Source organism: Hetaerina americana, unplaced genomic scaffold (assembly GCF_022747635.1).
Source record: "Hetaerina americana unplaced genomic scaffold, ioHetAmer1.1.p SCAF_8, whole genome shotgun sequence".
NCBI lineage: Eukaryota > Metazoa > Arthropoda > Insecta > Odonata > Calopterygidae > Hetaerina > Hetaerina americana.
This window is the reverse complement of record NW_027287427.1, coordinates 73,240,802-73,342,063: the sequence shown is the minus strand read 5'-3', so window position 1 is coordinate 73,342,063 and position 101,262 is coordinate 73,240,802. Positions and strand designations below refer to the sequence as shown.

At 35.8% G+C, this 101,262-nt stretch overlaps 2 protein-coding genes across 2 annotated transcripts; both read left to right on the top strand.

The window, feature by feature from the left end:
- Positions 1–2,773: 2,773 nt before the first annotated feature.
- On the top strand, positions 2,774–13,331 carry Taldo (transaldolase). The gene is made up of 8 exons (XM_071596303.1): positions 2,774–2,987; positions 3,077–3,200; positions 4,534–4,641; positions 6,091–6,222; positions 8,969–9,094; positions 11,336–11,472; positions 12,524–12,634; positions 12,862–13,331. The coding sequence occupies exons 1-8, from the start codon at positions 2,888–2,890 to the stop codon at positions 13,026–13,028; spliced, it is 1,005 nt and encodes a 334-aa protein (XP_071452404.1). The 5' UTR covers positions 2,774–2,887; the 3' UTR covers positions 13,029–13,331.
- Positions 13,332–15,553: 2,222 nt separating this feature from the next.
- On the top strand, positions 15,554–82,818 carry LOC139698142 (polycystin family receptor for egg jelly-like). The gene is made up of 20 exons (XM_071597066.1): positions 15,554–15,585; positions 26,695–26,855; positions 28,736–28,975; positions 37,596–37,660; positions 38,462–38,699; positions 42,458–42,605; positions 48,024–48,259; positions 54,150–54,374; positions 59,677–59,822; positions 62,135–62,252; positions 66,042–66,166; positions 66,745–66,986; positions 69,124–69,310; positions 69,424–69,549; positions 72,785–72,910; positions 76,811–77,137; positions 79,425–79,718; positions 79,794–80,024; positions 82,029–82,168; positions 82,569–82,818. The coding sequence occupies exons 1-20, from the start codon at positions 15,554–15,556 to the stop codon at positions 82,816–82,818; spliced, it is 3,657 nt and encodes a 1,218-aa protein (XP_071453167.1).
- The last annotated feature ends 18,444 nt before the right edge of the window (positions 82,819–101,262 follow it).

Below are 101,262 nucleotides of genomic sequence, written 5' to 3'. Positions count from 1 at the left end.
GGTCGTAGGTGTAATTTATGAATTGCTATGTCATTCGCATTCGAAAGTGATCGTGCAATTTTGGCCTTCAAGGCCAACGATGAATCTACTAGCAGCGGTACAAATAGACGGTAAATTAATAGGGTACCATTTGCAACCAGTATCGGAAAAGAAATACTTAGTTATTCTATATATATTTTATTAAACACGACCTAGGTTTCGACTTACAAAGTCATCATCAGGTCACCTTATAAATAAAACTTATTTTTTGATGATAAGAGAATAATGCCTAGGTAATTAATAATTAAATGAAATTTGAGTCATAATTTATGTACTTGATATTTCGAAACTACTTCGTTTTTTAATAAAAAAATAAATTTGCTGTATCTTCACACGTTTTAGAAAAATATTTTTATTTGTATAACTTGAATAAACCACTGACGATTTCCATTACTTGCAAGTATTTTCTAACGAAGTGACGTTGCTTTTCCAAGCGTAAAGGACATCCTCGTAAGATGCGAAGGTCGTCTTCCCCCACTCCACTGGCTGATGTTTCTAATGTAGAGTTAGGTGTGTTATTCTTTAATGACTTCCTGTGAAAAGACGGAAAATTATAGAGAAGGTTTCATCAGTGTTATAATAATGAATAGCATTTTTTTGCCTCAACTAATTCAATGACCAATGATAAATTTATTTTATTCCCTCTATTTATACTTTTTTATTTAAAAAACGATGAATATATTATTAACCTTTATTAACATCATGTCATGTACTTTTTCCGTTTGCCTTCGTCAATATTTTTAAGAATTATTGAGCAAGATAGAATTGTTTCGCTTTATTTCTTTAAATAGATTTTTTTCTGTAAAGAGATATCAGAAAAAATTTTCTACTTCTTTGAAATTTATCTTTGGCTGTTTTTTATCATGTTAATGCATGGCTTTGGCACTGAAATGGTATATTTCATACCCCGCAAAGTCTTGGTCTTGTCATAGTGACGAGAATTACCGAATTACTGCAATTCCTTCAAACCTTGCTATTTTACATTTAACCGCATGAGCCTCTCATATTTTACAAATGTTTTCTAATATTTTGGGAAATATGATATATTATTTGACGTAAAGCTACAATTTAACTGTGCCGATCCCCGTGACGAATGTGCCGACACGCATATTCGCCAAGGAGATCGTTGTGATTCTCACAGATCGTATGCAGATAATAATAATATATGATACAATCAAAGTAAAAACTAACACCGCCTTTACAAGTGAAGACTCCATTTCACCAAAAATGGAATTTACAATTTTACCCCGGACTTCAACCTGAATGGACTGGTGGAGTACCTTATTACTCATAACTCGAAATAGTAGCAATTTTTATACGGATGAAACTAAACTCCACTAAATCCTTAGATGCACAGGAAGAACTGTGAGAGAAGATGTATAAAAAATCATAGTAAATTTAACCAATCTTTACGGCTGTTGTATTCTTATCATTAATTTATTGCTATAACAGGTATTGTATTTCACATTATTCTGAAAATATTTCTATTTGAAGAATGATGTTGCTGTCATATCGATGGGTAAACGGAATAGACGTTTCTAAATAATGGGTGCTTTCCGTTCGGGTGGCTCCTAACGATTCGAGTCGCATAATGATAACTAGAATTAACTTGCAAATTTTCTAAACTATCCTCCTTTGCCAAGTTAATTTTCAATTCCGGTCACCAATTCCTAATGGCATAACTCCTAACGACACTAAGCCGCTTGGAGTCAGTTCACGTCGAGCAGCGCCAGTAATCGTGAAAGTGTAAAGAATATTTTACACTCCATGGGAAAAATGAAGTGTTAGACTTTCCTTCCATAAGAGTAAGCCTGAGTTTGACTAAAATGACTAGAACACTCTATTAGTCGTTCATATAAATTTGTAAATAAATATCTTTCTCGGAGATTGTATTCATTAAATGTGATTAATTTGGGGAATTGCGTTTTGAAAAATATTTTTTTCAAAATAAAATCTCACATTAGTACGTTTATGTTCGTAATCATGAGAATGTAAATCTTTGTTTTGGGGTGATTTATAATTTCTACAATGACCACTAAACTTAGGAATTGATATTTCTAAAGATTACGTCGGAATGCAACGTTGATGAGCATTGTTTCTGCGAAATAAGTATTCATATTTTCGCGCATTTTATTGAGTTTCTAAAACTGACCACCTAAGTGCATTAGTTCAATCCAGGCTAAGTGTATTGAATGGACTAACCAATGTACCTGGAACGACTTTTCCGCATTAAATATTAATATCACTGCAAAAACATCGGTTTTATTTATATTTAATTAAATATTATTTCAATTTTTATGGGTAGCACTTTTCCATATCCGTGATACTTCGAGCATATGATGAAAAAAAATATTTTCCAGCAAAGTAATTTTCACGGATTTCAGGTTATCTCTAAAAGAAATTCGGTTATGCCCAGTCAAAAGTAACATTTATATTACGATGATCGATCTAATCGAGCAAAACCGTTCATTCAGTTTAAGGGAATGATGAACTATTTTCTTGGTAATTCCCAAATGTGAACGTTGAATTTTGCGTTGGCATAATTCCCTTAATGAGAAGTTTAAGTCACATAAGTTTTTGTGACAACAATGCTTAAAATTACAAAAATCTACAACTCGCCATTGTCAGTCAAATTACTTTGTATGTAGTGGGGTCTACAGGTTTCTGACAAATCCTCCCCTCTCTGCGTTTTCTTATCTATCAGAAAGAGAATTGGCAACATTGCAGTGAAAAGAAATATTCCTGCATCACGGAAGCTTTCGCAACCGGGCAGCTTGTGGTTTTTCGTATTTTGTGGTTCATAGTGGGTCAGCTTACTGCAATAGCGTAGTTGTTTCTTTAGGTGGGAATGGCAGAAGTTGAGTGTAATCCAAAGAGAATCAACATGTCTTCGCTCGCGCAACTGAAGCAGTATACCACGGTGGTTGCCGATACCGGCGATTTTGAGGGTACATGTTTAACGTGATATAATATGCATACCAATCCTCTTTCCTTAATCCATACAATTAAGTTTGATAATTTATACAATTATTTTCAGCTATGAAGAAGTACAAACCTACAGATGCTACGACAAACCCATCTCTTATTTTGTCGGCTGCCAATATGCCCCAGTACAAACATCTGATTGAAAAGGCCGTGGATTACGCTAAGAAGACATCGCGGTTAGTATGTGGAACCCAACAACAACCTGTTTGTTGTAAAAATACTCATTTGCCGTTGCGTTAATTTCTTGGTTCCCGGACGTTTGGCCCACACACATCGGTTGATTCAGTTACATGGCATATGTATTTTCTTATCTTGTAAATTTCACCGAATTCACGTCTAGGATGATTGAACAAAATAATAATTCAGGCGCAAATAATGTGATCCCTCTGGGTTAACTATGAAATAAGGTGCAGATGTACATAAAATGTTATCAGTTTGTTTGAATTACGTTTGAAAATACGTGGACCGTCTATTTGAATATAATGAATTCTAATTTTTCTCGATCTCATACAACATAAACCCCAGCTGATCTTCAGAAATATTTTGCCTCCATGCTTGAAGTTTCTTGGCTAACCTCAGAGAAATTTTTGCGGTTCTTTGTTTCGGTTTACCGGTGGTGATTTTCAATACTTTTGAAGCTTACAATTATAGTTATAAAAAGAGCTGCAAAATCAATAACTTTGGTTAATGGGCATTAATTTCAAGGCTGTTTTAATAATGTGGAAGCCTAATATCCCTCGTAAAAAAGGTGGACAATAGTTAAACATGAACAATTTTTATTTTTGAAGGCTTTTAATCGGGTCACTTATTGATTCTGCTGGTTAAACATCATTATTGCCGATTACAGTGATCAGAGGCTATGTATACTTATTACCTTTGACACATTTTAGTCATTTGGGTCTCTAGTATAACCATTGACAAAAATACTTACTGTATTACTTCTCCGAATGTATGGAGCATGCGGGTGTTTCGTTCAACACAATATTGATTGCTCTTTGAAAGTTTAATGGAAGCACTTCCAGGCCATTTGCAGCTGTTTTACCCACCCAAATGCAGTTGGTTAATTTTCAAAGTTTCTCATGTAGTCACTTTCATGGTACTGATTTTATGCGGGGATGGTAATGCCATCGTGTATTGGATAATTTGTGAGGTAAACCTGCAAATAAGAATTAATCGGCTTTGTATATAAGTTACATGATACATCTGCACTTCATATAGTTTGAAAGTGTTTAATCAATTTGGTAACGGATGAAATATGTAGTAACTATGTTTCCCTTTTGAATTATAAGAAATTAAAAATCCTCTGTTCAAGTCTGATGAATATGAAGAATTAACACTCTTGTCGTAATAGGAATATGGAAGACAATTTAACTTCCTGTTGTTTTTAAAAGTATAATATGAAATTTTAGGTTGTATTCATATGTTATTAACATTTTTATGATATGCCATGACAAGCAATGCACTTAAATTGTACTTACTTTGCTGTATAATAATGATAATCTTATACAGGAATTTACAAGAGCAAGTGGAGGCTGCCTCTGATATGCTCTTTGTACTCTTTGGAATGGAGATACTGAAAATAATTCCTGGACGAGTCTCAACTGAAGTGGATGCCAGGTATGTAATGCAGACATTCTATCCAGTGGATCTTCAGATTGAGTCTTTTCCAAAGTAATATAGTCCCTTACTTATGTGAGCAGTTTCACAATTAGAGAAAATCTGGGAAAATTGTGTGATTAAATGAGGATCCACCGGTGAGCTGTTACATAGTTGTATGATAGTGTCATATAAAACATTATTTGAGGGGTTAGGAGTCCCGCCTTTTGTGAAGAGTCAAAGGTGGAGCAAGAATACTGCCATCATTCAATTTTTTTCATTGAATGAATCATATGGCGATTTTTTCATTTAAATTAGGTTGTTGTAAATGGTATAATTTCATAATGTTTGAGTGCCAATGATGTCTATTTTATCATTAACAATGAATATGTATCTGGAAAATTAAATTTTTTCCATCTCTGCATAACTGGTGAGACTCAGTATCTTGTTAGTCTGTGTTTACATCTTGGCGTGTAATCATGAGTTTGTAATAAGTAATTGCCTATTAATTCCCACATTACAGTTATTTATAGTTTACTTGAAGGCATAAAATTTTTCCTATGGCAATAAATGAATTGTAAACTTATCTAGAGAGTCACTAGAGGTTAAATATGATGAGTCAACTTGTCAACAGCATTTAGAAATGGTGTGATGGAAAAACTTGTGTTGGTAGATTGGTAGATAGATAGATAGATGTTCCTGATACACTTATATTGCAGTGCCAGTTCATTCTCTCTCTTCATATTTCTCTGCTGGAGGAAGTCTTCTGGAGGAAATTTTTATTGTAAAGCAGAAAAAGGCTCTTTAGCCACAAAAAGGGAGATATTCAATCTCAGCATGGACGGTTTGCCTAATTTTCAGTTATCTAATTGTGATATTTTGAATTAAACAGGATTAAAGTGAAAGAGGTTTGTTTGTATAAATTTGGTATGTCAATTCAGCAAGTTACAGCCTCCTCAGTAAATTATTCCATTTTATGATAAATGGCATGGTTGCATGCAAACAATTTGGGGAGATCCAATGTTATAACCTATGTTATGCTATTTCTAAATAAATATTGGCTAGGGTGGTAATATAATGGGATTTTAGTAATTTTAATTTTCTATGATATGTAGATAAAGTTTTCAAAGAAAAAGTATAATGACTCCATCACACCAGATTTCTATACTGTGTATGCATGATGACAGCAGTTATGGCTATGAATCTGTACTGGTTTTTAAGCTCTGAGATCTTCAACAGATACAGGCGAGATGTATTGGAAGTTCCTCACTATGAGAAACAAATTTGCACTTTTCCACAGATTTAAATCTGTGGAAAAATGCAAATTTGTTTCTCATAACTCTGAGATATTTATGGTTCTGCATTGTTATTGTTAATATTTATTTGGAATTAAAATTTATGAATGCTTTATGAGGTGCATAGTTTGCTCTTGCCCTCTAAATACTGATTTCTGGCCATTTATTTCTGAAGATTGTCCTTTGACAAGGAACAGAGCATCAAAAAGGCATGCAAGCTCATTGGTTTATATGAAGAACTGGGAATAAAAAAGGAGCGGATCTTGATCAAGCTTGCCTCCACTTGGGAAGGTATCCAGGCAGCCAGGTAAATACACAATTGATTATTAATAAAATTAAGATTACAAAGTAACTTTCCACTGTTCTTTATTAGCGTACAACCGGTTTCAACGCTCAAGCGTCATCATCAGGTCTTGATGATGATGCTTGAGCGTTGAAACCGGTTGTACACTAATAAAAGACAGTGGAAAGTTACTTTGTATCCTTAATTTTATTAATATGAATTTCCACAAGGTTGAGCCGGGAACAAGTGAACACAATTGGTTGTTTTAATGCTATTCTGGAAACCAAAGTTGGTTCACTTAATTAACAATAATGCCATACATTTTGGCATGAATTTAATTCGTAGTGCATGCATATAGATATATTTTATTACAATGAAGTCATTTTCTTATACTTAAAATGAAATTCCATTATTGTGGAATGGTTGAGCTTGAAGCAAAATGACCCTTAAAGTGCATAACGGAAGTGTTAAAATGCATCGTACTATTTAGAGGTGATTAGAATGGATTTTTCAGTGACAAATTAAGTTGTAAATTATATGGCCAATTTTTAATTCTAGTTTCTTTGACGTATTGGACTGATTATGTTTGGAAACAAAGTTAGTCAAATTTGTCTTAATATTGGTATGCATTTAAGGCATAACACAGTTTTTGGCATTATGTGGTAGATATCCTTCATGATGAAAGAAGACACTTTGCTTTTCCATGTAAAATACACAGTTTTACTATGACCTAAGTTTTGTTGCATCCTATCATCTTCAGTTAAATTACAATCCTGGATAAAACGTACATATTATGTTAAGTAAGAGAGGAGGGTAGGATAAAAAAACCAATGGGTAGAGGGGGGACAAGGGAGCTGGAGGGGGTAAGCTGGATTGGGTAGAGGGGAGGAAAATAAAGAGGAAGGTTAGAAGAGTGACAAGGGATGATTGTATCGATTAATGGCATGGCGATTAGGGAAGGATTGTAATTTATCTGAAGATGCTATGCTGTAACGAACTTAGGTCGTAATAAAAGTATTTGATGTGGAAAAGCAGTGTATCATATTTCATTATGCATTTAAAGCATTAATCATCATTCCTTTTTATGCAATTGAGCCTTGCTGTGTCAGGGAGTGCACGTTTCTGTTATAAGTTATCCAATGATAGTGCCTTAAGTGCACTGTATGTGGGGGAATGTTGTAACTGCATAATATTTTGAATATTTGCATAAGACTGGGGTGACTTTGAGTGGTTGGAAAGACTCATCTTGGTGGGAACCCTAGGTTTTTTTAATCCACCATTTTCCCACCCTGAACTAAGGGAAAGGAATGCTGGTAAAGTGGACGAGGTCAGAACTAGAGGAAAGTTGCCAGATCACTGAAGAATAGAAACATGGTCTTTTTAGTAAGATGATCTATGATGGATATAATGTCTCTAAATGTTTAAAAGGTACCAGATGATCCAAGCTACTGTATTCAAGTTTGAGAGCTTTGATAATGCCCACACTTCATAAAAATTATGTAGGTTGCAATGCTAGCATGGATTTGAATGGGTAGAGACTTATTTCTGTTTACCTGTTTTATTTGGATTGGTGTCGATTAAAATCATAGTTGACGTCTAGTGTCAGCTGTAAATCAAATATTGCAAGTGTTACATGAAAATCTTGATGCAAATGTATGATACCCCACATTGCATTTACTTATAGGATGTTGACTTGATAACTCTTTAGGGTTTCCCTTGATTTTATAAATCTTGAATCAACATACAGTGATGATCTTCATTCTTGTCGCTTAGTTTTTTATTGAGATTATGAATTCCAATTGGTTGATAAAATGGCATAGCATGTTTCATAACTATAGATTAGAGTATTAAATTTTCACCTTTATGCCGTTTATGTTCTTGCTGAGTGACATGAAGCCAAGTATGATATCGCATAAATATCACCCGTCATAACATCACATGGCCCTGCTTGTTTGCAAACTATTATATTTGTGAATAATCTTAATTAATGGGGCATCCTGAGACACTCTGATTGTGATAAAATGATAAAGAAGTAAGAAATTTATTGAACTTCCTTATCTTTTCCGCAAATAGTGATTGATAAACTGTTGGGCATCTACTGTAGCAAGTGAATAACGCGATGACCTTGAATACTGTTCCATCATGGACCTACAATTGTACCAATTTCTAACATTCAGTGTTGCACCAATAAATTATATAAAACAATATATTTGAATGGCGGTGTAGCAGCATTTGTGGGTGGAAAATTTGGTTGTTGACCGAGGTTTGGGTAGAAACTGGGTAAGGCTTGTGGGCACTCCCAGTAATACTCAATCTATTTAACTGTTAAGTCACCACCTGAGCTCTTAGTAAGCAGCTGAAGGCAGAAGGAAGAAAACTGTACCTTTGGCGATTAGTTTGCTAGTTTTGAAGTCCTTTTATAGTATGCTCAGGATAAGCTGTCCATGACTGTAGCCCACTATGCAGGTGGGTCTAGTCAACCTCAGACAATAGGGAAGCATGAGGGAATAGTAATTCAGCAAATGTGATTGCAGTTATGAGAATACATTTATATTCAGATGTGTCATCAAAGAATCATTGCAATAAACTATGGTCCATTTAGGATAAGTAGGCTGATACTTGGTACCATACTTTACACCTGATATAGTCCATTTTGGATAACAGTGAATTATTTATCAAATTTGTTTTGTTGAGTGAAACTTTAAATTCCTATATTTGCAAAATACCTTTCTTTGACTGTAATAATATTTCTATTTGATAATATTTGCAGGGTGCTTGAGAAAGATCATGGAATACATTGTAACCTCACTTTGCTGTTCTCAATGTGCCAGGCTGTGGCATGTGCTGAAGCCAATGTTACATTAATATCTCCCTTTGTTGGAAGAATACTAGACTGGTGAGTAGTTCTGAAATTATTTCTTTAACTTACAATGACCATATATTCTCCCACTTCCTGCTTACAAATTTTACTGGTGATTTAAGAGCTGCTTCTTTTGAGTTTGATATCTTGGATACAATTTTAGACCATTAAGTTACAAAAATTGTTTAAAAACTATGGAAATACCATTTAAGTGTAAACCAATCATGAAAGACCTGTTTGGAATTATCACAAGGTTTCATCTATCAGAAATAAAAGTTGGACAAGTAAACGGTTTATTCAGGCCACCATGAATATTTTTTAATTTGAGTATCTGATTTAAAATGTATTGATTCCAAGATATAGATCATCTTAAACACTCTTGCTCAAAGAGTAATGACAACACTGTGTCCTGTGTGATTGTTCATAAAATTAGTATTGTTGTGTTAACCCATGAATACCATTGAGGAAATGGCTTGGAGAGAATCGTTCAAACTTAGACAACATTGGGAAAATTACTATTCAAATTATATTCTTATATTGCAAAATATTTATATTGATTTTCAAGAACAGTTCGCCATTCTTAAATGAGAATCCTAGACACTTTCATGGTAAATTTCAGACCATAACCTGAAATGGTTTGGCTGTACTTTGCAGGGCTACTTAACCATTCAATGTATGTACTAAAAATTAAGTTTTCAATTTTCACAAAAATCTTCACATCAACTCAGTGAAACACTTGTAAAACAACAATTGAGAGTCCAAAATGACTGAAATTTGGGTGAGTACCTTTCAGTGCATTGCACAACTTTTTTGAAGAGTGCTGCCAGCTTCATGTAGAGGTTGGAAAATTCTCAGATCACCCATTCATTTCAGAGCCCTTAGTTCTTTTGAGTAAGGTTACCAATTAAATGAATTCTTTGGCAATCTCAAGAAGAGAAAACCTAATTATAATGGTTGTTCCAGCTGATAATGTCATCTGTACTCTCATTGACACACAATGAGAAGTATTTACATGATGCTATAACTTTGGTTAGCTGTTCTGATACATTAGTTCTCATTGTCAAATATCCTATCTTTCACTAAATTCCTGCTTGGGGCAATTCCTTAACCCTTTGAATTATTTCTTCTTTTTCTAGCAAATCGTCAAATGGAAAAGGACTGCAGTTTAGTGATGCTTTTTAAATATAATCTTCATCTCTGAATGGTTTACCATGTCGAGTGATAATGGACATAATAGTTTCAGGCTTAAATTTGTGGAATTCCTTCATCATGAGGGTATAAAAAGAATCTTAGCACTTCCACAATAAAGTCTTCATGTGGAATTGTAAGTTTCTTTTTCTACCCTCATCTTGAGTGATAATATTTGATATTTGAAAACTAGCTGTAACTAGGTTGGAACTTCTCGATAAAAATTTTTAAAACACCTAACTGATTTTTTTTATTAAGTATGCTAGAAATGTATGTATTCTTTTGGTTTTAAGGTTTCCTCAATGTTTATCAGTAGCATTTCTCTCAATTTTTCGGGTCTTAACTATGTACATTGACATTGTTGACTACACTTATGCTGGTGATCCAACTAGTGTCTTCAGGTTATGTACGGTGCTCTTCGTCTCCCATTGACGACTATGATCAATTTCAGTTGCTATTTCAACCCTGTAACCTAAACTCATTTTGGAGTTGCCCGTAGTGGCCTCCCATCTCTGCATGCCAAAATAATTGCTCAGTGTGCCTCTTCTGGCATGCACGCCATAGGTTGACCAACCCAGATCCAAGCCATTTTTTTGTCTGAACTTTTTTTACTATCTTCTTGCTATGGTTTAGAAAAGAATAGGCTCTCCATAACCCTCCTTAAACCGATGCCTCAGCTGAGAATTTGTATAGGTGAAAGCAAATTTTCATTGCAGTGTTTTGGTCATTGCAAGTTACATGCATCTTTGATGTAGACAAATTAAAAACATTTCAATTTGCAAAGGCTGCTGATGTAGTACTGGAATCAAATCAGTGAATCCTGTACCACATGCATCTCACATAAAGCTAACAATGTGGCATAAAAGTACTTTTTTGCAATAATTATGAGAAAATCAAATTATTATCATGTTGTATTAAACAGTCGTTGTACCTGTCATCTTTGATATGTTTTTCATGTCATTTGATGACATTCAATAAATTTGCTATTTGAAATATGACCTTGAGATCTGAATATTACAAACAATTATTCTAAGTAATGCATTTAAATATTCACCATTGAATGACAATTATAAAATTTTATTTGCTTAGGCATGTGGCAAATACAGGGATCAAGGCATTTGAGCCAAAAGAGGATCCAGGAGTGCAATCTGTGACTAAAATCTATAATTACTACAAAAAATTTGGACACAAAACTGTTGTAATGGGAGCATCATTCCGAAATGTTGGTAAGTAATGCTGTTAGTTGTTTGTTTACCATTTGTGAATTGTATTTAATTATGTTAATAATGTTTTACAATAATACAAGCTATATTCTCTTCCAATATTCATAATATTTTTTATCATGGACCTATGATATTGAAATTATCCAGGTAGTGTGTTTTGGCCTGAAGAATATGTATAGAAATGCGGGGTAGGATTGTGAAATTGAGTAATCTGTCTGGGTATGCATATTTGCTAAGAGACCAGTGAAGGCCCTCTGTATGCTGCTCTTAATGAGAGGGCATTATTACATGTGAAGTGGCTGCAAACTGATATGGAAAATGGTATATGTTTTGACACCACTTGTTAGGTAACTAAGTTCATTGGCCAAGATTTAAATAGACAAACAGAAAATAAAATTTAATACATTTAGTAAAGCTACGAGAATACCTATATCTTTCAAAATTACATTCTTAAAAAACTTAATATATTCCAAGCCGTTTTACTGGGTCATGAGAGACTATAACCACATGTTTTCATCAATCATTTCCTTCTTTAAAGCCATGAATTATCTCAGCAACATTTTTTGTGAATTTAGTTAGTGATGATGTTTTTATAAAATTGTTGGTTTTTATATTTAACAGTTATGAAAATACTTCATTTGCAAAATTATTGTATTTTTGAACATGTTTGCACAAGTCATTATTATACAAATGTTGTAATAAATACATAAATTGCTGCATTAGTAAATTATTGCAATTATAAATAAATTTCTCTAAAATATTTTGGGCATGTATTTCATGAATGCACTAATATGTCAATCCAGAAAGATTAGGCGAAGGATTTTTCTTTGTCTTTGGCAATTGCACATTGTCATTCTAAAATTTTATTTTTAATTTAAAATTAATTTTGATTTTTAATGTGGAAATATTTCTTCCATCATAAATGTTTTTTATTATTACTTCTTCATTAGCATATATTTCAATGAAGGAATGGCAACTTAAATAATTTCCTCAAATATCAGTAAATAGAGCCTTTCTAGTGACTGATGTGATATCTTGATTCTTGATTGATTAGGTGAGGTTCGTGCTCTAGCAGGCTGTGATTTGCTTACAATAAGCCCTGCTCTTCTAGAGGAATTGGATAGCAGCAATGCAGAAGTTCAGTGTGTTCTTTCAGAGAAAACAGGTTTGTACAAAGTCATCTCACTTGTTAAGGAGAAATATGTAATTGCCTGTACATATATGTATATGCATCTACACATCCTCAGTTACATAACTTGCTGTATAGAAAGATATTCTGACTTTGTCTTTGTTGATTGATGCATATATTTTTTCAAAGTAAAAGGCACATTATACGTTATTATAAGCTAAGTTGTTATTTTTATCTGCTTTTAATGATCTATTTTATTTCAGCCCAAAAGGAGGATTTAGAGAGAATGGAATTAGATGAGAGCACATTCCGCTGGCACTTGAATGAGGATCAAATGGCCACGGATAAACTAAGTGAAGGAATACGAAAATTTGCACAAGATTCAAGAAAACTAGAAAAAATGTTAACAGAATTGCTTGGCAAAGCTTAATTCTGTGAGGAATCTCCAATACAGTGATGCATTTAAAGAGAAAAATAATATTTTTTGGTAATTTTTGATTATAATGCTAATAAAGACTGCTGTTTATTTTTTCCTTTGTTTCCTCAGTGAAGGGGTATAATTGGTGTCTTAAGACTATTAACTACTACTCCCAGTCTACTTTCTTATTAGTGAATATTGACCATGTATTTATAACATGAAATATAGAAAGTTGTTCAGGCTAGGTGTTGAAAGAATATCAAATGCATATTGTTTCATCAGCCATATTTTAAGAAGTAAAAATCATTTTTAAAACATATGAGCATAATTTTATTACATCAAAATTCACCCTTACTGTTTGGTCATTTGTGTTCTTGGTGACGTACACATGTCCAGTAAAAACCTCCGTGCAGAAAATGACTACTAAAAATTACATAGGATTACTATAATCCATGTTTTTGAGCCTACACAGATCTGGAAGTGATGGTGACGTTAGTATCATAAAGGTCCTGACAACTCTCGTTTAAAAGTGGTAACTTTTTGCAGTATAGGTACAAAAATGAGGTTAAGAGGGTTTTAACGTATGAAATAGCATGCTGCAGTCACAAAAGATCCCGGCATGGAATGTGCCATGGGATAGGAAATTAGTAGAGGAGAAAAGATTCTGTGAAAAAAAGGCAGATGAACTTAAATCTGTTAATTTTAAAAGCTAAAAAATTGCTCATTTATGCTAGATAAATGACATGAACAAGGTGGATGATCAAACACTGAAATTGTTGTATTGTAAGCATTGGAAGTGTTCTTTAGTGTGATTGGAAGGGAAATAAGATTTATGGAATTGGTCTATTGACTGTCATGGCAAATATTCATTTTACTTTGTGGTTATAAAATGAAATATCCAGCTAAGCATGTGGAGTGCAAATTAATTAGACTGCATTTTTTCAATCTCTTCAAGAAGATGCTCTCGATGTACTTCAGTGTGAAAGGGAAAGCTGTGGGTTTTGAGAAAATGATTTAACATGCTGGTATTGAATGTGATAAATGGCAATTTAAAAGTTGCTATATTCAGTGGTCAACATTAAGGGTAGGTTTTTGATGGACGCTGGCATTTCATCCTACTGTACCTCAAATATCTGACAAGTAACCCCATGCTAAGCTTTTACAATGGTTCTCTAGCTCTGCATACTTCTACATTCCTTATCAAAATGCCTGTTCTTTTCCTCCCTCTACCTACTTTTCCAAGCATTCTCCCCTCCATTGCTGTCTTCAGCATCTCGTATATCCAGTTGTCCTACCTTCTTTGATTTCTTCCAACAACCACCCATCATTCTACACTCTTTCTAGAGCTTCATTGTTGGTTTTCCTTTCTGTCCTTTATATTTTTTCCCATTCTTTTCCACATCTCAAAGGCCTACAATCTATGCACTTCTTCCTTTCTGAGCCGTACAAAACTCCATTTCAAAGCTTTCATTTGTCTGTCTTTATGTCTGAACTTGTGGGTCTGTCATCAACTTCCATTTCTTTATAAAAAATTCTCTGCCTAATTCAATTATTCTTTTTATGTCCCTACTAATCTTCCCACCCCTGTCAAAAAACTTTGTGAATAGCTCAACTGTTCCAGTTTGTTCTTTAACATTGAATGGTTTATCTTAGCCTTCTTATTTCTTGAGAATCTCATTACCTTCAGTTTCTTGAAATTTGAAAATTCAAAAATTCGAAATTCTTGAATCCTAATTGAAATTGAAAATAACCAACTTGGCTTTTCCACGTAGAAAATTTTATTGACAACCTAGGATTCATTATGATATAACATCTTCAGGTAAAAATACAGGTCAAACACAGTAATCAGGCACGAAGTGTTTAAGGAAGGCCTGAAGCTCATCGAAGACGACCACTGCGTCGGATGCCCAGCAATCACTCGAACCAGTGCTCAGGTGGCCAAAGTGAAAAAAGTTTTGGACTCTGATAGGCATTTAACCATCGACTTTATCAGTGAGGAGACCAGCCTTTCAGTTGGAACCGTCCACACCATTGTAAAGAGGATCTTGCGATGAGGAAAGTGCACGAAGCTGGAACCGGAAGTCTTGAGGGAGGAACAAAACTGTCACGGGTGGAAATTTAGCTGCTGATGAAATTTGGCATGGCAACGTTGCCTCACCCCCCCCCCCACCATACAGCCCCAACCTGGCCCCACCTGAGTTTTTCTTGTTCCTGCGAATAAAAAGGGAGCTCAAAGGATATGGGTTATTGATGCAGGAGGAATTTATTTTGAAGATTATTAAGTAATTGTAATGATAACTGCAATAAATTTTGATTTTTGGAACCAGTCCCGATACCTTCTGTAGGGACCCTGTATATCTCTGGGTGGATGGGAAGAGGAGAAAGGATTGGTTTAGGTAGGAAGAGGGGGGCTGAAAGTATATGGTTGAAGGTGGAAAATTGGTAATGTTGATAAATTAGCAGGCTGGGAGGAGGGATTAATACAATGTTGAAAAAGGTTTGCTTGGCATTGGGTTAGTTGGCAGAGGAGTGGAAGAATGGGTATTGTGAATGGGGAGAATGGCACTGGGTAATTAGTCAGGTGATAAGTAGCAGGCAGGGTTACTACATTGTTGAAATGGTTAATGACAAAGGGCCGAGGAAATGGAATCTCAGCTACTGTGGCTGGTTTTTTGTAGATGTGGGAGAACTATACATGGCTATCTTGGCTAAATGGGATAGTTTCCTATTGTAAAGTTTATCAATTAACTCTTCTCTATATCCATTGTTCACTGCAATTTGTTTTCTGATGGTTAGGTCTTTAAGTGTGTTCTCTTTGGACATGGGGATAGAACATGCTCTGAGTAACATGGCTTGGAAGGCCAATAATTTTTTAGAGTAGTGCTTATTATTATTATTACTTTTTATTTGCCCAGAGATCACAATACAAAAATACCAGGTGGGTGAAGTATACTACCTTGATCAAAAAGTTCCCGGAATAACCACCGTGTGGCGCTCCCATCGTTCCGATTTGAGTTCTGTTTTTTTTGTTAAATTGGTACATCTGTTGTTGATATTCCCTTTAAATCTTAGTGTCATAACTTGACATTTGCAAAAGTTACGTAGCCAAGAGTACATCTATCTCTGTGTGTGTTGGCGATTTTTTACAATTTCAGAAATGGATTTAAATTTGCAACAACGAACTTGTATTAAATTTTGCGTAAAAAACGGATTTAGTGGCGCACGGACGTTGGAAATGTTGGAAAAGTGTTTCGGCAACGATTCTCTAAAAAAAACGGTCGTTTACCAGTGGCACGAGCGGTTCAGAAGTGGTCGTGAGTCAATCGAAGATGATGAACGCAGTGGCAGACCATCGACATCGAAAGTCGGTGAAAAAATTGATAAAGTAAAAGAAATGTTGGTCAATAACCGCAAATTAACCATCAGAGAAATAGCGGAGGACTTGAACATTGCCTATGGATCCGCCCAAGACATTGTGGTTAATGATTTGGGTTTCCGTCGTGTAGCAGCAAAGTTGGTGCCAAAAGACCTCAATTTCATGCAAAAAAGAGACCGTGTTGACGTCGCAAAAGACATGATTTGCGAGGCTGAATCCGATCCCACATTCATCAAAAGGATCATTACTGGAGACGAGACGTGGGTTTATGAGTACGACACGCAATCCAGACATCAGGCAAGTGAATGGCGTTCACCAAATGAGCCGAGACCAAAAAAACCACGTCGTTTTCAGTCAAAAAAGAAGGCAATGCTGACGGTTTTCATGGATTACAACGGTGTAGTGCATCATGAATTTTTGCCAGAAGGCCAGACAGTAAACAAAGAGTATTATTTGGGCGTTATGAGACGTTTGCGTGAAGCAATTCGCCGAAAGAGACCAGAAATGTGGGCAGAAAACTCGTGGATTTTGCACCATGAAAACGCACCGTCGCACAGTGCTATCATTATTCGTAATTTTTTGACGAAAAATGCAACAAATACCATCCAACAGCCACCGAATTCACCTGATTTGGCTCCCTGTGACTTCTTTCTGTTCAATCGAGTTAAAAAACCATTACGGGGAACGCGTTTTAGCAGCCGAGAGGAGTAATGGAAAAATCGCAGGAAGCACTGATGGACATACCGAAAACCGACCGTAACTTTTGCAAATGTCAAGTTATGACACTAAGATTTAAAGGGAATATCAACAACAGATGTACCAATTTAACAAAAAAAACAGAACTCAAATCGGAACGATGGGAGCGCCACACGGTGGTTATTCCGGGAACTTTTTGATCAAGGTAGTATACATGATATAAGGCACGTCAATGAGGAGCAAAGACACAGGCTCAGTTAAGATACATAAAAGAATAGATGCTCATAGTTACATAAGTGTTTGGTACAAACCCATGAACATCGGCTGTAACATGCACATACAATATCAAATTCAGAAAAATCATTGATCACAAACATGAATCAGACCATTACCATTGCTAGAAACTAAAAGTATGAACTTACTGGTCGGGAATATTGTTGAGATATTCATCAACCGAGTAAAACATATTGCGTTGTAGATATCTTTTTAGTTTATGCCTGAATACGGCAGTTCCCTGTGTATCCTTGATACTTTTGGGTAGTTTGTTAAATAATCTGATGCCCATTTCATTGGGTCCTAATTTCAATGCTTTAGTTCTTATATTCCCATAATGGAAGTCATTCCTGCCTCTGGTGTAATGATGATGATAGGCAGAGTTAAGAGAATAGTTGCCGATGTTATTTTTTATATATAGAATTAAAAACATAATGTAGATGCATGGGAGTGGTAGCAAATTTAATTCATGGAAAATAGGCCTTGATGGAGCATTGTAAGGTTTCCTGGCGATGATTCTAATAGCTTTCTTTTACATTTTAAAGATGGTTTGAGAAATAGCAGCTGATCCCCATAATATTATACTGTAGGTTATATTTGAGTAAATTTCCCCATAGTACAAATTGAGTCCTCCACCTCAAACCATAAATTTTTAGCCCCTCTTCCTACCTCAAATAATCCTTTTCTATCATCCTTCCTCTTCACCTCCGCCCAGAGATATATATACTGAGTTTGACCTGGCATTATTATTACCTGAAGATGTTATACCATAACAAAACCTAGGTCATAAATAAAATTTTCTGTGTGGAAAAGCCAAGTTGGTTATATTCAATTACAATTAGGATTCATCATAAGAATCTGTAGGTGATGAAATAATGTATCTTGGAAGTGTTTTGGACCAAAATGGTCAAACTAATAGGACCTAAAGCAAAGAAGTGCATTAGGAATTGAAGATTTCACAAAGAGGAAGAAATTAATGACAGGGACATTGATTTAGGATGTTAAGGAAATGCTTTTAAACTTTAATGTGGAGTGTGGTTTTTTTATGGTAAGGTAAGTTGGGTCATTGAAGCAGGATGATAAGGGTAGATAAATGGCTTTTGAAATTTCGAAAAGTGAAGTAGTCTGAAGGTAAAACAAAAAAGGAATTGCTATGCATGGTAAGAGGGGAGGGGAGAAATCAAAGGGGCAGGAATGATGGATACTGAGCATTTTGATTGGCGATGGAATGTTGAAGACATATGGAGGAGAGAATGAAGGGGAAGGAACAGGGTACATAAATTGAATGGAAAGAAGGATGCGTAATTGAAGAGGAATTTACTGCAGTGCCCAATTGCAGGTGGTTTTTGTTTAGAAGAATTGTGTAAGCTGTGTTCACCCTTAACCGGTTGAATACAAAAAAATAGAAACTCATGTCCTGGATATGATTGTATCTGAAGAGTTAAATACCTGGTGAAACGGGTCGTATCCCGGGCATGTTTGGTGAAATCAACAGTTTCTCCCAATTCCTCCAGAAGTTGTAATTTGGCTTGGGTAAATAAAGCCCTTTGCAACCATTACAAATTAATAAATAATTCAGACTAAAATAATGTTTATGTAAGCTTCTCAAGTATATACATGCTTATACCTACTTTCCATTGAGCGAGATGGAATGAATATAAAACCTTCCATTTGAGGCTGGTTTCGTTGTCAAATATTTAAGATGCTATGATAAAACCACGTATAGTGGCATTAAATCTTATAGTACAGTCACGGTTCATCGCATTATAAAGATTATATGCTGTAAATGAGCGAAGTGCAGGCCTTTTACGTTTGGGAGCGTTGGTTTGTTGATTTCGTTCATCGTTGTACTGTAGACATAAGTGTTGACTACCATCGTGACGATCGTTACACCAAGTATTATTGATTTATAATAATGCTATTTGATAGTAACAGCATTACACTCATTCTATTCCAGAGGATATTTAAAAAATAGTATTCTTAACAAACTCTCGTTGGTTTCGTTGGATGAATATTGATACTACCTATCTGCAACGACTACAGATAGAACTTTCAGCTGTTCTTAAGGATGGAAAATTATTTGGTCCTCGCTTATCATCTTCTCATTTTATACGTGATATTTCCATGTAATAATAACATTTTAAGTCATGATATTATGAAGTATATAGGAGTTAGAATTATAACAGTTACCATTACCTCAGCATGCTTGACCCATTCAATCTTTGAAAATTTTTAATTGTCGTGAATATAAACTTGCGAAATTTTGTTTTGTACAGATTCTTTGCATGAAAATTCTAAGAAATGTCAATCGTACTGTTTAGGCATTCCGGGGAGAGTTGCTATTCTAAATAGATGATTTCTTATTCCTAACACCATGTCTCTTTGTGCAAACATGATGTAGCGGTTACCGGACTGCATATTGACGGAATCTCAGTGCTGAAAAGAAGAGAGCGACGACAAACCGAGGATTCTAATAGTAAATGCCCAGGAAGAGACAATCCTTGCAAAGGCAAAGGACTTTGTATACCCGTTGGCGATTCTTACGAGTAAGTGAAGTAGCCATTGGTATAAAATTTATATCGATTGTAGAGTTTGCAATACAATTTCCGTTTAAGTAAATAAAGATGAAGTACTCTAAGGATCCTTTATCTAATTTATGGTGTGCGCGTTGTTTAAGTATTGTTCGGTTTTACATCTGCGACGGAATTAATACTTTCATTTTGATTCAGTTTAACTTTTGTGATAACTTATATACACACTCCCCAATGTTCTTATTCCCGTGAACTTGCAGGTGAAATAGAATCATTAGCTGAGACAATTTAGTCGGTATTTTAAAAAGATTCCCCTAACTTTTGACTATTGAATACATTGCTGACAGTATGATAATAATGAATTCCATATGGGAATGGTTTTGATATATTATTGTACGACTGCTTGTCAAGACTCCCATTTCAATTGTCTCAAAAACGGTAAGACAACTTTGATTGCAAGAAGAAATGGAGAAGTTTTAGTGTTCTAACGACCCAAAGTACTCTCATACGCAACCTCCCACTGGGTGTTATTCATGAGTATTTATTTCCCCTCGTTTGTAAGCTCGTGTAATTGATGAATATCCCCGACATTTTTAACGAGTGTTAATAATAATAATACATTTTATTTGTCCAGCGATCAAGGAGCTACAAATGTTACACTTGATATGATACACTTCAGGTGAAAGTGACAAAATACATTTGTGGATGCAAGACATATCAGGCATTTTCTAGGAATTCAGCAATTGAATAAAACATTTTTAAGTTTAAGAACCTAAGTAGATTGACTTTAAATGCAGCCACACTTTTATGGGCCATAATCTCAGCTGGGAGTTTATTATAAAGTTGAAGGCCCATAAAATTTGGGCCAGCACCTGCATTTTTTGTACGCACATATAAAACGTGCAGTTGCTCATTCTGCCTTGTAGAATATTTGTGGATATCACAATTTTTCACATACTCACATAGATTTCTTTTTGTATGTACAACTAAATGAAAATGGGCCGCGGTAGTCTAGGGGGTAGAGCATTGGACTGCTGACCAGAGGGTCCCGGGTTCGATTCCCAGGCAAGACACTCTGGGCACCTTCAGTTCCACCCAAGCTATGGGTGGAACTGAAGCTATTCGTTCCACCCAAGCTATTCGGGTACCGGGTCTTCCTGGGAAATCGCAACCAGCACAGGGAAAGGAACTGGCCCTGATGTGTGAATTTTCACACTCAGTATAAAGTACTGGGTGATCTCTACCACTACCTGCTATACCAACCTTCTGGTTGATCATTGTGTTTATGGTTTCTTTACTGCATGAAAAATATAAGTATAACCTTCTGGTTCATTACTGTGTTTATGGTTTCTTTACTACATGAAAAATACATGTCACTGGCAATGGCACATGGCACTGGTATTGCCAGTACATGGCACTGGCAATACATCCAATTTTTTAAACAGGTGACGGCAAGGGGCATTGTGTTTTGCAAAACTCTTCAGCCGAATGGCTCTTTTTTGGACCCTGAAAATAGCCAGGGCCTTAGTTGATGAACCCCAGTAAAGGATACTATAGGCTATATGAGAATAAAATTCACCATAGTATAGTGCACAGAGAACAGCCACTGAAACTGTGGATCTAATGGACCTTACTAAAAAGCTGGCCGAGCCTAACTTACTGGTTAAAGTACTTTTGTGTTCATTCCAAGAAATTTGAGAATTGATGTAGAAACCCAAAAATTTGGTAATTTGTACCTGTGGGATCACCTTCCCATCAACTTTGCTCGCTTTATTTTTATTTGCAAAATATATGAGGTGAGACTTCTCTATATTCAAATCTAAGAAATTATTATGACACCAAGAGAGTAAGGTGTGGCTAACCTGTTTACACTTAACTATCAATTCATCAAAAGTAGGCAATACAAGAATAATGTTGGTGTCATGAGCATATAACAAGGGGGTAGCACCATTTATATGTTGAAAACTATCAACAAGGTCATTTATATAAGAAATAAACAAGACAGGCCCAAGAAGAGAGCCTTGAGGAACACCTCGATTAAGGACCTTACTTGGGGAAACGAAAGACGTTAAGTTCAAGACCATTATACAATTCTAACAGCAATTAGTGAGACAGTAGATACTAGTTGATTTCAATATTTGTCAAGTTTAAACGAAACTTATACACAAAAACGCTTAAATTTCGCTGTCCTAGCTGATTGAGATATGCCACTGTACAGATTTTTAATTTTAAAAAAATCAGTAAACGAAAACTAAATAAAAAGTCTTATATACTGCATACTTCTCTTGGATATAATTTATTTCAAGTAATAATGAAGATCAAATGAATAGATTTGTAATGAGCATTTGATGTTGACCAAGCAAGGATAACACAACTTCAGTAAAACATTACTTACTTTTCTAGTTCAAAAAGCTGTCAATTGTCCCATTTTAAATCTCCAATTCTAAGGATGTAAATACACTTACATTAAAATTGATGCTTAAGTTTTTCAGTAAAATACGTGCTCATGAACAACAAGTTAATCAGGATTTGGCCTTCAATCCTGAAAGATTCGAATGTTACTGAGTTTTGCCACAGTAGGAAAGAAGCATAATGGAAGCCTTAAGGCAAGCCTAAATAGATGCAGATGGAGGCAGCATTCAAAGAATCATTACAACGGTGTGAAAGTTTTTTTGTGTTCCTCTGTAAAATTATCTGGCAGCTTGTGTTGCAGAATATAGAGATACCCTGCAGGGAAGGGTTGCAGAAAGCTTTTCAATTCAATGTTTCAAAATTATTTCCATTTTCCCTTAAGATATGAATATTTTGAGTCCCCTATTCAGTGCCTGTCTGACTATGATGCCCTTGGCAATAAACCCTATTGCCTAAGTGTTGGTATGTTACTGAACCCATGAATAATAGTGTTAAGAATGTTAGTATGTTAATTAAATTCAGGTTTGGGCATAATATTACTCAACCAGTTGGATTGCCGAAAAAGATGCTCTTGATAACTAGGGAGAAAAGAAAATTGCAGCTCAATTTGCAACTCATCCCCAGCTGTATCCTTAAATATCTTTCTGGAGATTTTAGCACAGTCTTATTCTACAGCAACCACTCCTAATCGAGTTCTTCTGAACTCTTATCTATTCTTTCAAAGTGGGCACTCTGGTCCACTCGGATGTGCTTAAAATATAGAAATTGAAGGGGATGAAAGGGGCCTCACTGTAAAGTCTAAAAGGTAGCCATGAAAGAAAGTAATTAAAGGTGCAATTATAACCTCCTATATTTTAATGAATGTTATTGGGATGATGTCTAAGCTAGTCTAGTGTATGGAATCTCAGCTGGAAGAAACACTTTGATCTGCAAAACTTTCTTCTGTAAAGGTTTTATGTTAGGGTTTCTGTGTTGGTAAGTTGTCTGCTGTACCTAGCTATAGAAGTCCAGATATGCAGCTCAAAGTAAGTAAAGAAAAAAGGGAAATTTATTTTCCTGAGTGTGAGGAAAGAACATTGTGAACAGTATAGTAGCTCTACTGTATTAACCAAGGTACGTTGGGAATAACTTATGCTTATGATCATACATTGCCTGTACAAGTTGATTATAGTGATTACACTCAGCTCTTTTGGTTTATTTCCAGTGATGATAATGCATTTGATCCACCTAATGTACCTGAATTACCCATCCAGGGTATAGTTGGAGAAGGAATTATCTAGTCTCAATATTTTCCCAATGAGGATATTTTATTATTATGCCAAGTCTAACTCATGTGGTTGTCAATGACTATTTCAATCCTTTTCAGAATGGGAGTGGAGCTACCATTACCCCTAATCAAAAGAGTCAACCTCACTCAATCCAAGAATAATACGGGTGAAGCCTTGTAGTACCAGAACTAATGCTTCTGTTACCATGAAGAATAAATCTTTCCCCAATAAAGCCCTAGTGCTCAATGTGTAATGGCTTAAGAATAAAATATGTAGTAATTTGGTAATATGTATTTTTAAATGCCATTACTTATGATATCATTTGCTTTGCAGAACATTTGTTTCATGGCCAGGAATACAATTTAAAACAAAAACAGGATATCCTTGTAGCCTCCATGTATTGTAGACAGGGATATACAAACGTTGGGGCCTGTATATTTGTATAAAGCAACTTAGTTTGTAATTCTTCGTGCTTAATCTGTTTTCGTATTGATATATGTATTTTGTAATTTTTTCTATCCTCTTAGTATCCATGAGATCAACAGTTACCATTATATAGGACTAATACAATGATTACTTTCATTTGCTCTATGAAGAGTTAGGAGAGGATTGTTCTACAATTTCAAAAATACAATGTGAATATTTTAATAGTATTCACTTAAATATTGAATTGGTATTAAGTAACAGTACACTTGTATGAATTCTAGTGCATAAGATACCATATATCTGAATCAGGTTATTAACGGCAAAACCAGAAATAATAGCTGAAAAGGGAATGGTAAAATCTGTTCATTGTGATGGAGATGGCATTAAGCATCACAACCTAAGGCAGCCAATCTGCTCATTCAAATAACAGCATTATTCCATTGTAATGAAATATAAATCCTCAGACCCTTGAGAAGATGGTCTAGGCCACCATCAACCCTCTCGAAGTTCCAGTAATGAGATATGGAGACAGGCAGTGGTTTGGATTTATAGCCTTCCATGACATGAACATAGTGGTTCCATTTTCCTTCTATGCCATGAACATAATTGGTTCCATTTTGATCCATCCTTAAATGCAAGCTTATGAATCTAATCTGGAATTGTTAAAATTATTTGGTTTATCCTATGGTCAACCTTGTAGAGTGTAATTTTAATTAATTAAAAAAATTCACACTATTTTGAATCATGAATAAAATTGTATGAAATGAAAGTACTTTAATCAATTATTTAAATTTCCATTTAGTGGAAAAGCATGCAATACTTGCTGAGGATGTCTAAAAGGAAAATTATCAAATGAGTCATAATATTAATTCTGGATTTACTGAGTATTGAATATTAATATTGTGGTTTTGAATTTTATTGCATAAAATCTCAATGGGCTATTTACTTTGAGAAAGTATGTGAAGATTTTTTGTCTGCCTGTTAAACCAATTCAATAACTCATAAAAATGATGCCTCCCATGATTTTTCTATTTAAAATAATGAAGTCATCTTGGTTATAAAATTTATTAGTAAATGAATATTTTCTCAATCTTCCCAGGGTTCTTAACTTTATTAGCCCTTTGAATGCATTTAGTTTTGTACGAGGGTCATCCGGAAAGTAGTACCCGTTCGTGAAATAAAAAGACAAAAGTAAATATTAACAAACATAAAAAATTTTATTTGAAAGAGGATACTTTAAACTACTTCTCAACATAATCTCCAAGCAAATTAAGGCATTTGTCATAACGTGTGACAAGTTTCTGTATTCCTGCTGCATAGTCCTTCGCCGCCAGCTCATTGAGATACAGGGTCACTCCTTCTTTAAGTTCTTCATCGCTGTCAAATCTTTTTCCTGCCAAAAAGTCTTTAAGCTTTGTAAAGAGATGAAAATCTGAAGGGGCCAAGTCCGGGCTATACGGTGGATGGTCGAAAGTTTCCCATTTGAATTGCTGCAAAAGTTTTTGTGTTATCCCAGCTGCATGAGGCCTGGCATTGTCATGAACGAGAATGACACCAGTAGACAATAGACCTCGCCGCCGATTTTGTATTGCCCGCCGTAATTTCTTTAATGTTTCACAATACGCATTGGCATTAATAGTGTCTCCACGGGCCATAAAATCAATAAGCAATACACCTCGTCGATCCCAGAAAATGGTTGCCATGAGTTTCCTGGTGGACAGAACTGTCTTGAATTTTTTTGGTTTGTTTGGTGAATGAGCATGATGCCACTCCATTGACTGTCGTTTACTCTCAGGTGATGCATAACAAACCCATGTTTCGTCACCAGTAATTATGCGAGTCAAGAAAGAGTCTCCTTCATCAGAATAACGTCCCAAAAACGTCAGTGCTGCAGCCATACGCTTGGTTTTGTGCTCATCTGTAAGCTTGCGAGGGACCCATCTTGCACAAATTTTTGCATAATGCAGATGGTGTTTAACAATTTCATGAACAATTGTTGGAGAAACATTGGGAAAATGCTCACAGATGTCATCAATTGTGACGCGCCGATCGTTCCTCACGAATTCGTCAACTGAGCTCACCAGTTGGTCTGTAATGACAGACGGTCTCCCCGAACGCTCATCGTCGTGTGTGTTCCCCCTCCCCATGTTGAAGTTGCGACACCACCGCCGAACAGACGACTCGTCCATTACATTGTCTCCATACACCTCCTTTAATTGGCGATGAATATCACATGGGCGAACGTTTCTTGCATTGAGGAATTTAATCACTGCCCTCACTTCACAACTGGCGGCGTTCTCAATTTTTTTAAACATTGTAAACAATCACAGAAACAACACAGGCAATGCTAGCGTCACGCAACTTGGCTCAGAGAAGGCAGACAAGCCACTGAAGCTATCTGACCTCGTCCAGCGGCTACTCGCGTCGTCAGCACTTCATGCGGCACGAACGGGTACTACTTTCCGGATGACCCTCGTATTATGAAATTATGGGATTTATTATTATAAGGTTATTTACCAGTTAAGGTAAGTTTTTGGATGGGCACTACTACTAAATAAATATTTTGTGACTCTTAACAAAACACAATCCAGCAACCTACTCTGCATCAAGTCCCTCTTCTTATTTGTAAGCAGTTTTTATACAAATTTTCCATTATTTCTCATGGATATGATTTACTTGGCCTTTTGAAATTTAAGGTGTGAATGCCATTCTAATCTCTATGAGGGAAAACACTGTGGAAAGAAAGTTCTGCACTGTACTCCAACCAAGTGCTTGAATGGAGGTATTTGTGAAGAGGCCCAGGGGACCTTTTTTTGTGCCTGCCCTAAGTCATTTGAAGGAGTCCAATGTGAAATAGGTATATATTTATTATTATCAGTTTCAAACTGCCCATGAAAGATTGATGTCTCTCAAGGTCTTATACATGTATGATCTTGTAAGAATAGGGTTGACAAGAATAGAAATTTGGCATGGTCATAAGATTTTTCTTTCCTTTTGGCCTCTGCCTATCTTTTATGGGTTTGCAAATGTTGTGGAAACTAATTTTAACCAAGTGTATTGCAAAAATACCATTTTTACCTCTGGTAAGTAGAGTAATTAAGGAGTAGACTTTGAATATTTTGACTAATTAATTTGAATAATTAATAGGTACCTCTTCCTGATAACTAATAAATAAATGTTTGCGCTTTTGAAATGAGAAGTTAAAATTGAGTAGCCTTAGTTGTCGCAATGTTCGGTTTTCCTGGAAAAATGTCTGAATTGAAATGCATTAAAATGTACAATAGATGTTCATAGAAGAACCATCATGATTTCTTTAATGACATAATTTACTGGCGAAGAATTTATTTATATGCACTATTTGAGGGTAAATGTGTGATGCATATGTGTTATAAGTTTCATCATAGATGGTGATTCTTCACATTAGGGAACAGAACAAATTATATGGGTCTATGTCTGGACCATTGCGAGAATGAAGAACCCACTTCATTAATTTTCATGAGATAATCATGATTTTATAAGTGGGATTTGTGGAACTCATTACACAAATACAATTGCCTTATGGGCAATATTCAGTTACCAATATGTATGTGGGTGGCACCCAATAAAATTTTAATTAGTTCTAATAAAGGTCTGAATAATTATGCTTGCAAAAAATATAAGCATAAATGATTTAAGAATACATTGACATAAAATATTGTTTTTACCAAGTTTTCTAATTATATTTTTCTAATTTCTTGTTTCATCATTACTGATATAAAATAATGTATGCGTAATTATGCCATGCCTAAATGTATGGTGCAACTTTGTAGTTCACTGACTAGCTCTCACTTAAGTGCGCCCTTGTTGTAGATCAGAGGGAACAAATCATGACTTTACTTGGCCCTTTTTATGCCCTCATGGCTCTTCTGTTCATATCTCAACTTTCAAGAATGATGTGTACCCTAAGTGATGACTCTCAAAGGCATCCAGTTAGCATTCATCATAAAGTGTGATGTTTTTAGTATTAGTGTGAGCTGTTCAAATTTGAAACAGATCAACTGTTCATGTGGGTAAACCATAGCATAAGCATCAAAACAATTATAGAGTAATGATTTTAAATAATTTTTTCATCATCATTAGTATATCAATCCTAGGATTGATCCACCATAGCCCTCCACTCTTTTCTTTCTAATGCTAATTCCCTCACACCTTGATAGGTTTTTCGTTTGTTTTTTTTTTAAAGTTGGGAAGCAATGGGATACATTTGTTCCTTATATTTGCTCTTTTCCCTTATATTATGTGTTTTTAAAGGGTATTACGTTTCATGGTGTGCCTGGTATTCCTGGTACTTCAATTCCTTATCCTGCTCCACTCCATCCAATACATCACACCATGGATGTGGCTGAAATTGTCTCTCATCATGCTTCTCATATCTAGCATTTAATTGGACTTGGACTCAACCTTTTGTATTAGATATGCTTCCAAAGAAAGTTATTCTATAGTTCGTGAAGATCTGTTATAGTTTCCTTTTTGGGATATTGTATAATAATTGAGCACATCTATAACTTTGTAGTTTTCCAAATTATTTGTTTATACTAACCATGGTTTTTAGAGGTAAAAATCCACTAAAAAAATTTGTTTGTTGAAACTACAGCCATTGATATGAAAAGAGTGTGAAAACATGCTGTGTCTTTTGTTAACTTACCTTAAAATAATGTTCTTATATTAATTCTGTTAATTTTTGATTTCATCATTTAGCTGTTACAGAGGAAAGAGAGCGAGCAGAAGGGCATTTTCTGTGGTACGAAAGTGATATTTATGAAGCTAATAATCAAACTTTCATAATACTCTTGAAAATTATGGGTAGTAACTTGCGCTATGAATTTTCTTCTGGGGATGGATTTAAGTTTACTGCTATAGCAAATACCTTTAGTCATTCATCAAGTGCAAAAGAATTTGCGTTGAAGAATAATGTTAATTCTGAAGATATCCCTGCAGGTCAGTATAACTATTTACTCTCACTGTAGGGCACAGTTTATTTTTGATATTCATAAATATTTCTAGATAAGACAAATACCCTTAGCTGTGACATGCTTCAGACTAGATTTTGATATATCCTAATTTGAAGAGATGCGCAAACCTTCATTGTGCAACAGCACATTGTACAGATAGTCTGTTATCTTTTAAAAATTGTTAACATGTCCACTTGCTGCTATTTAGTTTACAGATGGCAGTGCATGTGCTCAATGTTAATTATTCACATTTAATGATGAAGTTAAAAAGATTTTTTGTGGCTCAGTCACATCATAAATTAATTACGTGGTTTCTAAATTCAATTAAATGCAATTACTCTGAAGAGAGGACTATTGAATGGTGTTGGTTTCATCTGCATAAACCGCAGCATTCTGTCTGAATGTTCATTTGATAGGTGTTGGGAGAGCTCACCTTGAACTAAGGGTAACATTCTATGAAATTCACTTGTCAGGGTAGGGGGCATAAAAGTAAATTTTTACCAGTGTCATCAGTGAAATTAGCCACTAAAAATATATGAATGTTTTTATTTGCAGAACCGCGAAATATAATATTGTTTCATTATGTTTACCGTAAGACTGGGACATATTTTATTGATATCAAGTTGTTAAGCAATGAAAATTTGGTGATGGAGACAAAGCTACCGGTGGTCGTCTATAAGCTTCCCAATAAGTGTGTTCCAAACGTGGTGGCTATACAAGGATGGTTTGTATGATACCACTGTTATTTGAATTGATACAGTATCATGTGCACAGAGTTCACCTCAATAGTAATAATATTGCAATCCTGGAATGTTACTTTATTACTCTCTAGTGGAGATATATTATGTGAAATGACCCCAGTGGAAGAATCTTAAACACTCATTTAAATAATTCTTTGATGGAAATTTTAAATGCTCTTTTTTCATCATGTTTTATTGAAATGGTTTTTATATCTATATCTATGTGGTTGGGTGTTTGTGAACACATATCTTAACAGGTAGTAGACTTAGTTTAGCTTTAATTTAACCATAATTAAAGCTAAGGTTAACATCCTTGGACCGGAAAAGGTATAAACAAATTTTATAAATCTAAGTATATTTTTAATTTCACCAAATTCCTACTCCCCATGATCCCCTCCTTCCTTGATTCAACATGCAAAGTGGGATAACTAAATATTACGGAGCGGCAGTGACTAGTATTAACTTTTGACATGTAATGCACATGGTTGCTACACACCTTGAAAAGCTTAAAAATTAAAAAAATTCTTAGAATTTACTTCTGCCTTGAAAAATCATGGAATTATTTTTTTTTATATTTTGGAAATTCCCCAAGATTTTGCCTGATTTTTGGTAATGACCCTGAATGAGGTTGCTCAGGGTTACCTTAGAAAATCGTGAAACTAGAAATGAGTCTTATTAAGTTTTGTGAAGGCATCAAACATTTGCACTTAAATCATCTTTGTTTTTTGGAAATGCTTCCCATGCTAAATGTGAAGCAGGTATGCGATCACTTTCTGATAACCTGCTTTGTTGGTATAGTACAGTGATTTATTGGCTACCAAACAGAAAATCTAGTTTCAAGCTTTTCTATTTCTGAATTCGTCCATTAATTCTATTAGAATAGATCCAGCTACCCACATTGGGAAAATCAACCATTGGTAGCCAGTGTTGCTCCCATTAAATGATACCAAGGATGATGGAACCCATATTTTCCTTCCTCCAAGGTCATACTTCTGAGTAAGCGGTTTCTGACCTCTTGGGCTCTCCCACAATAGAAAGCTGGCAGGGAATTGTGGCAAAGTTTTCTTTGAGGTTGTGCAATGATAGATGGAAATTGTGCATTTTCACAGTTGTGAAATTTGAAGTCCATCATGACACATTTTTAATGATTTTGCTTTTAACCCAAAGGTTGAAAATTTTTTATTTTGTTTGCAGTGAAACTATGAGGCATTAAATGTATTTGAGATTGGTTTTATGTTTTTATCTTGGCAAAAAGTGGTAGACAGCCCTATTGACAGGAAAAGCTTAGATTACTGAGGAGAATGTATCATTTTGGTTTAAAGAACTGGAAGTTTCTGATTTTACTTTCAGAAATGCTTAATTGAATGTTGCATTTACTCTTAGATGAAAAATATTAGTGTTTTCTCAAATTAATTATGATTGGGCATTTCCTAACTAATAAATTAAACTGCATAAAATTCCAGCTAGTTATCTCCAAATTGACCTCAAGAATAATAGTCAAACACCATATTTTTGCCACAATATCATTTCCATTTTTACCATTATAGTGCCATTCAACAATATGTGGTAGCGATAAGACATGTTTAACAATCTCTGCTAACGTAGAATGGTAAGAAAACAGACCCATTATGACCATAAAATATTAAATACTGTTATATTATTTATGAAGTCTCTATTTTAGTACGTATGTTTGCTGTTCTTGAAAGATATTATTCTAGTTAAATTAGGTAAATTATTATTATTTCAGTGGGAACACAGCTGACTCTGAAATGACTTATTTTAGAGCTATGCAAATAATAGCTACGCCCAGAACAAAACCAGCTTGTACTGATACAGTATTTGAGCATTTGTGGACATTATATCAAAATACACGTAAAGTCTCATTTCCAGAAAGTGAGTAAAATTTTTTTAATGTCATCGATGCCATCTTTGATGCATGATCTAACCTCTTAATATGCTTTCCAACGGAATCCAAACCATCTTTTCTAACCTTACCATCGTATGGACCACTATTAGTAGCAGTTAATGTCATATTTCATTCTATATTTAGAATTTTTTATGAATTTTGTCCATCAATTTAAACACTAAAAGCAAAGATAGAGCCTTGGGTGATTTTCATGTCATTTGTTTACATATGTATTTTGAAATCTTAGTTTTATTATTAATAGTAGATTACTTAGGGTAGTATTACTATTAATACCTGGGGTAGGTTGTCAATGGATTTAAGTGCTGCTCACTGCTGTGCTTCTATGACCTTGCTAGCATTATACAAAATAAATAACAGTTTCGGGCATAACATGGAGGAAATCCTCCATGATCAAAGAATAAGACACTTCACTTTTCCACGTAGAGTATTTTTATTATGACCTAGGTTTCATTGCAGTGTGACATCTTCAGGTGAAATTAGAATCCTAGGCAAAAAAATAATTTTATTACCCTTATTTCTATTCACAAAAACCTATTCTTTTCCTCCCTCTGCATCACTTTCCCAAACTTCTCCCCTCTGTTTAACATTTTTATCAGCCACTCAATATCACCTGCATTCTTTGGTCCTGCCTTCTCTGTCTCTCCATTGATATTTTTCCATTCTCCTGTAGCCATATCTGAAAGGCCTGCAGTCTACGCTCATCTTTTTTGCTCTATCATTTTGCTATTATCAGCATTGTCTCAGTGAGCAGTTATCACTCAAGTAGTTATCACCAGAAGCTGTTTTAGAGAATTGAATAAATTATTATTACTGTTATTAAATAATGATAATTAAATACAATTTTGTATTATGAGGCTCATGAGATGCATATTTTTTATAATTTACATTGATTTTATCCAGTAGGAGCTCTCTCTCATCCTATGCCATTACTAATTTTCATTTTTTGTTTTCCTTCCATCCATTTTATTTTTTCATCTTCTCATACCCACATATCAAAAGCTTTCAATCTATGGATGCTCTTACCTCTATGACCAGGTCTCACAGTGACCTATATTAAAGTTTTCATGAATATGTTCTTTACATATTTGCTTAAGGTGTTTTTTTTACTCCCGCCTAATGGTAAAATCTTCTTTACCTATTGTGATTCTCTTTTTAATGCACTCTCTACTTTGCCCACCTCCATCCAAAGAACTTCCTAAATTGGTGAACTGTTTTACCTGTTTATATTTATTTCCCCTAGCTTCCATGTTGATCTTAGCATTACTGCATCTTGATGAACTCATTTGAAACTTGAATCTTTTTATGATTCTCATCCCTCACTAATCACACGTTCTGTAAGCTAAGCAATGATTGCAGCACTTTGATTGGCTAACTATATGTTATCTCTATCTTTGGTCATTGAAATCCATAAAAAAATAATATGGCCAACTATATCTTAATCATCAGTAAGTCCAACTCATTTTTACCATTTCCCCACCTGCTTTCACTCTGACCTCCAGCCCTTTCAATGTCTCTGTTACCACTTTCTCTACAATTATATTGAAAAGAATAGCAGAATGAACGCTCATCTTAATCCCTGGCCTAACAGTGTCCATCCCAACTTCTACTATCTTCACTCATGCAGTTGAAGGCAATGCAGGTTTTTTATAAGTCATTAGTCATCTATTTCTGCAGTTTACTCCTATATTCTGCAAACTGTACATTCATTGTGTCTAGTATCTTGAAATCCTTGATATTAAAAAATATTACAAATACACTGTGGATGTACCTTTATTTTGCATTTTACTATTGACCTTATTCCTGTGATGGTATCATCACACTATTTCCACTTATCCTCTTTCTAAACCCCAACTGATCTCCAATATAATAATTTGCCCATTACTCATCCCATTATGGTCCTAAGTACTACCTTATCTCCATGTGAATTCAAACTTATAGCCCTATGGTTCTCACATATTGCTGCTTTTCCTTTTTCTGGAATGGTTATCTGCTCTATTAAACTCTACCAGTCAAATTGCCTCCTCACACCTTAATGTTATGAATGAACCCATTGAAACTTTTCCTTCTCAGATTTGCAAAGTCATGTGTATTTCTGCAAGGGTTTATATTTGTTATCTACCTCCACATACTTCCTGATGTTCATGTCCTTAAATCCTTTCCAAGAGAAAAAGACAGCTGAACAGAAGGCATGAAAGAGGGCCAAATTAGTTGGAACAGGAACTTAGAATGTTTGGATGATGTTGAGGAAAGGAAAATTATAAAATATAAAGTGAGAGATGGAGAGAGGAAATACAGTGGAGCCTCATAAAATGAGCATAATTAGTTCTCTAGAATATTATTAGTAGAAATAAAAGCTGAACTGGCAAACGTGGTTTTTGTTCAGATCTACATACCACCATGCAATAATGGGAGGAAGAAGTCAAAAGGTTGAATGATCAATTAGAGGAAATAATTGAAGTTTTTCCTGGAAGGATACATTTGATAGTGATGGAGGATAGGAAAGGTGGGTAAAGGAAGGGATAATAGTGAGGGGGGAATATAATTTTGGAACAAGAAATGACCGTGGGGAGAAAGCAATAGAGTTCTGAAGAAGATGGCTTGATCGAACAAATACTCGGTTTAAATACCTAGAGATCCAAATAGATATCAGTATAAAAATATTATGGTCGGGTAAGCATTTAGGAACAGTGAAATCAATTCAAACAGTTTCCTTAGAGGGGAAGCAGATTCAGATAATAATTTAGTTCTAATTAAATGAAATGTCAGATTCAAAAGGAGAAAGTAGCGATGAAGAATGAGGGAATGAAATGTAAAAGCGTCAACTGAGATGAAAAGAAAGGATTTTGAGGATGCAGGTGAAAAAATTAACTGAGGCCAGGGAGATGAGTACAGTTGAAGAAAAATAGAGACATGTCTCACAGAAAAGTTATTGAAAGCTACCAGTGATTCTATGGGAACTTAAATAGGAAAAGAACATGGGGGCAATGGATTACTTTAGAGATGATTAGGAATATATGTAGATGAAAGAAGGACATGGAGGAATATAAATGCAAATTATGGAGAAGAAAGTGCAAAGCGAGAAATAATGAATGGAAGTAAGAAACAAACATTGAAAGATGTGTGGTGGAAGGTGGTGTTAGAATAGAGAGTTAACAACAGGCGAAATGGCTGCACTGTACAGAAAGGTGAAAGATCTGTTGGGAAGTGAGAAGGGAAAATTTGCAAACAATATTGAAATTTCGGCAGCAAAATAATTAATTGAGCCATGAAAGACTTAAGAGAGATGGATAGAAAACATGGTGGGTCTATGCGGTAGAGATATCAAGCTGGCAATCTCAGACATAGAATCAGAAGGATGAGATGGATTGGTTCTCTTCACCAGGTCAGGGGTTCTGTATTGGCCAATATGGAACCCCTGACCCGGTGGAAGACCCGAGAAAACTTCATCAAGGTTAGGAAAACATGAAAGGAAGACTTTTTATGGTTTACTTTGTAGCATTAGTGGGAGACCATTTACATCTGATCAGAATTAGTTCCCACCACAAAAATGGAAAGGTAGTCTTTTGTGAGGACTACAGAGAAATAAGTTTGATTTTAAGGAGGGCTTATAATTAGATGGGGGATGCTCAGTTTGGGTTCAGGAAGGGGAGAGGCACTTGTAATGATGCCTTAGCAGTAACGGCATCACTAATAAAAAGGAGTACAAGCAGAATGTATTTTTTTGTGTCATAGATTTTGAGAAGTCATTCAGTAGAGTGAATTGAGAGAAGCAGATGACTAATCTGCAACCTGTGCATGTCTCCAGCCTGCTCAGGTGCAGTTGTTGCAGAGGGAGAGTTGGGATAAGCAGTGTTAGGAAGAGGAGGAAGACAGTTGTCCATTATCACCTGTACTGATAAACATTTGTGAGGAGGAAATGATAAAAAAGACATGAGAAGAATTGAAGTTGGGAATAAATTCAGTGTGGAATTCATAAAATCAGGTTTGTAGATGATCAAATTTCCATTAACCATGGAGTCATTCTGAGCCCTGCTGAGTCATAGCTGAGCACATTAGAAAATTAGAATGATAGGTATGGGGTAAAAATCAATGTAAAAAACAAAATCTTGTTAGGTTTCTCAGAAAGAAGAAGCTAAATTAAATGTTAGAGTAGGAGGGCAAGAACTAGAGCATGTGGAACAGTTTGCCCATCTTGGTAGGGTTGTGTATCAAGATAGTCATAGTAATAGAATCATAAAAAAAAGAATTGTGTTAGGCAAAGTAGCTTTCACAAATAGGAGGGATTTGATGACAGGGATTTTGAGTAAGGGTATCCAGAAAAAGCACATGTGGAGTTTGGTTTTATATGGCATGGGAATTTGGGTCATTGAAGCAAGGTGATGTATGTAGATTGGAGGCTTTTGAGATGTTGTTGTGGAGAAGGCTGGAAAATATAGAGGTGATGGGAAGGTAAAGAAATGAAGAGGTATGAGGCATGGTGGGGAGGAGAGAGGATTGTTGGGAGAAATCCAAATGAGGCATGGAACATTTTGGTATGGATGACGTGCTGAAGACTGACAGAGGAGAGTATGTTAGGAAAGCAAAGCAGGGAGGGAAAGGATAAGCATGTATGTGGATTTGAAGAATAGTTCATTTAGTGTGGAGTGTCAGGTTGTCTTGTTATGTGAGGCTAAGAAATGTAGACATGTCCAATCTTTTGTCCATACAAAACTACCTTTAATGGTAGACTACATCTATCTGTTCTATAGGTTGTAGTCCTTGTTTATCTTATTTTCTGCGGCTACCTGCCTATAAGTTTAATGATTTCATGTGATAATGGCCACAGACCTTGCTGCTAGGTATGACTCCCTGCCCCGCATAACGAATCCAGCAGTTCCCTGGGCTCATTATTTAGTTTGTTAATTCAGAGAATCTCAGAGGTGGGTTTCTGTTGCCTTCCTCAATACTCTTTTCAATATAACACGATCACTTAACACACTAGCACCAGTTTTGGGGCACCTCAATGAGAAACCAGTGCTGGATGGATTACCTTTTGTCTGGCTCCTCTGCTTTGATCTATTTAGCAAAGATTATTTCTGCTACTAGCACTTCTCTGTGGTCATCAGAGAATGCAAGTCCTTCAATGTCAAGGTTGTAGTCGATTGGAAAGGATAACCTTAGTATATGTGATACTGAAGGCACCTTGGTTGAATGAAGATTTAATTTAAAAAACCTTTATTAACAGGAATGCAATTTCCACCCTATCTGTAATATTTTTGCTATTATTTGTAGGAAGGTCATATATGTATGCTATGAAGTCAAAAACCTCAGGTTCTGCTAATTTTTATCCATACTATCTGCCAGCCGGATCATATATGTTGAGCTGCACAATTTCAGAGGTAGATAAGATTAATCATGAAAGAACACACTCCAATACAGCTTTGGTATGTATTTATGATGCAGTATACTCAATAATGCATGTTTTTATTTGATGGTTTTTGTATTAGTCCATAAAATTCTAATTTAACCAGATATCAATGAATATTAAAGATTGATGTAATTAGAAGTTATAATTGAAGTTACACTTGAAGTACGTGATCTAAGTAGGGTGCTTACATTGAGTAGATAGAGGTCCTAAGGGACTATTTATTTATTTCACATTAATGAAAACAGGACTTAGGCTATTAAGTCAGGCTTTTAGCAACAATATAACAATAGATATAGATTTTCTAGGATTCCATGCTGCACATCAGCAGAAACACAAGGGACAAATGGCAAGGATGTACTCTATGATATATGAGATGTATTCACATCATGCAAATATGTTACCTTCTGATCTCTGTGAGATTACCCTCAATAGCTGCTATGAAACAGGATGCTCACCAGAGACCTTGGGGGGGGGGGGGGGGTATTTAATAATCTAATGAATTCAAATAATTTTCAATTTTTATGACATTTAGGCCTCATTGGAGTGATGGAAATTGTTAAATTACAGGTAGTCAAATATGAAAAAGGAACTGTGCCTGTATGTGATTGAAATGTGTATTTTAGATAAGGTTGATGAAATAACGTTGCTTCCTGAAATAATTTCATAGAAATTGATGAAAATTTGTGAGCAATAAAAAACAATGAAGTAAATTAGGTATGGATGGAACCAAATGCTATTTCCATAAAACTTATTCTGTGGTAGGAATTTTTTTCAGATTAATGACCTTGGTAAATGTTGTCTATGTTTCAACATTTTTGTTACCAAATATGTTTAGTGTGCTAAATTGAATCAAGCAAATACTTATTTTTTGAATGGTCTATCCATTTTGTATCATCTTTGCTGTGAACAACTCAGTTTGTGCTACAAGATGTCTTAATGATTTCCTTAATCAGGGGTGAATAGAATGAGATATCCTTAAAATTAATGCATTATTCCATAATCTGCAACAAAGACATATGTTTGGTATTTTGGACTACAGCCATTACAATGAAGAAGACTAAGTCTTTTATGGGGGAGCATTATTAGTGTTTCTTCATTTTGTGTTGTGGTTGTGAATTCTGAGAGATAGAACACATTCCTGTACTCTGCATTTTGTTTAATGTCATCTCTATTTAAGGACATGTTGATATAATCAAATATTTCTTCATTTGAGAAAGCAATCCCCTGGGTGGGACATACATTTTGTGAAATTAGTTAAATTTTTTTTGAATATCCAAGATCAAGATTATATCCATATTCTGTGGAAGTTTTTTCTTTAGGGCACCCCAGGTGTTTGACTTGTGACATGTTGCCAACATTTTGTCGCTTAAAATTCAGATATTCCATTCCTCTATTCAGTGTTGGTTTCGAGTTATAAAACGGGTGCCCAATGCTGTTCTTGTCGGTGGAAACCAGCGGATAGTTGATTGGGCCAAACAATTTGTTGTTGATGGATCCACATCAGTTGACATTGATACTGAGCTTGCACGTAGATCCCGTTTAGTCTGGAGATATAACTGGACATGCTGGAATTCAAAGCATCCTGAAGAGACTGAATCATTCTGTAAAGGAAAAAGCACTACGTTACCATATGAAGGTAATTTTTGCTCATATATTAATGGATAGTTTTTCATTGATGGATAGATTAGTGTATCAAATCTGTTAGTTGGTATTTTGGTTAGCTTATTAATTTATGTATTGCACACTGACACAGGATATCTATCTTTTAAAAATTATTTATAGTTAGCATTTGAAAACTTGTACTGCAATGGAACTTGTCATGTCATTAATTTTGACAATTATTGGCAGTGTTATTAGTTTAATTATGATCATTAATATGATGGAAGTTTAATGTTTTTTGTTAACCTTTAGACACTTGCCACATTGCATTTTTTGTCCAAAGGGGAAATCAGAGAGGAATTGGCTAAGATTTTTTATTTTGATTAAGTCAACCTTCAATGAGTAAATGGATTGTAGAGGTGGCTACAACTATCTGATGGTATTCCTGAAATGGGTTATATTACCACAAAATAATCAGAAGAGGAACTTTCTTGCTCAGAGGTCACCATTAGTTCAATCTTTACAAAATTCTCATTAAAATAAATTTTGAATGATGGAAATTAAATGAATGATTTCATCTTTCAGTTTTAGAGCAATGATAGATTTTCCATGGGAGTGACTCAATGCATATCGCTGTGGCAACTCCTCTGGCCTATAAAGAGACAAACATCATAGCATGTTATTATTTTAATATATAGGGTGAGTCAGCATTACCTGAAAGTTTATATAAGGTAACACTGACTCACCCTGTATAAATGGTGAAAAAGAAAAAGCAGTGCTTGTAATGATAATTGGCACTCATGAATGCAATTAGGGCAAGATATGTAATATCACGTGTGAATGGTACCTGTTGCAAAACTTGATTATTTCTTCCTTGATTCCTTCCTTCATTAAAATTCTTTTGACAACTTGAAATGTTGATGTCCTTTTCTTTTTCAGAAATAGCAAAGGCCAAACATTTTACTAATCAGAATCTCTTGATAATCTTGAAAATGTGATAAATAAAAGAAACAATAATTGATATTTAATGTTTATCACTTGCATGGAAGGGAAAATCTTTTAATTAATTATTACTCTGAAATAAGTTGACTTGAAATGTGCAATGAGATTCTCTCTCATATGGTTCAATTATGCTTTAGTGGATGGTGCCAGAGGAGGAACAAGCTGGTATAACTGAGTAACTCTTCCTGCTAAGATTTGTTCACTTCTTTACTTGTTCTTTTTTACTCATTATTCTATAATTTTCCTGTCAGTTTTTAGTTGTATTTGTTGAAATATATCAGAAAATATGTTTTACTACTTCCCCTCCAAGGGTGGTGACAGTAAATTTTCAGGGAAGTTAACATGAATCCTTCAATCTATTCAATTGATTGTGCATTTCTTTAATTGTGTTTACTCTATTAAATTTGTATCAGTAAGTAATATTATTACAAAATCTGCATTAACCAATGCATTTGATGAATTAAGATTGTATTTGTATGAACAATGCAGTGCGATATATTAATTAACTTTCATAACTAAACTTTATGAAATTAATATGCAAATAAAATTCCAGGTACAGACACATCAAGTGAAAACTTATATAAATATCACTCATAAATAATTAGTTGTTCTTCTTGATTTTTATACCTTAAAGCAAATCTAATACATTTCATCTAGTAAATTTGAAAGGTGGCAATGCTCACGTCTAAAAATGTCAATGGTGCTGCAACCTGCGGGCAAAGTATAAAATAATTTCAATGTTTTAATGGCTGCCCTATATGTCATTTTTGTGTGATCAAGATTCCACCTATCATATAAGGTTTGCATAAAGTGTCCGGAAAATATTTTCCTCAAAAAGCCTTGAGATTTTTCAGAGTAGATCCCTTGAGCATTGGCACACTTTTGCTAGCAACTTTTCTATGACTCGAAGGCTCCCTGGTTGGTGGATTCTGGAAAGTCCTTGAGGGTAAGCATGCAAACTTCTTCAATGGCACTTAGGGTACCATAGTGGTGTCCTTTGAGGGAGGATTTCACTTTTGGGATTCAGAAATAGTCTGCTGGTGACAAGTTGGGACTTGGCATCAGGTGTAATCTTCTATAATGGAACTCTGCCACTTATCTATACATCCAACTTTCGTCTCCAATGATTACATTGTCCAAAGAGTCAAGGTCTTCTTCAATGCGTAGCAGGTCTTTGCAAGCATACACTCAACTCTACTCTGGTTGCCCATCAAGACCTTTGGGATGAGTTGAGTGCAGATCTTTTGCATTGCCAAATTTTCAGTGATAATGGTGTGCATTGTCATCTTATCAATGCGATCTGTGATCATGCTCACACTTAACTGACAATCTTGCCATTGATGGCCACCCAGCTCATCTTCCACACTCTCTTGGCCCTCTTTGAAGAGCTTGTGCCACAAAAAAAGGACAGCTTGTGATATGCTTTCATCCTGGAACACTTGGCGAATCATGCCCAACGTCTCCATACTCGATTTTCCCTTGCCAACATAAAATTTGATGGAGTAGCACTGTTGAATCATTAGCTGAATTTTGCACTTGACTGGGTCACTCAAAAGGGGTCCACTGAAAAAAGGATCTAGCCTGGACAAACGCTTGTAGGTGCTTGGCACCAGTTGAAGGTCGTTCCCCCAACCACCAAGCCTGTGCAATGCAGTGCACTGTCATGTCAGGGAAAAATTGTTCCTGATACATTTTATACACACCTTTAATTGTAATTGAAGACTTGATATCAACTGTTTATATGTAAGATGCCCATGCCTGCACTTAGTAACAGCATCCATTACAGGGTGAATGATAACATAGGTATTGTTTTCAGATATGTAATAACAGCATGAGGGTGAGGAATGTTGGTAATAGATAAATTGAAAATTAGACACTTTTGTGCACAGTGGGTTCTATGATAGCTCATACCCGATCAACAGGGTATTCACTAGTGGGTTTGTTTGAAGTTTATGTTACAGGAAGATGAGTTCATTTTGAAAATTATCACTGCAGATGTACCTGGACTTGATCATTTTTAATGAGAGAACAAGCAGCAAATCTCTGGGTGGAAATCTTAGGCAAACCAGCTACAAAAAAAGCCTGGTTGTATATAGCATCTGTGAGGAAAGTTATGCTCAACTCATTCTTTGATATTCAGGAAATGGTGTATCAGCATGTATTACCAGTGCATGCTACTGTAAATGGAACATAGTATGTGCTGAAACTTCTCCAAGACCACGTCAATCACAAAAACCCCCAGTTCAATGCAACAGACTCGATGCTGCACCACAACAAGCAGGAACGCACATTGCAAAAATTTTCTTGGGATATCTTGTGAAAATCCATGTGAAGTGTCTACCTCTTCCTCCCTATGGTTAAGACCTAGGTTTATGTGGCTTTTTCCTGATCATCATTGTGAAGAAACGCTTTTGACTAGCATACTATATTTCATCATCAGAAGCAGCAGTATGTGAAGTGAGCATTCTTCAACGTGCATTAGGTTCCCCTTTGTTGCAAAACTGAAGTAAAATCAATGAAACTTAAATATCATACCACACATTAAGCTAAAAATATTTAAAAAAATAAGTTTCTTCGTTATAAATAATATGAATTTAAAAAATTATGATCAAACTCTATCAAACAGGCATTTTATGTGGATGTTCTAGCATATTTTAATGAGAAGTAATGGGATTCAGCAATATGTGAGGGTGTACCATCCTAGTTTCTGAGATTGTCCAAGATAAAAATATTTAGCGTTACTAGTCTGTAAAAAAATTATGCATTCATTTAGAAATAAATTATTTTTTCCAGAGTCCAAAATTACGGTGCCAGCAAAGGCATTGTTGGTAAATGAAACATACATTTTTGGATTGATTGCAGCTGTTGATAATAGGGTCTCTGAGTTAGTTGTACAGGAAATCGTAGTAGTTGAAAAGAAACCCATGGAATTAGAGTTAAGGTGAGTTGACTGCTTTGTTAGTAAGATATTTTTATGGAGATGTACCAAGTTGAATATTTTCATTGGATTGACTCCATAACCCTCTCCATTTTTTGTGATTCTAATGAACGTATCCCTTTGCCTGTAAAATAACTTCCAACCATTATAGTGTAAAGTGGAACCTTGCTTAATGAGCACCTTGCACAGCAAGTAATTTGCATGGCAAGCAAAATTATATTTTGACCAAAATGCCTTAATGTGTGACTTTTTGCATAGAGAGGTGAGGAGAATTCCTGGAATGATTGCGTACCTGCTACTTCAGTATGTGCTCAGCACTTGCTATGCTATGCTCAGCTGCTATTTATCTTAGTGTTGCTATTCATCTCAAATTTTCCCAAATTTGTGTTCAGATATATAATTTGTGATTTCTTTTTGTGTTAAGTTTAATAATGTTTTTTGCAAAGTTTTAAAAATGTCCCAGAAGAAAAATCTGCCCGACGGCAACCACAAGAGAATAAAAATAACTAATTAAAATCATTGAAAAGGGAGAGTGGCTGATCTATCACGCACGTGCAATTGCCTTCCATAGAATGCATTACCGTGTTGCAAATTAATTTAGATGCAAAAATATGTTTCAATAAATGAGTGTTTTCTTTATGAAAAAGATAATTGTACAAATTATGCTTGTTGTATATGGTTCCACTGTATTTGTTTTTCTAACCTGGTCCTAGGTTGAAAAAACAACCAACAACATTGGAATAATAGAAGTTAATTCAAATAATAAATCATTTTCAATCCATTAGCCCGAAAAATAAATTTTTATAATGGTATGAGTAGAACAATAAATCAGAATGTTTAGGTGCTCATAATTGCCGGGGCAAAAAGAATTCTCAAATACATAAGTGTGCAAAACAGGTTAATTAATGTATTGCTATCATATGGGGCATTCTTTTTATTTAGAATAGGTGATATCCTTTTTGACAGATTCAAACAGACTGCAAAAGATGCTGGGACCGAAGATTTTAATGGAGTCATCTGCTAATGTGCATGACATTGCAACAATTTCACTGGGTAAAAAATAAAGATCAACACACTAGCACCTAAAAGTTGGCTTTAACCTCGTGGAATCTTGTGCATTTTTACGTGGCTACAAATACCTGTGCTTTTTATCTATGGAATTTTGTCATAACATTTTGTTCCTTTGAATCTCTGAAAATTTCTGGGTGTAAGAAGACACCCCAGTAGCTTGTATCCCTCCCACTCCCCACTCCTAGATCTACCACTCTTCAAAGTTAAGGATTGACACCGAAAGATGTAATTCTCTTTTTCTCCCACCTACATTTTAAACTTTTTCCCCTCGACCCTCCCTCTCGGACCAACCCCTCGCCCTAGATCAGAAGGTAAATAGATCAAGTTTGCTTCAATGAGGACCACCTGATGATGGTGTTAAACATTGAAACCTGGCTCTTGTTTTTAAATAAAGTATGTGAATTACAAAGTCAATAATTTAATTTCATTATGTTATGCAAATTTCATAAAGTTACGCTGGAGACAACAAATCTAACCATTCGTTAGCTTGTCTTTAGGCAGCATTAGGCCATGCATTTGCCTCTTCTAGATGTTAACATTTTTGTACAAAAGTGGTGCCTTTGCTTACAGTATCTGGGGTAAAAGGAAGATTTTCTTTTGTATTATCATGCCCAACAACTTCATTGATTACTCTCCATGCTCCCTTTTGTTTATTTTTTGTGTTGCAAATAAAGACCTTATATGCTTTATTTTTTGCACACCTAATTGAATTCTAATAGTCTCTTTTATATTTAAAGTAAGCCTCTATGTCATGCAGGCTTCCATCGATTTTGAAAGAGTGGTAGTAGATCATTTCTAAGAGCTAAAAACTCCTCTGTATACCATGGATTATTTTTACTTTTAGTGAGATTACAGTTGAGTATTATTTTAGTAAAGCAATGTTCAAAAATGTGTTTGAAATAACCCAAAAACTTGGAAAACCAAATTACTCAACAGAGCCACAAATACCATGCCAATTGATACAAGATAGATACAGTTTAAAACTCTCTGAACCTTCATCTATTATGGACCTAATATTAATGTTTTAACTTCTATTTGAGATTTTCTTTGGAGTTATTTGAGCCTTAAAAGTGAAGCATATACCTAGGTGGTCAGACAGGAGGTAGTCAATAACATTTATGATGTTAAACAGTTCATGACTGCAATTGACAATGACATTATATAGGCAGCCTGAAAGTAGAGTAGATTGTTTGTTTGTCCAGTATAAATGATAAGAAACCAAAAGAATTCCAAGAACCTGGCAGTCTCTAGTTTTTAGGGTTGTATCAATTTTGAGATCCCCACAAATCATGATATTGGCCTGTTTTGTTGTTTCAGGTGTAACTTTATGGAATTTGCATTGCATATTGAAATGAAATGAAATAATTGACTTTGTAATTCCACACACTTTTTTTAAAAAACACGACCCAGGTTTTGATGTTGAACGTCATCATCAGGGGGTCCTCATAGAAGCAAACTTGGTATATATACCTTCTGATCAAGGGAGGGAGGTTTGGTCAGAGAGGTAGGGTGGAGAGTTAAAAAGGTTACAATGTAACTGGGAAGAAAGAGAATTAATTACATCTTTCGGTGTCAATAGTTAACTTGGAAGAGTGGTATGTCTAGAAGTGAGGAGTGGGAGGGATACAAAATTTTGTTTGCAAGTTCATCTTTGCAACGGATGCATTTCAAAATTTCCAACTCCTCCAAAGCATCGAGCCTTTGACCTTTACTTTCAAAATGAATAATTTTAGCTAGAAAATCACTTTTGTGGTCACTTTTGATGAGGTACTTTGCAAAGAAGGATGTTATGTTCTTATTTTTTACACATGTTTGGGGTTCTTTAATTCTTTCTTTAAATTTGCATCCTGTTAGCCCAGTATACTTTGTGTTGCATTCTGAACACTTTAATTCATACACTCCACTCCTCTCGTTTTTGGGGACTTTGTCTGTAGTGCAAGAGATCAGGTTCTTATGGCATGAACCACTGCAAAATGCACATTTAATTTTTTCTTTAGGTAAAATTTCAATTACTTTTTGGGAAACAGTCCCTAGATAGAGTATTTCTTGCAAATTGGTAATGGGATCTTTTAAATGTTCTGGGTTGTAAATGTGGCTTAAGGCTATATTTGTAAGTTTCCTCCAGTAAAGTTTATTAGTTAAATCTTCTGAACAGCCATTGTTTACTGCTAACGTTTTTATTAAATTGCAAGTTTCTTATTTACATTGAATTTTGACAAAGGCATTGTGGTTGAATGGCGGATCATTGCATGGAATGCCGAAAGCATTTGGGCGAAGCAATGCATTGAAGAGGAATTGATTAATTGGTCCGTATACATTTCCCTCCAAAAAATCGAGTACTGTAACCCGTGTTGTCTTTACAAAAGGATTGATCGAGGAAATTCAGGGAACCTTTTTCCTATTTTTCACATGTGAATTGTACATTAGAATTGATTTTTGAAGAAAATTTTACCTAAAGAAAAAATTAAATGTGCCTTTTACAGTTACTACTGGGTCACTTCCCCCATTGATGAGATCCACTGGAACAGACCCAGTGGAAGACCCGAGTAGCCTTTTCCACAGCTATATGCTGGGAAAGCATAAGATCATACTATATTGTTATCATTACCTAGTCAGGACTTAAGTTTTGTAATTCCTGGTTGTAGGCAGGTAACAGGCATGACTGATGAACACATTTCTGTAGCCTTGTCCTTGTCGGCCCTTGTTGCTGTGGTGGATACTGGCGCAACACAATTTTTCAATAACTCGGAGTTCCACTCAGTTATTACCACAGCTGCATCCTCTGGAAGGCACTCTTTCTCTTCCTGCTTTGGAGTCAGTTTCCGTCGTTTGGAGGGATAAAAGTTTTCCACTTTCACTTCAACTGACCAAATGTCATCTTTAAGAAGATGCTCAATTAGGCTAATGGGCACACTGGGTTTAAATGAAATGTAAATTTCACCAACTCTCAAACATTTATATTTGAAATCACTCCTGAGAAATATTCCGGACAGATGCTTCACAATGTCATCAAGCATTGGACTGGACACGACCAATGTAGAAGAGAGTCCAAGGAACTCCCACAAAACTAAAATCTACGGTAGACTGCTTACAACTTCCAAAAACCATGTTTCATTTACATTTTTTCCTCTTATAATGCACCTTGGGCTTCAATACCATAGAAAATGATACCGCTTTCTTAGTTATATGCTGCAAGACAGTATTTTCATTAGATTGGAGAGCCCTTAACTCCATTTTCAAATTCAGCCACTGTATTGAAAATATTAGGCTTATTTGCACGGTATAAAGAATACTCCCTATAAATATCATGGTGATGAGAGAGAGTTTTTAATGAGATGCCACTTAATCTTGAGCATTTATAGTGATATGCACACTATAATACAATGCAAATATGACTGCTAACAATATTATCGTGCATTTCAATCATGTTTTACAAGAGTCACAGCATGGTATGGCAGATGTCAATGCCATTTTTAGGAAGTCAGTCAAAAATAGAAAAGAAAAATAATGGCTGGGCGCAAGCATAAAATTTAACATTGATGTACATTCCAAGACTATAAAATTCATAACTGGCAAAAGAAGATAATTATAATTGTTCTTGTGGCATACAATTTGACTTAATTTAGTATACTGATTTTTATACACACATTACTACCTTATACCAGTAAGGGGTAAAAAGGAAAAAACAACTGCAGTAATGACAAGGAATAAGATGGCATATGTATTTTTGCAAAGACATGCCCCTGTTCACAAATATTGTTATGAATAGGGAATATTGTACTTGATTGCATGCTTTCTTCTGGGTCAATGTAGTTTTTCAGCTCTCCTTTATATGTGGCCTTATCCCCCCTCAACTCCCTGAGGTGTGTACTCTTTCATGAGCACGTCCTCCTTCATCCTTCACGCAGCCAAGGGCCACCTAGTTTTGAGATGCTTATGCCAATAAAATAACCTTGGAGTCACCCAGCATTGACTATTTTACCATTTGTGCTGAAAAGTTGACCAGTCAATAGCAAATTATTGGAATGGAATTTTCAGGAACTCAAATCCCCAAAATATTCTTTTCTTGCTTTCCTCCATATTATTATTTTTGCAGGGGGAGTGTGCTAATACATGGGGTTTCTTGTGATGTATCATAGGGTGGGCATGCAACTAAATGAGAGTATCAAAAACACACTCCCCCTGCAAAAATAAAAATATGGGGTGAAACAAGATGAGATTATTTTTGGATTTGATTTGCTGAAAGATTTGGGATTTGATTTCCCAATTTACTAAAAATGAATCGTTGACATGAAAGTTCATTTAAACAGGTTTTTCCTTTTTATATAATAAATGTTTGATTTCATGCAGGTGCAAGAAAAATTGCGATAAAGTCTTGTTACCAGTGATGTCAATTATATATGAGGTTGTATGCTCCTCATGTAAAGGGACTATTTTTTATGGATGGGATATGATTCCTGGATCTGATAATAAAAAGCTGAATATTGACTGGGAGAAGGAAACAGAACGAGGAAGAAATTCCAGTGTATTAGTAATTCCAGCAAATACTTTGCTGCCTGGAGATGTATACACTTTTAAAGTAAATGGTGAGTAATTTTGTGGAACTGGTATTTTTTGCTGAACCTTGCAATTACCCCTCCTCAATTACAATCAAGAAGAATTTCAAATTGATTCCAGCAAGTAAATTAATAGTTGTTCACTATTATTGCCATGATAAAACAATGTTATGTTTGTTGTCATTTTTTTGAATTTATTGATTTCTTAAATTTGATTCATTTGGGTTTCATTAAAAAAATATTTAAGAAGTGAGGCATTCTTGTGAAATTTCATTGTCTTTTTGACTGGTCTTTACTTATTCCCAAAGCATCTCCAGCTATTTGCCAACATCTCACTTGAATCTCTCCTTGTGACCATTGCATCATTTCAATCACCATCAAGTGTTTCCTTTCAGGAATCTCTACAATCACTCCTTCAGTTGATCATATATATTGGGTCATTCCTATTTCCCATGATAACTTGTCAGCATGTTGATCTGAATCAGAATCAAGTTCCTCTATTATCCATGTGTCATATGGTTATTGTGCTTCTTCCTTCCACTCTTTGGTTCTCTTACATTTTGTTGTATATTACTCTGCAACTATCACTTATATAACCTCCACTATCTTTCCATTTCACCTGCCATAGCCTTCTTCCTTTCCTCTTCTATTTTCTCCTGGGTATTCTACAATTTCCTATCCTCATCATTGTCCTAACAGCTGTAGAGGGTGATCAGGATGGTGCTTAGCTAACATGCTGGCTTCCCACCCAGAGGGCCTGAGCCCTACTTAAGGTCTGTCTTAAGGTTCTGTCCATCCCTAATGGCGCAAATGATCTCGGCTCTCGGTCGCCTCCCCTAAATACTATTACTACTAGCTGGAGAAGCCTTGCATCTCCAGCTGCTGTCCATGACACCTACCCTGGGGTTTGGGCCCTGTAGTTGCTAGTTCTCCCTCTCCTATTTGGTTCCATCATAATTGCATCCCTCCCCGGACTACAACCTTGACGTGGTGGAAGGGCTTGTGCGTTCCGATTACCCCTAGAGCTGTGCTGGCGGGAGTAATAAAAATTGCTCCTGGTAGGGTCACCCATGCCAGATAGGTCGAAGGTTAGGAGCCAGACGAAAGGTAGTCCACGCAGCGTCTGTTCCTCAGTGAGGCGGCTGCAATGGCATCTGACCCCAGTGGGGCGGCCAGTAAGTGATGGTGTCACGTTAAAAACACTATTGAGGAAGGCAACGGGAAACCACCTCAATTATCATTCCCAAGAAAAATATGATGGACAATAGAGATATTTTGAGTCCTGGCAACCACGGGGCTCGGCCCAAACGACCGTGTGTTGTGCCCGGCAGTGGGGGAGGCAAGGCTTCCGCGGTCGTCATCCCACGAAACCCTTGCAAGGGAAAACCAGCAGCAGCAGGACAGAAGACGCAGGAGAAGAAGACCAAATTACTTAGAATAGGAACGTTGAATGTTAGGACAATGATGAGGACAGGGAAATTGGAGAATGTTAAGTGAGAGATGGAAAGGGGAAATATAGATATTTTAGGTCTATGCGAGGTGAGATGGAAAGATAGCGGGGATTACTGGAGTGATAAGTATAGAATAATATACAGCGGTGAGGACAAGAGCCAACGAGGGGTTGCCATAGTATTAAATGAAGAGGTAGAAAGAAGCGTAGTCAACATAGAGCAGGTAACGGATAGAATACTACTAGTAGAGATAAAAGCAGAACCTACGAACTTAGTTATTATTCAGGTATACATGCCACCAAGCAACCATAAGGAAGAAGAGGTCGATAGGATATACGATCAGTTAGAGGACATGATTGCGTGTTTTCCTGCAGGGAAACATTTGATAGTGATGGGGGATTGGAATGCGATGGTAGGCGAAAGAAGAGATGGTGATGAGGTGGGGGACTACGGTTTAGGCACGAGGAATGGCCGCGGGGAGAAAGCAGTTGAGTTCTGCAGGAGACAGGAGCTAGTCATCACCAACACTTGGTTTAGACACCACAAAAGACGCAGGTATACATGGAAAATGCCAAGTGACTCGGGAAGATATCAGCTAGATTATATCCTCATTAGACACAGGTTTAGGAACAGTGTGATAAATTCCCACAGCTTCCCGGGAGCGGATGTGGACTTAGACCACAATTTAGTTGTTATGAAATGTAGCGTACGTTTCAAAAAGATAAGGCAGGGGCGGCGAGTTAGAAAATGGAATGTAGAAGCATTAAATGGGTTGAAAAGGAAGGAATACCAACAGACGGTAGAGGAAATCATGGAGGATGGTAAAGAGCTAAGTACTATCGAAGAAAAATGGGAAATGATCAAAAAAGGGTTGTCTAAAGCCGCAAAAGACACTATTGGAACCGTTAACGCTAAAAGGACTAGGAAACCATGGATCACGGATGAGATGATTACAAAGATGGATTAGCGGCGAAAATGGAAGAATATAAATACAGAATTAGGCAAAATGAAGTACAAAGAATTGAACAATAAATTGAGGCGGGCAACAAATAAGGCAAAAGACGCATGGTGGAAGACGCAGTGCGAGGATATGGAAAGTCTCCAGAGGAAGGGCGAAATCGGTGCGCTGTACAGCAAAGTTAAATCGTTATCGGGAAGTAAGGAAGGAAGATCTATGCTATCAGTTAGAGATAAGGCGGGTAAGGTAATAGTTGACGCAGGAAAGATCCAAGAGAGATAGAAGGAGTATATAGAAGAACTCTATAGTAAAGATCTCAGACCAACAAAGTTAGACATTGAAAAAGAAAATGACGTAGAGGAAGACAGCTTAGGTCCAGGCATAGTAGACAATGAGATAGAAAGGGCATTAAGGGAGATGAAACTGAATAAGGCCGTGGGGGTAGATAACATTCCCGTGGAACTTTTAAAATGCTTAGGAAAATGTGGGAGGAAGGGGCTATATGGGCTGATCCGTAGTATTTATGAGGAGGGAATCTGGCCGGAAGACTTTGTGAGATCAGTTTTAGTTCCTATTCCGAAAAAGGTAAAGGCCACGTCATGTGAGGACTACAGGACGATAAGTTTGATATCCCACGCAGCTAAAGTTGTTCTCAGGATCATAAACAAAAGGATAGAGAGTAGGGCAAATGATTACTTAGGGGATGATCAGTTTGGGTTTAGGAAGGGGATAGGTACGCGTGATGCCATTGCAGTAATGAGATTATTAATCCAGAGGAATATAGAACACAACCAGGAGGTATTTGCCTGTTTCGTAGATTTTGAAAAAGCATTTGATAGAGTGAATTGGGAAAAACTAATGAGTATATTGCAGAAAATAGGAATAGATTGGAGGGAAAGGAGGCTAATCCGCAACCTGTACATGTCTCAGACTGCTCAGGTGCGGGTGAGAAACGGGGAGTCAGGATGGGCAGTGTTAGGAAGGGGTGTAAGGCAGGCTTGCCCATTATCACTGTTGCTGTTCAACCTGTATGCAGAGGAAATGATCAAAGAGGCATGGGAAGAACTGGAGGTAGGAATGAAAGTGGGCGGGGAATTCGTAAAATCAGTTAGGTTTGCTGATGACCAAGCTTTAGTTTGTCAGTCAGCCAAGGGGCTGCAAGCATTGCTGAGTGAATTGGAAATTCAGTGCGACAGGTATGGGATGAGAATCAATATTAATAAAACAAAGGTTATGCGATTTTGCAGAAAGAAAAAGGCTATGTTAAACATTAAAATAGAAGGGCCAAAACTAGAGCAGGTAGAACAGTTTACGTATCTTGGCAGTGTTTTAGACCAACACGGTCAAAGTAGTAGGGACGTAAGGAGAAGAATTGCGCTAGGCAAAGAGGCTTTCACAAGGAGGAGGGAGTTGATGACAGGGACTTTGAGTAAGGATGTTAAGAAAAGACTCGTCAAAACTTTGATATGGAGCGTAGCTATGTACGGTGTGGAAGCGTGGTCATAATTGCATGTGATAAGTAATTTTAGTAGTTTCCATTTTTATTCTTCATTAGTATTTTTAATTTGGCACTATCAGCACTTATATGGTTGACCCATTGTAGCCAGATGCCTTTGCAACTGCCTCATCGAGGAACAGATGATGGATCGATTATCTTTTATCTGGCTCCTTTCCTTCAAAAATTCTGGCATGGATCACCCTACCAGTAGCAAATATTGTTGCTCCCACCAGCACAGATCTAAGGATCAGAGCAAGCACACCCTTCAACCATACTAAAGTAGTGGGCCGTGAGGGGTGGAATATCTGAAATGTGTACACATTCAAAAATCAATGTAGCCACTTTCAAGAAGGAGGATTGCATTACCCACTTACAGCATGAACAAATATTCATAATAGATACAGAAATTGAAGGTTAGTAGGCTACATTTATTTGTATTATTAAATTTGTTATTATTTCAAATAGGCTATTGGCCTATCAAAAGAAATTCTATTTTTTGGGACTGCAGTATGTTTTGACAAAACGTACAAATGCTCATAATGTAGATGTATTTTGATTTATCTGTTTATTATGCACACAAATTCCTGTGCCTTTGACCAATGATTACTTTTACCTTTGGGTTGCATGATACTTTGAATTCAGCTGGATTATTTTAACAAAATTTCAGTGTATTACTTATGGCTAAAATATCAATCAAGCGCATGTATTTAAAATACATATGCATTATAAATTCAAATATTTGATAATTTGTGTTCCAATTTACTGAATAAGTATAATATCAGATTTCTCGTAATGATTGGTGTCTGATCATTCCTTGCCATTATTTCTGGACCATTTGTCAAATTATATGTGAGTGAATAATACTATATTGCTCGATTTTCCTTAGTTTTCTAGCTAATGATTTCAGAAACTTCACACCAGCATAACATAGGTTCTTAGCAAATATTGCTGAGTTTGTAGGGGTAGTTATCCTCAAGTCATTACAACCTCTTGTGATCTTGTGATGTGCCTATGTACATGGGCATTATTTTTTAAATTGAACTTGGCTTTTTTTGCTGCACAATACTAATAGCATGTAATATATACATAAAAGAAATAGTTAAAATTTTTAATTTTTTGAGATAAGGTCTACAAATCTCCCTTGGATCTTCACTCACTGTCCATTTTTACAGCATAAAGAAGCACATGGAATGATATGAGTGCCCCCACACAAAAATTCCATATTTTAGTCTACTGATGAATGCATGATAAACTGAGTGAGCCGTAACATCATATGGCAACTTTAAAGCATATTTTATGAAAGTGAATTTTCTATGATTGTGGTATCGGGCATAAGCAAGTTACTGGGCAAAGGAAAGTTGAGCTGGGCAGTTCAATATAACTATAACATATATGCTAGTAGTATCTGGAAGTAAATGTTAATGTTGATATTTTATAGGGGTATTAGAGGGGATCGGGATTGGTTTGGTGGCTATCGTACTGGCTTCCCGCCCAGAGGGCTCGGGTTCAAATCCCGTCGGTGTTGAATATTTTTCAGAGGTATCTCGATCCCTACTTGAGGTGCTTTGTGGAGGGCACTTTGAGTGAGTATGCCGTCCGTCGGATGGGACGTTAAACTGCGGACCCCTTGGCACCTTTCCTAAAGAGTAGGCTAATGCCGATGCCGGGTTTCTCTCCACCCTTCATCCTTTCCTGTCCATCCCCTATGGTGCAAATGACCTCAGCTGTCGGTCACCTCCCCTGAATACTACTACTACTACAGGGGAATTAGATGAGTTTTCAGTGGTATCCATGCACCCTTCATGTGGCATATGCTATTTTCAGTGGTACATATTTGAATTTAAGTCATTAACTTTCAGCAAATTGAGCTGCTGGTACTGTGAACTTCTTCAATCCTTAATTATGATTTTATATAATCATTAGTTGGACCTTTAATAAGAAATTTTACCTGTGCCTCTCCTTTTAGAAACAGAAATATGTGACTATGTTTTCATTGTTTCCATTGTCTTGCAGCTGTTTCAAGCTACCTGAATCAGGAAGGAAGTGCTGCTGTAAATTTGCAATTGCATTCAGATCTGGTGGTTGGCAAATGCAGTGTGGAGCCAACAGAAGGAGTCAGCTTGATTACATACTTCACTGTCCAGTGCATGGGGTTTCAGGACAACACAGAGGCTTCACATGCTGCCTTGCTTTACCAATTTCATCAGAAATCATTAAAAGATGGCGCGGGGGAACTTAGTACGGAAATATTATTAAACTAGTTAGGTTACTTAGTGGTATAGTGAGTGGTCACAGGATGCTTTGCAAATTTTTATGGGTATTATTGGAGCATTGTAAAAAAAGTAGTAAGTTCTTTCATTCACAATTTATTGCTGACAGGGAAGCAGGATTATAAAACTGATGCTTGGCAATATCCGTATCACATATTACAGTATTTGACAGAGATTGTTCAAGATTGAAAATATTCCATGCAATATGTTCTATGTGTAAAATATGTTTATGATCTGAGGGTTGTAATCTTATAAAACTTACTCTAAATGTTCAACAGTGTACAAATATTACCACACACACATACTTCTATCTATGCCTTTAAAAAGCCTAATCTGGTTAAAAAATGGCAACCCATCTTCAGCTAGGCCTCATGGCATAGCTGTTTGAGCTAAGTTATTCATATCTTCTATCATTCTTATTAATAAAGCATTATTTGGGATGAGTATTGAATCAAGTTTTACTTGGACAGGACTGAGTATGTTTCTATTCTCTGGTGAATTTTTTGTATTGCTGAACTAGATTCACATCATCTAACTACATATAGCCCTCTAGACCCTGGTCCATTTTGCAACTTCAACTCCCCTCCTTCATTCTGCAGAGTGAAATTCCTGCCATAATTCCTATCAGAGTTTTTCACATTTTTATTTCTTTACACTCTGTGGATTTCATTGATATCAGCTCAGTTTATTTTATTTGCTATACCTAAAGGAGTAGTTTATTATCTAAAATTTTTAGGAGATCAGAATTATATTTCATGCCACAGATCATACCTCCAAGACTCAAAAACTTGGATATGATTCCTATCAATGTATTATTTTATGAGCCATGTTCATAAAGTAAGGGCCATTTGGTCACAGGAAAAAATATACTCATGTGAAACACATTTTATTGGCACTTTTAGTTAGCTACAAACCTACTTCACTTCTCTACATAATCGCCATTCACTTCTAAGTATTTTTTGTACTGCTGCACCAAATTCTTCAACCCCTCTGCATAGAAGCTTGCCACCTGAGAGTTGAACAATGCCATTCTTGAGTTCCTTTACGGTTTCAAAATTTTGTCCACTGAGCCACTGTTTCAAGTGCAAGAAGAGGAAGTAGTCACTAGGTGCAAGGTCAGGACTGTACGGTGGGTGGTCAAAGCGTTCCCAACGAAAATCTTGAATATTCATATTGGTTTTGGCAGCAGTGTGAGGACGCTTATAATTGTGGAGGAGCATTACGCCAGATGACTGTTTCCCACGGTGTTTGTTTTGAATCGCATATCTCAGTTTGTTGAGCGTTTTGTAGTAAATATCAGCTATAATTGTTTTCCCAAGTTCCATAAAATCCACTAAAAGAACACTGTTTATTTCCCAAAAAAACAGTAGCCATCAATTGTCGATATGTGTATGGAATTTGCTTAAACTTTTTTGGTGAATATGAGTGTCACCATTGCATTGATAGCTGTTTTGTTTCTGGATTGATGTAGATATCCATGTCTTGTCCCCGGTTGCAATGGGAGAAAACAAGTTATCTCCATCTGGTTGGTAACGGCCCAAAAACTCTCGTCCACTGAACATTCTTTGCTCTTTGTGGTGGTCGGTGAGCAATTTCGGTACCCACCTTGCACGCAATTTGTGGTATCCGAGGTTTTCCGTGACAATATTGTAGGCAGTAGTGCGTCCAGGTTGAGGAAATGGTTTAGCCAGGCCATTAATCATCAATCGACAATCACATCGCAGTTTTTGTTCCACTTGCAAAACAATTTCATCGGTCAGAATACTGGGCCTGCCACTTCGCTCTTTGTCATGGACATTTGTTTGTCCATTTTTTAAATCATGGCACCATTGTCTAATCTTTCCTTCACTCATAACTGTAGGTCCATAAACTAGGTATAACTCCCGTTGAATTTCAGCAGCCAACAAACCTATGCTGCTATAGCCTCTCAATGAATCAGTAGATGGCACTGCAGGAGTAAAACTGTGTTCTGAAGTGTCAATATTTAAATATAAGCAAATGGCCCTTACTTAATGAATATGCCTTGTATATCATAAATCATAGTGTTCACATTTATCTGTGCCAACTTAACCAATCTTCTTAAAATTTACTATACAGTCAGCATAGTCAGTCAAAATGTGTTATATTTGATCAAAAGGCAAACTCGTAGGCAGGAATGGAAAGGGGAACAAACCAATTGACAAGGGCTGATGTACAATGGGTTTGGTCCCCTGGAGTGGAACCCATAATAGAGAAGAACTCATTCAGGGTAGATTAGCTAATGCATTAAAAACCATTTATTTTTCAAAATTTCATCCTTTTATTTCATATGTTATTGATATTTTCTCTCCTCAGTAAGTTTCTTACATAAGGTCAGAAAAAATGAAGTGTATATGTACGCTGGAAAAATTATATAAATCCCCATATAGACCACTATTTGCTAAACTAAATGCATTAACTGAACCTTTTATGCACATGCACAGTGAAACATCACTCCATGCCCTTGGAATTTGTTTACCCTTGATTTATGGCATTTTCATTATGTCCAAATAACTTTTGAAGCCTATTAATGTAATCTTATCCTGCTAATTACAGTTTTGAATTATGAGATATATTACTGTTTATGACATTAGATGATAAGTTCGATGATGGATAGCACACTTAACCCTTAATAGATGACAAATGAGGCTGTGGTCTGACAGACTATATTTTAGATTAAAAATGAATGCTGGTTTATTTTTTCCTAAAAAGTTTATTTCTTCATTTGATGGTAGTCCATTGCAACTCAATCATAGCATGAAAGAGTTGAAGGCCAAACATTTTAATGTTTGCAATGCAAATGGTTTACAAATGGAGCAATTTTTTATAATGATGCATGTGGATGTACAATAGAACTTGCTTAACGAGCGTAATTCATTCAGAGATCTTACTTCTACGTTAGAAAACTAGTTAAGCGAAATAATTTTTCCCACATGAATAAGGTAAAATATGATAATGAATTCCATGTTGAAAAATAATTATGTATAACATTTATTCAATTATATATATATTCTTTAGGATCATGAATCATCTTCATCTTTTCTTATATTGCCACTTTAAACAAAACTGGAAGTCAACTTTGATTTGTAGAAAACAAATCATATTTGGACTGCTTTCTGGACATTTCATTGAAGACTCATGGTGTTTATGAATGGTTAATGAGCAGAAGTATTCAAATTGCTGTTTGTGTTGGCCAAAAATAGCAGTGTCTTTCATTGGCTAGTGTTCGGGCAATACATTATCTTCTGCTGTGATGTAGGTTTGCTTCGGCATCTTTTTCTATAAGAGACCCATTTCATCACAATGAAAAACCAGTTAGGGCAGATAGCCCTCAGAATGTACAAGATCTTAGAAGTTACCAGTGAAGTTCTGTGCTGTCTTTGTGTCAGAGCTTGCTACTTCATTGTCTCTCGTACTGCTGTGGATGCCAGTAATCCTCTTAAATTTCTCAAATCACTCACAGCTCCCAATCTTTGGCTGTTGATGATCCTGGTGTCTTGTTGACCAGGTTGGCAGAAATTGCTTCCTCCTTTTTACAAATGATATCCTCACTAATAGTGTTGCATTGCAATTGTTTTTCGTTTATACACATGAGAAGCAACTTTTCAACATTGTTGAAAATACATAACCATTGTGTAAATATTCTTGTCACTCACTTAGAAGCATCTTTCTCCTAAATCTTGTCCTTATTGTTAAGGGTAGTGTGAACTATTGATGTTGACTAAACTTTATCTGTGCTGGATCATCCATGCTCATACCTCATTCTCACTTTTCAGTGATTTTACTTTTCATTTCTAAGATTATTTTTATTCTGTCACGGTGTCTTGTGGCTCTTTCTTAGATGATATTTTTTCAAACTCTTTGCTAAAAAAAATTGCAAATTATATGTCTGAGCACAATTTAGGAAAAATGTGGGATCACAAGCGATACTAAGATACTAGCAGAATGAGTGCTGATTGCAGACTGATTTGGCAGGTACACAATCTGGGACTTCACCTTTCCTTGTCTTGTATCATGCAAAATGTTGCATGCTAAGTGAGTTATTTTTTTGCAGTGTTTTTCACTCATTAGGTGATGGACTTATTATGTGAGGTGCTCGTTAAGCAAGGTTCCACTGTAAATGATAAAATTGCTGCTAATGCCTGTGCTCTTAATTAGCCACATTTTTTCTCAAATATTATTTCTCAAACTCTTTGTAATTTTGCCATTTATCTCATATTTTTAATGAATGCATTTTTTGTTTTACTAAGTGTAGAAACAATAATGGTAATACAAGTAATTTTAAAATTGTAAACAAGCATGTGAGAAAATCACTGTCATTGAAATATATCAATATTTTGCAAAGAGTGGACTCTTATAATAACACTTGTGTCCCTGGCAAAGGAACTTGATGAGCCAATTTCAACATTGAACACAATAGTAAAATTCTGGAAATGTGTCAAAAAAGTTGTGCGGGAATGTGGCTCAATGGTTAAAGGCCAGTATGATAAAATTTAAGAAATATTAAAGACATGTTTCAATCTTTCAAAGGTGCAATGGGTAGAGTTTCAGAAAAGATTGAGTTTCAGCAGGACTAGTCATTAATGACTTCAAATCATCAAATGGCTGGATAGGCCATTTCAAAATTTGATATATTATTGTCAATAAACCACTTCTGGGGAATATGACATTATAGATAGAGTAACAGTGACTCCCTTGAAGTGCACAGATCTGCATAATCATGTTGATGGCTATGCACATTTTTAATATTTATCATTCATTATTCAAGCAATGTGCTCGGCTTTGTTATTTGTAAATAAAATAATGAGACATTTGGTTATGATAATCCTTTGCCTTCCTTGAGGCTTTTTGGTCCTAGGTAATATTATATTTATCTTAATATTGTTATTTTTTGTAAAATAATATTTTTGATATTACTATGTAATTAAGATTGGGTTCAAAATTACTATCTGTCTCTCTTTATTCATAATTTTGTAGCTATTGAGATTAAACAGTTGAGTCTTTAGGAGTAGAGGTTTGAGCCTAAGAAGCAGTTTTTAAGGTCTAAGCTTCATGAAAAAAAACGCCAATAGAAGTTGGTGTCCTTTTTTATGATGCTCTCTAGAGACTCAAATTGTTTTTGTTCTTGAAACTCAAAAATTGGAAATTTTTTTAAATTGTGGCTCCTGTGATCATATGAAGATTGATTTCATGTAAATTGGAATCTGTCATGTTGCTGTATTTGTAACCTGTAAATTACTTATCTCTTTCAGTGACTTTATTGGATTATGACACTGAACCAATTGCTGATAATATGATGTTAGTTCCTGGTGACCCTGAGAACGAGTACAATAGTGTAATTGCTGTCAAAGTTTCAAATCATATTGGTATGAATGTATGGTACAACTTGAGTGTAAAGGTATGTGATATATTTATTGGTGATTTTTATGCATAGCATGCAGCATTCAGTATCAGTACTTTCTTTAATATATATTTAGAGCACAGAGCATTGTCTCTCTGCCAAAGCAATTCGGTCTTGCAGTCAATGTTAATGGTGCACCTGGGTCAACCCATGATTATTTTCACTTGGGATTATCCAAATAAATCCACTTTTCATCCCCAGTAACGATGTGATGCAATAACGACTTCCTTATGTATCGTGCTAGCAAAATTTCACAAGTGCTTTCGAGAGTCAAATGGAGAGGTGCGCCTCACCATTTGCCTGTTGTTCAACTTGTGGTACCCATCTGCTGGTCTTCTGAATATTTCCCATCTCTTGTAGGCAATTGGAAATAGCTTGATGACTAACGCTCAATTGCTTTGTGAGTTGTTTTTGTGTTTGTGAATTATCTCCGTCCAACAATGCTTGCAATTCTACATCTTCGTACCTTTTTGGTGTTTCTCTGTGTTCCTTGTCTGCAACATTTAAGTCACCACTTTTGAAACACCAAAATCATCGTTCACACATATTCTCTGCTAGAGTATGTTCACCATAAGCTTCTGGAAGTAATCAGTATGATTCAGCAGCAGTTTTCTTCCAATGAAAACCAAAATATTAATCCTCTCTGCAAATGCTCTTTGTTTGGTATAAATTTCAACATATTGAACATAGCAACGCAACACTATGTAAAGACTGTGGAAAGAAGAATTTATCACACATACCCGTCTGACACTTGTTGATGCTACAACAAAATGGCGTAAGTGACAAATCTTTCTACCACAAACTGCATTGTTGCACCTTCTGTTATCTGAAATCCACATTTCATACTTGTACACCTGGTCATATAGCATATCCCCACTTTGGGATGAATGCTCTCACCTCTGCCCCTCTTCTTTTCTTCATTGCCAGAAATATTAAAACAAATTTGCCATATTTTATGCTCTTTTCAACATGTGTGCTATTATGGGTACTGTACTTGACTGTTGCATTTATTTTACATATATATTTATTTGCCTGTGACTTACTTTATGCTAGTTGATTCTGCAAATCATACAGCGATGCTAAAACCTCGAGGAGGGTGGGAATTCTATATAATGGGAAAATGAAGTATTTCCTTGAAAATAAGTACATAGATTGAATTATCCTCACATATAGTGAAGTGATTTGATGACACATTGTGATGCTCACTTCAAAGTGTGATGGAGGAGTAGCCATCCTTAGCATCGGCCACATTCAGCCGAAGGGCTTTTTTACATGAGTGGATATTAATACATAATGTGCTGGCATCCTTGAGTCTCTGTGTGTTTATTTTATGTTTCAGAATAATTTTCAAATAATAAGCTCATCGATATTCTACTGAAAAAGTAAATGGAGTATGAAAATATCTGTTGATAATTAATAAAAAGAGTCCTGATTGTTACAGTCAAAAACATATTATAAATAAAATGTTCATTAATGAATTTCCAGTTCCCTATGATTGGTCCATCACAATCTATCTCATTTTTATTTTTCCTATGGCTGAATCTCCGTCCACAGATGTCTTGAAGCTTGAAAGAGTTGCTGACAGGAGCACGTTTCAGTTGAGGGAAAGGAGGGAGGTGATGCCTGTGAATGAGAGAGAGGGGAACATGGATTCAGAGTAGACTCATTGTACCTAATATCTTTGGAGGCCTTTTTATATATTATGATTAAAATCCAATAATGTGAGGCAAATTAAGCTGCAGGACAAGGTGGAATATGGGGAAACAGAGAAGTGAGATGGGCTACATCCTAAAGATACCCTCCTCTCTTAAAAGAAAAAATATCTTCAAAGAAGAAAGAAGGTTACTTCCTGTTTATATCTCAGTGTGCCACCTGGCCTTCAATGTCATTGCACCTTCAAGAGATAATCTGTACCATCATAGATAAAAAAACAATCAACGTGGATCTGGCACTGAGAGCAAATAACTACATGATACTGTGTATGCATTTTACTATGTGGCAACATGCCTACTCCATGATTTTCCTATGACAGGGGTTGTAGAAACTGTGTTAGTAGGGCTGAGTGGAAGGAAAGGAGTGACGTTGGAGGAAAACATGAAGTTGCACAGGCATATTTAAGAGATGTTTCATCAGCCTCATTTCATCTTTTGAATTGCATCACAAATAATTTGGTTGCCTGTTTCCCAAAGGGGTGTACTTCACTTATAAAATGAATGGCTTTTGAATTTCACTTGAGGATGGAACTTGCTATCCTGTTTGCAAGAGGAGGGTATTTATTTTTACTGATGTGGCATTCTTTACAATTTCAGGTAGAACCATTAAGTACAGACGTTGAAGATTTAGATGATATAGAAGGATTAATGTCTTTATTGACTTCCAAATCAGGAGATTCGATTCATGGCATGCTTTCTAGTGGAAATATCCCAGGTGAAAAGTTTTCATTATGAATTATTAATTTATATTGGAATTATTTGCTTTTGTTGTTAGCTTATGCAAATATACGGATATCAAACAAAATGTGCAAAAAGGATGCTTCACTGGTCAAATATGCATTCAAGCATTATCTACACCAACTCTAATTATGAGCACGTCAACATATAATATGTGTGTTATGAAAAATGTTTTGGGTAACCCTCACCATAGCTCCTATTTGAAATGACAAACTCATTATGTAGATGGGTTTATTCTCAACTGTAATACTCTCACAGCATAACAATCGTCAAGTATGTAATTTCACATTGAAAATAGGTACTGGCAATGCTTAGTGAAAGTAAATTTTAAAAGGTTTTATATCTCATCACCCTGCTCTCTATGCTAGTTTACAGGAATCTTCTTGAAAAGTGTGAATATTGCCATGTATGATCAGAGTTAACATCAGAGAAAGGTTAAATGGCAGTATCATGGTTCTGTGGAACTCAAAAGTATTTCTTAAATCCGAACAACTACATGTTGTCCACTTAGTTAAAAATCTTGTGGCTAACTTCCTCTGTGTAATTTTCCCATTTTCCTTATCAAACACAGCTACTTTCATTTTGAACATTCATTTGAACCCTCGTTTTCATACTCTCTGCCACCTTACCGAAGCTATCCAGGGGATCTTGGGGTCTCATGTAGCAATCCTATATTGTTGAAATATGAAAGAATTGGTACATTTATAGCTTCAATTATATGTACTAGGTCCTTGCATCCATCTGTCATCCATATAAAAGGAACCTTCATGGTGTCATGTATCCCTGTTTTGCACCATGCTTGAGTTAAAATCTGTCATTCAAGGGTTGGTTCTCAGATTTCCTTTGTGTTTTAATACATTAAAGTGCTAGGTTTTCTGGTTGTCCCTTGTGAAGGAGATGGAAAAAATTGAGAGTTGAGAAAGATGTGAAAGTAAAGGAAATTAATGGCAACTTTCAAAACACTCTAGGAGACTCTTCACCTTCATATTCAACTGTTGCTAAGTGAACAAATGAGTTTAAGTTTAGTGGAGACAGCTTAGATGATGATCTATGTCGTGGTCCGCCAAAATGTGCCACTACCCAAGAAATTATCCCTAAAGGTCATTGAATGGTCATGGAGGATCACCGACTGAAAGTGTGAGAAATTGCTGAAGCTTAAGAATATCTTCTCAATGGGCATATCATGTTTTAAGAGTGGAATTGTATATGAGAAAATAATCTGCTAGATGGGTGCCATCATTGATGCATGATCACAAAGGCATCAGAGTGAAAATTTTCAAACAATGCTTGATCCGTTTTAAGAGCAACCGACAAGATTTTCAGCAAGGCCAGGTTGGCAAGGAAGAAAGACATCTTTCAAGACAAATCATGCCCATACACAAGTGTCATTACCATAGCAAAAATACATGAACTAAGATACAAATTGTTGCCACACTCACCTTATTTGCCTGTTTTGGCTCCGCTCCAGAGCTCTATCTCTTCCCCAAGCTCAAAATTTTCCTTGGCAGATAGAGATTCTCTTCAAACAAAAAACTTACAGCCAAAGTAGACGGGTATTTAGCAGGCTTGTAGGAATCTTAAGTTTTGAGATAGGATCAAGACATTGGAACATCACTGTACCAAGTAAATTAGTGTACAGGGAGACCACATTGAAAAATAAACAAGTTTCACTAAGGTAAGTCATTTATTTCATTTCCATTCGGAGGACTTTTGAAATTACCCTCATATTCTAATGCTAATGCCCCTTTTGAAGAGTATGACTTAATAAACAGCTTACTGCTACCCTTTCCCCACCACCTCTGATCTGATATAATGTATTGGTACTGACATTAATATAATTACCAAGCCCTTCATCATCAGCTTCTGTAGGCTTCTCTCTATCCCTGATTGCCTGTACATAATGACAATTATTCTCTCTTGCGTCTATCAAAATGCCCTCAAATTCACTAATTTGCATTCACCAATTAATTAAAGTCATGCTTGTATAGATAAACATTGAAAACTACATAGAGTGAAGTCATGTTTGTTGTTCTACTGAGATCTGAAGTCCCAGGACTTTCCACTTCTACCTTGTCAACAAATCCCTCCAAAAATACTGCGATGAACATAGCCAGATTATAAAAAAATCTGAAAACTCAATCTACCAAAAGTAATTATGTAATATCTTCATTGAATTCATGGTAAATTTTATACTGGTGGTCACATGATCCTGTTACAGCTTTATATCCCAATTAAGACCTTACAAATAATACATTTTTCTTAGTACGTGAGCTATACCCTCACCTATCAAGTCAACCGCTAGAGTGTATAATAATTTTTTTATGAAAAACAATACCCTACATCTTTTGATTGTAATAATTTGTGGACATTGTGCATTTAAATGTATGTGAAAATATATTTTTTATTTTCTAGTAATAAAAAAAACACTTAAGATGCATGGAAAACTATGGTACATATGGTATATGCTGCTTGTAATATGAAATAATCTTTTCTGTTTTTAAATGCCATGAATTGTTGCTGATATGAATTCAGATTATCTGTATCAATGAAAAATGGAGTGAATTTGAGGTTGTTTAAATTGGCTCCTTAATTTAACTGTCTGATTTTTCTGAGGCATCACAAATATTATGGATAAATGAATGTGTCATAATATAGTGGTGCCTCAACTTATGTACATATTTTTTTCCTGCCTTTCAATTCCTATCTTGGCTTAATCATGCAGTCAAAGATAATTGAGCTGAGAATTGAGAATAAAACGGAAAAAACTGATTTAAATGAAGATTAGATTGCATTAAATATTTTCCCTCAAAATTTTCACAAGTAATTAATAAATTAAGTTAAATGTTAATAACAATTATTGCAGCCATTTTTTTAAATAATAAGGAAAATTTTCTATTTCATGGATTAAAATATTTATTTGTGATAGGTTTTCATTTGGAATATAATCTTCTAGCATGCTTTATATTTGCCCATACTTAGGTACGGCTTGTAGTGGTGGGTTTACTGGAGGTCAGAATTGGTGGAAGAGTATGTGAATGTTGGATAGAAATTGGAAAGTTATTGGTTCTCATCCTAGAAGAATGGTAGAAAGTGAATTATGTACTAAGCACTGGGGCAGAACTACCTAATTTAAGTAAAGGATGGGCGGAAGGGTTTCATGAAGCTAAGGTCTGGAACAATGATGCATGTTGGGATATGCCTGTGGTATGAAAGTTATAAAGAATAAAATTAGGAATGGTCAGCAATACGAATATTAATATTTGTTGGCTAAAATTCATCTGGGAAAGTTTGACATTAGAAAAATTGCAGTTCCCAGTTGTTAAATTGTAGTAGAATACTTTCACTCTGTATAACCGTAGTTTCAAATCCACCAGTATTAATTTAGTTTCCTATTTTTGTTCTTGAGGCATTTGGCTATGTGGAAAATTGAATTTCCAATTATCATCAAAGAATTGGCAATCCTCATTTTGCTTTAATTTAAATTTTGAATAAGCCACTTAAATAGATATGGCATACTAATAGAAAAACTCATGTCGCTGAAATAGAATGATTGGGTCACATATTTGCATTGCCTTTTAACTGGTTCTCTTTGAAAAATATTTTGAGTCACCACATCTTAATTGATTCAAAGATCTTAATACCTTTAAGCCCACGAAAGGGTGCTTAAAAACTTTGAACACTCCATAAATTGAATATTCAATAAATAATTGCAAAAAGATTATAGTCTATGGTTTATTAACATTGATGGAAATACTTTTCTAAACAGGAGCAATGCAATACATTACATCATTGACAGAAGTTATATCAGGCATAAAAGATGCTAATGCTGAGCAAAGAACTGCAGACATAAGAAATAACTTGCGTGAAAATCTTATAGAAATGTTGAATGAGGTAATCAACATTCTGTAATTTAATTATCTGTTATGATTTTTTTCTCTTCAATGAATTCTTTTTCCTTCTCTTGTTCTAGATCTTTTTTCTCTTTATCTTTCACTGCATTATTTAACAATATGTGGCACTCATTGCCAAGACTCAGGCCTCATTGTTGTTTGGGTGGGTCATCAAATCCAGTGGTGCTTTGAAATTTGTGGTTGAGGTCAGCTAAAGCAAATGCATGAGTTTTTTCTACCCTTCTTATTTACCAATAATTCCCTCCAATGACCTATCTAACTCTTTATTTTAACAAGTGTTCACTAAAATCATAGCATATAAAATATCGTCGCAATTTTATAAATTTTGTGGGAAAATAATTGATACCCACTTAATCTATAAGACCTCATCATCAACCATCTATTATTGATGCAGTTCTCCATTGAAATTTGGCAACAGTGAACTGCTTCAACCCTTTTATTTCTTTGCTTTGATGTCTGTTGATGATTGCATCTTATTAGTATACACTTTTGTGTAAATATACTATGCTTATTAAATATATATACTTGTGTGTAAAATTTTACCTTTTATTTGTTTAGGCTACCCTGGATAGCCCTTCAGTAGTTAAACAGGTGTCCACAGTTCTATTTAAAGTTGCATCTCTTTGGGAAAATGAGAAACCCGAAAAAAGTCAAGTTTTGGGGCAAGAAACATTCAAAGTTTCTTCTGAAATGGCAAAGTCATCTGGGAGTTTGATTTTGAAAATATCTAATGCCCTCTCAAATGAAGCTTGGTCAAAAGAAGACTTTTTTTCCTCAGGAGACTTCAGACATATAGCAAGGTAGCAAGCACATAACCTGATTAATTTCATTTTCCTGGCATAATGAGGATTTTTTATGAATGAAGAAGAGTGATTAACTAATGCATTCCTCCAACAGCAATTAACTATTAACATATTTGGATAATGGATACCCTTTATCATTAAATGAAGAACACAATGTATATCTCCACTGTTCTCTATACATTGTGTTTTTCATTTAATGAACATGAACTTCTACAAAGTTGAGCTGGGAAGGATTGGATACCCTTAATGTTTATTTTTCAGCATTTTTCCATGCATTATGCATTTGTTTCATAGATATGTTTCTTTGCTTATTTTTTTACTGTAGAAATTTACTTGCCACACTTTTTAGAGATTTGCAATAAAACCAAAATAAATGTTTTTATCAATGAGCCGTATTGAAGGCATACTTATAGTTTTGGAAAAACAAAACATTTTTGCATTCACTGGCTGCACTTCTTTTAAAGACTCTTGTTGGTCTCAATTTTTAACACTCCAAGCTTCAATAGAGAATAAGAGGGCTAATTAGGAGGAGAGGCCATTCTTATATGGGTATTGGGAAACTTGGAACAGGGTGGCCACTCACTTGGGAAACAGTCTGCAACCATTCAATTTTTGCAAAACTTCAAGACACAATTTTTTGCAATTCAATATTTCTGTGCAAATTAAATTATGGATAAAAATATTTTTTATATGAGATTGTTTGAAAAAATTACCTCCCTTGAGAATTAAAATAACGTTTCCATCAGATAATGTGTCTTGTTGCTGTAATTTAAAATTAAATTCTATCTCAAAAAATTGATGTGTTTAAAGTCGGTGATGTTTTAGCAGATTTTAAAATTGCTATTTTAGAAATAAGATACTTGAAGTACTGTGGGAATATTTAAATTGCATGAAAGAAAGCTAAGGAAGTGTATGACTGTTTATCTGTTGATATAATGGACAATTAATCTTCCACCGAACTCTTAGAAGCTGCTGAATTTGTCAACAATAAAAGCCTTACTTGTTTTAAGAATGAACTGCCTACAGAATAGATGGTGCTGACCACTGAAAAAGATCTCATGATTGATAAAGATAAGCAAAAAACTGAACTCAAAAGTATTCAATTGTAGATTTTATATGCATGAATATTTAATATTAATTGAGGTGCTGAAAATTCTCTTGAAAAATAATAAAGCTATTCTTGTTGAAATTATGAGACATTAAATCCACTTGGCATTTCTAGTGATGATATCAGAGCCATAGCACTCTGCTTTCAGTATTGATAAGAATAAAAACTTTTTTAAGAAGCACTCTGAATCAAGAAACCAAATGCACCTGCAGTGCTTTCGTTGGAGACAAATTTCTTTGCAGTCACTCAGAAGTTGAGGAGAAAATTATTCTTTTCGCACAAAGTAAAACAAAATGTATTGCATTTTTAAATGAATGGATCAAGTTTGAATTATAGCAATTAGGCTACTAATAAGTAAAAAATATTTTTTGTCAAGGATTTTATTTAGTTCATGCAAACATTTTCTTTTTATGTATTTTAATTTTACTCTCTACTAAAAATGGCTGAAAAAGAAATGGTCGTAGATGCACTGGTTAACAATTTTCTCTTCATGTAATACACTTTTGTAGGTAGTTTTGGTTTATATGCTGAATGTTTAGTAACACACAGATGCCACATGAACCAAATAAATCAAGTTATTAAGATTTTTGGGATCCTCTGACAGACATGATTAGTCTCGTAGAACATTGGGCTTGACATTTAGATCAGGACATAACCAGTGAGCCTTGGAAGGTTGAATGATGTGGTATTACTGGAATTTGAGTTGAACGCCATCACTCATGGCAAAATACACAGTGGCTACAAAGCCAAGCACATGCCGCTGAATTTTGGAGAGCTAAAATACCTTTTTCTGTAGCAAGTGAACATTTAAATGACATTCTATGACAAGAATAGGTAGAAATATGTTCCGCAAAATGTTGACTCAATGGTCAAATGCAATGATTAATATATTGTGATGCTTTTATAAATAATGCTGTTTATTATCATTGCAGAATTCTTCAAAATATTGACATTTTAAAAAACTAGCTGTAAAATTGAAATTGTGAAGATGATAACATGCTAAAGCCTGTGACATTATACTTTCAGGCACCTCATGTCTGTTGGAGAAAATGTTATTCTTAATAATCGTACAGATAAACTGTATAGAGTTGATGATGACTGGGAAGAAGCCAATGATGATATAAATCAAAGCAAAAAGTTAATGAAAGAAAAAAATGAAGATTATCCAAACTACAAAGAATTTGACATTTACTATCAAAGTAATCTCGAAAATGTTAGTTTTCATTGAATATCTATGGCATAATTTGTTTAATTTATACTTGACATTAATTACTTTTATTTTATGCAAATTGATTACATCATGTCTTATATGAGGATATTTTGCAGTTTAGGTTGGCCTCATACTGGTTTTTTGAAGGTCTTAAAAGAATTGGCAATTCCATTTCAGCAGACTTATTTTTGGAAGAAAATGCTGTGAAATTACAAAATAAGAATAGTTTCCTCTGCTTGAAGGTAATTCAGTATTTATATCATTCTTTCAAAACTTATTTAAATCCACCCATGGGTGCATTCTGTAATTCACCACCAAAAGGGCCACAAGCAATGCAAATTTTGTGTGCAAGTAAATGGCTGTAGCATATGAATATCGATTATGGTATCATAGTGTTCACTTTTCTTTTTGTAAAATCTACCATCTAAAATCAACCATCTTTTGTAAAAACTACTGCCAATTAGCTGCAGTTTTGCAGTGATCATGGTGTAGTGAAAAAGATCATATTAATTGTTTGAATAGAATAATGAGAGTGATATCGATTACAATATTTAATTAACAACTTAATTGCGTGAAATATATTGAGACTTGAAACTCCAAAATAGGTGTAGGTGTGCTTGGAAAATACTTGAGGATTCAGAAAGATATCAATTTGACTATATTATAGTTAGGCACACATTTAGGAACAGCCTGATTAATTTGTACTTTCCTGGAAGTGGATGTGGATCGAGATCATAATTTAGTACGAATGAGGTGTAAAATCATATTCGAGAGGCTGGAACTGGGAAGTTAACTGAGGAAATGGAATGTAGAAGCATTAACTGGGATTAAAAGAAAAGATTACAAGCAGGCTGTAGATAAAATTATGAGTAATAATAGGGAGAGCAAAACAGTAGAAAAAAAATGAGAACATATCAAAAAAGAGATATCAAAAGCCAAAAACAAAACAATAAGAACAGTAAATAAAAACAGAAGAAGGAAACCATGGATTGGAAACTTAGAAGGAAAAAAGAAGGGTGGTGAAAGATGCAGTGCAAGGATATGGAAAGTTTTTAAAGGAAGGGTAAAATTGGTGCGCTATGCAGGAAGATAAAAGCACTGTCAGGGAGTAAGAAGGGAAAATCAATGCAAGCAAGGATAACTCGGGAAAATATTCATTAAACTTGGGAAGATTCATGAGAGATGGAAGGGATATAGAGAGGATCTATTTTGCACATGGTAAAAGCATTAGGCCAGCAAGCTTACTCATAAAAGAGAATATGACTTATATGAGAATAACTTATGCCCAGGTATACTTGATGGTGAGATAGCAAGGGCATTAATGGAACTGAAACCACAAAAGGCCATGGGGGTAGACAACATTCCCATGGAACTATTTAAAGGTAATGAAAATGTGGAAGGAAGCTGTTATCGATTAATTCATATCTTTGATGAGGAGGAATGTGGCAAGAAGATTTCATCAGATGTGTTAATTCCAATACCAAAAAAAGGAAAAGGCAGCCCGATGTGAGGACTACAGAAAAATTTTTGTGTTTACATACAGCTTAAGTGATTCTTAAGAGCATCAATAAGAGGATCCATCTGTGGTAGTTGTCTTAGTTTTTGGTCATCATGAATGATCATTATCAGCCAGACTATTATGGCTACATTTAAATTCATCTGTCCAAAATTTCATGGTCGTGAATTATGCTGCAGAGTCCCCATACACAGCATCCAACTCATCTTTGATTTGCGTATATGTGTTGCCTTTCAAAAACAAATACTTATTGACAGTTTGACTCAGTTTTTTCTATTTTCTAAAAACCATCAGGACTACTCACTTAAACAATTGTCAAACAACAAGAGAGTAAAGTACTCAACAAAATGGTAGACATTTCGTTGAGTACCTTACAACTCTTGAGCAAAAGTTTCCCAAATTTTGTTGAAGAGTGCTGCCATCTTCATGTTGAGATTGAAAAGTTTTCAGATCACCCATGTACTCCAATCTACGGCTACCTGAAAAAACAGATCAGCATTAATATTTGTAATTTTCAACATTTTCTACTTGAGGATCAATTAATATGCAGAATAAATTTCATGGTGTCTTGATTTTGTCATGGTAATAATTACTCAAAATAATACTCCTGCATACAGCATGATTTTGTATGTTGTCATTGAAACAAGAGGATAGGTGTAGATTGGAGGCTATTGAATGGGGGTCAGGCAAAGGATTAGAAAGGTGAAATAGATTGAAAGGGAAACAAACCTGAAAATGCTTGGCATGATGGGGAGGGAGATGGCAATGGTGAGAGAAAACTATGAGAAACAGGAAAGATGGATGCAGAGCATTTTGATTGGCAATGAGATGTTGAAGGTTATGATAGATGGAAGAATATTAGGCAAGCAAGGAAAGGGTAAGAATAGGATAGGCATATTTTACGGAATGAAGGGAGAAAAAAGTATGTGGAATTGAGCTTATGGTAGTTTCAGATGTCAGGATTTGTTTGGAGGGGCAATAAATGTATCATAATACCAATTGTAGGTATTCATCCATAACCTATCTTTGGAAACTACCATTCAAATAATAACTTTCAAATGATGACTTCTGAATATGATGCATGCAATAATAAATAAAGAGCTTGGAATTATAAGCATCTAGTGTATTTATATGACAGACTTACTCAAAAAGTAGGCTAAATGATAAAATATGTTTTCTGCTCATAATTAGGCTCTTATTGCCAGTGTTTAACTTATATAAAAACTTCTTTACTCTTGTGAATATTCTAATACTGTTTTATTATGATATCTTTTTATGACTGTAGGTTTTTTCATCTAGAAGAATAATAACATAGCTTATAAACTTTTAAAATAACATCTTCACCACCACTATCCCAGCATTTTGCATTGTAATATTCCATCTTCTTGGATTCTATTCCAAACCAAGCTAGTAAATTTCTTCTGCACCTTCATTTAATAATGCAATTTAAACTGTGGTTCTATAAAAAAATTCTACCTAGATGTAAAAGAATGATATGAAAAATATTTGTGAAAAAATTGTATGAGAATGAAAAATTACAGACACATTGATGCATTCATATGCATATAATTCATGTGCATATATGCACATATAATGATCAAGTGTCAACTTCATAAATCTGGCTAGTGGTAATGACTATTTGAAGTGAATTGGGCTTCATTATGCTTTCATAAATATTGTGAAAAACTGCTCTTGTTTGCATTCCATATATTCTTTTTCATGGTCTTTGGGCATTCTTTAAGTAGTTATCTAAATTCTGTAATGATTGATACTTTATCAGTAAAACTGTCAGAGAAGAATATGTTGGTATTATTTCATGGATTAATTTCTAATATGTCATGTTTGAATATATTCTTCTTGAATATATTAAGTATTGTGATTGACCGGTTGAACAAAAATCTATGCATTATTATTTGAATGCAGTAATGCCTTAGTATTTATGATAATTTATTTTTACACAGAAATTCAAGGCTTCTGATTTAAATGGACAGAAGTTTGGATCCCCTGGTGATTATTCAGGCCTTAAAGTATCAAGGGAATATGCAGAAGGTATCCAGAGTGGCGTTGAAGATGTATTTTCTTTGGAGGTATGTAATCACCGTAAGTGCTTCATTTTCCATTTTTGGTGATAATGGTAGTTCTGTTTACCATTGCCATACAAAAATATTAAACACTATACCTTAGGTTAGATGGTGTGATGTACTGGAATTGCAGTGTTCATCACAGAAATAAAAATTTTGTATAAATGCTGATGCAATCCCTAGTGTACAAACATACTAGAATTAGAGAAGTACCCTGAACTATTAAGGAACACTAGAATGATGGCGAGTAAATTTTGGTCCCATGGAATCATGGCTAATGGTGAATCACTACTTGAAATTTCATTGTGCAAAACAGCTTTGCCCTATGTTTAAAAATATTATTTCTATCTGAAATATCGGTATTCTGTTACAATTACTGCTAAAATAGTCTAGAAAATCTATTAATAATCTGGTTAAATGAGGGTAGTTTGAAAGTTTCTTGGAATTACCACCAGATATTAGTGCTAGGGCAAAGAGTTTCCCATGCTGTAATAGGTGATCCTTTATGAGTAAACTCATTATGTGTCAGTACTCTGGGAAGAGATATACGGTATGGATACCACTCTGTTGTTGCTCCTGCGTAGTGATTTGTGAAGATGGAAAAAATTGAGATTCTAGCTGTGATGAAATACTTTGTAAGAAAGGTATGAAAGCAAAGGAAATTTATGCTGACTTTCAGAACACTCTGGGGGACTCTGCTCCTTCATATTTAACTGTTTCCAAGAAGTGGATAAATGAGTTTAAATTTGGTCGTGATAGCTTAAATGATAATCTATGTAGTGGTCGACCAAAACGTGACACTACCAGAAGTTGTTACAAAAGTGCATGAAATGATCATGTAGGATTGTTGACTGAAAGTGTGAGATGTTGCTGAAACTGTAGGTATGTCATCTGAGTAGGTATATCATATTTTAACTGTGGCATTGTGTGTGAGAAAATTATCTACTAGGGTGCCATGGCTCTTGATGCAGGATCATAAACACATCATCCATATGTGTATGAATTTGTATGTGCATAAATCTTATGCACATGTGAATTTGATTGAATCTTTAAGTAAGCCCATACAATCATGTATTGTTCTATGGTGAATAAATCTATCTATCAGAATGGAAATTTCCAAACAATGTTTGACCTCTTTTTAGAGCAACCAACAAGATTATCCGTGCCAGTTTGTGGCCACAGATGAGACTTGGGTTCACTACTATACCCTAGAGACAAAACAGCAGTAAAAGCAGTGGGAGCATTTTGATTTACCACCATCAAAGAAAACAAGGCAATATGGTCAACTGGAAAGGTGATAGCTTCAGTTTTCTGGGATGTGAAAGGGATTCTGCCGATACATTATCTTCCCACTGGTCAAGCAATTACTGGACAATGCTACGCTAATCTCCTGGACCAACTACAGTAAATGATACACGAAAAAAGGCCAGGTTTGGCAAGAAAGAAAATCATCATTCATGGAGACAATACATGCTGATGCATGTGTCACTGCCATGGCAAAAATACATGAACTAAGAAAGAAACTGTTGCCACACCTGCTTAGTTCACCTGATTTGGCTCCATCAGATTATCCTCAGTGGATGGAGATTTTCTTCAAACAAGGAACTAACAGCTGAAGTAGAACAGCATTTTGCAGGCCTGTGGGAACCTAATTTTTGAGATGAGATGAAGACATTGGAACCATGTCTATTCCATTCCAAGAACTTTTCAAATTACTCTCGTAATTGTAATTTATGGGAATTATTAGTTTAAATTTTCAAAAATGCATTCTAATACCATTAATCAAAATGGCCTCTTGTTTATACTCTGGCTGTGAAGTTTGATAAACAACCTTTTCCCCTCATGTTTATTTTTACTTTTGCAATTAACTTAAGAAATTGGTTATTGTACTCCAATAGCCTGAGACAATAATTACTGAAGTATGCATTGGTATCCATGACCCTTAATTTGCCCGAAATTAAGAGAGAAAACCACCACATTCATTTAATGGCTCAACACTCAACGAAATGCATTAGAATTTTGTGTGCTACTATTGGAGGCATGTTAGCCTAGAGGGTTAAGCATTCTGCTACTAATCAGAGGATCCAAGTTCCATTCCAGTGACTTAAGACATTTTTATCTTTATCTAATCTGTATCATTTTTTTGAGTGACAGATCTTCCTGAGAAAAATCAAGCAGCATAGAGAAAAGAGCTGGTCCTCGTACCCTGATGTGTGAATGCCATGAGCTGCAGGGATTAGGTTTCAGGCAAGCTCTGCCATTGTATAGCCAGCCAATTTGCCGGCTGAATACTGTGTTTGTCATATTCCATTGAGTTGAATGCGATCCTCTACTTTTCTCCCTCCAGAGACTTGTGTTCTAAAACTTAGAGATTGTCAATCAATGTAACTTTCTTGCATGTCTAATTCACCGGACGATTAAAATGATGTAGTGCATTGTTTCATGCTTGATTTTGTTTTTTCTTTTATTATCATTATTTATTTTTTTACCATTACTTATTTTTAAATAAATAGTTCCTACTTGGTATTCGTAACCTCAAGGCAGTTCCTTGGATAAAAATGCTTCATCATTTCATGGAAAATGAAAATGCACTAACTGCTGGACACACACACTGACATCTAGGAGTTGATGCTCTCTCCAGGAGGAGAAAAATTCACCCAGTACTAAGCCCGATGGCATGTGAAATTCACACATCAGGTTAAGGGGGCCGGTTACTTTCCTTGTGCCAGTTATGGTTTGCCTGGAAAATCTAGTATTAAAAAAATTGCACAGTTGGGTGGAGCTGAGGGTGCCCAGGGAGGAATGCCTGGGAATCGAACCCAGGCCCTCCAGTCAGTAGTTAAACACTTCACCACTGGACCTACCCCACCCTTTGTTTTTACTTTACTTAAATTATTATGTAATGACATGATGTGGAAGATACAGTCAATATTTTTCTAAATTTGGAAACAAAAATACCTTAGTGTCACCAAAAAAATGACTACTGTGGTCCAGAACTAGGGGCATTTATAAATTCTACAAATGATAAACCCCTCACAAAGACAATTTTTCCTGGATGAGTTATGTTCTAGTCAAGCCAGCTACTATGTGTAGCTGTGCCTGATCCTCTCAGTTGGGTAGCAGAGTTAAGCAGACATATTCATTGCAAAAAAGGAAAATTCATCCAAATCGGGGTTGAGCTGTTTTTCTATCTAGGCTAGGAGGTATTTTAAAGATCTCTGTTTGAATTTTTCTTACACATTACAAAATAGTTTCCTTTGATTTGCATTCCTAATTGCGCTAGTATATTCATGCTAATAATATCCATTGAAATGAACCCTCTATTGGTTACACCTGATAGTTGTCACTTTTTGAGTTGAAAATATCTATACTTTGCCTGTCTTTTCCTTGATATGTTTCATAGTAACATATTTGGTCATCAAAACTGTTTTCATCCCTGTCATATGTCATGATTGTTTCCCTATTGTAAGTTCACTAAGAACTAAATCATTAATGAAGAAAGTATAATGTGAAGCTGCAACCTGGATTATCCAGACTACCTGCTAGCAACATCATACCTCATCTCTCTGCAGGGACTTAATAACCAGGCGAAAGCCTTGAATCATGTGAGTTTCTAGGTTTACATTGGCTATAATGGAATCTGCTAGGTATGAATGTATATGACTCTAGGTGATTTAGGTGATGACAATATACTTTGGGAAATACTCTTCCTTTTTTAAATTTGCATATTGTAATGATGTACAAAGTTGGTTTGCTTGAAGTATTGGGTATAATCACTTATACTGTCCCAAAGTAAGACTGATGAAACTATGTGCATTTTGTGCCGGTTGTGATAAATTTTTCTCTAGTTAAGAGATTAAGGTTATGAAATTTTTGATATTTAATGATATTTTTTGTTGACTTTAGGTTACCATATTTACATCAAATCCAATCTGGTGGATACAAACAAGCCCTAATTCACCAGAAGTCAACACAGAAGTTGTGTTTGCTAATTTTAGGAATTTAAAAAATGAGGAAATGGTGGATGCCCCTGGCATTTTAAAAGGTATAGAAGTATTCTTAGCCCTCAACTCCTATGAGAAAAAAGTAGTGGAAGGAGCCGGAAATTCTCCAGAAACTCAAGTTGGAGTTAATGAGGATGATGATGTGACTGTCCACCAAATTCAAGCTCCTGATGGAGCATCAATAGTCATTAGTTTTGAGCCCCCTCCAGTACAAGGAGATAAATTTATGGTATGTGAGTTCTTTAAATTTAGTGGCTTCCAAGATTAATAAGTTGATTGAGTAGAATTATATGTTATGTAACTTTTATATCCATTTCTTAAATTTTACTTAATTTTTAAAATCTTTGTTGATACCATCTAAAATATTGATTTTGTGAATCATGCTGTTTTTTTGTTTATATAAGTGGCAGATAAATTCACATACATTGAAACCTTTAGTTGATGAACCCAAAGGCATCATTTTGGAAAAGAATTTTACCTGATACACACTCATTCCTAAGGATCTCATGCTCTATGTTATTAGGCTGTATTTATGTTTTTTGAATTAAATTCTCCCCCCAGCATTTGGAGATCTGATTAAGAAAATATGTTACTGTGGAAATATCTATCTCATCATTTTTGAGAATGTAATGCTGCATCATCTGGGGAGACTGCTTTAGTGCCCTCCACCAAGTTGTGCTGAGGCTGTTTTCCTAAAAAGTGACAAGAATATCTATATAATGGTTATATATTCTAAAAGATGTTGAAAGGTTGCTTCTCATTTGGACGAACAAAAAGCAATAGCAAGGCGATGCTATGAACAAGAACATAATGTGTGAGATGGTGAACGTGGTTTTTGCTGACCTCCTGAAGAAGATGCCAGGATCATTGATTCCAAAAAAGAAGTATTTAAGGGAAGCCATGGGTCGTTCAAGAAGTTTAAAGGGAAGAACTGGCATCCACAGCGGTGTGAGGCATTGTGAAGCAGCAAGCTTCGACTCAAAGGCAGTAGAGAACTTCATTGTGGACTTCAAGAAGCTCATAGATTCCAAGGGTTACCTGCCACAGCAGGTTTTTAAGCCTTCAACAAAAGTAGACATAATGTAATGTGAAGGTAATCGGAAACTGTTCCATCGAACATTGAGAGGCATCAACCTAATATGGCAATGACCGTTAATGCTACTAATTTATTTTACGATAATGCTGTATTGCATTTTCACAAAATTTTAAATAAGTGACAAAAACAAATGCCTATTTAGCTTTCTAGTGTTAAAGAATTAAGAATATATCATAATTGTTAAAATAATTCTTTCTACTTTTATGTTTTCTACAAGTCGAATTCATATACCAGATTGATTAATGTGATAGAAGAAAAGATGATGATTATCCACAGTCCTAAACAATGTATATATATTTTTATTTGAATAAGCCATGCACGTAATTCAGTTTTTTTGGTATTGAACTCATGATCATATTTTGCATTCATTTATATGGGAAAAATTGCTTCACATTACAAGAAAGATTCCAGAACAAATTATGCTCATTTTGCAAGGTTCTACTATATGAGGCTGCATCTTGTTTATCTGTACCATTAGTTCCTTCTGGTGATAATTCTACCTCTTAGCAGTTGTGCAGTGTAGTTGGGTTGAAAGAGCCATTCTTTTTGTCACATTGTTTAAATATCTGAAATTATTTTCCAAAAACTCAATAATGTTTAGAATTTCTGGGATTTTAGATAATAGCCTTAAGGTAATAATAATTTAATTGACAACATTAGAAAATAATGTAATTTCGGAAAATGTTTGCTGTTCTTGGAAAGGAGGATGAAACCTATTATATGAGGTTGCAAATTAAGATGAATAAACTCATAATATTGTAATACTGTAATTACAATTCCATACTAATATCATTCTCAGCAGCAACTTGGCCAGAAATGGTAGTTGCATATGGTAACACTAGAATTAAAACTTTTTTTCACCATTCCTGATTGGGAATGAATTAACAATTCTCATTTTTGATACTAGAGATAGTCAAATGAAAAACTTGAAACTTATATATTTTTAACCTCATAATTTCTTGAATGCATAAGATTCTCAGATACATTATTTTCATTCATAGTCTTCATGGTTTGCAATAGAAATATTCCATCACTTTAAAAGTTCATGATAACTCTAGAAACACCGTTACTATATCTGTTACTACAGCAATTGGTAATAATCAACCTTTATTAATTGATGAATGTCATCGTTTCTCCTCTTAACTACTCAACAAATAAATGAGAGAATGCTGTTCCTCTGTGGTCCATGTGGCAAATACACCTGCCATCTTTACTATTGTTGCACCATATTGTTGCTTTCTGACATCATGCTGCTAATCGGAGGACACTCATTAAAATCATGGCTATCATTTCGCCAGTTAAGATGCAGGGATAAGGGCAGTGGGATATCATTTTGAAATGTTAGTGCACTTTCAGAGATTTCTCTTTATACACCCTCCTTTTAATCTGTGTCCCATTATGGGATTTTAATATTTTTCAGGTTGTAATATTGAAAAATCACAGACCAACAAGAGAAGATTTCACTGGGGATGCAGTTCTAGAGTTACCGCACACAAATTCTAATCTTGACAAGAAAGATTCACTTTCCATATTTGTGAGAGGGTCTTTTAATAAAGAGGAGCCAGGATTTCCTCAGTTTTTCTACCTTTCAGCTTTGCCCCATCCAAACCAATCCCATTCAAACACTGACTTTTCTTATAAGTTCAGTGTAAACAACCTTCTATGTACTCACTATGCAGAAGGAGTAGGAAAATGGTTGTCTGATGGTTGTGAAGTGAGTTGCATTTTGTTATTCAGAGACCTAAGAACTTAAATTTCAGTAAAATGAACACTTAATTATATCTTACAGGTTGGGCATGAGTCTACATTTGATGGTGTTCATTGTACATGCTCTCACTTGTCATTATTTGGTGCAGCATTTTCAGTAGCACCTAATAAAATTGATCCATTTTCTGATGTAAAACTATTCCTCAAAGTGGTGGAAAATCCAGTTTCTGTGGCACTAGTTTGCACCATCCTTTTATTATATATCATCCTCATGGTTTTTGCTCGGCGTAAAGATCTCAAGGATAAAAGGAAGGTAAAAATTATCTCTTGATTAATTCACTGTATTATTACTATATTTGATCTTTTAAAATGCCAATATAAAGGCACTAAGAACTGTCCACATCTCTGTGGTTTATTAACATGCTAATTATAAGAAAAAATGAAAATTCTTAAATCCTGTTTTTTCTCTGAATTATTATTAGTTGTAGACAGAATTAAAGCATTATGATAAGCATAGATTGGAATCATTTGAAATGTGGGTGTGGAGAAGGATGGAGAAGGTGAAGTGGACAGAAAGGAAAACAAATGAGGAAGTGCTTGGTATGGTGGAGGTGGAGAGGTGATTATTCGGAGAAATCATGAGATAAGAAAAATAGATGCAAAGCATATTAATTGGCAGCGGGATGTTGTAGACTGTGATAGTGGGGAGAATGTTGGGCAAATAAAGAAGGGGCAGAAATAGGATAGGGATGTTGGACAGAATGAAGGGAGGAAGGAAGTATATAGAGATGAAGAGGGGCTTGCCGTAGAGTTGTATTTTGGGTTTTGTTTTGTTAGGAGAGAGAAGGGAATCATTTGGTAGTTGTGTACATCCAAAACCTACCAGTAGATTACCTATAATAATTTCAATGGAAGAGCAAAAGGAAACATGGGTCATTTATGCTGTTTTTTGACAAACAGTGAGTTCTTCACTGTTTGTCAAAAAATCATGTTGATTGTTCATCAATTGACATATTTAATTGTACTTTACCAATGGGTAGAATAACAATTTTTGACTAAAAACTTTATTTTATTTCCAGAAAAGAGAATCTGTGATAATCTTCTCAGGTACCACTTAATTTATAAACTCTCTTATAAAGTGGTTATATTTTTTAAGACCGTTAAACATGACAACTTAAAGTACTGTTTGTGGAATTAACTCTGTACGTACATATAATATTGACTTTGGGTACAAATAAGTCAATAACTTGAATAGAATGAATAAAACTTAATAGAGAATAAAATAAAACTTATCCAGCACATCATTTCAGACACAATTATTTGCTCATGGCTGAGCATGATCAAGGTTATTAGTAATAATGATAGAATAATTGTACTTCATATCAAAGGTAATCGTTAGTGTTGTAGCAGCTAGCTAGATAGAGATAAGACATGTAGTGATATTCAGTCTGTGTCTCTCAAAAACATACCTTTAGCAATAGACTACCAATAAAAATAGAATATGATCAACATGATTAATATATCTATCATTAGTTTTGTGGTAAGGAATAAAGAATCTCTATCCACTATGTTCGTATTAGTAATGAATAGGAATCCAAATATTCCCTCTATTTAATCTTTGAACTTGCAACTATGTTGTTCAGGAATATAAACAATAAAGATAAAAAATAATTTTCTAAATTCAACAGTTTTAAGATGTAACAAAGGTATAGTTGTATTATAATCAAAGTCATCTAGGGGTATTCCTTGCTTGAAGTTCATTTAATTAGATTTTAGGTACTTCAATTTTCTGCAAATAATATTTCATTCAATTTACATTTTCCACCATTTTCCTTTGTTCCCCACAAAAGTTTAACAGAGGGTTTTACTGCATGGTAAAATTTACAAGCTTACTCATAAAAATTATAAAAATCTTCTATACTGATATTCATACTTTGCATCTAGTATATCAAATCCTGCTTAAATATCCAACTTTCAAGAATTATCTTTGGATTTATTTCAGAGAGCCGTAATATTTCTGGACGATAATGCTCCCGGAGACACCCATATATATTTAATAACAGTGTATACTGGACTGGGAAAAAGATGTGGAACTACGTCTAATGTAAGCCTGCGCTTACAAGGAACAGAAGGAATTAGCAAAGTATGTTGTAAAATGAAATGTGAAATATATATTATGTTTCCTTGGCATTCCTTTTTGTAGTGCATTATATATATTTTAAAGTTTCAGAAAATAATTAATGTTTATATGAGCTGTTTGTATGATTTCCTTGATTTGCAAAAACTTTAAACCTGGTAATATTTGATTTTTTAATAGATTCATGTTTTAAATACTAAGGGGAGAAAAGTTATGCAATCTGGTGGTGAAGATTGGTTTATAATGCTGTGCCCTTGCTCACTCGGAGAGTTGTTGAATATAAGAATGTGGCATGATAATTCTGGAAAGAAGCCAGCCTGGTGATTATTTTTTTGATTTTTGATCAAATTTCTATGACAGTTAATATTCCTAAACTCGTGTAGGAATAATATGGAGCTCCCAGGTCTGTTTTTCTCATAATTGATAAATATATGTTGATGAAAACTCATTGGAGTTTTGTAAAGATTATAAATAAACTAATTAAAGGCATTTATTTTCAAAAATACAGCTGCAGTATCCTATAGGATAAACTGAAATTCCACAATTTAGTAAAGTAAGACTGAGGTCATCGAATTGAACTGGGTAGGAGGCAAGGATATTTTGCCTTTATATGATCTTTTATTTGTATTGAAAGAACATAGTCACTCAAATCCTACTTAGGACCTGAAATAAAATTATTATGGATTTTTCATGACATCAGTATTTCCTTTTGATGGATAGGTATTGCAAAAGAGTGATAGTTCGGGAATTGAAAGAAATGCAAGTTAAAGGTGCATGGATCTTCCCCGTTGAACGTTGGCTTGCAGTGTATGGTACACCAATGGCTGGCACTTTTACTGGAATCATGCCATGCTGTAAAGTGGGAGTAGCAACTCCTGTTGAATTGAGAAATTGGAAAGACATCTTTACTGATACTGCTTTACTTGGTTTTTCAGATAAACACCTGTGGCTTAGTATTTTTTACAGGTAGGCATACATTTTTTTAATCTTAACATGATTTGTACTGCAGGAATATCTTTATAATGGCTCTGCACATGTTATTTTGCAAATCTAATGTACTGAAATAACTGATCATTTGCCATTAGAAAATTCATATGTATCATCATGGATGAGGCTAGTGATTGGATGGTGTCCCTTTAAATTCTAGAGTGGAAGAGATTCTTACAATTCAATTATCTCATTCCGCTTGCTGCTGTAAAAACACTTATTAAATTGAACCATTTTTATTTTATTTTGTTTTTATGTGGGTCACTTATAATCCATCATTCAATAAGTCCCGGGACTAACTCAGAAAACAACATTTGTTTTGCAAAATTCATTTTTATTGATCAACAATCACTTTCAAGAGCTATACAATCATTCCAATGCTTTTTGATACCATGCTTGTAAAATGATTTGTCCTTGTTCTCAAAATAAGCTTCAGATGCAGTGACGACTTCCTTATTCGAGCCAAATCTTTTTACCTGGAGCATCTTTTTGAGTTCAGCAAACAGCCAGTAGTCCATGGGGGCTAGATCTGGAGAGTATGGAGGGTGGGGAAACAGATTGAAGCCCAACTTGTTCAATTTGGTCATGGTTATCATTGACTTAAGGCATGGTGTATTGTCTTGATGAATGATGATTTTTTTCTTCTTCATGTGAGGTCGTTTTTTTGCAATTTGCAATACCACCTGGGAGATGAAACTGTATGTGCTGAATTGTATAAGTTCATGATTTATTTAGGAATTGTTAAACAAGTATTTTCAACAAAATATCAAAACTCTGTTGCTTACTGCCGTCTTAAAATAGTGATATTATTGAAATTTGTGGTAAAACCTTTTTCTATGCCTGATGCCAGAAAATGTGCATGCTCAATAGTGAGTGTTTTCCCAGGGAATGGGCTTGCGCATACAGGGTTCGTCCGGAAAATAAGTGTACTGAGCTCAGGAAAAAAAATTAATTACACTTTTACATATCTTAAGCTAATATTCCTCAAAATAGGACCCTTGTGAGTCGATATACTTGTGCCAACGGCGTTCCCATTCCTGGAACGCTCCCGCGAAGGCATCATCGGGAACCTCTCGAAGACTCGTCGTCGACCTCTTCTCTGCCCTCCACGAACATCTTGTGCCACCAAAAGATCATGTTTCTGGACATGGCTGGCTCCCCGTAAGCCTGGTTAATCATACCGACAGTTTCGGTAGACGATTTCCCAAGCTTTACCGCAAATTTGAAGGAATACCGCTGCTCCAAAAACTTCGGCATCGCGTTCCGTGACATGGGTCGAAGCGTGGAGGTTCGCGTTAACAGAGCTCCTCACTACACCACAGCTCAGAGGCGACTGCCTTTTTCAGCGTCGCTTGCCAACATACCCCCCTCCAATTGCAGCCCGTCAGAGCGGTGCTGGGCGCGCCTGGGCTGGGCTGGGCTGGCTTTGCTAAGTAGGCGTTAGCTGGGATGTTTGCGATGGCTTTGCCAGGCCCGAGCAGTGAGAACTTGGGGGTGACGTAGAACTCGGTCCATGGAGACAAGTCATAAATGAGACGCGCACCACCGGAAGATTTAGGGATAAGAAAACACTTAAAACTGCATTTAATTCGCCAAGGCACGATGATGCCTGCTCTTTTAAGGCCGTCGAGATACATGGTCATCCCGGGCGACACTGGGGTAGACCTTGATACATACGGGGCGTACCTGGGTTTAGGTAGCGAAGCGCCCACTTTTGAGATCACTGAATTGATATTGCGAGAGTACTCATGGGGTTTGATAGGTTGTACTGCCGGGATTGTGCTTGGGCTGATGTCTAGCTCCTCGAACAAGGTTGTTAAATCCTCCGGCAGCGCTTCCTCCGTGTCCTCGGGGATCTCTGGGTGTGTGAGGGTGGTTCTTGATGTTCCTGGGATGTGCCATCTTCTGGCGTCGGAGTCGTCATCCTCGGGCTCCTGCTCCGACTCCTCGTCCTCCTCACTGATGTCCGTGTTGTCCTCTCCTCTTCCCGAATCACTGTCCTCCGCCGGGAGGGGCTCTGTATTTTCGGGCTCGCCGGAGTCGACCCACCGTAGCATGGTGTCCTCATCCACGGTGAGAGTCCGCTCCATGATCTGCAGGACGGGGCTGCTAGGAGTGTTGCTGCCGTCGTTGTCTGTTTCCCCGGCCCCTGCCGGGGTTGCGTCGAAAGGGCTGCAGTGGTTCTGGAGGCGCTACTTGGGGTGGCCGTTGTGCTGGTTGTTGCGGCTGGTAACCTGGCGGAAGCCGCAGGATTTTGGCTGGGACCGATGGTGTTAATCGTAATGCCTCGGGCCAGCCGTAGGTGGCTACCGTCAGGAGGAGCCTCGCCCTGTTATAGATAACGTTTTGCAGCGCGTCAGACAGTTGCTCAAACTCGGCCCCCACGTGGAGGACAAACTCTATCTCATGTCCGTCTCTGGGCTTCAGACGCACAGAGTTTGTGTTTTGCTTGAGCAGAGTAAGGAGTTGGAGTACCTCTTCATGCCCGGGTGTATCCAATCCTGGTGCGGTTGGTGGTCTGAGGGCGGCGAATGTTGGTGCCGCTGCTTGTTGTTGGGAGGCCGGGATGGCCTGTTGCAGCGTCGCCATTGTCTGCGTGAGGATGGTAAGTTGGCTGGAAAGCGTCTGGATTTGTTCTTCGAGGTGGCTAGTGCTTGCCATGTCTTCTTCTCCTTCCGAAAATATTTCCAATTCTCTCTGACGTATCAGAACTTGGTCCTGATCCTCGAATAAATCTTCTGAACGGGGGCCTTTGGACCTTGTATTAGGCTTCTGCTGCTGCTGGCCGCTGATCCCCACTTGCTTTGCCAATTTTCTAGTTGATTTAACCGACCCAGGTCCATGCGCGCCCGCCCTTATATATGCTTTGCGCCAATATGGCATGATTAACCAGCCCAGGAGTCAGTACACTTATTTTCCGGACGAACCCTGTATATGTTAACATTATATCCATGTACCCTCAGCCCATAAGATGCAGGCTGATTTTAGAGCACATTTTGGAGTAAACAAGTGCATCTATTATGCCAGGAAATACAGTAGTTGCCTTTTCTATTTTATCCAGGCCCATAGAAAGTACATTCACCAGTTGCCAGAGATTGTCAATAGCTGCAAACCTTTTATTGTCCACTATGCTAGTGAGCATTATGTTTTATGGTGTTGCCAAGGCTAAACCAGGTAAGTTTTAAAAAACTGTATAAACTTTAATATTGTTCAGTGTAAGTTATTTCCAAGAAGTTTTCAAAGTAAATAATCAAATATTTTTACTGGTAATACATTTCATTATTTAATAGGTGGAGTATTTTTCTGTGTTGCCTGACAGTGCAACCACCTTTAAAGTTTGGGTATTGCCCCCATGGTATGAAAAGTATTTTGATCCCTTGCCCATTGTGAGGATTATTTTTATAGTTGTCTCACTGACTGTTCTTCTCCCCAAAAAAAGGCATTTGAAGTATGCTGACCCATAATTTTATTTTGAATTGTGATCATATGAAACAACATTCGAATTCCCAAGAAACTGCAGGGGATACCACAACAGTAACTTTTAATAATAATAATGCATTTATTTGTCCAGAGATTTGTTGCATATTCATACATACACAAGTATAGGACACGTCAGGTATAAATTTCACAATTTTAGAAGAGATAATATGCACACACACACACACACACACACACACATATATATATATATATATATATATATATATATATATATATATATATATATATATATATATATATATATATATATATATATATATATGTATGTATGTATGTATGTATGTATGTATGTATGTATGTATGTATGTATATATATATATATGTATATATATATATATACACACATACATACAGAGTCATCCACTAATATTCATTTCAATGCAACAATTTCAGTGTAAAAATCATTCGCCTTGACCCAATTGTTCTCCCAAGTATGAAATAATACAAGTTAGACCAAAAATGCTGAATAAAATGTACTTTTCCTGGACAAATAATTTTTCTAAAATAACAATGAAGTTGTCTCAAATTTGCAACATGCTCAACAGGAATTCTTAAAATTTGTGCAATAACAATGATAAACTGATACCCTTGGAAAATACTTTTGCTCTGTGATTGAAGAATTTATAGCAATTTATATGTGGATCCACTAGATTTTACTTTTTCTAATGATTTAAATTGTGCCTTAAATATTATTCTCTCTAATGATTTGAAACCTGGGCCATAAAGCACACTTTTCACTTTATTCAATTAATGAATCAGGCGGACATGAGATGAAACATGCATTGTTTTTTAACATAAGAAGATACGAATGGTATTAGGGAAAAGCTCTTTATATCCTGAGTCAAAGCAACAAATAATTAGCAAATATGTGATAAGCTATGGTTGGCATCTTTGAAAATACAAGAATTATGTGAGAATTTTTAACAATTATTGCTAGAAAAAATATCAATTCTATTTCTCAATTTTTTCCCATAAATCTATATTTCTACATGTGTGAGGTGGTTCAAGAGAGTATTAAATATTGCCATAGAAAGCTGCCTAGTGGTAGAGAAGAAAATATTAAACTAAATATTACATACATATTTGCATTGGAGGGATATGGTAATCCAGGTGGTAGAGTTTTGAACTACTGACTTAGAGGGCTTGTGTTCAATTCCCGGGCATGTCTCTAGGCACCCTCAGCTTCACCCAAGCTGTGGGTGGTTTTTCGGGTACCGAATCTTCCTGGAAAGCTTTCGGCAGCACAGTGGAAGAACTAGCCCCCTTCCTCTGATCTGTGAATTTGTCACAACCTCTGGGCTTAGTACTTGGTCCCTATGAAACCAAACTTTGGGTTGATAACTGTGGGTTTTTATTCACAATGAAAATTCACCCATTGTTAATTGACAATTTTTTTTAGGTCATCAATTAGATGCTGGTGGGTTTAGAATTTCAGTAAGAGAATTGCTGGTTGCCTTGCAAAGCATGATAATCACAACCATAATAAATATTCCAATTGCATTAATTTTCAAGTAAGTTATATTTTACAATTTATAATGCCTCTTAATTTTAATGTCTTTGTTTTATGTTTTCTGTATATGTTGAGTTACTCTATCTGAAAATCGTAATCATACGCGTTTGATCGATGCATTAATTTGATCTCTCTCTTACTATAATAAATAGTTATTCTGATTCGAGTGATTTCAAACTGAAAGAAGTTTTTTCAAGGCAAGAGCAAGTCAGTGTGCAAGAAGAAGAGCAATCTGATGTAGGAAGAAATGCAGAAAGTAAAAGAGTAAGTATTATAGCTTGAGCCTTCTAGATTATCATTATTTCATAATTCTTAAACTCACATCACCTGACACATCACGTAAGAGAAGGAATCAAAGAACATGCAGGCTCAAGAGTTTGAATTATGATTTTTCTGCATGTATGATCATGTTCCTTGTACTTTCCCATATTATTGCCACTTTCAGGTATATTTAAATTCGAGAGTAATGATAATTAACAGTTGGGATTCCCACTATTTTTATTCACACAACCCAGGTTTCAAAACTTCGTGTCATCTTCAGGTGAAAATGACATGCACGTTGGCAAATATACTCTTGTTGATGAGGGGACAGAGGAGTGGGTTGGAGGGTAGGGGTTTTGGTGGGTGGGAGGTAGAGACCGATTGGCTGGGTGAAAAAAAAAATATATATATAATTAGACGGCACAATAGAACACAAATAGAATAGCAGCATTTGAAAGGATACTCACACGGTAAATTGTTCGAGCTTTCGGCCTTCTTCAAGTAAGCTTGTGTTCTATTGTGCCATCCCATAGTTGTGCTGCTTGTTTGTGTGAGTGTTTCCGTATTATCAATATATGTATATATATATATATATATATATATATATATATATATATATATATATATATATATATATATACATATATAATCTTGACGTGGTGGAAGGGCTTGTGCGTTCCGATGACCCCTAGAGCTGTGCTGGCGGGAGTAATAAAAATTGCTCCTGGTAGGGTCACCCATGCCAGATAGGTCGAAGGTTAGGAGCCAGACGAAAGGTAGTCCACGCAACGTCTGTTCCTCAGTGAGGCGGCTGCAATGGCGTCTGACCCCAGTGGGGCGGCCAGTAAGTGATGGTGTCACGTTAAAGACACTATTGAGGAAGGCAACGGGAAACCACCTCAATTATCATTCCCAAGAAAAAATATGATGGACAATAGAGATATTTTGAGTCCTGGCAACCACGGGGCTCGGCCCAATCGGCCTGTGTTGTGCCCGGCAGCGGGGGAGGCAAGGCTTCCGCGGTCGTCATCCCACGAAACCCTTGCAAGGGAAAACCAGCAGCAGCAGGACAGAAGACGCAGGAGAAGAAAACCAATTTAGTTAGAATAGGAACGTGGAATGTTAGGACAATGATGAGGACAGGGAAATTGGAGAATGTTAAGTGAGAGATGGAAAGGGGAAATATAGATATTTTAGGTCTATGCGAGGTGAGATGGAAAGATAGCGGGGATTACTGGAGTGATAAATATAGAATAATATACAGCAGTGGGGACGAGAGCCAACAAGGGGTTGCCATAGTATTAAATGAAGAGGTAGGAAGAAGCGTAGTCAACATAGAGCAGGTAACGGATAGAATACTACTAGTAGAGATAAAAGCAGAACCGACGAACTTAGTTATTATTCAGGTATACATGCCACCGAGCAACCATAAGGAAGAAGAGGTCGATAGGATATACGATCAGTTAGAGGACATGATTGCGTGTGTTCCTGCAGGGAAACATTTGATAGTGATGGGGGATTGGAATGCGATGGTAGGCGAAGGAAGAGATGGTGATGAGGTGGGGGACTACGGTTTAGGCACGAGGAATGGCCGCGGGGAGAAAGCAGTTGAGTTCTGCAGGAGACAGGGGTTAGTCATCACCAACACTTGGTTTAGACACCACAAAAGACGTAGGTATACATGGAAAATGCCAGATGACTCAGGAAGATATCAGCTAGATTATATCCTGGTTAGACACAGGTTTAGGAACAGTGTGATAAATTCCCACAGCTTCCCGGGAGCGGATGCGGACTCAGACCACAATTTAGTTGTTATGAAATGTAGCGTACGTTTCAAAAAGATAAGGCAGGGGCGGTGGGTTAGAAAATGGAATGTGAAAGTATTAAATGGTTTGAAAAGGAAGGAGTACCAACAGGCGGTAGAGGAAATCATGGAGGATGGTAAAGAGCTAAGTACTATCGAAGAAAAATGGGAAAGTATCAAGAAAGGGTTATCGAAAGCCGCAAAAGACCCTATTGGAGCCATTAACGCTATAAGGACTAGGAAACCATGGATCACGGATGATATGATTACAAAGATGGGTGAGAGGAGAAAATGGAAGAATGTAAAAACAGAGTGAGGCAAAATGAAGTACAAAGAGTTAAACAATAAATTGAGGCGGGCAACAAATAAGGCAAAAGAAGCATGGTGGAAGACGCAGTGCGAGGATATGGAAAGTCTGCAGAGGAAGGGTGAAATTGGTGTGCTGTACAGCAAAGTTAAATCATTATCGGGAAGTAAGAAAGGAAGAACTATGCTAACAGTTAGAGATAAGGCAGGTAAGGTAATAGATCCAAGAGAGATGGAAGGAGTATATAGAAGAACTGTATAGTAAAGAACTCAGACCAACAAAGTTAGATATTGAAAAAGAAAATGACGTAGAGGAAGACAGCTTAGGTCCAGGCATACTAGACAATGAGATAGAAAGGGCATTAAGGGAGATGAAACTAAATAAGGCCGTTGGGGTGGATAACATTCCCGTGGAACTTTTAAAATGCTTAGGAAAATGTGGGAGGAAGAGGCTATATGGGCTGATCCGTAGCATTTATGAGGAGGGAATCTGGCCGGAAGACTTCGTGAGATCAGTTTTAGTTTGATTCCGAAAAAGGTAAAGGCCACGTCATGTGAGGACTATAGGACAATTAGTTTGATATCCCACGCAGCTAAAGTTGTTCTCAGGATCATAAACAAAAGGATAGAGAGTAGGGCAAATGATTACTTAGGGGATGATCAGTTTGGGTTTAGGAAGGGGAGAGGTACGCGTGATGCCATTGCAGTAATGAGATTATTAATCGAGAGGAATATAGAGCACAACCAGGAGGTATTTGCCTGTTTCGTAGATTTCGAAAAAGCGTTTGATAGAGTGAATTGGGAAAAACTAATGAGTATATTGCAGGAAATAGGAATAGATTGGAGGGAAAGGAGGCTAATCCACAACCTGTACATGTCTCAGACTGCTCAGGTGCGGGTGGGAAACGGGGAGTCAGGATGGGCAGTGTTAGGAAGGGGTGTAAGGCAGGGTTGCCCATTATCACCGTTGCTGTTCAACCTGTATGCAGAGGAAATGATCAAAGAGGCATGGGAAGAACTGGAGGTAGGAATGAAAGTGGGCGGGGGATTCGTAAAATCAGTTAGGTTTCTGATGACCAAGCTTTAGTTTGTCAGTCAGCCAAGGGGCTGCAAGCATTGCTTAATGAATTGGAAATTCAGTGCGACAGGTATGGGATGAGAATCAATATTAATAAAACAAAGGTTATGCAATTTTCTAGAAAGAAAAAGGCTAAACTTAACATTAAAATAGGAGGGCAAAAACTAGAGCAGGTAGAACAGTTTACGTATCTTGGCAGTGTTTTGGACCAACACGGTCAAAGTAGTAAGGACGTAAGGAGAAGAATTGCGCTAGGCAAAGAGGCTTTTACAAGAAGAAAGGAGTTAATGATGGGGACGTTGAGTAAGGATGTTAAGGAAAGACTCGTAAAAACTTTGATATGGAGCGTAGCTATGTACGGCGCGGAAACGTGGTCATTGAAGCAGGAGGATAGACGTAGACTGGAGGCTTTTGAAATGTGGGTGTGGAGAAGAATGGAGAAGGTGAAATGGACAGAAAAGAAAACAAATGAGGAAGTACTTGGTATGGTGGGCAAAGAGAGGGGTTTGTTGGGAGCAATCCTATGGAGGCAGGTAAAGTGGATGAAGGGGGTGTTGACCGGCAGTGGGGTGTTGAAGACTGTGATAGAGGGTAGAATGTTGGGCAAAAGAGGAAAGGGAAGGAACAGGATAGGGATGTTGGACGGGATGAAGGGAGGAAGAAAGTACTCAGAGATGAAGAGGGACCTGATATAGAGTAGGATGATGGATTTTGTGTTTTGTTAGGAGTAATAAAATATTTGTTTGGTAGTTGTGTCCATCGAAAAACCTACCTTAACCGGTAGATTACCTTAAAAAAAATATATATATATAATATGGCATATTTTTACAGTGGACACTCATCTTGTTTCAATTGAAAACCTGTTGTGGCATTCAACCCTCATGGTCTACAAGCCCCTTGAAATCATTGGTGAAGTTCTCTGCTGACTTTGAGTCAGAGCTCGCTGCTTCACCATGCCTCAACAATTTTTTCAAAGCTGGTTCTTCTCTCAAACTTCTTGAGCCACTCATGGCTTACCTAAATAAAGGGTGGAGCAGAATAGACACCCTGATTTGACGGGTGAATTATAAAAAAACCAACCAAGATTATTTAAAAAAAAATTTATTTCTGAAAATAACATCCAATGCCATTTTTTTTTCATTAGGTTTAGAAAATTATTTCATCCAGGTGATGACCTTGGTGAGTGATGCACATGTTGAGTCGCTCAAAAAAGTTTTCGAAAACTCTTCTCAGCATATCTTGTGTTATTCCAGTGATGAAATGGAATTCCTCCTTAAGAGCATCAAAGGTCCTTGGTTGAACATTTTACACCTCAGCTTTGAGATATCCGCAAAGAAAAAAATCACATGGGCTCAAATTTGGGGAGCGAGGCAGCCATGGAACATCCCCTCATAAGGAGATCAGGCGGCTGGGAAATTGTTCCTACAGAATTTGGCGTGAACGACGGGCGGTATGAGCCATGGCACCATCTTGTTGAAATCAAAATGCTTCTGTGTCATATTCCTCACCATACTCTTCTATTTTGGGGAGGATAAAGTTCTCCAGCACCTTACGATAACACACAGAGTTCACAGTAACAGTTGAACCTCAGGATTCAAAAAGTGAGGCCCAGTGTTGCCTATGGAGGACACAATGCACCACACTGTCACTTTGGGGCTATGAAGAGATCTTGAGTGAAGTTCACGAGGGTTGTCAGTTGCCCAACAATAAAAATTTTGCTAATCTACTGAGCTGGAGAGGTGAAAATGCACTTCATTGCTAGATCACAGCACGACTCTGTTTTACCACCATGCTATTATTGTTCTTATAGAACGTTTCTACAACAAAGCCTAGATGCTCACGAGATCACTGTATTGTAATTACTAAAAATGGCATTTTTTCTCCCAGTTAACGCCACTTGTCCCATTCCGCTAATTTAACTGCATGCTCTTCAAAGATTTTTTAAAACTAGTGAGCCCATTTTGTTCTCCCTTATGTTTCTTTTTTGCTTGTTGATAATTCTGGCATCTTCTTATAGAGGCCAGTGAAAATCACTTTTTCCTTCTCATAAATGATGTTCTTGTTAGTAGCATTGTCCTGCAATCGATTTTTATTTATCCATATGAAAAGTGACCTTTTGACTTCATTGAGAATACTTTAACATTGCATAGATATTCTAGTCACTTCCTTTAAGGCATCTATCTCCTTATCCATCCATTTTGTTCTTGTTCTTGAGGATATTGCAAGTCATTGATCTCAACTGGTTGTATGTGTGTGCTACATTAGCCTTGTTCTTGATTTTCAATGGTTTTACTTTCATTTCTACTGTTATTTTTTTCTCATTTCATTGTCATTTTAATGCTTTTTCTTCAGGGGCCTTTTTAAAACTATGCAAAAAATATTATCAAACTTTTCCCAAAAAATTCTGAACTATATATATGGACCCAAGCTTTGAAAAATGTGTGATCACTAATGACACTAAGATTCTAGAGGAACAAGTTGTAAACATAAACTGAAGTAGCTGGTACCCTATCATTTTGGGAATCCCTCTCTCCTCATTACCCATTATGAGAAAAGTCACTCATTAAGAGTCACATAAAAAAAATATTTTTGCTCAGTTTAGGAATTACCCACTATATAAGGTGCTTGTTAAGGTTCCACTGTAATTGGAAGTTCATTCAACTGATAGTTAAAATGCCTGTAAAATTTTTGGAAATAAATTAGGAAAAATATTTTTCATGTACATCGTTATGTATTTTGTTCTCCTTAAAATTGGCACTGCCATTTCCTTTTTAATGTGTAATGTTTATTTACTATCAGTAATAATGCTCCTTTTAATTATGCTCCTTTATTTTGGTACTTTGTAGTTCCTTTTTATGGTGAGCTACCTTCCTACTATATTATATGTATACTTAATGTTTATTATAATTTGAAGTAAAAAAGTTATTTTTTTAATTAAAACTGGAAATATCAATATGTATGCTCATGAAAACATGAAAAAATAGGTCATATTTTAAGGAAGTAAATATTTTGACAGGCGGAGCAAATGAATGATCCTGGGGCTGTATTAAATGAAGACATTATATCATATGCAAATGATTCACCCAGAAATGATGAAAGAAAAGAGGACAGTGCAAACATCTCTGAAAATTTCAAATTGCCAAATTGGTGCAGACTTATTGGATGGTATTTTTGATTATTAAGTAACTTAAAAAATTGAGCTCTGGAAAATCAGAACAATTTTGTCACAGAAAAGAGTAGTGCATTGAAGATGCCCAATAGTGGGGAGGTGGAGGGTGGCTTAGTGCCCAATGCAAATTTTTCTTATCTTCAAATCAATCTCTGGATTATCAATTGGTAAATGTGAACAATGATTGATACAAATCAATCACTGGAGTATCAATTGAACTATGAGAGAATATACCCAGTGCCCATCAGATATTCACTTGCCCTAAAATTATGGAATAACTTGAGCAGTGGTGTTACATAAAATGAGAGTTCACCCGAGGTGATTTTGTGGGCAGAAACCATTTGGAAGATTCACTTTGCTTTTAGTAGTATTATTATGAGTTTATTAATTAAGGAGTGGTTTAACTATCTCAAAGTTGACTTGATGTTGGTGGAGAGTGACTCAAATTCTGATGCCTTAATGAAGGATTAATTGTCTTAATGAATGAAGGATGCCTTAATAAGATCCATCATTTCACCACCCAAATCCTTATTAATGAGGTGGGAATAAGCAGATAGGTTTCAAAATAACTAACTCCTGGTTGTAACAACATCAAAGGTATAGGTACGCATGGAAGATGCCAATAGAATATGTTCATACCTTATCTGATCACTAGAACATTGAGAAGAGTCTTGGTTGAATATAGATTTAGAAACAGCATCATCAACTCTCACAGCTCTCCTGGAGCAGATACAGATTTGGGTAATAATTTTGTTGCAGTTTATTTTTAATCCAAATAAATATTCAAAAGGACTACTTGTGGTAGGAAAGTGCTAAAGGTTGAAGGTTTCTCACAGCAAAAATAAAGGAGTACCAAGAAAAACTTTAAGAATATATTAATGAGGATAGGGAAATTAAAATGGAGAAAGGTGTTTGAGCTTAAGAATGGGTTAGAAAGAGGAAGGAGACAATGGGAATAGTAGAGAATGAGAGAATTTAGAAGCTCTGGGTTGTGGGATAGATTCTTAAGAGGATGGATAAAAGAAGAAACTGTAAGAACATAAGCACACAAATAGGTAGGAGAATATACATAGAGCTAAACAATAAACTTAGTGGTGAGGAAATAATAGAGCCAAGGAAATGTGGTAGAAAGATCACTGCCATAATATGGAGGAATTTCAGAGACAGGAAAAAATAGAAATGCTATATTAGAAAATTTCTCAGGATATTTGCAGGGAAAAAAACTAAACATATCACAAGAGATAAGACAGAAGGTATTATTTGAGCTGGAAGAGATTCAGGAATGGTGGAAAGAATACATGGATAACGCTATGATAAAAACATTGGGCTGGTCTGTTTATAAATAGAAAAGGAATGCAATGTAGATGAGGATAGCCTGGGTTCAGGAATGCGAGAAAGTGAGATTGTAAAAGCATTAAGATAAATTTTCAGACAAGGTATATGGAATATATAATATTCCTGCCATATTCCTGAAGGTTTTAGAGAATAGAAGGAGGGATATTCTTTGAACTTATATGCAGTATTTATGAGGAATTAATATGCTTAAAAGTTTCTTCGGTCAATTTTGATGCCAATCCTAAAAAAGAGCAAAGCTGTTTGTGAGGACTGATGATAAGGTTCTTCGGGGGATAAGAGAGGATGATCAGTTTAATTTTATGTGCATAAAAGCTAGTTTCAAGAAACATCAATAGCAAAGGTCAAATTACAGATGAATTGGAAGGATATCTCTGTACCATTAATGTTGAAAATGTACCATTAGCCTCATCATACTACAGTAGGAGAGATCATGTCAATAAAATTAGAGAGATTAATTGTAGAACATAAGGATTTAAGATTTCATTTTTCCCACAAATGATTAGGAATAAGAATCAAGTCCAACTGTGCTAGGAGGGAAGAGTCTTTTGGGTTAAAAGTAGTCTGGTGTATAATCACTGCCACCACACACCATAGCAGGGGCTTACAGGGTACTATGTAAAAATATGCAAAATGAAAAAAATATCAAAAATTAAATTGTATGCCCTTTCAGCAAATTTAATTAGATATATGGGTGAAATTTGAGCACACAGTTCATGGTATTTTGAACTTTAATTTCATTTTTTCATGTCACTCCCTTGCTTCAAATGATGAATAAATACTGTCAACACCAAATGGTTGAATCTGTCACTTTCATCTTCAATGGTTTCTAGTTTTATGCTAAACTACTATTTACGCTAAAGTGATGAAGAGAAGAAATTGAGTTATTCTTCATATGTGCTATTCAAATTGTTGTACTCACTTTCAGAATAATTTATTTTCAAGTAACTTAAATTGAATTTTGTATTGAACTCTAGTCCCACTTTTGTTCATACACTAAGCTTTGTTGAGAATTAAATCAGATATGCTATCAATTTCATCCATATAAATTTTTAAAAATTGATTTTGAATTTGATCGGTATTGAATTAATTGAATGGTCAAAAAATATTTTTTCAGGTGTTTATGCATATTCTCCATACTTACATCATCTTACTTCATATGTCTGTATGGCCTATCCTATGGCCGAATCAAAAGTTTGCTATGGCTGTCTGCAGTAATTTTGGCTGTTCACAAGAAGGCTCTCCTTGTGCAGCCTCTGAAGATCCTTATCCTCTCTTTTTTTCAGTCATATGCAAGAACAGTATGTAATTTTTTAAATTTAAATATCATTTACTCTTTCCTCTTATTTATTTCTTCTTGTGGTAAGTCATGCTCTCCTACATGTTGGCCCTCTACTTTGAAAACTCATTCATTTCATCATCACCTTGAAAATTTGACTCTCTCTCTGATTCATATAAATTTTAATCACTGCTTGATGCTTTAGCTACGCCCAAAATTACACTAGGTTATTTGTGGTAAACTATGAACTTAGTTTGTCAGTGAAATGTGGATGCAATTTGTGAAAATCTTTGCACATGAGACTGAGGCTACATGAAACTGTTCTCCAGAAGTATGCCTGTTGACAAATATGCTAATACTCTTCTGGCTTTTAGTTTGGTTTGGTGGATTTGATTCCTGAAATTTCAACCTCCTAATACCAATTTGTAGTGGTTCTCAAATTTGCTCTAAGATAGGTTCCATTGGTTGTAGAAATGTCATTTCTATCTCATTTAAAAGCTAATTAACTGCAGCTTTTAAATATATGAAAAATGAATACTGTTTAGAGAATCGTGGGTATTTAAACAGCATTAATTGCATTTTTTGTGTAATGAAAAATTTTTCATGAAGAACCTTTGTTTTTTATTATTCTAACTTTTCACAGAATAATTTCACAGAAGTTAGCCAACCTTTTTCCAAGGGAGAAATTTCGAATAGCTTTTTATTATACTAATAACTTAAAATCATTCTTGAATACCACTAAAGACAAAATATGTACACAAAATAAAAGTGGCGTTTATAAGTTAACTTGTGAGGACTGTGGTGCTCTATATAGTATATAGGTCAAACGGGGAGGTCATTAAAAATACGGGCGGAGGAACATAAACAGTGTTTTAGAACTTGTGACCTCAAGCAATCACACTTCGCCAAACATCTATGGGAAGAAAACCATGGGAGTGATTTCAACCCGGAACTGTTACACCAGAGTGAAAAAGGAATGAGGATGGACAAATGAGAAGAGCTTCAGGAAGAATTCAAGAATCAGGAAGAATTTAAAAACGGGTCATTTGGTTAACGATTTATTGTTTGAATACCTCTCCCCAATCCCGGAAGTACCCCTTTTCCTCACAGAGAGACCCGACAAACCCCTCCCACCCCACCTCACCCCACTGTAAACCAACCAAGCACCTGTCCTGACACTTAACACCCCTCTGCCCCCTCCCCATCAATGCCGATCGCAACTCCATTTTCTTTCGCCTCCTTCTCCCCCCTCTCTCACCCACCCACCCCTCCTCTCCCTTATGATTGGTATATAAGTGGACTGCGACTTGTTAAATTTGAACCTGATGATGACGCTTGAGCATCAAAACCAGTTGTACGCAAATAAAGGGCAGTGGAAAGATACTTTGTATTCTTAATTTTATTAAAATAATTTTCCACAAGGTTGAGCCGGGAACAATTGAATACCAGTTGACATTTTTTTTGTTTTTCATATGCATTTTGAGGACCCTAATTGTTTCTTCCGTTCAGCTTCTGATGACTGCAAAGCATACTTCAAATGAGCTCCATGGGTTTGATTTACATGAAGTGTATATAATTGAGTGGTAGTGTCTGCCGCTACATGTACTGAAGTAGAATAAGCATAAATACTGAGTTAGCGCTTTCACTCTCCCTTCTGTAATAATATGCATCTTTCACAAGTGTTTCTAACCGACTACGTCTATTTTTTCTATCCCAGTTGTAAGTGTCCCCCAACAACTGCTTCTCTTCCCTCCATTATTATTTCCTTGTCTACAGCTCCCTTGTCTCAACTCAGCTTATCTTATACACTCGATGATTTTAGGATTGACTACATGGAAATTCATTTTCGAATGAAAGAAGAATACTAGGTATTTTCCACAAAACTTTTTATTTGGTTTAACTTGTTCCAACACAGAGGTGTCATCCTCAGGACAAGGCAAAGGTATTTATTGACTGGAGAGGTTAAGAGTGGGGTGGGTGAGAGGATGGGGAGTTGGGGGTTTGGGGTTGGTAGAGGTGTTAAGATGAGGACTTGCTAAGGAAAAGAATGGAAGATGCATACCCACTATCTACCCTGAAGCCATTAGTGGCAATGGTAGGAGAGGGGGAGGGCTCATACATAAATGTATGCATATACAAGGTCGGTCCCGAAAGTAGTCGGACTGAGTCGATTAAAAATAATGAATTGCCAGAATTGATACAGTCACTCAAAAGACATCGAAGTAGCACCCTTGTGCATCCACACATTGCTGCTAGTGGGTTGTCCATGCCTCGTACACTTTCTGGAGGGCAAGGCCTGGAATGTCGCTTAACTCCCTCATCATAGCCTATTGTAACACTTTTCCCAAGCTGTGGTGACATCCTTTCAGCCCAGATTTGAGGTGGAGGAAGAAGAAGAAGTCTGGTGGGGCATTGTGTAAAAATTTGGATCCTCACTCTCATGGTCGAGAAGCCCTTGGCCGATACCTTTGCGAGTTTCCTTTTGTTTCTTCGAGAGCACTTGTGGCACCAACTTCACACACACCTTTCTCACGTTTTTGCCCACAAATTGATGCACATCACTTTTAGGGATTCTAAGTTCATCAGAAACCATGCAAACACTTTATCTGCAATCCCTATTCCACAAAGCCTTCACTCCTGCAAGATTTTGTCACTTTTTGAGGTCAAAGAGCATCCTGAACATTCAGCATCTTCAACATCTTCTTTACCCTCCCAAAACAACTTTTGCCTCTCAAAAATACCCAATCTACCCAAGGTGTTATCACCATTAGCTGCCTTGAGCATGTGATGAGTATCTTTCCTGATTTTTCCTAGTTTTACATAAAATTTGATGCAGTAGTTGTTCCAATAACCAGTTCATGATGGAGTGTAATAAGGTGACATTATAGTTGTTGTAAATGAACAATCCGCATTCCACAAAGGGTGGGAGCCAACTGATTCTGGCCTTTTCTGAGACTTCCCTCCCTTGAACCCAGCCAGAGAAACTGCTGCTGTCTACCTATCTATCTGGGAAAAAATAAGCCATACTGCTTACAGGATAGACCTTGAATGTATTCTTCTTTATGTTATTTCATCCAGGACTAGTTTTCACTTATAGCAAGTACTCTTTTGCTTTTTATTTATTCCATGCTTACCTACAGCTTACAGGTCCAGGTGAAGAATATTTAAAAAAGAATCCATTGTTGAATGAAACTCAAAGAAAAGATTTGGAAAGGAATTTAGACCAACTAGAACTTCTAAAAACACAAAATAAATCAGCCAATGTTTCAATTTCAAGCCATTTTCCGAAGAAAAACCATCAACCATTGTCAAGAAATGAACTCAAGGTATGAACAAATTAATCAAAGGTCAAAAAGTAAATATTTATGTAGGAGAAATGTGATAGTGATTACCTGAAGGTGATATATAAAGGGTTAGGCTGCAGTGAGCAGGATCATCAAGTGGCATCAAGATATATCCCTGACTTGAAGAAACATTTGCATTAGACATCAGGGAAATGGATCAAATATATTTCATTTAGCATAAAAAATGGAGAGGTCCAATTGTTTTTTAATGGAATAATTTCAATTTTTTCATTCTAACTACAGCACCAGTACAAGTATCAATACAAGTTATATAATTCTCAATAGAAGCTGTATCTTCACATCTACAGAGAAAGTAAGGTCAACTTACCAACCCTGCAGTATTGTTTCTCAGCCCAGTTAAAACATTTTGGGCTTTTGGTTCAAAGCTATTTTTTATTTGAATGAATATATTTAATATTGTGGAGTGTTTCAGACAAGAAAGTGAAGAGCTGCAAAATGGGAAAAAACTAAATAGTACTTCAAACCCAATTTATCGAATAGAATGCAATTAATTACCTTGGTTAATTTTTTGGGATTAAATATGGTACGATCAAATTGCCATGTTCCTATCTTATATTTAAAAAATGAAAAATCTTTTACCTAGGATTTAAAAGTAATACTGATGGCATTTATAATTAAAACAAAGTATTTGCTAGGCGTGTAATTGGGTGAGCTAGAAACTTTTAATGCAACTGAGTTGTTGCCATGAAATATACCAAAAAGATTCAAGTATTTATATTTAGAGTATACTATTTAGCCAGAAAAATATTATTATTACTGATTTCTTAACAATAACAACCCAATCAAATTGTTTGTCAATAT

Bases quoted from the DNA above. Each gene is read 5' to 3' on its own strand.
- Taldo (XM_071596303.1), top strand. From the start codon at position 2,888: ATGGCAGAAGTTGAGTGTAATCCAAAGAGAATCAACATGTCTTCGCTC. The intron at 6,223-8,968 runs GTAAATACACAA...TAATATTTGCAG, and splicing joins GAAGGTATCCAGGCAGCCAG to GGTGCTTGAGAAAGATCATG. The intron at 11,473-12,523 runs GTAAGTAATGCT...TTGATTGATTAG, and splicing joins AGCATCATTCCGAAATGTTG to GTGAGGTTCGTGCTCTAGCA.
- LOC139698142 (XM_071597066.1), top strand. From the start codon at position 15,554: ATGGGTATTGTGAATGGGGAGAATGGCACTGG. The intron at 38,700-42,457 runs GTAATTTTTGCT...TATTTTTTCCAG, and splicing joins CACTACGTTACCATATGAAG to AGTCCAAAATTACGGTGCCA. The intron at 42,606-48,023 runs GTGAGTTGACTG...GATTTCATGCAG, and splicing joins CCCATGGAATTAGAGTTAAG to GTGCAAGAAAAATTGCGATA.